We start from the raw sequence: 144,179 nt of genomic DNA on the forward strand, positions 1-144,179 counted from the left end.
AATCCTGTCTATAGGAGGTCAAGTAAACTCCTATTTTTAGTTTGTATTACTACAAGTGAAATAACCCAAAAATGATGCTGTTAATGTTGTATTTTGCAAAAAAAAGAATTATTCAAAATCAGAAAAATAAGCAATTTAAAAACTGATTTTGAGTTAGCAAAAAAAATTATAAATTTCCTTATATTGATAAGGTAAATAAATACAACATTTTGTTTTATCAAGATTTAGTTTTGATATGTAAAATTAATATTTATATCATTTATTTATTACAGAAATAAATTTTTCCCTATATCAAAAAAAAAAAAAACCCAAAAAACACACAGAAGAGTTTAAGTGAACTAAGTTCAGGTGAGGCATTATGGAATGGAAAGAGTTACCGGTAAGTCCTGTTTACACTTGGACATTAACAAATGAATTTATATATTATAGTTTTAGGATGAAAACTTTTCTAATTTCTTTTATTGTCTGTAGACAAAATGTATTTTTATTATCTATATACTATATCATCATTTGTTTTCAAGGTGAATTTTCTTGTTTACCGATAAATAAGGTTATGTAAATAAATTGCATAGTACAGTATGTATAGTTTATTCAGAATAAAAATCATAAAGATTGCAATTTTTTTAACTCAAATGCTTGTCTTGTTTTGCATAAACAGACAAAAATGTAAAAAGAATCCATCTTTGAATAATTCCGACATTTGGTTTTCAGCAACATAAATAATGTCTTTATTTTTATTTTGAGAATCTTTTTCATAGCGGTAGGCTTATGAACACTGTACGAGCGAAAACCAGCCTGTAGAGTGCGCCGTTTATAATTGCTCTCCTTCGTGAGGAAAATCCTATAGACTGCAAACCATCGGTATGGTATGTGGCAATTCACCAGGTTCAATATTAAACCGTTCATTGGCAAAAGTTTGATATTTAAATTTATTGAGAAGACAAGGTTTACACTAACATTATTACGCTTATAACTTGTATATTGTATATAACAATTTGACCATTTATTTCAGGGGCTTATGTCATTTTGTAGGCTTTTGATGTTAATTTCGCTAAACAAGAAAAACTTTGGTGCCATTTTTTTCGACCATGGCAAGTGGCCGCCACTTGATTTTCAAGATGCCGGACTAACTTTAACAAAAATGATCGTGAGTGGTATCATTGGAAAGAGAATTTTATGAGTGTAATGGAAATAAATGATCAGTGTTGTAAAGATTTATGTCGTCCACTGAGGGCGCATATCATAATATGCTTCGAGTATCGGACGATGTTGTGCGCTCACTCGTTTGCAGCTAATGTCATATAAACATGCCTGAAGCGTTCCAATAACCATATATTATTATGAATATTATAGTGTTTTTGGTTATTACTTGTTTTTATATAAACCAGGAATCCTGGTAATAGGCTGTAATTGTTGATAAAAGATTTTAAAAGTTATATTTTAGTCAGTTTAGGTGACGTCTTCTTTAGGCCGACGCACGTTGTTTTCATTGTTTTGTATTCTGCGAGAGCCTCTCTCGCTCGGACAGTTTGGGTCACGTGACCCGTATGCTAATATTACCGGTACTATTGCTAATCATCCGTTTCTATTTATTTTGTATTTGTAGTGATAAATGAACACACACACATTTCCAGATAGCCACATTGACACCTTGCCACTTTGCAAACTCATCACCTATATGTAGAGGATTACCTATTAAAAGTTACCTTGAGTTTTACATGCTGACCACTTGTTTCATTCCGTCTGTCATTCTACCTACCTACTACCGAACCAGATATAACAGTACATACATTTCTACATGGTCCCTCGAGCCGGATAAAAATGGCGGAGGAATTGAAACAACTGAAAATCAACAGACGTAATGCTAAAAGAAATTTAACCAGACAAGGCAACGCACCGAGGAGATGCTTGCATTGGAGAACCCAGATTTGGAAGAGATTAAAAGGAAGGCAGATTTATTAGAGGACCTCTTCGCTGTAGTAGAACTAAAGCATAACGAATTAGTCGAACATGTGGAGGGCAAGGAAGACTACAACACAGAAGAGAAATGGATGCAGGATTGCCAGGACCAGTTCTTGATTGAAAAGGAACAAGAAACAGTATTTTAGTAGATGACAGTAATGTAAATAATAGTAATGTTATTAATGATGAAATTTCAAGTAATCAAAATGATATCCATGATGATAATGTTAGTGAGGTTAATTTAAGTGATCCCGCTATTGATGTTGATAATGTGAACGATAATAATGTTATTAACCCTAATTTATCCACAGCCATTAGTAGTTCATTGGACACAAACGCCTTCAATTGGGAAGGCTTGTTACGGGCAATTGCTCTACCCCGCAGCCAACCGAAAAAATTCAGAGGAGACCCGCTACGGTACCATGCATTCATTACAGCATACAAGAGCACCGTTTCTCAAGTCCCAGATGATGGTGTCAAGTTACAACATCTACTCTCTTTATGTGAGGGTGCTGCATATTCTTCGATACAGTATTGTGTCCTTAAACCAGCCGAAGAAGGCTACATAGCAGCCATTAAAAAGCTAAAAGAGAAGTTTGGGGACCCCAACATAATAACCAAGGCCTGGACTGATAAAATACTGAAGCGAGAAATAGTTACCCTCGATACACTCGGAGATTTTGCAGATGACCTAGGAAACTGCTAGCTAGAAGCTTTGGGGAAACTCTTGGAACTGGATACCATGGAGGGATTATCCAAAGTTGTGCAGATTTTACCGACATTCTTCCGAAACAAGTGAAAAGATGTCAATTTCAAGTTGAAAGAGAACCATACCACCGCTACACTCAAGCATCTACTTGAATTCGTTCAGAAGGCTAGGGACAAAGAGGAAGATCCAGTATTTGGAAGGGTGCTAACCGCTAAGAAACCAGAAAAGGATAAAACTAACCAAAGGGATCACCAAAGAAATCACCGACCACCAACAACTATGACCCTTACAGATACGAAAGACAGCAAGAAACTACCTCGGATGTTCTGTCCTTACTGTAATGGAAACGAGCATTTCCTTGGGGGCTGCAAAAGCTTTAGAGAACTAAGCCAATCCCAGATGAAGGATTGGATCACTAATAACAATCGCTGTAAACATTGCGCTAGAAAACATGTTACCACCGAATGTACTCTTCGGAAGGGTTGTAAGATGTGCTCTGAACTGCATCTTACAGTTTTGCACGACACCCTGTCACCGGTATCTCAACAGTCCACTCCTTCCAATCCAGAAGCGGCAACCAACCAACTCTACAGTCTGTGTCAACAGTACAAGCCCAGAGACGTAATCCTGAAAATCGTCCCGGTAACATTATACAGTCCCACCAGCCAAGTTGATACCTACGCTGTTTTAGATGATGGGTCGATGGGAACCATGCTGCTCACTGATGGAATGAATAAACTACACATACAGGGCCATAAAGACAGCATTGTTCTGAAAACTATGGAACACGGAACAACCACTGTTCCTGGACGGAGTGTAAACGTACAAATATCGGCAAGAGGCCAGACTCACAACAGATATAACCTTGACGATGCGTTTTCTTCGACCTTGTTAACACTGGGGACCTACTACACAAGATTCAAGAGCACCAGTTACAGAATTGTTTACTTCCTTTTCCCAATTGGAAGGTATAAGTACAGAGAAATCACAAGAGCCAACACCAGTCTGGCCTCAAAAGAAGAATAATGGTAAGGTTTCTGATAAACGTGCAGAGCCACTTCAGCAGGAACCAAAAGAGAAGATAAAACATTATACACCAATAGTTGAACACCAGAGTGACCCAATCAAGCAAGAGGCACCTGTGACAGTTACAAATGAATGTGACCTCAGTGCAACGTTCCGACAGCTGGTTGATTCAATACGATTACCCCCAATCAGAGTATATCTGTTCAAGGGTGATCCACTCAAGTTTCCAACGTGGCTGGCAGTATTTAATTCATTGGTAGAAGCAAAGACATGTTCCAATTATGAAAGACACAGCTTACTGGCACAACACCTAGCTGGGGAACCGAAGGCTCTTGTTGCAAATTATTTGCTTCTACAAACAGAAGAAGCATATGTTCAAGCCAAGAATGAACTTAAAAAGAAGATACGGACACCCATCAGTGGTAGCTAAAGCGCTGATAGCCAAACTAAATGAATGGCCGAAGATATCAGCGAAGGATAATACGGGTCTGAGAAAATTTTCAGATTTTATTTGCGAAGTGGCTGCTGCAAAAATGACTATTTCGGACTTAGGAGTTCTTGATTACCCTCAAGAAAACATGACGTTAGTTAGTAAGCTACCATACTATCTGGAAAACAAGTGGCGCAGTATAGTCAGTACATCAATGGATACTTCAACCTTCCCAAGTTTGGAAAGGTTTTCAGAGTTTCTGAAGGCCAAAGCGAAGGAAGCAAATATCCCTATGTTCCAGACAGCCAACCCTCACAAGGAGCAGTTCACAAGTTCATCGAAGAGAGAATGTGCCACTTTGCCTACAAAGGTCTGTAACCTATGCAAGAATCCTCATGAGATAGCGAAGTGTAAGAAGTTCATAGAGTCTAACTACGAAAGGAAGTTAGAAATAATTAAAGATCAACGGTTGTGTTTTGGCTGTTTACGTCCGGGTCATAGATCCAAAGAATGTAGGCAACGCATGCAATGTGGAACCTGCAAAGGAAAACACCCAGCCATCCTCCATCAGGAAAGACCTGCTCCGGTGAAAGAACAAAATAAAGTTGAGAAGGAGCAAGATAAAACTCCGCCAGAGCAAACACAAGAAAAGAAGCCCGCTACAATTCCCTCTGCTGGATGTAGTGACAATGATGGAGTCTGCACTATGGCAATTATTCCTGTCATTTTAAAGTCGCCAAAGAACGGCCGGGCTGTAACAACTTATGTGTTCCTTGATCCAGGGTCCAGTGTATCATTCTGCACTGACCGTTTGCGAAATGAACTGGGACTTGGAGGACGAAAGACGCAAATTGTACTCGACACCATGGGAACGAATCAGGTTTTAAAGACTCACATAATCTCAAATATTGTTATTAGTAATTTGAACGGCGACAAAGAGTGTAGACTACCAAATATTTATTCAAAGGATACGTTGCCTGTCACTAAGGAGCATATTCCAACACAAGATGATGTGAACAGGTGGGATCATCTACGGGGACGAGTGGTTGTTCCAGAAGTTGATGGAGAAATTGGTTTGATGCTGGAGGTTAAAACGCTAGACCTACGGAAGGATAAACTGCCATCGGGAAGTGCACTTGGTATACAATAGTCTCCAGAACTTGACACACTTAGATTTACTATATTACCAGCAGATAGAAGTCATACCAGACGAGGGGTGCTATCAATTGTTAGCTCTGTATTTGACCCACTTGGGTTAGTGGCTCCTTTTGTTTTAGCGGCAAAAATTCTACTACAAGATATCTGTCGGAAGGGTCTTGAATGGGACGAGCCCATTGACGATGTGTCATTGCAACGATGGAAACGGTGGTTGCAAGACCTGGCGAGACTGGATGAGTGGATCTGAACTACCAACAGATGTCATTAGTCGCCAATTTCATGTGTTTGCAGACGATGGGTATGGTATGGCATCTTATATCAGACAGGAGTCAAGTGATGGTCATGTACAAATGTCCCTGGTCATGGGTAGAAGCAGAGTTGCACCCTTGAAATACACTTCAATTCCAAGATTTTCTATTGGACAGATAGTCAAACCGTTTTGAAATATATACATAAAACCTCTCGAAGATTCAAAGCCTTTGTAGCAAACCGGGTCTCTATCATTTTGAACATATCTAAGGCATCAGAATGGAGGTATGTTAGAACTTGTAATAACCCAGCTGATGAAGCATCAAGAGGTCAACGGATTGAAGAATTCCTAAGTAACACAAGATGGCGTAACGGACCAGAATTTCTCAGAGATAAATGTGAGCAGTGGATAGACTTACAAGCCAAGTCCTTACCTCTTATCGCCGAGGATGACCCAGAAATCAAAGGGGTGTCAAATGTATTAGTTCCAGCTTGTACTTCATGTTAGATGATCTGTACTGTGTTCATCTTATGGAAAAATTAAAAGAATTGAGGCATGGTTACTGGTTGCTGTTGAGAAACTATGCAAAAGGGTCACCAGTAAGCGACTAGGCAATGTTAGGTTTCAAAAGCGGAGTGCACACGAACAGAGAGTTCATTTTAAACAGGAGTTAGAGGTACTTAAGAATGATAATGACGAATCTATTGGACGGGTGATGAGAAATAGCCCTCTCAAGAAACTTGATCCGTTGTTGTTAAATGGAATGATTACAGTGGGAGGAAGACTGAACAAGGCGTCTCTTCCCGACAACATAAAGCATCCAGAATTCTCTTATTGCAAGATTATTCATAGTGGAAATACACAAAGAGGTTGGACACCTTGGTAGAAGTGCTATTTTATCACAACTTTATTGGATCATTGGAGCAAGTTCCTTGATCAGAAGTGTTATAAGCAGATGTGTAGTTTGTCAGAAGCACCGAGCTAGAGCTAGTGAACAGAAAATGGCATCACTGCCACCAGATAGAATTGTGAGCGATCATCCACCGTTCCACAATACGGGTATTGATCTATTTGGTCCATTTGAAATCAAATTAGGTCGTAGTCTTGTGAAGAGATATGGTGTTGGAAGACGCTTTCGTTTTGTCAGTTGTTGGCGCATCTCATCCCGCAAAGTATCGGCCATCGAAAGCAAACTGTCTTGAAACGTAGAAACCATATCGGTTTCTCGTTTTTGCAAATTTTCTATTACTTGTTGATATTTGATTTCTCTTTCTTCCGATTTGGTGATATGATTTTGGAATTCTATCAACATAGTATTGAATTGTGTTTGTAAAGTAGTCAGTTTTGTTTCTGTTTCATGCAAATTTTGGCGTGTCTGCTCCAATTGGCTTACGAGTTGTTGAATGCCAATGTTAGATGAGGGTAGATTATTGACATCACTAATGAAACCTCTCGTCGATGGATACTTGTCCATTAGAGAATCTTCTAAGATTCTTTTTCGCTTGTACTCACATTTTTCTTTTAATACCGTCATTTCATCTGATATCTGAAGAATGTTTATTATGGCAGTCCAATCACTGCTTGCATGTGATTCCATCGCTCGTCCAACAAATTTAGCAAATAGTGTTTTGTTGATTGAATTGGTTTTGGCAATATTCGCAATGGCGGTGGCAACACCATTCTTTTTCTCCGATGTGCACGGTGTGGAAAAGGCACCGTGCAAAGTTATGGGATACTTCATGTCCGCACCGCAGTGATAGGTTCTCTTTTCTTTTTTGTGCAATAAGAATATACGGTTGTTGTTGGTCACCGTAATTTGCAACTCTTCCAGTTTGCTGTTGTCCAACTCGTTTTCCAGAGTCAACTCTAGTCGCATGCGTCGTTTTACAGTTATCGGCATGATGGCGGCCGTATAGACAACTCCATTTGGAGTTCTAAGTCGAACGCCATTCGTCGGCGACGACGACGACGCAACATCATCATCGCATTGTGGACTGTAGAGACAGCCGAGTGCCATATAGAAACAAATACGTTTCACGTCGCCTTTGATTATGTCAAAAATCGGCACGGGCATCGTCGATACATCGGCGCCGACAAAGTCAGCAACACAGTTTTTATTACGTGAAGAAACGTTCATAAACACATTGTGTTCTGATGCTATATCATCTTCTTGTTGGTACTCCATGAAAACTGGTTCGACCGGGTCTTGCAATTCCAACATTTCCGTCTTTAATATGTCGTCGTCTGTTGAATTGAACGCTAATAGGTTTTCTAAAAACATGTCCATATCGCAATGATCCATGATGACTACTGACGAATGCACGGTGAGCGAGTTAACGTATATAGACCCAAACAGCCAATCAACGTCCAGCTTGAATGAGCGGTGTTGACTACCATTTGAAGATGATGCGTTGTTTTTGTTTTTTTTGTTCACGCTGCTGTTTTTCGTACGTAGAGTGTATTTGTGTACGTGTACATTGGAGAGAAAGAGAATGCTTTTGTCATGCAATCTGTTTCCCGTATAGTGGCGAGAAGACCTAACAATTACCTGATTTCAGCTATACTCGTGACTTTATTATGCTGTATTCCATTCGGTATTATAGGAATCGTGTACAGTGTAGATGTAAGTAATCTATTTCCTCTACAACCTCATCCCATCACCACTTTTTTTATTTTTTTATCTATTTTAGTTTCTATGTTATCTTCACATGTTTATCTACCCGTGCCATTCACCTAGAAATGGCATATTCATTAACTACAAGCTCGTTCATCAATACTTTGAGAAGATTTATTGCCCGAAGAGACCAAATCAAGAAACTTAGATCGGATAATGGTACAAATTTTGTTGGAGCCGACAAAGAGTTAAAGAAGGAGATTTCAGAATGGAACACTCATATGTACTTGCAGCAAAGCGATATTGAATGGGAATTCAACCCTCCAGGAGCGTCTCATTTTGGTGGTGGCGTCTGGGAACGCATGATACGAACTGTGCGCCAGGTTTACGAAAGGAGCACTTAGAGAACAGAACCTGAAAATGGATGATGAAGGTCTCCAGACATTATTTTGCGAAGTGGAAATGATTGTAAACAATAGGCCAATAACTACCTTGTCAACCAATCCAAATGATTTTCGACCATTGACACCAGCCATGTTGTTGACACAATTGCCATTACCACCTGGTGTATTTGACAAACGTGATATTTATGCTCGTCGTTATTGGCTTCAAGTCCAATATTTGAGTAATCTTTTTTGGCAGAGATGGAGGAAGGAATATCTGCCTACTATGCAAGAGCGTCAGAAGTGGTTTAATCCTAAACGCAACTTGGAAATGGGAGATATTGTGCTTGTAGTGGATAACAGTTTACCTAGAAACAGTTGGCTGCGTGGGCGGATAGTGGAGTCTAAAAAGGATAAAAGTGGACTTATTAGATCATGCACAGTAAAAACTCAATTTTCCACCTTGAATCGTCCTATTGCAAAATTGTGTCTACTTGTAAAGGCAACTGAAGAATCAGGGGCAGAATAAACCCATGTGCCTATGACCGGAGGGGCAGTCTACACCCGAGGATGGACACATTAAATAATAAGCAACTATTATGCAGATCAAAGAGGACTTTATAATCGAAATTTAACAATGTTATTCATAGACAAGGTTTAAACTGTTTATATCTGTATAATCATTGTTTTAATCATTAGAGCTAAATAATTGTAATGTTTATTAAATTAAGGGGCCGGTATAGCGTTCCCATTGAACTGAGCTAATGAGGGCGCTAGGCTGGTTGTCTTGGAGAAGTATCATGGCGGCCTTCATGTATGCAGCGTGGTTGTACCTACTAGTACTAGCCCTTTAGTTTCAAGTTTGTTAAAGATATTACATATTTAGAAATTGTATATTCGTAAAGGTTTTCTATTGAGCCACAAAACTTCGGTGAGCTTTGGAGTTATAATTATATTATCTTGTTATTGAATGTTAATGTTATTACTTGAATGTTGTAAGCCTAGCTAATAAATAGTCCTAAATTAATACAGCCTATGACGGCGTGTTACTGATGTTTACATTACTGTGTTTTGCTAGTGCAGAGATTAGGGCCTAGTTGAGACGGGTCCATTTGATTATTGTATGTTGTTTGAATAATAATACTGTATAAGGAAATTGCTATACTTAGTGTATATTGTATTGATAAAGGACTTAGAATTGTTAATTAGTTGATGTTGCTAAAGCACGGGTACTGCCCAAATTTTCATTGATTGATGTTTAATTATTGTTTTCTTATTTTATTATATTTAGTGAATCCCTCTCGATACGAAGTGACAGCGATATTGTATGCATGTTAAGAGCAAGATAATCAGGATTAAAGTTATATTTTGTTTCTCTCAACCAAGTTTGTCATGTTTGTTTGTATCATACTTGCGATTATGGAAAGCCAAACCCGCCAAAAATACATAATACATACCATCCACCAATAATTAATTCGTACAAAATTCAAACCATCCAATATTATCTCATGCAGTTCAATGAAAACTTAAACCATTCACCTTGTATCTACACCATCCAATACAATGTGTGACCATCTACCACTACCCCAAACGACAATACGCCGAACAAACTACCCATAACACAAACCATCTAAAGAATGTTGAGCCCAGGCAGCAATAATTGAATTAATCTAACGTTAATACAAGTATATATTAGCCAACTCATTTATCAACATTTCATGTAGTTCATGAACATTTCAAACAAAGCATCTTAATTTTAGTTCATCGAATTATAATTCTAATTCATTGCCTGTTTTATACACCGTTCGTCTGTTCAACAGTTGAAACAACTGTTTTGCACACGATACGCCCGTTCGTGAGTTCAAACCATGATATTTGAAGCATCGACTTTCCAAACAGCGATTTTTCGCACCGAACGTATTTTCTTGAGTTAAAGTGGTTGCATTTCAATCACTTACTTTTGATTGGCCAGTATTACACACCGTTCGCTTGTTCGTGATTTCAAACCATGATATTTGAAGCATCGACTTTCCAAACAGCGATTTTTCGCACCGAACGTATTTTCTTGAGTTAAAGTGGTTGCATTTCAATCACTTACTTTTGATTGGCAGTTGAATAGCCCCCATAACAGCGTTGGGTTATTTAATGCATGATGAATAACAAAATAATTATGATTTAATAACAATACACATGTTTTTATTTAATCCATGATAAATATTCGTAAAATATGTTTATTCGGATATTTATTAATTACGTCTCCACTAAAGTCTATAAAACATAATGAATGTCAATACATAAATAAATAAATTAAAAATGTAGATTTATTCCTTTGACATCAACTTGTCGGAATTTACATAAAACCAATATTATTTGTTCTCAAGATAAAACATTAAAGTGTCCACAAAACTAAAAGTTTATATTAAAATTGAGTCTTCAGTTGAAACAATTCCGACTTGAAAGGTTCCACAGTAGAGTAAATGTTATCAACGAAATGTTCCGACCAATGGTGTAATAATTGCAATAATGATTCGTAAATTTCAAAAGTAGTGTTTTCTCATCTAAGAAAAGAGAAAATATATACATATACTATATAACTATAAAACAATTTAAATCAAATATCATTTGGTACATAATTACATTTCAAACAAAGCATCTTAATTTTGTTCGTGATTTCAAACCATGATATTTGAAGCATCGACTTTCCAAATGGCGATTTTTCACACCGAACGTATTTACTTGAGTTAAAGTGGTTGCATTTCAATCACCTACTTTCGATTGGCCAGTATTACACACCGTTCGCTTGTTCGTGATTTCATGTGATAACATTTCATTCGACAACTTTTCAAACGTTAGTTTTTGACTCTGCTTACGTAGGCCTATATGTCAGTTGATATACTATTTTTTAATTTTCATACTTTCCATCCTAGTCAGTTTTGTACATCATTCGCATTTACGCATGTAAAGTGTAGATATTCCACTCGACAAGTTTTAAACGGTAGTTGTTCGCACATTTATTGTTTTATTGTTAAATTGTAACTGTTGGCGCCGATTTAATATTGAGGGGCGGGGGGTGAATGTCAACTTTACGACTGTATGACACTTACTTAGGCCTAGGCCTACGTTACACACACAGGGAGATGTAAACTAATTTATAAATTTATTTTACATCTCCCTGGTTACACACATTATCACAAACTTACATAATGAAAAAAAAAACAGAATGAAATAATATAATTTAGCTTGTGGGCCTGTTACAATTTTACGCCCCACAACTAGGCCCGGGGTAACACCCACCTCACCCGCCTGTGGGGGAGAGACAGGGGTGGGGGAGGGGGGGGAGCTGGTATCGTGCTTCTCTCTCCCCCTGTGCGGCGGCTGCTAGATGAGGCCGGCCTAGAGCCATTTTCTGCTCTGTGTTCTCTATAGCCCCTTTCTCACAGATGTGCCTGCAATATACCGGTACAGTGCTGGCGTCGTGCCGGTATCGTTACCGGCATATACCCATTCTCATCGGACTATCGTGCCGGAAATATAACCGGTATATACCGGCTTTCTGTGAGAAAGGAGTCGGGCATATTCGGCCAATAAAAAGTCTCTGACAAAATAATTATTGAGGGCGTCCTTTATTGTTATTATTTTTGTCTAGCGATGATATGGCGGCGAATGTTAAGTTTACAGATTATTATTTTCCTTTATAGCATATTTATGCAATACATGCTATGTACAGTAGGCCTATATTGTGCATATATTATACAGGTATAGCAATTAATTTGCCGTCATCGGCAATCTGTAAAACACCTTAGAAGGCTGTAGGCCTACAATTTACAAGGCGACGAAAGGTCAGGCACCAACAAACAAAGAGCTATGGCTGGCCTAGCCTAGCGGCCTATATATAGATTATGCTACAAATTTCTTCTTGTCCCCTTATTTTAAGCAGCTCTCTTATCTCATTATCCCTCCAGTTCGACATTATTATTGTTAATTGAATTGAATAGGCGCCAAAGTGATACACTTGACTGCGCAAGGTGTCAAAGCCTCGACGGGGAACCCCGGAATATAACGGCAATACGTTCTCACAGAATGCCCGTCTGGCATTGCGGGGAATATCCCTAGAATATTACTAGGTCTAAAGCAGGTCATGTCGATGCCGGCTTGGTGCCGGCATGATGCCAAGACGACCCGTTCTCACAGAAAACCATACTGGCATGGTAATGGTATATTCCCGCAATATTCCTGGCACACAACTCTGTGAGAAAGGGGCTTATGATGCATAAATTAACTGTTGTTGAGACGCTTCCATTTGTTTACGGGGTAGGCCTATTTATTTGAAATAATGACATTCATTATGTTTTATAGACTTTAGTGGAGACGTAATTAATAAATATCCGAATAAACATATTTTACGAATATTTATCATGGATTAAATAAAAACATGTGTATTGTTATTAAATCTTAATTATTTTGTTATTCATCATGCATTAAATAACCCAACGCTGTTATGGGGACTATTCAACTGCGTAGTTCGTCATTTTTCACACATTGATGCTGATTGAATTGATTCAGCTCAGGAAGACCAAAAAAGGTACGTACCGTACGTATACTGATGATAGGTAGATAAATAAATATAATAATGTTTAATAGTGTTTTCCTGTTTTATTATTATTATTATTATTTTAAATTCTGTGTTTTATCGATTTTGTAGGTGAAATTGATGATGGTTTAAGTTATTGTTATACTTTTCTGTATAGGCTAGGCCTAGCCTAGGCCTAGGCCCTAATAATTATTAATATTGGAATTATTATCATTATTTTATAAAAAGCTACAATTAGTGCCATGAGTGGTGACCAGGATTGGAACCTGGATTTTGTAGCTGAAATTACTAATTATAGGAATTATCCAGCTATAATATAATATTATTACACATCATAGGCCTAGCCTAGGCCTACATTTGTAACCCGAGTTTCTAGCAAGAAACTAAAATTTCCAAGAAGTATTAAATAATCAAATCAAGGAAAACGCCTTATAAATTAAAAATGTAGATTTATTCCTTTGACATCAACTTGTCGGAATTTACATAAAACCAATATTATTTGTTCTCAAGATAAAACATTAAAGTGTCCACAAAACTAAAAGTTTATATTAAAATTGAGTCTTCAGTTGAAACAATTCCGACTTGAAAGGTTCCACAGTAGAGTAAATGTTATCAACGAAATGTTCCGACCAATGGTGTAATAATTGCAATAATGATTCGTAAATTTCAAAAGTAGTGTTTTCTCATCTAAGAAAAGAGAAAATATATACATATACTATATAACTATAAAACAATTTAAATCAAATATCATTTGGTACATAATTACAATAGCACAATGTTTGCAAAATAACCTAGGCTATGATAGACAATTAAACAAAATAAAATATAATCCGTCAATACCATCAGGTTCGATTAACACTGATTGGTATATGATTATTCACACTACTCATTAAAACAATAGTTACATTATATAGTTAGAGGTACTTCGTTTGGTAAGTATGCTAATACTTGATACCAATATAACTACATTGCAACGCAATGGATAATAGCAATAGCTATTCAAACGTGTGTCTATCAACATATTAACCTGACTATTATAAACTCAGGATGGTTAATGCATCCATTCAATAAACTAAATTATAAACTAAAAGGTAATTAAATGTATAAAAATAAATGTCGCATATAAAGCGGAAATCAAAAAATAAGTGTATAATACAATAGTATCAATTCTACAATCACACTCCAATTGTCTCTAGGTCAATCAATACCAAGAGTGTACTGCCATCTAGTAAATGACCCACATTTACCAGAATCGTCCTGATACACTCATAAAATTAAAAGTATTAGCAAAAGCAAGTTAATCACTTCAAGACCCTTTAACTTAAAACGGGAGAGAACAATGTGTGATTGCAGAACCTTACTTTACAGTAACATAAATTACCAAGCGCAATTGCAAATGGTATCACAAAAGTTATAAAATATAATCAAAGTTAAGTATCACATAACTAATCTAAAGCATTGAGCCAATGCAAACATAATGCATAAACCTAATCTTCATAAGCTTAAATCTCAAATTAAGTTATATTAACACATTTGTTAAACATAAAATAATATAATTGATAGTTCTTACCTAAGAAAAGAGCCAAAATATGAAAAAGTGACTTCCTTTAAAGTTGTTAAAAATGTATAGATGTTTCTTGTGAGCAGGCACAAGTGGAAGTGATGTATAATCATCAGAAATGAGGTATAATCACCTTAGTTGCCTAGCAACTTGGCAAAACACATTCCTTACTTCCCAAACAGTGGTCACTTTGACCCACTTGTGGTAACCTTTGTTGCAATTAAGCTGCATTCTTTTCTACTGACCTATAAACTATATTTATATACATTGTAAAAACAGATACATTCAAATGAATAAAATCAAACAGAAAGATATAAGAAAGATATAAATGGTAAAATATATTCATAAAAATCATAGGGTTACACTTATATTAAATTATATATAAACCTCCGATTGTGCGTAGACCGATATTTTAATCAATGGTTGTATTTATTAATAATAAATAGTACAGAAGCCTACCACTGAACAATTATTTTTTATTTTGCCAAATAGCTCTAAACCATATAGGCCTAGGCTCTAGGAATAATATTGATTTTCTAGTATATAAACTTAAAATGTGATAAATTAACGTGAAATTGTGAATAAGTGTAAATACAAGTTGTATGGACTCATTCGTTTCAGGTATCATCCAGTATGTCAGATGATTTACGTAGTGTTTTGCAGGTGCTGCAGGGGTTAGCAAATTCTATCACAAACACTCCTTCGCCTGCTACCATTTCCAATAGTAGTAGTAGTGAGCTTAGTACTACTAGTACAGGGCATCACGTATGCAAAACCCAGGAGAGCAACAAATCGCTCTCCTCAAATCACCGAGGAGAGCAATTCGCTCTCCTTGCAAAAATTTTAAATCGCTCTCCTCAAATATTTATGTTGAAGTTGAAGGATGGTCGCCCTTATTAAAAATGGCTGGCCCTTATTAATTTTTTGTACACATTTTTTTGCCCGACAGGGGATAACCCCCCCCCCCCCCCCCCCGGGCACAACAAATGTATACTGTACCTCTCCCCTAAAATCCCCCACACCCACCTTTACACACAATATTTTCCGTGGGGATCGTATTATTCTACAGTAAAAAAACTCTAGCCAATTTTTTTTTATGGCCTGCCTGGGTAGATTGGGTTTCAGGAGCCTGGAGAATCCTGTCCTGGCCAACTATTATGCCTTTAGCCTAGCTTTTCTAGCCTAGCTTGTTGGCCTAGAAATCAGACAGAAAACCTGAAAAGTATTTACCTGCAATTCATAAATTATACAATTCTAACATGCAACAGTCATTAAAATATTGATAATAAGTTACAAAGTGTCATTTTAAAATAATTAAGAAAGATATTTGATCGTGTTTACATGTGTCACACATGGGCGCACGCACAATAGGGGAGGGAGGGCTGAGAGAGCTTCTAGAAGATGCTGACGTCACACGTCAGCACGTGTTTTGAGGAGGATTTGAGTGACCAAAATTGGTTAGAACTTTCGAAGAAATAATCCATCTTCAAAATGACATAATTAAAGCAACCAGCAGCTAAGCTTTTTTAAATAATAAACATTATATTTAGGCCTCCTATATTAATGTTTCCTTTTAAAATTAAATATATTTTATTAACTCGTTCCATAAAAACATAAAAATTATTGGTTGGGACATGATCTTCCTGTAAAGGAGGTGTTTCTATGACACCGTACTGGTTGCACTATGAGGCGATGAAGTAAACTCGCCCTTGAATGCGCGCAGGCAGGGGAATCCCCTTTGTTGGTACCTCGTCGCACTAGGTGAGATGGAGCGCGATGAATTGCTCTCCTTTTCGAAGGTTGTTGATTGCGATCGCGCTCGCGATCCTTAAAAACGAGGGACTGCCATTAGGCTTGTAGCTTTATAACTTAGCTTATATATTATTAGCCTAGGCCTAGATTGGTTTTAACTTTTAAAAATCCACGTGTTTTTAGGCCTCTTGACAGAAAAATCAACACTGTCAAAAGCTAGGCTCTATTTTGAAAATTAAGGAGCGCAATAAATTGCTCTCCTCGAAGCCTGTTGAGGAGCGCGGAGGAGCGCGGTCGCGCAGGCGCTCCTTATAAATGATGCCCTGTAGTAGCACTACTACAACCACTAGTCATGCTGCTAGTACTAGTAGGCCTAGTAGTAGCAGAAGTAGTAGTAGCATAGCATAAAATAAAATAGCATAGACCAAAGTATTGCGAGTGAACACAGACGACTGTTCAATCGAAATTATGTAAGTTGCATCATGTTACTAAACCCCCTTCTTCTTGGCACCCGAATCGTTTACTATTGTACCGATAGATAGCTTATTAAGTGGCTCCAAGCCTGTACCAATCCAGTTTAAATAATTTTCAATACAATGGTATTTTAACATGTTGTCCATCACATTTTTATTAATTTTGTTGGAGACTTACCTGGCCGTTCAGTAAAACATCATATATTTTTTGTATTACAAGTAAAATTAACATTTTGAACGAGTTTTTATCACTGTGTACATATAATATTATTTCAGAGACAAACCCCATATTATAACAGGGGTCATAGCAACAACAGTACCAGTAGTAAAGCATCTGGAAAAGGTACCATGGTAATTGTTTTATCGCATCAATTTTAATTGTATTTTCTCAATGAGAGTTTAGAAGCTGTCGTGTGTAATGTATTTAGGTCGGTACAGTTATTACGTCATGTTATAGTTGAGTTCGGATAATACTGCCAATCAGGTTTATTGGTGTATATTTTTTATATAAAGTTGAAATGTTAACAGTTTTATTAAACATATAATAAAAAGAATAACGATGTTATGTAATTCCTAACATATCTGTATATTTGATAACCTCCAACAATTAGCCCATGTAACAAAATTTGCTATTTAACCAAAAATAATCAAAAACATGCCTAATAATAATACAAGGAGGTCTTATCTTCTTAATTGACCGAAATGATTATTAATATTAATAAAAGATGGTTTTTATAAGATGTTTTATCCTTTGTTAGGAAGAACATTGACAAGATTTTTAGTATGCCTCATGGAACACAAAATGGAAACTGTTCCTACTGTAGCCCAACGTCGAAAACTGAAAGATAACGGCTATGGCGAGAAGAAAATTGTGTTTCCAGCGGAAGGCAATCAAGACGATTTTTGCAACCTGGTATTTAAGTAAGATAATTTTTCTAATGTTTTCACATCGAAATGTTTTCTGTGGTGATTTTGCCAAAATACTGTTTGTTAAAGAGAAAATAATCAACTATGATGATGATGCTTATGACATTTTGCAAATGAGAACAAAATTCTACATATTTATTTTTAATTTGTTTTTGTAGAACATTTCCGTTGCTTGCAAATTGCGGAGGGTTTGAGATAACAACAGGTGATCGCAAAAAACTGATTGTTGTCCATTACGGGCCATGTAAAGTTCAAGACCTTAGAACATTTGGTTCTGGAAAATTATACATTCGCCCATTGCAGCGGGATATACCGGAGGCAGAAATACCATTAGTGGAAGCCCGAGAAAAATGTTTAAATTGTAGGGCCGACATTTCCATGAAGAACATGAAAGTGCACATCAAATATTGCATGGTAATTACCTGTGAAAGAGAAGAAAGTAGTATTGGTAATCAGTTTCAGTTTTCAGAAACGAGAATTGAAAATCAATTTTCCCGATACGGACTTGCCGGTAATTACCGGTTTTCAGATATTATCAATATTCTCCTTTTTTTATTTGATTTGTATAATACATTTTTAACATAACAAAATGCTTAATTTGAATATTTCTATCATAATTTAGGCTAACAACTTTTTTTTCACTCGACCACGCAATATTACTGTACATTATCTTCTCTTATTGAACAGACTACTGAGGCTAGGCCCTAGGTAGGTCTGTAGCTAGCTACAGATACTGATAGTAATTACTAATTGTAATGATTTCGTATTATTAATAACGTTGACAACCCTCACTAAGAGTGGACGATTCCGAAACAGTTGGATGAAGTGGGTGCGCGTTGAAGGCGATCGCGCACTAAAAAAGTTCTGACGCACTATGAATTAATTTTACTGTTGTTCAAAACAAAATTAATAACGTTGACAACCCTCGCTAAGAGTGGACGATTCCGAAACAGTTGGATGAACACCGCTGCTGGGCGTTGAAGGCGATCGCGCACTAAAAAAGTTCTGACGCACTATGAATTAATTTTACTGTTGTTCAAAACAAATTGTATTGTAATATGATGTGCGCTGAAAGGCGCGCGCGACCTGAACTTATGATATATAGTTTATGCAAAGAAACTACTAGGAGGCCTACCTCTACCTCTACCTGCTGGATATCGAGACATTAATGCTTATGTGCCCCCGTATGTGCCCCTCTTGACTTGACCATCATCTTCTTAGGTTCATATGGGCTGTATTTCTAACGGGCCGCTGGTCTGTCCAGTGCACGATTTTACAGTGCTGCATTAAATTGATTTATGGTTAGGGATTCTATTACGTGTTTGAACTCTCTTTGGTTTATGACAAAAATGGCTTTAGAAGCAAAAGTGTGTGGCGGCAATCACTCCAAAGGAGAGATTGGCTTCCTTTCTGTAGTGTATTGACCACTATAGTATACATCATACTGTAAATAGTTATGCCGCCCTCTGTTGTTCATTAAAGCCATTACTCTACAAAATGGATACCGTAGTATGAGTCATGTGTATGATAGTCTACTGTTAAACAAGGGCTAATACATCACAATTGGCGACGAGAATATAACGGAAAGCGCGTCAATAAGAAGATTAATCTGTGAGTAAGAATATTCAATAGTTAATATTCTACAATCTGCTAAGATGAGTACTATAATTGGTAGACTCGATCCGTATGACGGCGAGGCAGAGGACTGGGCCTCCTATGTGGAAAGGTTAGAGGCATATTTCATGGCAAACGGCGTGGATGACGACAAGCGTGTACCTACGTTACTCAGCTTGATAGGGCCTAAGACTTACGGTCTTCTGAAGAACTTAGTGGCACCTGATTTACCATCAACCAAAACATTTCCGGAACTTGTGGATTCGTTGGAAAGGCATCTGAGTCCTAAACCTCTAGTTATAGCTGAAAGATTCAGGTTTCACAAACGTGAGCAGCATGAAGGTGAAACAATCCAGGCCTATTTAGCGGATTTACGACGCCTTACCAAACACTGAATTTGGAGCACAGCTAAATGACGCCCTGCGGGATCGTCTTGTTTGCGGAATTAGGTTAGGCAGTATACAAAAAAGACTGTTGGCTGAGGCAAAGCTTACATTAGCGAAAGCGCTACAAATGGCAGTTGCTATGGAAACTGCAACGAAGGATGCTTCGCTACTACAACAACAGTTTAAAGAAGAACCACAGAGTACTGTGAACAAGATAAACGTGAAACACTATAATAAGCAGCAATTATGTTATCGCTGCAACTAGGGTGGTCATAAGGCAAACGACTGCCGGTACAAAGAAGTTGAGTGCCATAACTGTAAAAAGAAGGGACATATCAAGGCTGCATGCCGGAGTAAATCAAAACAAACACCACACCAAACTAAGAAGGGTAAGCGAGTGAATGTTGTTGATGAAGAAGACAACCTTCTAGCCATGGTGTATGTTAATAATGTAGACGTTGGGAAATCAGTAAAGATAAAACCAACGATAGATAATATCCCATTGGACATGATAGTGGATACTGGCAGTGCACTCTCGTTGATTTCGACAGAAGATTTTGAGAAATATTTTAGGAATACAGACTTGTTGCCGACCAAAGTTCAACTTAGAACTTATACTGGAGAAGAAGTAAAGACAAAAGGGTATTTGAAGGCCAAAGTAGAATACAACGGACAGAAACACGATGGAAAACTATATGTAGTAGAAAGAGGTGGACCCCCGTTGTTTGGTCGTCAGTGGTTGACACATATCAAGTTAGACTGGGCCAGCATCTTCACAGTGAAGGCTGACCACAACAAAGCTGATGTACCAGCAATACTGAATAAATTTCCAAAACTCTTTAACAAAATTGGAAAGGTGAATGGGGTAAAAGGTAATCTTACCTTACAGGATGGAGCACAACCAGTTTTTATTAAGGCAAGGAATGTACCATATGCACTTCGACCTGCAGTTGAAGCCGAATTAAGGAACCTCGAGAGTCAGGGAATCATCACCCCGATTCAAACTAGTGATTGGGCAACCCCAATAGTGCCTGTACCAAAAAGTAATGGAGATGTTAGGTTGTGTGGAGACTACAAAGTTACAGTAAATCCAAAGTTAAAAGTTGACTGCTACCCTCTTCCAAGAATCGAGGATGTTTTCGCAACCTTAGCGGGTGGACAGAAGTTCACCAAACTAGATTTGAAACAAGCATATTTACATTTAGAGATGGAAGAAGAATCCAGAAACATGCTGACCATAAATACACACAAAGGGCTATTCCAGTTTAATCGACTAGCGTATGGCATTGCATCTGCTCCTGCCATATGGCAGCGGACCATGGAACAAATCCTGAATGGTATTCTGCAGGAATGCGAAAGAGTAGCTTGACAGGGGTAAAACGAATATCTGTGCAACCGACTGCAATTGCTCAAAGAAAACGGATGGCTGTTGGTGGCCGGAAAAGTGACAGGCGGGGGCGGCCTAGTCAATTGGCCCGCATATCCGAACATGGATATTCAGCTCAAAAATCAAAATCATCAAAGCTGCTACCTTCCATACTACCCAAAGGCCGCCGCCGAGCTCAACCCCACAGCCTATCTACATGCGTTATTGCCAACTCGTCTCTTTGAAAAGCACATTAAAGTATTTAAAGATGTATTGTCCCTTTGAATAAATGAAAATGAAAAAAAAAAGATTTTAAGTCTGTATCTCAGTTAAATGATTTTTAAAAAATTTAATTTTTGGTAAAAGTGAATAAATATTATGATACTTCAAAATGGCTTATTTAATTTCAAAATCATTTTTTACCTTTTTTTAAATATTTATTCACAGGGAACAATACATCTTTAATAAACATCTATATCGTTAATACATTCGGTGCTTTTGTAAGAAGTTTAATTACGAACCCGTCGATTCCTGGTGGTTTATATATTTTTGACATTTGACTGCATTTTTTTATTTTATCAAAAGTAAAATCTTTGTTCATGTTGTCTAGATCACGATTATCATGAATATTTTCATTATTAAAATCGTTTAACGGGAAGCGAAATGGCTCAATATGTATAATGTCCGTTGGTTGAAATAAAGCTTTAAAATGGTTGAACCAACCTAATAGATTTCAGAAACTTTGGTTTTCTTAGGCTCTTTCAATTTACTCCGAAATGATTTAATGTTATTTTTATTAGGCCTGAGTGCTTTAATTTAGTAGTTTTTTTTTGACAGTATATAAAAGGATGACGATGACAAAAGTGTATTTTGACCGTGCCAACCCGATGTTGCCGTCATGAAGGCCCTAAAAAGATTACCGCGGCGCGACTTGCTTATCTCATCGCATAAATCATGTTTTCCCACGTGAAATTGAAATTAATGCATAAAACGTACGCGAAACGGAAATAAACATTGAGAGAGGTGAATTCCTCCATGGAAATTAAATTAAATTAATATATTACTCCATGGCGAGAGAAAGTAAAAATACTTCCAAGAAACCCTTCACAAGTTTCCGCTTTTTGGGTTTAGCCGCTCTTATTTATAATTATTTTATCTCAAACATTGTACATAGAAAAGAGCAATAAATGTTACGAAAAAACATTTCAACGATGGCGACACGATAGAAATGCGGGAAATTGTAAGCATCTGTCTGTTGTGCAAGGAGCTAGTCAATTGATGCATTGTTGACGTTCGTAACTTTGACACAATTACCCTCACTGAATAATTATGTCGCCTGTTACGAACATAAAATTAAATTCATACATGCTGTATGAATTTAATTTTATACATAATTTATTAAGTATTCTGCAATAAATGTATTACGTTTTGATAAGTGTTATTTTCCTATGTTTATAGAGATTTTGTTGATGTTCGTAAAACATGTTTATGTGTGTCGTGTCCAGTCTGTTACGAACGTCATTTGGAAGATTGACCCACACCACATGTGCAGAGCGCTAGTCTGTCATCACTGGTCGTTGATAAGGAAGCCCCAGCAGTACAACTAATAATATACACAATAAAACGTCTGGATACAGGTCAAATTTAAAGCTGCGATGACGTGAATCAACAGTCAAAATTGTTGGTGTCTTTGTTACCAACATAATCAACTATTGAATTTTGTATTTATTATACAAAGCTGGGTTTACAAACAACCATATGGTATGTGTAGTGTCGTACAGTTTATAAATGGGTTATTTAGTAAACACATCCTGGAAACGCCAGACTCATGTAGAATACGCATGCGTGCAGGACACGCTGTAGTACCAAACAGCATGTAATAAAAAGATAGAACTGCATTTATAGTGTCTACCGAATCTTTATTAAAGTCATCATAAACAATATTACACTGGCGACGAGTAGGATCAAGTAAAAATGGAATCCACACTGGCAAACTTCCCGAACTTCAAAATATGAAATTCCGGCGACGATGCGCAAGAATTCGAAAAATACGCAGGCCGACTCGAAAATTTTTTCACGGCTATGAACATCCGGGACGACAAGAGAAAGAGAGCACTGTTGCTTCACTATGCAGGTGAGAAGGTATACGAGCAACAACTGGTCGCGTTCGTCGTCTGCGCTGCGTCTCACAGGAGTCGGACGCGTGTACAACGTTCGTTACATTGGAGCGTCTCGGTGTACACGGTGGTGGTGGTGGTGGTGGTGGTGGTGGTGGTGATGATGATGATGATGATGATGATGATGATGATGATGATGATGATGATGATGATGATGATGATGATGATGTAATGAATATCGATTCAGCGCCACCGCCCATACTCGTTCACGTATCACCGCTGTTGTCTGAAGAAACGTTGCGGGTACACAACGTGAGTTTAAACTCGATCGTCGGTGGCTCTGTTGTGTTGAATCGACTGTATGGCTCGATGACAGTGTCTAGATCTACGCTCGTCGAGCGTGTAGAGTGTGTTCGACTGGAACTCATCAGAAACGCCACCAAACTATTGGACTGGGACCGATGGATGTCGTTAGGCTGCTCCAGTACTGTACATGAAGACGACTGTGATTGTACACTAGAATTGATTACCTGTTGTACAGCGTTTTTAGTAGCGATCGTGTCTGTCTACGCAATATGCGCTGGAGCCAGAATGCACGTGCATAACCGCAAAGTGGCTGAAAGTGCTCTGGCCGAAGATCATTCATTTCATCAATCAAAGTGAAAAAAATGTTTGATTCGTTTTGCAAAGCGTCCGCGCGTCAAAGAATGACCGCCGGGATCAAGTCTGTGTAACTGATAGCACATTTCTCGATGCAAAGTTCTAAAGATGCGTTTTAATGTGGCCATATAATGAGAGACGAGAGGCCAAGTATTGTACAAAACCACGACGGATATGATAAGATATCGCCGAATCACGTCCAAGATTAGATTTAGATGAAAGGCAAAGCAGATATCGTCCTGATAACTGACGGAGCAGTCACCGTGCGTCGGTTGCCATACGAGTAGATTCATTGGATAATAGACAAGATAACGAGTGAACGTTATCGAGGAAAACCATCGCATCGGGTTTCGTATATTAATGCCTTGTATATTATAATCATTCATACAAGTCCGATAAAAGTATGACGCGTGAGGGCGCACTTTATTCTATGAAAGGCCATTTTGATTTGTACACATATCTGTAAATATTTTAGTTTATAATTGGGTTTTCTTTATATGTTATGTAATTTATTATACAATTTATTGTAAACTATATTTAAATTATTCATCGGCGGCGACGACGACGACGACGACGCAACATCATCATCGCATTGTGGACTGTAGAGACAGCCGAGTGCCATATAGAAACAAATACGTTTCACGTCGCCATTGATTATGTCAAAAATCGGCACGGGCATCGTCGATACATCGGCGCCGACAAAGTCAGCAACACAGTTTTTATTTCGTGAAGAAACGTTCATAAACACGTTGTCCCTACCGTATTGCTGCATTATTGTTTTCCTATTGTCTTCTCCAAGTACACTCATGACTTGATTTTCAATTGTAGATTCGACAAGTCGCGATGATTCCAGAACACTTGCAACAACCGCGTACTCTTCTTCACCGTCCGTACACATCAATAACATTGACATCTCGTGCATGCGTCCTTTTGCCTTTTGCAAAGATCCGATCATTCGACCGTATGATTGCGTTAGTGTATGTTCAGATCCATCGCAGAAAGCAATTAGTTTACCGAGACTGCCTCGAACATTTATCATCGTGTTTGCCTTTGTTGATTCTTGCGGCGTCGGTGGTGGTGGTGATGGGTGTGGTTGTTGTTCTGATGCTATATCATCTTCTTGTTGGTACTCCATGAAAACTGGTTCGACCGGGTCTTGCAATTCCAACATTGCCGTCTTTAATATGTCGTCGTCTGTTGAATTGAACGCTAATAGGTTTTCTAAAAACATGTCCATATCGCAATGATCCATGATGACTACTGACGAATGCACGGTGAGCGAGTTAACGTATATATAGACCCAAACAGCCAATCAACGTCCAGCTTGAATAAGCGGTATTGACTACCATTTGAAGATGATGCGTTGTTTTTTGTTTTTGTTCACGCTGCTGTTTTTCGTAATGCAATAAGAGTATCGATTAGAGTGTATTTGTGTACGTGTACATTGGAGAGAAAGAGAATGCTTTTGTCATGCAATCTGTTTCCCGTATAGTGGCGAGAAGACCTAACAATTACCTGATTTCAGCTATACTCGTGACTTTATTATGCTGTATTCCATTCGGTATTATAGGAATCGTGTACAGCGTAGATGTAAGTAATCTATTTCCTCTACAACCTCATCCCATCACCACTTTTTTTTTTTTTTTTAATCTATTTTAGTTTATATTCTTTTACTTTTACAGAGTTCGAGAAAGTTCGACTACGGTGACGGTGAGGGTGCAGCCAGATCAGCACGATCGGCAAAGAGATGGTCTATTGCAGGATTGCTGTTTGGAATCATCATCATCGTCGTCGTTTGCATCATAATGGACCTTGAACTCAAGTCTACCTAATCATTCCACTCACCCTCCTTCGTTACAAGACATCATGTGATTCAAGCGAGAGGCAGTTGAAAACATTTGTATTTGATAATACATATATAACAGCGTTGTTGTTGTTGAATGATTATGTTTTTTTTTTTTCAAAAATAAATAATATGTGCATATAAATAATTTTTTCTGTCTTGCATTTTGTATGATCAGGTGTTTTGGTACACGCATTGTAATGTTGTGGTTGTTTTTTTTTTTCTAAAGAATTATCGAACGAATGCTAAATGACCAAGTTTAATGCGTTTACAATAAAATACATGCACTGTCCTTGGTGCGTGGGTATTGAAGAATAGTTTTGTCATAAAATTGTTAAAGATCATTTCATACATCGAATGAATGCAATTGTCTTAAACGGCAAGTTAGATATTATAACGCGCCTATAATGCGCACCTTTGGCAACTGTATCGGTATTGAAAATGTTTTGGCATCGTTTGCCATCGTATAATGAACCTTGGTATTAAGTTCTAAACCAATTTCAACTCACCCTCCTTCGTTAAAAGATTATCATGTGATTGAGAGCGGTAGAGGTAATGAATTACTATTTCCTAATTTTATATACTGTAACATCTAAATGAACATTCTAGAATGTGTTTAGATTTTAAGAAACCGTGTATAATAATTATTATAAAAACATTCCAAAAGTATCTATTATTTTTGTTCTAAAGAATTATCGAACGAATGATTGATGATGACCAAGTTGAATGCGTTTACAATAAGAGATATACACTGTCCTCCTTTGTGCTGGGTGTATTGAAGAATAATTTTCTCATAAAACGGTTAAAGGGTCATTTCATATATCGAACAAATGCAAACGGGTACCAGTTTTCTGTCTCTTTTTTGTTCTAAAGAATTATCGATGACAGATGACCAAGTTGAATGCGTTTACAATAACAGCCACGCACTGTCCTCTTTGGTGCGCGTGTATTGAAGAATAATTTTCTCATAAAACTGTTAAAAGGGTCATTTCATACATCCAATGAATGCAAACGGGTACCAGTTTTCTGTCTCTTTTTTGACAGATGACCAAGTTGAAAGCGTTTACAATAAGAGACATGCATTGTCCATTGGTGCGGGAGTATTGAAGAATGGTTTTGTCATACAACTGTTAAAGGGTCATTTCATACATCGAACCAATGCAATTGTCTTAAACGGCAAGTTAGATAATATATCTCGCCTATAATGCGTGCCTCTGCCACTCGGTATTGAATATGTTTAACCGTCATCATAAAATTTTCCAACATTATACAGTAACATGTACATGGACATTCTAGAATGTGTTTAGATTTTAAGAAACCGTGTATAATAATTATTATAAGAACAATCAGAAACATTCCAAAAGTATGATTAGAAACTGTAATACCAATAGAGTAAGAAGTATCATCTAGAAGGTTACGAACATATCGTATACAAGAAGAGGGAACGGGTAGTGTTCTCTCTCCGTTTGGGTGAACTGAATGCTTGAAAACATTGACTCGCGCTGTTTCCTGAAGTATGCTATCATTAGAAACTGTAATCGAATAGAATAAGAAGTATGATCTGGAAAGTTATAAACATTATTGTATATATACAACACGCGATGAATGCACGGCATGTTATGCCTGTTACTGATTGCGCGACCGTATCAACTCGATCGGTAAAAAGAGATGGTGTATTGCTTCTTCTCGAAGTAAACAATATTTTAAATTGGTTCTCTCGGTATACAACACGCGATGAATGCACGGCATGTTATGCCTCTTATTGATTGCACGACCGTATCAACTCGATCGGTAAAGAGACGGTGTATGTATCTACATGCACATTATAGAATAAGAGTGTGTTTGGATTTAAGAAACCATGTATAATAATTATACAACGCGCGATGAATGCACGGCATGTTATGCATGTTACTGATTGCGCGGCTTACTCAACTTAACATTGACTATAATCGCGAATAAACAATGCATTGTGATATCCGCGCAAGTAATGCTGTGAAAAAAAGAATGTCAAGAATATAGGCTAACCAGATAACTAGGAGATCATTACCGTTTAGCAGATACAATACGGCGCTTCACTTAATCCATCATGATGGTAGACTGGAGGTTGTAATGTGTTTAAATATATACAATCCTTTTTTTTTCCATGATAAAAACTAGAAATATATTTGTGAAAATATAATAATAAAATTCTGCCTCTTGCAGAGGCAATAAACTAACAAACTGCATCGGGTTTCGTATATTAATGCCTTGTATATATAATCATCCATACAAGTCCGATAAAAGTATGACGCGTGAGGGCGCACTTTATTTTATGGAAGGCCATTTTGATTTGTACATTTTTAAACACATATCTGTAAATATTTTAGTTTATAATTGGGTTTTGTTTATAATGTTATGTATTTTATTATACAATTTATTGTAAACTATATTTAAATTATTGTATAAACTATTAATTTTGTAGGTTTTTAGCTTTGTTAATGCATTTTTCAACGGGCGCTAACGGCGTCTCGTAATTTCAGTCACGCTTCGTCGCATTCGCTGTACACAATAATACGACATGAGGCGGTTATAAATTGGGTATAAAAAGTCTAATTTTCTCTTAAAATCCCAAGTTTTGCAAGACGCAACATCAAGAAATGTTATTACCTATATACATAGAACCTACGGATGAAATTTTATTAGGGTACGTTCTTATACCATGGTGAGGGTGATTTTTTGACTGGACTGACGGTGTCAATATCCATGGGTGTCTAAGCAAACCGTATCCATGTCTCTCTCTCTCTCTCTCCTCATTTCTTCATCAACATTCTCACAATCACATAACATTCTGTCGTCGTCGTCGTCATCGCGTTGGAAGAGAGAAAAAACACAATATTTTTTTTTTCTTTTCAAACGTTTAATTGTATTATCACTACTATTACTACAATGTTTATTGCGGCATTGAATTGATTATTACTACACTACAATTTTTAGTTTTCTTAATGAATTCGTTGTTACTATTATATTGAGGTAGACGCAACGTTAAGAATTGCATTGATTTGTACAATAAATTATAAATAGAAATAATCAAACGTTTAATTATTATTATTATCACTACTATTACTACTACTACAATTACGGCATTGATTTGTACAATAAAAAATTTTTAATACAAAATAAACTACAAAAACAACAACAATGTTTGTTTTTTCTTTTAAAGTCAATGGATTCGTTGTTTTTTCTTAATATTGCCGCATTGAGGAAGACGCTTTCGTTTTGTCAGTTGTTGGCGCATCTCATCCCGCAAAGTATCGGCCATCGAAAGCAAACTGTCTTGAAACGTAGAAACCATATCGGTTTCTCGTTTTTGCATATTTTCTATTACTTGTTGATATTTGATTTCTCTTTCTTCCGATTTGGTGATGTGATTTTGGAATTCTATCAACATGTTATTGAATTGTGTTTGTAAAGTACTCAATTTGGTTTCTGTTTCACGTAAATCTTGGCGTGCCTGCTCCAATTGGCTTATCAGTTGTTGAATGCCAATGTTAGATGAGGGTAGATTATTTACATCACTAATCAAACCTCTTGTTGAAGGATACTTGTCCATTAGAGAATCTTTTAAGATTCGTTTTCGTTTGTACTCACATTTTTCTTTTAATATCGTCATTTGATCTGATATCTGAAGAATGTTTATTATGGCAGTCCAATCACTGCTTGCATGTGATTCCATCGCTCGTCCAACAAATCTAGCAAATAGTGTTTTGTTGATTGACTTGGTTTTGGCAATATTCGCAATGGCGGTGGCAACACCATTCTTTTTCTCTGATGTGCACGGTGTGGAAAAGGCACCGTGCAAAGTTATGGGATACTTCATGTCCGCACCGCAGTGATAGGTTCTTTTTTCTTGTTTATGCAATAACAATATACGGTTGTTGTTGGTCACCGTAATTTGCAACTCTTCCAGTTTACCGTTGTCCAATTCGTTATCCAGAGTCAACTCTAGTCGCATGCGTCGTTTTACAGTTATCGGCATGATGGCGGCCGTATAGACAACTCCATTTGGAGTTCTAAGTCGAACGCCATTCATCGGCGGCGACGACGACGACGACGACGCAACATCATCATCGCATTATGGACTGTAGAGACAGCCGAGTGCCATATAGAAACAAATACGTTTCACGTCGCCATTTATTATGTCAAAAATCGGCACGGGCATCGTCGATACATCGGCGCCGACAAAGTCAGCAACACAGTTTTTATTTCGTGAAGAAACGTTCATAAACACGTTGTCCCTACCGTATTGCTGCATTATTGTTTTCCTATTGTCTTCTCCAAGTACACTCATGACTTGATTTTCAATTGTAGATTCGACAAGTCGCGATGATTCCAGAACACTTGCAACAACCGCGTACTCTTCTTCACCGTCCGTACACATCAATAACATTGGCATCTCGTGCATGCGTCCTTTTGCCTTTTGCAAAGATCCGATCATTCGACCGTATGATTGCGTTAGTGTATGTTCAGATCCATCGCAGAAAGCAATTAGTTTACCGAGACTGCCTCGAACATTTATCATCGTGTTTGCTTTTGTTGATTCTTGCGGCGTCGGTGGTGGTGGTGATGGGTGTGGTTGTTGTTCTGATGCTATATCATCTTCTTGTTGGTACTCCATGAAAACTGGTTCGACCGGGTCTTGCAATTCCAACATTGCCGTCTTTAATATGTCGTCGTCTGTTGAATTGAACGCTAATAGGTTTTCTAAAAACATGTCCATATCGCAATGATCCATGATGACTACTGACGAATGCACGGTGAGCGAGTTAACGTATATATAGACCCAAACAGCCAATCAACGTCCAGCTTGAATAAGCGGTGTTGACTACCATTTGAAGATGATGCGTTGTTTTTTTGTTTTTTTTTTGTTCACGCTGCTGTTTTTCGTAATGCAATAAGAGTATCGATTAGAGTGTATTTGTGTACGTGTACATTGGAGAGAAAGAGAATGCTTTTGTCATGCAATCTGTTTCCCGTATAGTGGCGAGAAGACCTAACAATTACCTGATTTCAGCTATACTCGTGACTTTATTATGCTGTATTCCATTCGGTATTATAGGAATCGTGTACAGCGTAGATGTAAGTAATCTATTTCCTCTACAACCTCATCCCATCACAACTTTTTTTTATTTTTTTTAATCTATTTTAGTTTATATTCTTTTACTTTTACAGAGTTCGAGAAAGTTCGACTACGGTGACGGTGAGGGTGCAGCCAGATCAGCACGATCGGCAAAGAGATGGTCTATTGCAGGATTGCTGTTTGGAATCATCATCATCGTCGTCGTTTGCATCATATGGACCTTGAACTCAAGTCTACCTAATCATTCCACTCACCCTCCTTCGTTACAAGACATCATGTGATTCAAGCAAGAGGCAGTTGAAAACATTTGTATTTGATAATACATATATAACAGCGTTGTTGTTGAATGATTATGTTTTTTTTTTTCAAAAATAAATAATATGTGCATATAAATAATTTTTTCTGTCTTGCATTTTGTATGATCAGGTGTTTTGGTACACGCATTGTAATGTTGTGGTTGTTTTTTTTTTCTAAAGAATTATCGAACGAATGCTAAATGACCAAGTTTAATGCGTTTACAATAAAATACATGCACTTGATGAGGCCAAACTAGCAATGAAAAACTACTTTGAGCCCAAGAAGAATATTCCATTCGCCATCTACACCTTCCGTCAGTTAAGCCAAAATGCCAGCGAATCGATTGACGACTACGTCACACGCTTACGTCAGGCTGCTAGGACATGCTCGTTTGCGGACGTTGATGGTGAAATAAAAATGCAAATAATATCTCACTGTTGCTCGCCAAAGCTTAGACGTGCGGCTCTACGAGATCCTACGCTAACGCTAGACAAGATCTTGGAGTACGCGCGCGCACTCGAGGCATCGCAAAAACAAGCGTCTGAGATTGAAAGCAAAAAGGGAAATCCCCAGTACGTCAATTATTCTGCAGAGGCGACGACGACCAGCAAGCAGAGGACACAGGCTAAGCATACTGGTAGTAGTAGTAGGCATAGCTACACTTCCAAGCAAACCAAAACTAACAATATCTGTCGTAGATGTGGAGGTAACTACCCACACACTGGTTCCTGTCCAGCCATGGGCAAGTCTTGTAATTTGTGCAGCAAATCTAATCATTTTGCAAGCGTATGTAGATCTAGTGGTAGTAATGTAGCAGCCAAGTCAAGTAGGCCCCCTTCCAAAAGGGCAGTTAATGCTATGAATAGCGATGATCGAAAAGCTGAATCATCAGAGGATGAGTATCTTTTCTCGTTGAAAAATGAAACCAAAGCGAAGCTACCAAAAGCAACACTGAAGGTAAACAATGTTAGTTTACAATTGCTAATCGACAGCGGATCGACAGTCAACATCGTGACTGAAGACGTAGCCAAAAAGCTTAAGGCGAAAATAGGTAAAACGAACACGAAGATATATCCTTATGCTGCCGACACCCCCCTTAAAGTTTTGGGTGGATTCAACGCGATGGTGGAATCGAGCAAAAAGGTTGTCCTCGCGGATTTTGTTGTTGTAAAATGTGGCCCCACTCCAATTATCGGATACAGCACAGGGGTAGAGCTTGGAATCATTGACATAACATGTAGCATCCCACAACAACCCATGACGGACATAACCGCAAAATACGAGAATGTGTTCAAAGGACTGGGTAAGATGAAAGATGCAACAATCAAATTGCACATCAACCCTGACGCCAAGCCTGTTAATCAAATTCACCGCAGAATACCATTCCACCAACGCGCCGTAGTGGAAGAATGCCTTGACAGAATGCTGCAAGATGAAGTTATAGAGCCAGCACCTGGACCACACACCTGGATCAATCCGATCGTACTTGTACCCAAAAGCAATGGTAAAACGCGAATGGTTGTGGACATGCGTGAGGCAAACAAAGCGATAGGACGCGAGAGGTACTTAACGCCAACGCTAGATGATATAATTTGCAAGCTAACAGGCGCTACCGTGTTTAGCAAAATCGACATGAACAGCGGGTACCAACAACTAATTCTGCATCCTGATTCGCGCAACATAAGTACATTCTCTACGCACAAAGGACTGTATCGTTACAAGCGATTATTTTACGGTGTCAACGCTGCGCACGAGATCTTCAATGAAAAAGTCAAAAACATGCTGAGCGGAGTACAGAACCAACTCAGCATAAGTGATGACATTATAATTTTTGGTAAAGACACTAAGGAACATGATGAAGCTTTAAATGCTGTATTTGAATGTTTGCGTGATTCTAATGTTACAGTAAACAAAGATAAATGTGAATTTTACAAGTCAAACATCACGTTTTTTGGCATGGTTTTTTCCAAGGAGGGAATTTCCCCAGATCCTAGGAAAGTTACTGCGATCAAAGCATTAAAGGCCCCAGAATGCATTACAGAATTGCGTTCCCTTTTTGGTATGGTTAATTTTCTCAGTCGGTTCATTCCAAATTATGCCACTATTACAGCACCTATGCGTAAGTTGCTACAAAGTGACACCAAATTTGAATGGGGTGAAGAGCAAAACAAAGCTCTAGAAATGCTCAAGGATAAGCTCAATTCTGATTGTGTTATGGCATATTTCGACCCCACACAAACCACCAATGTTTATGTAGACGCTAGTCCAGTGGGTCTAGCTGGAATCTTAATGCAAGATGACAAAGTCGTTTTCTGTGGTAATAGGTCATTAACAGCCACTGAAAAAAGGTATTCCCAAATTGAACGGGAGGCATTGGCCATAGCATGGGCGTGCCATTATTTTCGACTGTTTCTAGTTGGCAAACCATTTAGAGTCTTTACTGACCACAAACCGCTACTTTCACTGTTTAACACGTTCACTGCCACGGCGTATTTATACGTCAAAAATTGCGTGTCGCTACTTGCCAAGACGTAATACTACGTCAAAATCGTAGCACTTTTGTATTGTATGTAGAATCGCTGGCAGTGGTGATTGGAACAGGAATTATCGCATGGCAGTTTATGAATGATGTACGTAAACGATAATCTAAAAATAAATGTCATATGTTTGTTTGTGTTTATTCCCTCATGCATTGAATATGGTTGATACGATGGCGCCCTCACACTCAATATAATCATCTCAAACATGTCATAAATTGCGCTAATAGTAAATAAAAATAATAAAGGATGAAATGATTCAGTGTGGTTTACTGTTTTTATCTCTCGATGATAGGTTTGACCGATTTTAGCGCGGAAAATCCCCGACGTATATTTACGTTCCTGGCAAAGTCAATAAAATTGTTGGACCATTGCCAGTGACGTATTTATACGTCTCAACGGTTTTTCCCGCCATCGTATTTTGAATGACATCATGATAGTCTGTGACCAGATGTTACACTTTCAAACTGTAATTTAATATGTAAACGGGACTTGGCACTGGGACAGAAATTACGGAAAATGCCTTGGCAGTGAACGTGTTAACAACCCACGGTCCAAACCCTCTCTCAGAATAGAAAATTGGATACTAAGGTTGAAAATGTTTCAGTTTGAAGTATGTTTCCAAAAAGGTTCGACTAATCCTGCCGACTATATGTCACGGTACACATTAGATAAGTGTAATGAAGTAAATAACTGTGTGACTGACAGTGCCACTGCATATGTAAATATGTGTATTGAACAAGCTAAACCTAATGCAATGACTATTGCCGACATTCAGTTAGCAACAGAGTCTGATAAAACGATTCAATGTGTTCTTAAGTTTATGCTAAATGATAATTGGGATATGGCCAAGTTGAAGCCAGAAGACCTAACTGATGTTGATCTAGAAGACCTCAAATCATATATGAATGTAAAAGATGAAATAATTTGTTCTGATGATGGCAAAATATTATTAAGAGGCAAAAATATCATTATCCCCCTTAGCTTAGGACGTAAAGTTGTTGACCTCGCTCACGAAGGGCACCAGGGGATAGTTAAGACAAAGAATTTATTGCGTTCTAAGGTCTGGTTCCCTAAGTTAGACAAACTTAGTGAAATAGTTGTAAAGGAGTGTATGTTGTGTCAGGCTGCAACTCCTCAGTCAGTACGAGCCCCACTCAAAATGTCTGGTTTACCACAAAACAGATGGGAGCAGGTTAGCATAGATTTTGGTCATGTTAACAATGAATATGTAATGGTTGTAATCGATGATTACTCACGGTTCCCTGTTGTCGAGCTCCTAACTTCAACTTCAGCAAATGCTGTGATTCCGAAAATTGACAAAATTTTCAGCATGCTAGGGGTTCCCAAGGTTGTCCGGTCAGATAATGGCCCACCCTTCAACAGTGGGGCATTTGATAAATTTTCAAAATATCTTGGTTTCCATCACAGGAAAGTAACTCCATTGTGGCCCGAGCCCAATGGTGAAGTCGAGCGCTGGAAACAAGACATGTACGTCTTTTTAAGAAATTATAGGGCGACCCCACATTGTACAACGGGTGTTTCACCAGCAATGGCCCTCTTGGGTATGGACCTTAATATTCGATTTCCATCTCTTAAAAGGGAGGAGAGTAGTAATGATGAGTCACTACGACAAACTGACAATCAAAACAAAATTAAGATGAAGCATGATGCTGAAAAAAGGAGATGCATATCAGAATGTAATCTCAACGTAGGTGACACTGTGTTAGTAAAGCAAGAAAAAAAGAACAAATTTACCACACCTTTCTGTAAAACACCTTTAATCATTGTACATAGAAATCATGATCTAATTACAGCTAAACACCCAGATGGTAATAAGATAACCAGAAACTGGTCACATTTTAAAAAGGTGAATCTGCCAAATAGGGCACATGTAAATCCAAAACCGGTTTATAATGATGATACTGTTGTAGTGGGACAAGATCCGATCCCACAACAGACACGCAGATCTTGTAGACAAGCAAGACGGCCTCAAAGGCTAGTTGAGGAATAATGCTATGCATTAGTTCAGAAAGCGTTAAGTTGTTTGTATATAGTAGTTAGCAGTTTGTAAAAAAATGTTAAAACAATAACTCTTATTTCAATAATAGAAGGGAGATGTAGTGTCGTACAGTTTATAAATGGGTTATTTAGTAAACACATCCTGGAAACGCCAGACTCATGTAGAATACGCATGCGTGCAGGACACGCTGTAGTACCAAACAGCATGTAATAAAAAAGATAGAACTGCATTTATAGTGTCTACCGAATCTTTATTAAAGTCATCGTAAACAATATTACAGTATGTTCAAAGTGAGGTTTGAACTTGCTGATTGCAAGTAGGCATCTCATTCTTTGTTCATGTTCTTGCAAAGTTTCAGGCAAATTGTTGAAGAACTGTTGATGATGTGCGTAACGGTGTCAACTAATTTACGGATTATAATAAATGTGTGCAAAACATTTAATTTTTTTTGTGTGTTTTTGTCTTTCTATTAAGTTTAAGTATCATTCAGATATCAAATAAAGAAAAAAAAAGTACTCACCTTGGAGAGGCAGTTTTCTAAATGACACCATGTTACGAACATAATACATCCAACATAGTAAGCTTGTGATCTCAATTTTCCCGGGAAGTTGATACATGACTATCTTTATGTTTTGTATTATGTTTGTTGGGATATGGAAATTCAAAATAAGATTGACTTTATTGAATTGCGAACAATTCTAATTTTTTGTTGTCATGTCACATTTTTTGTTGCAGTATCAAATTTTTGCATATTTGTATTACTATCATCATCGTTATTAGGTGATCATTTAGAATAAAATGATCACCTATTGTTATTGTATGAAATCTTTATTAGGTGATCATTTAGAATAAAATGATCACCTATTGTTATTGTATCAAATCTTTATTCTTCTTCTTCTTCTTCTTTCTGTACACTTTTTGTTCGTCAAATATCTCAAAAAGTTGAATAACAATGATCACAAAAATTTCACAATGTCTTTCAAATACTTTAACTTAGCCATAATAAGCTTTTCAGCGTGATCACTCAACCGTGACGTCACGTATACGCGATTTTGTGAAATCACATTATCAATCATATCTCCATAATTCATTATCACATATTAACGAAATTCACAACACGTAAACTTCAGGTCAAGGGTAAAAATATTAGCAAATAAAAACTCACGCGCACGTAGGGTCATGCGCGTGAAATCGCGCGTTAAAAATTTAAAAGGCTCAAAATTAAGTTTTGATCAATTTAGAGCATGAATTGGGCCATTTGCGTGTTTCAAAAAATTACTGCGCAAAAACACGTTTTTGCGCGCGCGATACTTAAAAAGCGTAAAAATACGAATTGTTTGTACAAATCGCATTCTACTCACCATCCTTAGTACATTAACCAAATTTGAGTCAGTTCCGACTTAAAATAACGCTATACGAGCAGGTTCAAAATGTCAAAATGCGCAAATTAATTGCATCAAAGTGCTGAAAATGGTGAAAAATAAGGCATTTTTAAAATGAAAATAATTCTTCAGAATGCACGATGACCCCTAAGTTTTTTAACTTATTCGGGAAGCCATTGAGTTGTAGATATAAATGTATATACACATTAGACGTACAAAATGGTATTACGTCATCAAATGGCCACTTGAATTTAAAAATTAGGATTTTTTTCCGTTTTGTGTAGGTTATCACATTCAATAGAGCGCATCTCCGCTATTTGAGCTCGATTTTCGCACAAATTTCAGTGTGTGCTCTCTTAATTATTTATCTTTCTCATAAATTGTCAGCGTTTTCATTTTGATGACGTCATCACGCGTAAAAACTTGAATAACGTAGGTCGTGTAATTTCACCTTTGCCGTAAATTTGAATATCTTACAGCTCTTCAGAATTGAAGGTTACCTTGATGATTATAATTTATTATGAAAGCTGATGAAATGTAGATATGAATTCATATAAAAATCAAGCCTATTGGATGTTGTGACGTTAACGTATGGCCAGATGAAGTTAAAAAGTAGTTTTTAAATTTCTTTAGTCAAAGTTATAAAAATTTCAAAGAGCGCGCATTGCGCTTCTACGTGTCAAATTCTCTTCCAATCCTTATATTTATTTTCTCAATTCATTATCTTTCGAAATTGTCATTTTCGAGTTGATTTTGATAATTCCATCATACCAAAAAATTTGAACATGATGTGGGTCCCATAATTTCACCTATGCTACACTGTATATAGATATACAGTATATACTGTACATATTGTATATGACACATAATAGGTATGTTATGCTATAAGTGTATATGCATCATGTCATAGGATGGCGTACATCAACTTTTTACGATGGTATTTTAACGTACGTGCATGTTTAAAAAATGTTAATCTCATTAAAATGATAAAAATGATCACCTATAATTCGTCAAAGTGACGAATTAAATTCTAGTTAATTAAATTAAAACTGTCTTATTTTAAATTTTACAACATACATGGCCTTATTTTTATTTGTTTTTTTTTTATAATTTTTTTAGAATCATCACCAAAGCCCACCAATAAAGAAACATTCCAAAAGTAAGATTTAGCCTTTATTTATGATTTATGTGTGTATGTATGCATTATTCAATTGTTGCTGTATTACTTATAATTTGATCTTGCAGAAAGTGTTAATGAGGTTTAATAGTTTAGAAAATGATCTACTGGAAATAAAAAACCTTTTAAAAGCAAATACTGTAAAAGAGAACCAAGAGAATCTCAGTTTGAACCTAAAGAATGGCCTATGTCAAGTATGGCACAATTTGAAAGTTTTTAAGTCAAATTAAAAGATGACAATCTCAAGGACAGTGTGGTATGTCTCGTTTATTACTCTTTAGTTGGTCAAGATTGAAGACCTTTCTTGATCAGTATTGGTGTGTTGGGACTAATTACAACTGAATGGTTGAATTCTGTTCTTTAATCCAATTTATTGTTGCATGTATAAAGAGTGATATCGCCCTCTATCCGGGGCAGAGGCAACATGGTGGATATATTGTAGAGCACATGTGTTGATATCTGAATACAGAGGCAACATGGTGGATATATTGTAGAGCACATGTGTTGATATCTGAATAAAGAATGTTGTTAATAATCATTGTCATATGAAGTCTTCAATCATAAAAACAATACATAAAACATGGTGACAGAAATATCCAAGGGCGTTTGTTACCGATACTGGCTTACAGACTGTCAAACGTTTGATCACGTCAGGCTGGCCAGAACATCGTTGTTTGGTTTCACCAGAGGCACAGCCATATTTCAATTATAAACATGAACTCTCCATATTGGACAATGTAATATTCAAAGGAGACCATCTTGGAGTTGAAAGTACACTTCGGCGCGCAAGGGAGACTATAAAATTAAATGTTATGAAATTTAATATTTCTATATAACAATATTTTATTTGTTATTATTGTGAGATGGAATAATGATGTGCATTGGAATAAAATGTAAGTACATATTTTATATAACATATAGTAATGTAACATTAGTAATATAACATAATGCAATTGTCGGATCTAGGTGATAGTTCTGGACGCATGCAATCCTCGCTTTTGACAGCTAAAATATATATATATATTTGGTACCTATTTTTGAGAGACTATGAATGTTACATGTTAGCGCTGCCCCATTAAAAAAATCCTGGATCCGCTCCTGAATTGTAGACATAATATGTTTCATTTGTTTTATTTTTACTAAAATATTTTTTAATTTTTATTATTCACAATGCGTAATCATGTGTGAGGGAATCATGGTGTACATTTCAAATAATTACAAAAAAAAATGTTATGAAAATTAAATTATGAATCATGATGTACATTTTGCTATGAATAAATTAAAATGAATTTGTATTTTACACACATAATATTTATTGAGTTTGGTACTTATATTCTCAATAGGTAGATGAAGAGGATATTGACAGCGATTCATCCCGCAGTAGGTCCCCAATTTTAAACAAACTTGGTGCTAGAGGAGGACGTGTTGCCAGAGGGGGACGTATTGCAAGAGGCGTATACAATGCAAGAGGTAGAGGTGATGGCAGATTAGGACGCGTTGCCAGAAGGGGGACGCGATGCTAGAGGTGGACGTGGTGGCAGAGGAGGACATGTTGCAAGAGGGACAGGATGCCAGAGATGGACGAGGTGGCAGAGGAGGGCATGTTGCAAGAGGGGTACGTAATGTTAGAGATGGACGTGGTGCCATAGGTGGACGTGGCGGAAGAGGAGGACACGATGCAGGAGTGGGACATGTTGGAAGAGGGGAACGTGGTAGACAAAGAGGACGCGGTGGGCGAGGAGGACGCGGTGGGCGAGGAGGACGCGGTGGGCGAGGAGGACGTGGTGGGCGAGGAGGACGTGGTGGGCGAGGAGTACGTGGTGGGCGAGGAGGACGTGGTGCCATGGATAGACAAGATGTGATTGGGAATCAACATCAAGATGGTGATTGGGAAGCTAACAACTGGCAACCATTATATATCCCGTTCACTTCTGTACCAGGGTAAACGGATTCTGTAAACATAGAAAGTGATGAGCCAATCAAATTTTTTGAACTTTTCTTGACAGATGAATTTGTCCTGAAACTAGTAGATCAGACCAATCTGTACGCTGATCAAGGCATGGAAACCAGTTACTGTCCAAGATATACCGAGATACAGTGTCATATGCCTTGTAAGGTCAAATGTCAAATTTAACCACTTTCCCCATCCCCTGATGTCTGGAGGATATGTGATATGAATCTGCAAAAAAACCTTTGTTAATATTTTTTTCACAGAAAAATCAAGATATTCCCTAACTAAAGTGGAAAGCAATTCAGATGATGAAGAAATTGGAAAACGCATGACAACTGCGCCTAAACGCTTCATAGAAACAGAGAGTGAGGGGTGAGTATCAGTCATAATAACATCTTTCTCAAGTTTTGGTTTGGTTTGTGCAAAGTCAGTGTGAATGTCTAAATGGATATTTCAAAGTGTATGAACTTGTTTCAAATATATATTTTATAACATCTATGTGTGTTTGTTATTTTCAGATGATTTTTCAAACGATGGAGTCCAGGTTGTTCGAAAAAACAGGCCAAGAGGACTCTAATGAGCACGCCCGTTCTTCCAAGGCCACCAGAGTTTTGTAAGTTCTATTCGACGTCTATGAATGAAAACATTTATGGTAATCTCTTATCCCTATGCTTACAATATAGGACATTTTATTCTTTTTAAAATGAAGACAACCAACCTACCAACTATTATTTAAAATATTATGTTTAATTTTGTAGCTTTTAGGAGACAACACAGAGAAGCACATACGAGTACAGAAGTGTCTTCACCTCCAACTTCTCCTCATTCAAGGACATCACAGTCCTACAAATCGATTTTCTCTAGGAATGAAAACACTGATGACAGTAAGTGTATTTTAATATCTGTGTGTTTAATATTTTCAACGTGCGAGTTTTTGGAGCTGATGGACAGAAAGAGCACCAGACGGAGGGGAGTAGCATGGTAGTATATCTACTAAAATCACCAGCGCATTTGGCTTTTCTGCATTATCCGCATATAAATGTGAAACTATTAAAACGATTATTACAGTATTAATAATACCTAACCATACTATAAATTATGCTTGTCACAAAGGAAATCAATGCAAATAGAATTTAAAAATTAAACCAACGTGTAAACTTCTAACAAAATACATTATACTGTACATTCTGTTTTGTTTTATTTTTTTAGGTTTTAAAATCAATGTCTTGATGAAACTGGACACTATAATAAAAAATCAGAATGAACAGCTTCAAATAATAAAGAATCAAGCAATTCAAAAAGGTGCATTAGAAGATGCAGAAATTGAAGATGTTGTGCCTCAACCACTAGAAAGCAAAGAAGAATTGTACTCACTTGATGAAAAATTGAAAGATGCGGCATTTAGGAAGAACATGGTAAATCTTAAAAATTCTATTTGTACCGTATGTTATAGTGTAAATTTATTTCCTACAGTGATCCCATTATATACTCATATTGAGGTTATAGAAATACAAGGTCGCGAACAAGCAGGAATACGGTTTAAAACAAATGTATTGTAACAGAGTTTTTACAATTACTATAAACATTCAAACTATCTAGATTAAAATCATTATATAACCGTGTTTTCTATTTAAAGTAATGTAATGTTTTTATTTTTTCTCTTTAGATCAAGTATTTTAGCATAATTGGGGGGTCAACTGTCAAAGACACAGTTAGAATTCTGCTAAGAAAAATAGGTTCCAATAAGTTAGGGTCCGAATTTAGTATGTACGGACGAAAAGGGAAGGACAGTTTTAAAAAAAGACATATGTGCCGAGTAATTATAAGTAAGTACCATTGTTTAGGTATAATTAAACCTATATCTGTCAAGAATGAAGCGAGGTCGGCTCCTAGCGCAGTCGTCTCTCTTATTACTGTCCAGTTCACAACCAGAATGACCCCACCTGAAACAAGTCTAAGGGAGGGCCATGGCCGAATACTACCTACTAAAACTGCAGATTATTTTAATAACATTTATTTTAATTACTTTTACAAATTAATATAGGAACCTGTCTTGTCGTCCATCAGAAAGCTAAAGAGAAACAAATCGAGAAGGAAATCGGAACTATTTTAAAATATGCTCCACATCGACCAGGTGGATCAAAGTGGAAGGTAAAAATGGTAAACAATGAATTTAAAAATGTATCTTTTCCCTTTAATATTTATCTAAATCTAAAATCAGCAAAAAGAGCCAAATTAATTTTGCATGGGGCGTCCACAACCATTTTTGTATATGACGTCATTGTCATGAAAACGCGATTAAATCGTAGTATTAACAATTTTGTCGTTTTACCGTGATTATGACATTACTTGATTTGCAAAAATATTTTTGTGTCATTTTTAAGATAATTTTTATTAACTCAACAGGATGTTACTACAGACACAAGTACATCACCCACTCATGATGACGAAGAAGAGGAAGCATTTTAATGAATTTATGTACTTTTAGATATTATATTTTTATAAGAATCTCTTAAATTTTACTTTGTACGTTCTTTGCAGAATTTTTAAGCCGTTGGCTGCCTTCTGTTTGTACTATTTATGTGTTTTTTTTATGAATAAATACCTGAATATAAGATGAGCAAATCATGTAGGGTTAGAGAGGATTACAATAATTATAGACACAGCCGTATTCATAAAAGAAAGTTTGAACCTTTTCAGAACCTATTTATGAATGAAATAGTCTACACTGTTAAAAATAACTGTAAATTCACAGTTAGAATTTACGGTATTTACTGTTATTCCACAGTTTGTAAGTAAAAATATGGTGAATGACCGTCAAAATAAGTTTTACTGTATAATGTCCGTTATTTAACGAGAAATTGGACAATGATCTGTGATTTAACATACAAATCTGTCAATTTACAGTAATTCTGTAAATTAACATGTGAAAATAAACATCTTTTTCTGTTTATTTACAGTTACTACTTATATTACGGTAATATCTGTATATTTATGTATTAATATTATACTAACTGTCAATTTACAGTAATTGTACAACTTACTGTAAATTAACATGTTAAAATAAACATCTTTTTTCTGTTTATTTACAGTTACTACTTATAATACGGTAATACCTGTATATTTATGTATTAATATTATACTAACTGTCAATTTACAGTAATTTTACAACTTACTGTAAATTAACATGTTAAAATAAACGTATTTTTCTGTTTATTTACATTCTACTTATTTATACGGTAATACCTGTATATTTAAGTCTTAATATTATAACTAACTGTCAATTTACAGTAATTGTACAACTTACTGCAAATTAACATGTTAAAATAAACATATTTTTCTGTTTATTTACATTCTACTTATTTATACGGTAGTACCTGTATATTTAAGTCTTAATATTATAACTAACTGTCAATTTACAGTAATTTTACAACTTACTGTAAATTAACATGTTAAAATAAACGTCTTTTTCTGTTTATTTACAGTCTACTTATTTATACGGTAATACCTGTATATTTAAGTCTTAATATTATAACTAACTGTCAATTTACAGTAACTGTACAACTTACTGTAAATTAACATGTTAAAATAAACGTATTTTTCTGTTTATTTACATTCTACTTATTTACACGGTAATAACTGTATATGTAAGTCTTAATATTATAACTAACTGTCAATTTACAGTAATTGTACAACTTACTGTAAATTAACATGTTAAAATAAACGCATTTTTCTGATTATTTACAGTCTACTTATTTACACGGTAATACCTGTATATTTAAGTCTTAATATTATAACTAACTGTCAATTTACAGTAATTGTACAACTTACTGTAAATTAACATGTTAAAATAAACGTATTTTTCTGTTTATTTACATTCTACTTATTTACACGGTCCTGTATTTAAGTTGTTATATCAGTCTTGCGTAGTAATAGAATTAAAAACAAAGTTCGGTCTTAAATTGCCTAAACAATCGTCTTGGTCGATCAGGGAAGATTAATTGTTATATAATTTTATAGACATTCCTACCTACCACATTTACATAATGCTTCGAGATAATATTATTATTATTATGGTATTGCCTTGCTTTTTTAATTGTGGCTACTCGGCTGGCGTAATAATATTTATCACGATGAAAGAGTAAACTTTCCACCACGAGGAGAGAGCATACGTACCTCGACGCGCTCTCGCCAGCTATCCCCCTTTCTCTCTCTCTCTCTCCGCGCGCAACCAGCTTACCACGAGGTTTCACAATTCAGGGAAGTTTGTGTGGTAAGTAGACTAATAATACATAATATAGGCACAATTTATTATTGTTGAAATACTGCAGTTGCATTATAAAATATATTTATATTATAAACTAGGCCAGGGCCTATACATTGACTTCCTAGCCTACTAGTTTAGCTAGGCTAACTAGAACTAACTAAGGCCTAACCTTGCTTTAATAGCTACAGTAGCCTTGGCATATGCCTAGAGTAGTAGTAGTAGTATTATAGTTATTGTAGACTACTACCTAGCCTATGCTAGGCCCCTAGTAGTAGTAGAGTAGCCCTATGCCTAAGCTAGTACTATTAGGCTATTAATACCTAACCTAATACTTGGTAGGAGCCTACCAGTACCATATGCATGCTTATGCCTAGAGGAGGCCTTCTATTTATATATACCTTTTGTACTGTATAAAACTAAAAGTATAAGTTTATCAAATTTGTTATAATAAATAATAATAATACATTAATAAATAAATAGGCCTAGGCCTATATTTTTAATAATTTATTGGGAAATTGTAAATAATTACCAAAATAAAATTGTATGTTGACCATGTGTTGACTAACATTTAGGATTTATTAAAACATAGGCCCCCTTTCTGTATTATTGTAATAATCATTGAGTGTCACAAAAAAAATAATAAATACCTACATGGAAAGGGGAGCCCAAATAAAATAGCCCTCTATTGTACTGATAATATTTCGTTTTTTAAGTAAATAATGAAATACCATTATTTACTATATACAATTTTTTTCCTACAAAAATATGTACAAATAATCATATTTCGATCTTCAGCTAAGTGTATTATTTTTTGTATGCCTAATAATGAAATACCCATAGTATATAGTAAACATATAAAGCCACTTGATTGGCTGAAAACCAAAACCATGCTGTCTTTCTAGTCCATGTACTGGATACCCCCCTCCCACCCATTGGCATATCTCTTTTTTTTAAATGAAGTAAGGGGTGTAAACAAACATAAATACATTTTGGGCTATTTTTGCCATTTAAATAAAATGTATAACCTTAATACTTTAGTTCTATTGGCCTTGATCTTGCCTGGACCTCTCTTAAATTATAGTTTTGGAGACACTTTTCATGGCAAAATCGTAATTGTTTTTTTATTCTCATGATCCAATAATAATAATAATAATAATAATTTGATTGGTCAATATTTTAATAAAATACATACATATTCATGAGTAGGTGTCCGAAAACTGGTACTGTCTGGAAACTTATTTATTGTTAATTTTTAAGACAATCTTAGTAATTTAACTTTATTATTGTATTGTTATGTTATGTTATATTATATCAATGTTTTACTGGACCCTGTGTGGGAGAACAGTAGTTAACTATTGAACAGGCTCCCCAGTATAAAGAATAAGGAAAAAAATGTGACTGTCTGATCACCAGGTAGGAGACCTAGCCTAGGAGTAGGGGCCACCTTTTATAGCTAGCCTACCTAGGATATTTTGGTTATTTAGCCTGCCCTTCTACTTCTATACCTAGCCAATTTTGTAGGCTACCATTTACCTACCTAGGTCTAGGCAAGCCTAGTAATAGGGCTAGATTTTACTTGTTTATTGTAGGTTAGGCCTAGTAGTACTGCCAACTCTCACGCAAGAGGGTCAATTTTTTTAGGTCTCACGCCTAGACTATAACTGCATTTAATAATAATTATAATTGTTTTACTCATTGTTAAACCAATAAAGCATGGACAATTTTGTTGTTATCTATAGTATTTTATTAGTACAGTACAAAATATAATTGTTATAAAATTTGTTCTTTTAGGGCTGTGGTGTGACATTTGCAGTACAGTATTATATTTGTCCAATGGTAATTTACCCACTGCATCCTCCTTTACTGTTAGCAAAATGTTTAGGCCAATTTGTCCTACTTGTACCATTCAATTATCATCAATCAAAGAATATGTAAAGCATTCCAGAACTCATATTCACCATAGAAATGCAAGATTTCCTTGTTGTTTTCCAAGGTGTATCAGAACGTTTTACACCTACAAAGGGTTGACATCTCATATTTCAAGAGACCACAGTGATATTCACTGTCAGTCACAAGTAGACTATAGAAATATTGGTGTTTATGTTTATTGTATGTTTGATTTTTGTCGGTCCAAGTGTTCAGATGTTAAGGACTTAATTTCACATTTGAAGACTCACATAGCAAGTGGGTTGAAAGTGGATTGTCCATTTGATCAATGCACAGGAAATTTTGGAAAAAAGTCTTCATTTTCCTCCCACATATCACGTTGTCACATGAATTATAGTGTTTATGATATAATGGCAAAATGTGTTTCCGATGGTACAACTTCAGCCCAGAGAAATGAACATGACAGTAGTGATGATGGACTTGTTCCTTTTGCTGACACAGACATTGATTATGCTGATTCTGAAAGTCACTCTATTGATGCAACAGAATACACACAATATATTGCATTGTTCTTAATGAAATTGCAGGGAAAGTACTTGATTCCTGAAACAACTATTCAGGTGATAGTTAATGAGTTGAATTTTTTACAGCAATGTTCTCTTGATCATATGAAGAAATGTATTAGAGCTACACTTACTAGGATTGGTACTGATATTGGTGTATCTGATGAAGTATCCAACAATCTGTTTGATGATATAGTAAAAGGTGTGTCAGACCTGAGTTGTTCTTTGATGCCTTCAGAAGCTACTCAGGTACAATCCCCAGAATGTGGTGTTCTTCGATCGAAATATATGAGACAGAAATACTACCAAAAAGAGTTTAGTTATGTAGATCCAGTGGAAATTGTGCTAGGAGAAGAGGAAGGTTTTAAATACAAATGCCACTATGTCCCCATACTTAAAACCCTAAAAATGTTGTATGATGATAAGTCAGTCCAACAGCATATTGTACCCATTGGAGGAGACAGAAGAGGTTTTGTTGATGTTCAAGATGGAAAAGTGTTCAAAGATAATATTTTTTTCACAGAAAATCCAACTGCACTGCAAATAATCATTTTTCAAGATGCATTTGAAGTGGTTAATCCACTGGCCTCTGCTAGAACCAAGCACAAAGTACTTGGTATGTACTTGACTCTTGGCAACATTGACCCACGATGTAGATCCCAAATTGATCCAATGCAATTAGTACTACTTTGCAAGGAAAAGTATATAAATAAGTTTGGAGACGATAAGGTTTTTGCTAGACTAATTGCAGACCTAAAAGTGCTAGAAAAAAATGGAGTTACACTAGCAAATGGTAATGTTGTCAAAGGTGCTATTGCTGCCATAGTTGGTGATAACTTAGGCTCACATTTTATAGGAGGATTTTGTGAAAGCTTTAACACAGAATATTACTGTCGTTACTGCAATAAAACAAAGACCCAAATCAGAGAAGGTTTTGCAAATAAGGAACAATGGCAATATCGAACCCCTGACTCATATACCAGGGCACTTAATATGTTGGAACAGGAAAATGTCCAGTCATATGAAGGAATAAAAAGAGACTCTGTCTTCAACACACTATCATACTTCCATGTGGCTAACCCTAGCTTACCTCCTTGTTTAGGTCATGACATTTTCGAAGGGGTAGTTGACTATGACATGGCTTTGTACATAAATTATTTCATTGGGAAAAAATGGTTCACATATCAACTGCTAAATGAAAAACTAAAAAGATTCAAGTTTGTTGGTAGTGATACTGCAAATATACCAGCTGCTGCAATCTCTAAGAAGAAAGATAAACTAGGAGGACAAGCTGTTCAGAATTGGTGTTATTTACGTTTTTTCCCCCTATTTGTGTTTGGCTTAATTGATGATACAGAAGACCTTGTTTGGCAGTTGGTTCTTAAATTGAAAGAGATTGTTGAACTTGTTGTTTCTCCCAATATCGATGCCTCACAAGTAGCCTATTTACGTGTCCTGATTGAAGAATACATCGATGACAGAAGGGAGTTATTCCCATCAAAACCTCTACGACCGAAACATCACTACCTGAGCCATTACCATTGGCACATATTGATGTTTGGGCCCCTCATCAGATTGTGGGGCTTGAGGTTTGAGAGTAAGCACTCCTATTTTAAAAGATGTGCTCGCTATGCTCAGAATTTTATCAACATCACATCAACATTTGCTGAACGGCACCAATTGTTGCAAGCTTACTGTTTTCATGGACAGCTTTATCCTGATGATGTTATGCCACAAATATTCAGAAGGCTGTACAACATCTTGACACTAACATAACGCAATGGGTGGTAACCGATAAAGTATGTGTGTTTGGCACCAAGTACAAGAAAGGTCTGCTCATTATTGTGAAAACAAACGCCACTGACTGGACATTTGGAAATATACTTCTTGCTTTGGTGTCTAACAAAGAGTCGGTACATTTTGTTGTTAGACTATGCAAATCAACTATACTGCGTGAATATGGCGTTTATGAAATTTCAAGTATGGACATTAGTTCCAGTGTTGTATGTGTTAAGTACAGTGATCTTCTGGATTATTATCCACTTTCCTCTTACAAAATAGGAGGTTCATACTTTGTCACTTTGAAAAATAAACCAATGGATCCATGCTACAGTACTGCTTAGAAATCCTTTACCACCAACATGCGTTTGTAAAACAAATTATCCTAGAAAATGAAATATTTTATTTTGTAATGTAAATGTTCGTTTAAGTTACTTAATATTGATTTGTAAAATTCGGCTACCTATACTACTATCCCCAAAAAATAAACAAACTGTGCCACAGATTAGGCATGTCTATTGTATTTTTGCAAAATAGATTGACATGATGGAAAGTGATGATTCTGATGATTATACTGTGATTTTGGGAAATTTGGAGACGACCGTGAAGAAGGTTCTACCTAATATAAAAGAGAGGAAACTGCATCAAATTTTAAAAAGATTAAAGGAGCTTGGTGCCGAAACCCCTGATGACTTACACATTGTACAAGATGATGACTTATTGGGGACATGCTCAACAATTGAAATCCGAAAGCTCACTACATCATGGAAGAAGGGTGATAGCACAGGTAAAAGAGCAAGTAAAACTTACTTCTATCATAATTTTGTTTTAATGTGCACCGATATGATGTTTGACAAGCAGAATTATAATGTAATGGGGAACTGACCGACAAAGCTTTTATAATAATATATTAATTTGCATACACTTGTTGTAATTCAAATTTTAAAAAGGACCGGGAACATATATTTTCCTAAAGTGTCAATATAATAATTGTTATGGTCGACTGACATTTTAATAGGTCGGTCAAACTGCAAACCAGCTACTTATTTTGTTAGTAGGGCTTAAGAAGGCTTGGTATTAGTGCTACAGAACATTGAACAATTACCTTTGAAAGAGTTGTTCTTAATGGGTTTTTTCCATTTTCATTACAGAAACACAATGCCAGTCTCCAGAGCAACCAAAGAAAATGTCTAGAGTTTCATCATGGGTATCATCGCTATCGTCTCCAAATTCCTCGTTGTCATCTAATAGAAGTCTGGAAATCTGTGAAACTAAATATGACATTCCCTGGCACAAGTTTTCACCAAAATTGATGGAAGCTTTAGAAAACAAAGTACGGCCACAACCAACCTTGCGACGAGAAATGATAAGAATTATTGTAGATAATTTAAACCAGCCAGATGTTCCGTTGCCGAGAAAGAAAACTTTGAGTTTTATTGCAGAAAAGATAGTTGCCAAATACCCAGATTCCTTTATTGACAGAATAAATGGAACTGTGGTTGGTTCAGGACACGAAAGTCTCCTAACTCAACTGGTATGCAAGGTTGATAATATTAAAAGACCATGTGAACTGAAACGGAAAAGAACTGCATTAACGGACACGACACCCAAAACTACTGATACTTACGGATGTATAAACTTTATGCCACTTGATTACCCAGAAGGCCAAACAGACAAAACACAAAATGAAATCAAAACAAATATGCAAGATACATATAAGACCAGCAGTGCAGCACAATCAAATGATATTCAAAAAAGTATGCATTTGACTTTTGTCTCTCAAAGGCATTCCATTAACAAGAAAGACTTTGTCCTTGCTGATTTCCTGACCGACTGGCCATATATCACTAAAGAAATAAATATGTCGCAGCACTTCGAGCAGCTTACTGGAGTAAACATTACAAACATGCTTACGGATGCTTTCAGCACTAAGGTACCAAAGTTACTGAGATATATGAAGTCGCTAGATGTTGAGAATATACAAGATGTAATGAAGAAGATAGAAGAAGCAGTGACCAGAAAAGAAGATAACACTCCCCAGGTTTTGGGAACAATACAAGTTATTTCAAGCTACTTCAATGAACCATTTAATAGTTCTGTCATGTGTACAGAGGTGAGTATACAGTATTTCTAAGAGGTTTTAAAAGCATTTCAGAAATGTCTTCCAAAACTAAAAAGAAAGTGATCCAGATGAATGTATTCACTAATTTTCAGAAAGAGTTGAAAATTCCTTCCAGTGTTTTATAAGGAATTTGTTTTAATTATCTTTTCTTAAATTGAGTGAATATTGACACAATGTATTCGATTGGCACCCTTTTGGTAATACAGTATTCCCATAAAACTGAACTCAATGTTTGCAATTTAACACATGTGTTGATCGTAAAATTGCATGCTATTTTCAGCCTACTGTGTATCATTTGACTACAAAAGATGACTAAAACAATATGAAATCTAATTATTATGTTAATTAAAAATTGTTCCAATGTTTTATTCTAACAGACGTCTACAAGTTCAACCAGTTCACTGCAATTACCAGACACTCCATGTATTGTTGCTCATGGTAAGTATTTAGTATTAATTTTATTTCTATCAACCCCTTTCGGGATAGAGAGCAGCATTAAGCTCAGTCGCGCAAATTGACGGAAGTCACTGTGTGTGCACTAAACTGTGGAGGTTACCTTATGTCCGGGGTTGTTTTGGCTGGAGGGTACCATCTTTTGAGAGACGACTTTTTAAAAATTCATTACCTTTTTTAAGATAGGTTTTCTTCAGCATATTTGTTAAGTTTTCTGCTATATTTTATGGCAAAACACCTCTCTTAAAGTTACACATTATAATGGAAAGGCATTTTGATGGCAAAAAGACTTAACTACTGAGATACGTCAATATGCATGTATTTCATAAAATCAATGTCTTTTTGTATGTGAATGTCATATAATTTACTTTATTTTAGGATGAAATTTAAACAAAATATTAAATAATAATGATATACATTTTCAAATAGTCATAAACATAGGCCTATAGATAAAGAGTATTACAAAAAAGGTCATTTTTCTAAAAATGTCAATTTCTGTTGTTTTTAAATGATAATTCATTCATGGCAACTTTAAAATTATTTGTAATATAGGCAGCCCACTTGAAGCCGAACAGTTTGAGATTACCATTGGGCAGAAGGTGGTAACAGAGGTCAAGAACCCCATCTCAGCTGTATGTTGTTGGTTTATGTCATATTATTGTTTCAATTTTGAATATGGAGAGAATGCTGGGGTAATGGAGTTTATTCAAAGGTAAGATTGTTTCACAAGATGATTCCACATTTATTACATTAACTTCTAAAAGTTGTGTACACTTTTTAGCATTATTTATGTATTGTTTTTACTGTAGTTAACATACAGGCATTAATCACTTTTGCTAATTTGACTGTTATGTAGACCTAAATTAATTGTCAATTTGTTATTTTTAGAGACATTCATGGTAACTGAAATACGATACAAAAATGAATTGAAAAAACTCAAATTGCTCTCTGTATTATTTTTTCTGGCAAACCTGACACAAGATCTGTTTTTTTTTTTTTTTTTTTTTTGGCCTTTGTCATCTTCCTTTATTTTTAATAAATATGTTACTATACCTGAAGGAAGTATTACCATTACTTTGACTGATTGATTGGATTAACAATTGCTTGATTGATTGAAAAATGTCTGTAGTACAGTACAGAACTAAAAGGTGACCTTTTAGTTCTGTACTGTATGCACCAGGTGTGATGTTAGCTAAAGCATAATCAATCCAATTTGATACTTAACTCAAACATTGTAAAACTTGTTTTATGATTTATTTCACAAACTTTTTTTTTCTTTTAGATGCTTTGTAGGAATAAATCCCTGCATAGGTAGCAAGAGAATGAAGAAAAAAAAGGGCAAGAGTGTACCAATACACCCGAAGGTAATTGCGCTCACTAACAAACTGATGGATTTTGAAAATGAGTGGAGCCTTACAAGTAATTCTCAGTAAACGTATGATGTCCACCTTTTTATTGTTGATCATTATGGGTGTCTAGAAAACTCAGATCCAGAAAACTCAGATCTCAGATATATCTGAGTTTTCTAGATCTAGAAAAGTCAGATATCTGACTTTTCTAGATCTAGAAAACTCAGATATCAAGATCTGAGTTTTCTAGTTCCAAAATGGAACTAGAAAACCCAATCGTTCTATTATTAATAGAGGGTAGCTTGTTTGAAATACTACAGTATTATACGTTTTCTTACTAATAATAATAATTATTGTAACTTGTAGTAGCAGCCTACGACTTATCATTTAGGCCTAGCTAAGCAAACTCAATTCAAGGCTCCATGTGTGGGTGCTATCGCGATGTATATCGCGAAGAGTAGGCCTGGCCCTACTAGGCTAGAAGTGGTCAACTCGTACCCAAAATAACTTGTACCTATTCCCAAATTGGCTAACTCGTACCTCAACCAACTCGTACCCACACCAACTCGTACATACCTAATTTTTAAGCCTACATTTCAACGGTAAAGTGCACTGTATTTTCTTTATGATTTAAGCCGTGGGCCGCTTCTACATGTTGCAATATTAGTAAGAAAACGTAGGCCTACAGTAATCAGTTTTAATAATACTCTAGTATTTCATATGACCTACCTTCTGATTAATAATGGAATGATCCAAATGACCTACCAACCAATCATTTGATGATCTGAGTTTTCTAGTTCCATTCTGAAACTAGAAAACTCAGATATTGATATCTGAGTCAGAAAAAAGAAGAGATCTAGAAAAGTCAGATATCTAAGTTTTCTAGATCTAGAAAAGTCAGATATCTGAGTTGTCTAGATCTAGAAAACTCAGATCTGAGATGTGAGTTTTCTAGATCTAAGTTTTCTAGACACCCGATCATTATCAATGCTTTTATGTTGCTATTTTTCATTTTTATCTTGCATTCAAATGTGTATGATAGATATCAGTGTATTGCATTTTAGATTATGTACAAGTTGTACAGTAACAATTATAGCTTTGTCAATTGTTCATTTTGTGAGGGTATATTTTTGTTAGTATTGCACCCTCATATTGACCCTCATCAAATATTACCTTTGAGTACTGGGACCAGATAGTGAGAGTCGAGCCGTCCATATTTTATCGGACATTTTATAATCGTCCTTATTTATCGGATATCTTATAACTTTAAACATTAAAAAAAGTATAATAAACTATGAATTATGTTTAATGAAGATAAACAGGCATTGGATGAGTTATGTCGTAAAATTACAGATATTACATCCGCTAGAAGTTGGCATGGATAATGTTACTATTAAATGTACTGTAAGAGAGTGATTACAAAATTGTACTGTCAAAACAAAAATGAGTAAATGGACGGAGGGCTTGACTCTCAGTACCTGATCCCAGTAGCCAAATGTAATTTTATGAGGGTGCAATACTACCAAAAATATACCCTCACAATTTAGGTGTACCGACTTGATATAATCAATTATATTGTCTATTAAATCATGGTATAAATACAAATTTTAAATGTGCATAAGCCATTTCAATGCTTCGTTTGATGTAAGCAAAACTTAGTCCTTATTTAGATTATTTATTTAGCAATAATCTAATTTGTTTGACCTTTGCTTCTTTGTGACATTTAACTTCACAAATGTAATAACACAGACACAGTACAACTGAGTTTGTTTGGTAATTAAGTACAGTACTGTACAATTATTAAGAAACAAGGATTATATTTATTATGATCAGTAAAACCTTTATTAATTTAAAAAAAAATTATGACAGGCTTCAAAATTGTACATGCAATTTTACATGTACATGTAATTAACAATCTTGGTTGATGTAATCTTCATTAAAACTCATCTTCAACTGCTCAGCTGAAGAAGATCTACACAAGGACCACAAATCAATATTATAAGCAAGAGTCACAACATTCTTTTTTTTTTCTGAACTTTAAATATCATTTTATACAGTAGGGTTAAAATGGTTTGTGCACATTGTTTTCTTATAATTTTAGTTTTATTATATAAGTATAGAAAGTGGAGTTTGGCACTTCTTCACTTTCTAAAACTTGAAAAACAAAAGTTGCCAAAAAAAAAAAAAAAATTTAAGTGTACTGCAAATTACCCAGGTACAGGTATTAATGTACCGTATTACATTTTAGATGATGAAAATGGTTGGTTTTAGTATGTTAATGATTATGTACAAAATTATTCTGTACACATACAGTCAGTGAATTGCATTTTATATGATGATAATTGTTGGTTTTAGATTTAAATGATTATGTACAAGTTATACTGTACAGGTATTAATGTACCGTATTACATATTAGATGATGATGATTGTTTTTGTTGGTTTTAGCATGGAGGTATAAAAAAGAAGGAGATTCAACTAGCTAATAGAGATTAAAATGCTGTGTGCTATATGAACTATGACTGACTTCCTCGGACGCTGATTGGCTCGCTTAAATGAGTTCAAAAAAGCCGCCTTCCGCTCTTAGTGGAGTCTGTTAGGGATATTTTGGTTCACTTTTTTCCAAAAGCACCAAATTTGGTATACAGGTTACCCACCCTATACTAATTCAATTTTTGATGGGCGCCAAGCGAAATGACCCCTTGGGTCACCTAATTTGCATAATTTAAAATGGCGGACAGTTTCGCTCAAACACTCTATATCTCTGAAAATACTGGTCACAGAGAGTTGATTTTAAGTTCAAAATGTTCAGAACATAAACATTCCTATTTGCTCTAATTAAGTTTTTTTTATAAAAATGACCGGAAGTACCATTTTTAACCTTTGACCCATTTTTTATGGCATTGCCATATCTCAATAACGAGTTGTCGTAGAGACTTTATTTTGGTGTCAAATTGTTCAGAATATATATGTTACTATTTAGTTTAATGGAACATTTAATCAAAAAATGACCGGAAGTACGTAATTTTGCCTTTGACCTTTATGGTGTATATTACAATTGCTAACTAAATCAATGTTAACATATTTCTCGATATCTCTAAAATTACTTGTCATAGAGAGTTGATTTAGGTTTCAAAATGTTCATAGCATAAACATTTCTATTGGCTATAATGAAGATTTTTTTCAAATAATGATCAGAAATATTACATTTGACCTTTGACCTGTTTTTCAAGACATTACCATATCTCATTATTAAGTTGAGTGGAAATTTCATTTTGGTGTCAAATTGTTCAGAAAGTGTATGTTTCTATTCACTCTAAAAAAAAATTTGATCAAAAAACTTAACCAGAAATAATTCTTTTCACCTTGAAGTTCAAACATGAAATTTATAACCACCTCGGTAAAGATTCTATTCTATAAAAATAGAACACTACCTTGAGTTTCAACATTTTAGGCATTATGAGATTCATAATTACTACATCCACCTTCACACTTGCACAAACTTGTACATCTGACACCAGCACGAAAACATTTACACCTCCCAGCGCAAGTCTTGAGGCAGCCGCAGTGCATAAGTACAGCACATGCCACAGAAGCGTCAGTAAGTGTGGTCCACAGTGGCTTCCAGTTGTTTGAGTCATCTCTCTGCCAGCCCAGTCAGGGATGTTCTGATGAGCTATGATTGCTTTTACTCCAATAAAAACTTGCTTGCAGTAACGCTCTCTTTACATGCTGGAATAATGCAGCTTGAGTTGGTGGTAGTTTTTCTAACGATTTTCTGCCAGTTATAAACATGTGATGCCTAGCTTCATTAACCTTTGAAAAGCCACACCCTTTATTGTACATAAGAACAATAAATCGTTCGATATCTCTCATGTGTTCGGATTCAATATCAAATGACAAAGGATGGTTGATGAGTTCTACAAGTGTCTTTGTTATAGTGGATGTACTATTCCATGTTGACCAGGCAGTTTTCTTACCAATCCCAAGAAACTGTGAAGTTGTGTCGCATCCAGTTAGACTGTGAAAAAGCGGTAATGCAACACATCTTGTTGGCCCAAGATTTAAAAAGATGGTATGAACAGGAATATCACGATAATGCTTTCCTGTTCCAAAGCCAACCCAAAGTTCCTTGAATTTAAGGGTCTCAAAAAAGTGAATTGCCAGGATCACAACATCACTATCCACTGTACGAATATACGCTGTAAAATGACCTTCTTTTGCTGCATGTGACAGATGTAAGATAATCCTGGTGTCTGCCTCAGAATGGTTACATGACTGAAGAGATGATACATCACACTCTCTATTTGAAAGAACGGCATCAAAGCGATTACTTATAAGAAGTTTCCCACACATGTCATTTTGAACTATTTGTTCACTGATGAAGGGGAACAATTCCTTCTTGTTTTCTTCATTCTTTAGAAATCCATTCCAGTCTTGTTTTGGAATTTTTGTGTTTCCATCACCAACTTTTGTTCGAGGACCATTTCCACGTCGCTGTTGCGTCAACAATTTAAGGTTGTTACATTCTGGGTAATTGTCCCATACTGCATCAATTCGTTGAGTATCTCTCTTTAATTGGGCCTTTAAGAATGGTATGATGTTGTACTTCACATACTCATTGAAAGTATTGACATTTGTGGGACGTACCATATGGACTACTGCTGCCATATCAAGAACCACAACTGATGTTTTTATAACATCAGGAGGTTGGCAGATGGTAGATTTATCAAGACACTGAAGAATGTCTGATTTCGTCCCAGACCTAAGTAATCCTTGGTCCGCCAAGCTTGGTGGCTCTCTAAGATTTTCAAATTTAAAAAATTCAGCCAAGTCAGCATCTGGACGAGATTGGATGGACAGGAAAAGTTGCGTTACTAATGACATATTATGCTTTAGTATCCCCTTGTCATTATTGCCTTTTTTCTTGATGTTTGGTCGATTAGCAAAGGTTAAAATGTTATTACGTTTGATCGTATCGGTAACTGGTACTGTTGCCTTTTCTAGTCGTTCAGTAACATACGTGTTATAAAGAGATTGGCCAGTTTCACGTATTTTGGAGAGGGATCTGACAACTGCACTTTCCATGACACTGTGAGTATCAAGTGCATAGAGTTCGTGACTTGTTTCACAGAACGGATTGTTGAGCTCTTCCACCACCTTAACAAACGAAATTACATCATTTCGAAACATTACTTGAAAGCTGTGTCCTTCCTCATGATGAGCATTGGAAACTGATGAACTGATGTCTGTTTCGAACTCCTTAACAATCCGTGAACAGTCTGGTCCAGTCAACATAAACAGGGTAAGATTGTCAGGGTTCTCGTAAAGACCAACTGCTCCACCATGTTCCTGAAGTCTTCTGTTTGACTGTTCATGAGATTGGTCCTTGGCAATGAGGCTAAACTTTTTTGCTGATTTTTGCACAACAAAGTTTCCCTTCATAAACTCTGCATAAATGGCCGGGTGAGTATCTGGTAAAGTAACCATGTCACGTACATGAACTGGAAGCCAACGAGCATAGTTCACATGGTCAAGGACATGGAACCAACCACAGAGTTCATCACAAGATTGAACATATAACTCAAAATTTCCCTCTCGAAGAGAACGTATAAAGCGGGCCATCATTAGTTCTAGATCCATTATCATCGACCAAAATTGAAATTGAGGCACAGAATCTGAATTTCGACGATTCCACATTTCGAATGGCTCAGTTGGGCCCACTACACCGGTGCTGTATTTTGTGTATGCAGTTTGTTTCAGAAGGTAAAGTGACATTAGTGTTACTTGATGTGCATACCTAGTACGTTTGATTTTATGTTCATTGAGCACAGATTCTGCACGCCCAGATGTTAAAACTTCTGCCTGAGAAAGGACCGTTGCCCATCCTGAATCGCGGAGCAGCTTTCCTATCATAAGATGCATCTTGTCTTCAATGTGCAATGCACCCATCATAGCAACCAACTTGCTTTCTCCTAAAGTATCAGGATATTGCCACTGAATTCGTTTTATGATCGCATACAGTGGCTGATCAGCACCAAGTACAGATGTCTGACCCTGGTTTATAAACTTGGTACTTTTCATTGTCAATTCCATTGCGTGTTTCATTGAAGATGCACACGCAGCCTTATTTGGAAAGAGAGGGTATATACCGATCTCGGCAGGTGGTTTTACCGATTCTTCACTTGCCATCCTTGAATTATATCCCGACCAAGTGATAGTATCAGAATTTGTAAGTGTTTCCTTCTTTAAAACACCCATGGTATGTGCCATCCAAACTTCATCTTTAACTTTAGCACCGTGTAAATTGTGTTGAGGTCTGCATCTTCTACTATCATCATATAATGGTGCAAATACATTTGCATTTGTGAGATGAATTGGAGTATGTATTACATAGTCATCTGGTAGTTGAGGTTTCTTTGTGTCTATTGGATTGATACATATAGGTGGACGTTTCTTTCCTTGATTGTCATGAGAAAGATGGTTCGTAACACTGAGGGCATATCCATGAAACTCATCTTGTGAGAAGTTTCCTTGTGCTTTGCTATCTATATTATCTACATCGTGTGTGGTGAATACATTGAGACGAATGTTGGTAGGCAAAACTACCCCATCCTGAAAAAAAGTTAATGATTAATGTTTAAAAGCGGCCTAGTAATTACATTATACAGTATTGGATTTATTATACATTAAAAACATACATATAAAACATACATATAAAACACTGATAGAATTTACCTTAGCATGGCGAGCACAAACGGCACGTGCAATGTCTTTCTTCACTTCCATTATGCGACTATATGATACTGAAAGACCATGTGCATGATCAATATCGATCTGCTTTCTGTTTCTTCCTTGACCGTGTAGTTTAAGTCCGTGATATAAAGGAAAGGGCGTTTCTCTTTCCTTATTGTGTCGTATTTCAGCAACTTTGCATACGTGATGCGTACCTTTGCTAGCATTAAATATTAATAACTGCGAAATATTGCGTGCAATCTTCTGCCTTTTATTTACATTTACTCCATCCTCGTTTCTTTGAAGAGGATCTGGGCCCTGAAGTACTATATTGAGAAAACTCATCAGCTCTTCACTTACAGCAACTGTTTGGCAATCAGAAGAGAAGGAGCCATTGAAGGGCGGCTGGTCCCGCAAACAAAGATTGTGCATTATTACAGCAGCCCTCATCAACGTTAAAGCATCTTCTTGACATAACTGTGACTTAAATGCTTTTTTAAGTTCCTCCACTACTTTTGAATTATTAGATATGAAGATATCTTTTCTACCATATTTTTGTGTAGAGAATTCTTTCCATTCAGGAAGAAAGCTGAGAAGGTGGTCTTTAAATCTGGTTGCATGTGGATCCTTTTTATTTCGACATGGGTGTCCATTATCACACATTAGCTTCTGATAAATTTCACGCAGCTCTGAAAGCTTAAATACTGTACTTTTTGCATTTTCGATCATGGTTACAATTTGAGCACATATTATAGAATCAAATGGTAAAATTATTGCAGGTGAAACATCTTTCGATCGCTCAGTAGACCGGGCAGAATCTCTTAATTGTGTATAACACTGACGATGGTAATAAAAATCAGCTGCATGGGCGTCAGAAGCTACAGTTAGTCTACCAAGCAACTGGAAATTTTTATTAATTTTTGCCCAACACTTTAGATTAACATCAACAGCATCTGTTTCCACCTTATGAAGGTTGGTTGGAGATTTCTCCTCGCAGATTACACAGCATATTCCTACAGTCAAATAATCTGATGATCGAAGTTTCTTTGGACTACTATGTGTTGTAATACTAGCGTCATTGTTTAGCTTGCTACTTGCCCGCTTGACACGTGAGCTGCTAACAAAGCTTCTGCACATTTTATGATACTTTGCTTTATGTATTTTTAAAGTTTCTGCAATACCTGACCCATCATCTAACTGACTAAGTGTCACATTGATACCAGCAGGAAATGTATTTGGGTTTATCTGACTTAAATTGTTTATATCTTTCTCTAGTGATAACATTCCATTTTCAGTCGGTGTTTGTAAAGGTTGTTTATTTTTTTGTTGACAAAGGCAACAGAGATCCCAATTCAAATTGTTGGTAGAAGACATTATTAATATTTATTATCCTATAGTTAAGGTGTAAAAATCCTAGGAAAAAAAATACAAAGTTGTTATCAACATGATTTTAAGAAAGCAAAAATTGTGTATACTGCCTTTCGCCTAGGCTAGGCTAGGCCCAAGCTAGGTGTTCTACCATCTATAGAAGTATACGCACCTAGGCCTTTGAGTTTGAAATATATTATTTGCAAAGTATAATTAATGTCTATCTACTAAAGATGAGTATTCTTTGTCTATACAATGTCTATCATTTGCATGTATTAATATGTACTCACAACTAAATAGGACAATCTATTTAACTTCATTCAGTGCAGTAACCATTGTAACTATGCAAGTAGCCATCTTTGACATGTGCTCAAAAGTTTTAGATTATATGTTGATAGAGGGCGTAGTTCAGTCAAAATAATATAATTATGGCTTACCTGAGAGCTACTTCCGGCCATTTTTTGGCAAAATCTTTCATTATACAGAATAGAAACATACTGTACACTTTCTGAACAATTTGACACCAAAATGAAATTTCCACGGCAACGCAATAATGAGATACGGTAATGTCAGGAAAAACAGGTCAAAGGTCAAATGTAATATTTCTGATCATTATTTGAAAAAAACCTTCATTATAACCAATAGAAATGTTTATGCTATGAACATTTTGAAACCTAAATCAACTCTCTATGACAAGTAATTTTAGAGATACAGAGAAATATGTTAACATTGATTCAGTTAGCAATTGTAATATACACCATAAAGGTCAAAGGCAAAATTACGTACTTCCGGTCATTTTGTGATTAAATGTTCCATTAAACTAAATAGTAACATATATATTCTGAACAATTTGACACCAAAATAAATTTTCTACGACAATTCATTATTGAGATATGGCAATGCCATAAAAAATGGGTCAAAGGTTAAAAATGGTACTTCCGGTCATTTTTATAAAAAAAACTTAACCCATTGACCCCTAAGTTTATTTTGCTCCCCTGGGACCCAAAAAGCATATGTCATATAATTAACCCTAACTTTTTTTCTAAACACAGACATTAAAAAAATTAAAAAACAAAAATAATGCAAAGGACATTTTATTTCCAAATATGTTTTCAAATTTGTGTTACAACTTATTTTGGCGGAGTATGGATTATGCAAATTTTAGAAATATTTTAGGAAAATTATTAAAAATTTGTAATTTATCTTTGACTACCAAATGCACAAAAATTAATAAATATTTCATAATAAAACTCATCTCTTCATCAGAACCTATTTCTTCTCTTCAAAATAAGACCAAACTTGACCATTATGAATGACCGGTTTCGAAATTATGAAGAAATTAGTAGACTGACTCATCCGACGATGACCATATGGGGCCTAGGCCTATCGGGAGCCGCCCCGAGAGCGTCCTCGCCGCTGTTTGTTCACCGGGAATGTTAAAAAAAACATCCCGAAAGCGACTTGGAATTCGCGATTCCCACGCGCACCGGCATCCCTCGGGAGCTTAGTCCGCTGTTTTAGACGTGTAGCTTGCAGAAAATTTGACGAAAATGCGTCGAAAACTTATGAAATTAAAACAAGTTTGGTATCAAAATGTTTGTCAAAAGTTATGCTTCAATAAACTGACCTTTGCGCAGAGTTTGAACAAATATTTCATGCCCATAATGCATCTGACATGTCAGGGTTCATATTACAATCAAAGGTAAACAATATGGCGCGGCCCTTGTGAGGACATCTTCACGACTTTTCTCCGGTAGAAAAATCACATTTTTACATGGAAATATGACGATTTAGACACTGTAACTGATACATAATCTTTATTTATTATACATTTATTGTATACAAGCTTCAAAATAGTGATTATTAGAAATAAAGATGGATTTTAGACGATTTTACGTTGTATGTCTAGGCCTAGATTCATTCAACGCGCCTGTCGCGTTTCGAACAGCGTGCTTCGAAAAACGGTTATATTTTCGAATTTTATTTTCAAACTAACTTCAACAATTGTTTTTATATATTTAGAAGCATATTTTTAAAAAAAAAGTTGTGAGTATTTTGTATAATTATTTGTTACGATTCATGCACAGCAAACTGCGCATGTAAATTCGATTTACTTTTTTTTTGTTGAAAATTTGTTTACAATGACCTTGACTTTTAACCTTTTGAGCGCTTTAAGCGCTTATCGTGGTGAATCGGTTAATTAGAGCAAATAGGAATGTTTATGTTCTGAACATTTTGAACTTAAAATCAACTCTCTGTGACCAGTATTTTCAGAGATATAGAGTGTTTGAGCGAAACTGTCCGCCATTTTAAATTATGCAAATTAGGTGACCCAAGGGGTCATTTCGCTTGGCGCCCATCAAAAATTGAATTAGTTTAGGGTGGGCAACCTGTATACCAAATTTGGTGCTTTTGGAAAAAAGTGAACCAAACACCCATATTTCATCCCTAACAGACTCCACTATCTGCCACGCGGGACGTCGCCTTTCATCGTTGTCAGTGCAGCCGGTCGTTCATACGCTTGTTACAAGGCCCCTTAGCATTTAAGTCGCCCCGAACATGTATTTTAAACACTTTTTTGGTTGTATTTGCTTCTAGAGAGGGCTTGTGGGGTCAGAGTTTAACTTATCCGAAACCATATTGAATTTAGAAAGCCATTACATTTTATTAGAAGAAAATCGAGTAATATTTACCAAAATAACCGTAAGTTTAAGATTTTATGGTTTTTATATTATATATCGATAACACGATAACGTCGGAAAATGATTTTTTTTAGTAAATATTATTTAATAATTTAGGTGTCAAACCGTGAAAATCCCGACCGTGTACACGCGTGTATATTTTCTCTACATGCATTGCAACATAGGGCTTTTTTCTCGGCGAGTCGCTTGTTGGTTCATCAAGTGTGACGTAATCAACGGGTTAGGAAGATAATGCTGGGGCTAGGCCTAGAGTATCCTTCTTGTTTGATATTATGATTCGTGAACCTATTCAACATTGTTATTAATATAATTTATAGTTATAGGCTAATTTATATTATAATTTTAATACAATGGTGAACACATTTTAGTAAGACAGAGTAGGCTAAGTAAAGTAAAGTAAGGCTACTAGTACTACTAAACTAGCTAGCTAGGCCTCTACACTACTAAGTCTAGGCCTAGACTACAGTACAACTAGTTGGTTAATATGGTTTGTTTTTGTCAGATAATTTTTAATTAATTTAATTTTAGTAGTTTTTAACCTACCATAGGCCAAAATTAAATCTGGTAAACTGCAAGTTACATAAGAATTTTAAGATATTTAAATGTCATAAATGTCTTGCAAACATTGAATTGGTAACCAAAATATACAGAATAATTAATGGTAATACCAGGTAATTTAACTTTATTTTACAATATTAGCAATAAGTACATTTTTTTTAAATGCCAATGATTTTTTTTATAATTTCTAAATTAATTTAATTTCAGGAAATTGTAGAAAATGGAACGGCACAAATGTTGCCTCCAGGATCTCTGTAGATTATGTGGTAAAAAAAACTGCTCTAAAATAAATCTATTGAAATCCAAGTTGTGCTATGCAAGAGATATCAACCTTTCATTAGGAGTTGATGTGTTGCAAGATGTAGATGGCATCCATCCCAACTTCATCTGCAACTGCTGTAAGATGAAATTACATCGTTGGCGGACTTTCCGCAATAAGAAAAAAGACAAAGAAATATCAATTCATCTTTTGCCATTTGCTGAACATTCCGATGATAATTGTTCTGTATGTGCATTTTCTGTTCCATTGATCAATCTCAACAAAATTCTAGCAATTGGGAAGAATCTTGGCTTTGTAGCACAACTTGGAACCGACAAAGTCACATTCATTAAGATAATTAATGATCTTCCTATTGTTTGTGTGCATATTTATGCCACATGCTCATGGAAAGTAAATGTTTTGTTGAAGGATTCTACAAATAGATGTGCAAAATTTCCTGAAATTCTGACAGAAGATAATGCAGAATGTTTATTGACATGGATATGGAAATCTGCAATTTGCTGTGGAAACACTGAGTTCATCCAACTTTGTCGCAAGCAATCACCATCAAACCTAGCAGTGTTTAATAGTATTTCTGGATCAACAGTGGCAATGGAAGAGGACACAAATGGTGAAAGAACAATAAGGCACGTGAACTGCTGTATATTTGTTGAGGGAAATCGCTGTGAAGTATGCACAATGTATAGAACAACGTTAATGTCTAAAAGGTCAAGAATTAATGATCAAAAAGCAGTAGACATTAGTTCTCATGCACGAAATGATCAGTTAAACAATGATCAGTTAAGGAAAAAGTTGATGTTGGTGTCAAATGACAGGAAAAACTTACAGAAAATGGTTAAAGACCTTAAAGAAAAAGTAAGGAAGTCATTTGAAGATGATTCTAGTCCATTGCAAGAAACAATGTCTGAAGCTCTAAAGACAATAATGACAACACATACAGAAACTGTGTCAGAACAATTTAAGGAAGGTTCTCCACAAAGACTACTATGGGATGAACAAGTGGCTGCCAATAAATCATCTGCAACAGGTCGTCGTTGGCACCCAGCAATAATTCGTTTTTGCTTAGCGTTGCACATGAAGTCTACTGCAGCTTACCGTATTATTAGGAACTCTGGTTACTTGACATTGCCACATGAAAATACCCTAAGGAACTACACACATTTTACTGATGCAAAGTCTGGTTTTAATCCTGATGTTATCCTGCGGATAAAGCATGATATACATTTTGATGCGTTACCTAATTTTAGGAAAATTGTTTCATTAAGTTTTGATGAAATGAAGATAAACGCAGGTCTTGTGTATTCTAGCAAATCGGGTAATCTTGTTGGATTCTCCAGTATGGGATCAATGAACGAAGCCATGGACAATTTTGCAAGAGAGTTGGACTTGGACAAAAATAAACAACCAAAGGAAGCATCACACATGTTGTCTCTGATGGTTCGGGGCATGTTTATGCCTTTACATGAAACATTCGCACATTTCCCCACTCATGGCTGCAAGAGTTACAATTTATATTGGATCATATGGAAAGCTGTGACTTGGCTAGAGTATGCAGGATTCAGAGTTTGTGCTTTCGTATGTGATGGTGCAAGTCCAAATCGAAAATTTTACAGACAGCATGGAACATCTGTTTCTTCAGAAGTTGTCTTTTCAACCATTAGTCCATATACGAAAAGGAATATCTATTTCATTTGCGACACTCCACACTTGTTAAAGACTACAAGAAATAATCTCGAAAACTCTGGATTTAACTCAAAATCAAGAAACTTGCATGTGAGTTATACATTTTAATATTTTTTTTTCATACCAGTTTTTACTAGTGAAAACACAATTCCGCCCCCCCCCCCCCCCCCAACTTTATGCTACAGTGGCAAGCTCTTCATTTTTTTTCCTCTTTTTTTTTGCAGTTTAATCATCAAGATCTAAAGTGGAATCAGTTGCTCACCTTGGTAGAAGAAGATATTGGATGTGGTAGTGGCCTAAGAAAACTCCACAAAATACGCCACGAACATTTATACCTTACGCCAAGCTTAAGGATGAAAGTTAAACTAGCTGTCCAGGTAATTTTAGTTTGTTTGTTTAGTTTTTAGTAATCTGAGACCCAATGTAAATTTAAATTGACTTCTTTCTTGTTGTCTAGGCAAATACATTTTTTAAAGTTTTTATCATTCTCCATTTATCTTAGATCCTTAGCAGCAGTGTTGCCCATGCGTTGGAAATTCAAGGCAGACATGACACAAAAAGTCTAATCCACTTCATAAAGTACATGAACAAGTTTTTTGATTGTCTTAATGTTAGTCGTGTTGAGAGACGAAGAAACAACATAAATGAGAACCTGTTAGAATACAGAAGTGTGGATGATTCAAGATTAAAGGTACAGATTTGTTTTTCAAATTATTAAAGAATTTCATATAAATTATCCTAATACACCTATAGTCAACCAAACATGAAGATCGGTTTACCCATGGAGTTATATTTTTATACCGCCATGATTTAACTGAAAAGTTCAGCCAAGATTTATACTTACCCCAGTGAATTTGGGGTATACACCTAAGTGTATCCTTGCCATTTGATTGGTTGATAAGGTATCATGCGACATGCATTTTTTCAATCCATCCTTGCATTCAGGTAGTATATTGAATATTTTATTCATGGAATGGGCTAGCCCATCTTTCAATGGTTACTCATGAAATCATTTTTACTGGCTTTTAGTGGCTTGTAGACGATTTCCTCGGCTTTCTTAATACATGGGAGAATCAATGTTTGGAAACACCAAATACAACAGCAGCAGAAAAGAAAAGGATGTGCCTAAGTCGTGAAACACTTGACGGACTAAGAATAACAGGTTATTTTTTTTCTTTTCATTTATGTTTAGCTATAGATTGTTTGATAGATCATAGGTTGCAAAAGCACAATCTAATAAGTTCTTTATCTTTCAGTGTATTAAAAAGTAAATATAAACCAGGGCTTGCGACCCCTGTCTTCTAGCCTGGCACGTCATCAAATCCTGTTATTCCTAATGATTGTATTGTTAAAAACTATATTAAATCAAATGTTAATACAATTAATGTTTATTGTGTTCCTCTACAGTTAACTCTTTTGTGAAACTTACAAAGGAATTGCTTGCTACTGATGGTGTGGACTATGTGTTGAGTGAAAAACTAAACCAAGATCCTCTTGAGGAATACTTTAGCAAACAGAGAGGATGTGGAGGAAGAAATGAAAACCCAACAGTTCATCAATTCCAACATAATGCATTGACACTACAAGTTGCAGGAGCCAGAAGTGTAACTGGTTCAATCCACTCCAACACCAGGAAGTCTGGATTTAGCATAGACAGTACCCCATTCCCAAAAAGAACGAAAACCATAAATAATAAAGTAGAAATATAATAATAATTTCATGAACACCTTTTATGTATTTACTGAACTGTATAGAAAATATTTATATTGTGAATAAATTGGAAATTCTTTAAGTTAAGTCATTATTTTTAAGTTTCTTTCTTAAGGGTTTTTCACCCTTCTTTCCGACTGATGCATCTTTCTTTTTTCTTTCCATCATATATACGGTGGTAAAAGCCTTACATCTGATGTCTATATAACATCCAATAACTTTGTTAAATAAAGTAGACACTACTACCTCATTAACATTATCCCCAATTAACCGTTCCCATGCTAATTTAATGACAGGCGAGTCAAGGGCTGAAGTAAGTTTGTCCTTTAAATTTAAACCACAAAGTTCTGTAATTTTTGTGGAGGACAAAATGGGTTTTACCTCGCATTCTAGCCGCCTAAAAAATAAAAATGAATCATTATTTATTTTAAATAGGCCTCCTCTGTTAATTTTTGTAATCCAGTCTTTACTATAATCTAAAAATGACATTTTATCATTGTTGTCTTCAATTTCTAATTTCCTTAATACATCAATAGATAAATTAGCTAGATTGTTATTTGGAAATCTTCTGTAAAAGCGTAGTAATTTATGCGGAATATAGCCAGCCATGTATCTTAATGTTTGTTGCTCTTCCTTGGTTACCTCTACCTGTGGCGGTTCATTTGCAGCAGCATTCTCATATGGCCCAATTTGCCTTAACAACAACTCTTCTACAATTGCCTCGCTTGCCATTTGGAATAAAAAATTTGCAGCAATATCACAGTCAACTAAACCTAAAAATTGATTTGAGTTTTCATTTATGCGAAAAGTATGAAAGTTTCTACACACTGCGTCTAACCCTTCTGATGCAGTTCTTTTAGTGTTCGCTACAGTTGCTGTCTCCCATAAAGTATTGACAAGTTTGTTTGCAACATCCTGAATGTCTTTTGACCGCAACTCGACCACTGCATTGTTTATTGCTGTTGCCATCTTTGGATTTAACTGCAGCATAGGGTCTTCAAGAACTTTGTTAAATGAGTGATTAACAATTTCCAAAGAATCAGCTAATGCATTTTCAAGTAGATATTGGCTCTTCCATTTTATCGGCTTCTTTTTTGCAGCTGTGAATTATTTTAAAATAAATCATAAATTAAAATGTTTTTCCCCTAAAAAGTTAAATTCAATCCGACTATCCCTAATATTTTAATTTCCTGTGCAAAATACAATCAATGTAGTGGGCGACGTAGGGCTGAAATATCTATTCCCTGTATTTCGGTAATTTTAAATTTAATTATTTGGAAAATGTGTCAACAGCAAAATCCATGAATAATTATAAAATGTACAGTAGTACTAGCCTAGGCCTAGGTAGTAAATAGCCTTATTTTCTATTAGAGTAATTAATTAGTTAGGCCTAGGCCTATACCATCTACGCTCATTAATACTTACCTTTTTCCGGTTTATTGTTAGTAGTTGATTCGCTGGGCCTACTAGCGTTCGTATAATTGCTTGGCCCACTAGGCTCAGAACCAATAATACACTTGTCGCACTTCCACGTTTCTTCGGCGGCTAGGCCTAGGCCTGAACTCACGCAATTCGTATGGAACCATCTGACTTCGCAATCTTTACCGTTGCAGGCTATTGTCTCTTCCGTCGATGGACAGTTACATATACAGATATTTTTCACTTCTTCGGTGCCTACTTCGGTATTTATTTCTTCAAATTCTGCTAATAATTCTTTTGTTAACAACTCATCAAACTCCATCACATCAATTTTTGTAGAATAACCTCCATTGAATAAAAGAATACAGTGTTGCTTTTTTGCACTGCCGCGCGCTTGCACACGACGCTCATGTGCTCGAGGTCAAGTGGTTTGCTTCCGGTTTTACAATTAATTATACGACCTTTTCGTGACATATTGACCTTGTACGCCACGCAGTGCTTATGTGCGATACCGTTTATAATTACTCCCTTATCTGTTAAACATTCGGCGGCTGCAATGAATACATCAAAGGAGACAAGCTAGTTGAATCTCCTTCTTTTTTATACCTCCATGGTTTTAGTATGTTAATGATTCTGTACGAAATTATACTGTACACATACAGTCAGTGAATTGCATTTTAGATGAAAATGGTTGGTTTTAGTGGGTGTCTAGAAAACTCAGATCTCAGATATATCTGAGTTTTCTAGATCTAAAAAAGTCAGATATCTGAGTTTTCTAGATCTAGAAAACTCAGATATCTGAGTTTTCTAGATCTAGAAAACTCAGATATTAAGATCTGAGTTTTCTAGTTCCAAAATGGAACTAGAAAACCCAGATCATCAAATGGATCGTTCCATTATTAATAGAGGGTAGCTTGTTTGAAATACTACAGTATTATACGTTTTCTTACTATTACTAATAATAATAATAATTGTAACTTGTAGTAGCAGCCTACGACTTAAATCATAAAGAAATACAGTATACACTTTTTAAAATGTAGGCTTATCATTTAGGCCTAGCTAAGCAAACTCAATTCAAGGCTCAATGTGTGGGTGCTATCGCGATGTATATCGCGAAGAGTAGGCCTGGCCCTTATCTAGTCTAGAAGTGGTCAACTCGTACCCAAAATAACTCGTACCTATTCCCAACTTGGCTAACTCGTACCTCAACCAACTCGTACCCACACCAACTCGTACATACCTAATTTTTAAGCCTACATTTTATCTGTAACATGCGCTGTATTTTCTTTATGATTTAAGCCGTAGACCGCTTCTACATGTTACAATATTATTAGTACACAGTAATCAGTTTTAATAATACTGTAGGCCTACTCTAGTATTTCAAATGACCTACCTTCTGATTAATAATGGAATGATCCAAATGACCTACCAACCAATCATATGATGATTTGAGTTTTCTAGTTCCATTCTGGAACTAGAAAACTCAGATATTGATATCTGAGTTTTCTAGATCTATCTGACTTTTCTAGATCTAGAAAACTCAGATATATCTGAGATCTGAGTTTTCTAGATCTGAGTTTTCTAGACACCCGGTTTTAGTATGTTAATGATTATGTACAAAATTATTCTGTACATTTACATACAGTCAGTGAATTGCATTTTAGATGATGATGATTGTTGGTTTTAGATTTAAATGATTATGTACAAGTTATACTGTACAGGTATTAATGTACCGTATTACATTTTAGATAATGATGATTGTTGGTTTTAGTATGTTAATGATTCTGTACAAGGTTATACTGTACAGGTACAGACAGTCAGTGAATTGCATTTTAGATGATAATAATTGTTGGTTTTAGATTTTAATGATTATGTACAAGTTATTTATACTGTGCACAGGTATCAATGTACCGTTACATTTTAGATGATGATAATTGTTGGTTTTAGTATGTTAATGATTATGTACAAGTTATACAGTAACAATTATATCTTTGTCAATTGTTCATTTAATAACGGTAACATTGAAACCTTGCATTTTCTGTTCATAAGCTGAAGTTTTGAGAAAATAAAAATGTTTTTTTCTGTAATTCTTCATGTGACTCAACACTACTTTACTTTAACAGACCCTTTTTATGGTATTTAACTGCTGTCCCAGCTAACAGTATTACTAAAGTATAATACTGTTAAAATACAGTTGGTACAAACTGCTTTACACATTTAAATCCTATATTTTTACTGGCATCTCAGTACAAAAACAGGATTTTGTTGATTAAACCTGTTTTTTATAAACCATATTTTAACAGCTTTGTACAGTAATTTAACAGGCCAATGCATTTTTAGTCAACGTATTTGTACGGTAATTGACTGTAGAATTGCAGTATTTAATTGTTTAAAAACAGTTAATGTTACGTCTAGTTGCTAGTATTTTACCGTAAAAATACAGGATTAGAATGTTTAATTTATTTTAACAGTACTGTGATTTAACAGGCCAATGTATTTTTCTACTGGCGTCCCAGCTCTCTGTGTTTTACTGTTAAAATACAGGATTATTGTTAAAAAACAACTTTTTATAAACTGTATTTTAACAGTATACACCTTTTAACAGGCCATGTATTTTAACGGTGTTCTACTGGCGTCCTGCAGCTGCCAGTAGAATACCGTTAAAATACAGGTTTATTGTTAAAAAACAACTTTTTATAAACTGTATTTTAACAGTATACACCGTTTAACAGGCCATGTATTTTAACGGTATTTTACTGGCGTCCTGCTGCTGCCAGTAGAATACCGTTAAAATACAGGTTTATTTTTAACAGTGTATGCTTACAATATAGGACATTTTATTCTTTTTAAAATGAAGACAACCAACCTACCAACTATTATTTAAAATATTATGTTTAATTTTGTAGCTTTTAGGAGACAACACAGAGAAGCACATACGAGTACAGAAGTGTCTTCACCTCCAACTTCTCCTCATTCAAGGACATCACAGTCCTACAAATCGATTTTCTCTAGGAATGAAAACACTGATGACAGTAAGTGTATTTTAATATCTGTGTGTTTAATATTTTCAACGTGCGAGTTTTTGGAGCTGATGGACAGAAAGAGCACCAGACGGAGGGGAGTAGCATGGTAGTATATCTACTAAAATCACCAGCGCATTTGGCTTTTCTGCATTATCCGCATATAAATGTGAAACTATTAAAACGATTATTACAGTATTAATAATACCTAACCATACTATAAATTATGCTTGTCACAAAGGAAATCAATGCAAATAGAATTAAAAAATTAAACCAACGTGTAAACTTCTAACAAAATACATTATACTGTACATTCTGTTTTGTTTTATTTTTTTAGGTTTTAAAATCAATGTCTTGATGAAACTGGACACTATAATAAAAAATCAGAATGAACAGCTTCAAATAATAAAGAATCAAGCAATTCAAAAAGGTGCATTAGAAGATGCAGAAATTGAAGATGTTGTGCCTCAACCACTAGAAAGCAAAGAAGAATTGTACTCACTTGATGAAAAATTGAAAGATGCGGCATTTAGGAAGAACATGGTAAATCTTAAAAATTCTATTTGTACCGTATGTTATAGTGTAAATTTATTTCCTACAGTGATCCCATTATATACTCATATTGAGGTTATAGAAATACAAGGAGGTCGCGAACAAGCAGGAATACGGTTTACACAGCAAAATTTGAAATTCTAAGCAAGAAAAAAAAATCTTGTTTTAAGAAAAAATTCTTAAAATAAGTATTTTTTTTTCTTGTCAAGATTTAAAATTACTTAAAACAAGAAATAATTTTCTAGAAAAGACACATTTTCTTAAATTAAGTTTTGCAATATTCTTAAAAATGCTTATTACAAGAAATATTTTACTTAAAATAAGGAGTCAATATCATTCTCTTCTTATTAAGAATAGTTTTGCTTAAAACAAGATTTGAAAATACTTAATTTGAAAAGTATTTTACTTAAAATAAGAAATCAATATTATATTTATCCCTATCAAGAATAATTTTTCTTAAATCAAGATTGATGAATTCTAAAAATTACTTAAAACAATAAATATTTTTCTAGGTAAGACAAAGTTTCTTAAATTAGGTTTCGCAATATTCTTAAAAATACTTATTTTGAGAAATGTTTTACTTAAAATAAGAAGTCAATATCATACTATCTTATCAAGACTATTTTTGCTTAAAATTGAGATTCGCAATATTTTTAAAAGTACTTATTTTGAGAAATGTTTTAATTAAGATAAGAAGTCAATATCATACTATATCCTATCAAGACTATTTTTGCTTGAATTGAAGTCAATTCTATTTTAATATTTTTAAAAATACTTATTTTGAGAAATGTTTTACAGTAGAACCTCCATTTTACGTACGGTACGGGACCGAAAAGCGTACGTAAAACAAAGGATTCGTAAAATCAAGGTTGACCTTAAATTGACCCCAAATACGTAGAGATCGTAGCTATAAAGGGCGGCTACCCTGTTTGTCTACTTTACTGAACAGCATGCAGGTTGTCACTAGCTAGGCCTTGCCTAGACTATTCAGGCTAGGCTAGCAGGCCTAGCAAGATGTGAGGCCTAACTAGAAAAGTACAGTACTGTATATACAGGCTGTGAGATGTTTAAATAAAGGGTAAAATATCAATGTTCTTGTATTTTCAATCAATAAAAACAGTCGCTGCTTAAATGCACGTGCGTAGCTTGTCTCAAACACACAGCAGAATTCCTCACACACACACACACACAGCCACAGCTTTGTTGTGCTTTGTTGTTGTTAAATTGCGCCCTCAATGTACGAAAATGATGACGTCATCGGTTATTTTAAGCGTACGTAAAATCAAGGGAACGTAAAATCAGGGTACGTAAAACACAGGTTCTACTGTACTTAAAATAGATTGTCAATATCCTTATATTCACACAACGGTAGAGCAGTTAGCACTTCAGTTTCAACTGATGAAAGAATCTGGGTAATCAAACTGTTTGTGCTTTAAATAATCGATTGCACTGCAACCTAAAGAAAATAATATTGATTTAATATTTTTTATATTCAAGTTTTAATATGTTTAAAAACTAAGTTGTGCTTTAGTTGGGGAGCTATGCAGCCTAACAAAAAAAATGTTATTTGTAACAATGAAATTGGTCACAAAAAAATGCAACATAAACTTAGAGTGTATAATGCCTAGGCCTAGTACCCAAGTCCTATAGTTACTATAGCTAATAGTCCTGTATAATAACAGTACCAGCAAGGCCTAGGAAATAGACGTATTTCTCTAATAAAAAATAGTTTAAAATGCATAATTGTTGTAATTTTAAAGCAAAATGGCTTACCTGTGGAATCTTGTTTCTCTCCTTTAATTTTAGTAGAAGGAAATCAGCATTTGTTATACTATTATCTGCTTGTTCATCCTCTAGTTAGTAGGCCTTCTTGCTGAGCATCAACAAGATCATTAATATTAAACAATCATTAACAGTATAACAATACTAGAATTATCACTACTACTATCGTCAGTTGATAAATCATCCCCGTTATAATAGTTTTTTTCTTCATTAACTTCGTCAGTCTCCTAGTCTAGGCCTAGTTCTACTTCATCCTCAATTGGCATCCTCGTTTTCTCCAGGCATACTTTACTGATGTTTCCATCGTCAACTGCAGGAGGTTGCCGATTGTTATACTCGTCCTTAAAATGGCGTCTTATGACATGCTTGTAAAACGAATTGTAAATTCCAAAGCTTGCCGGGCAGCGAACCACCAATTCCACATGTTACTCGAAAATTCGGAGTATTTCCATGAATTGAATTATAATGCCTTAGCAAATAGGGTAGCAAATACTGTACCTACTTCAGTTTACTGGCACCAACTTATCGCTTTTTTTCGGACTGCAACAAACATGTGTCATTATTATTGTCTGTCGTATTACTGTTGGTCCAGACGTTTTATAGATTTGCTTTAACCACCATGGAGGTTTATACCTCCATGCTTTAACGTTGAGCAGTATAATGACCTTATACATTCTGGGTAAAAGGCCAGCGATAAATTTTTGGTTATAGTTGAAAAACAACACTGTGTGTGGTCGATGACCTAGCTCCCGGCGGGATCATGGCCAACGGTTTTTTAAAGTAATCATTCAAAATCTAGAGTTTGTAAGTAAAAGACACCTTTCATCGCAATTTATATATTAAATGCTTCAATAGGCCTAGTAAGATTAGTCTAATATAATGTCGAAGGAAGACGCTTTGTTGAAGATCCGAGAAATAGATGAAGAAGTGGCCAACATTTTAACAGGTTCGTAGGCCTAATAATTATATTTTAATCTGCCAGCAGTCTAGGCCTATCCTAGGCTCCTTCCTAGTTAGTAATACTGTAGGCCTGGAACTAGTAGGTCTAGGCTAGCCTACTATGCCTGTACTGACGGACAGGTGTATAGGTTTAGCTTAGCATTTTAGTTCAGACATTGACAGAGGGGACAAATATTGTCGGACCTATTTCAGCTAGGTATAAGGAAGGCCTAATAATAGATAATACAATTATAATGTAACAGTTATTTTGTAATGTAGCCATGAAATATATACGAAGGATTATATTATATACACATATTCCAATGAGAAATATAATGACATTTAAAAACACTTCTTTATATTTAATTAATTGTACACACTAAGTAATCCCCGAAGTGATCACATCGATATTGAAACTTAATGTTTTTAACTCTAAATTTTAAAAAAACATACTAAAAAAACAAACAAAAAACATACGTACTGCATAACTAAAATTGTTATATTAAATTTCTTTTTAAAAAACTGTGTTATTTACAATATCTTAAATTATTTGTTAGGTAATTGAAGAAGTTCGAAGGATACTAATTATTACTAGGCAAAGAGGAATGAAATACAAAAGAAAGCTTTTTAAAAAAGTGCTTAGCAAATTTTTCCAAAGAAGAGAATAATATAGTTTATTTTGGTATTTTAAAGAGAAACACCAGTCCTCCATCTGGTAAGTACAGTGTATGTTTTTGTACTTTTATCTATTCATAAATAGTTTTATAATGGACCAATGGTAGTGAGGAAAATACGTGTACATATTGTGTACGTATTTTTAACAGCTTGGTTCGACTCAAGCTAGTGTCATGCACTCCTCCCTTTGACAACTAAAATTAAATAAATGACTTATGAATATTAATTTTTGACATATTAATGCTCTCCTGACCAGCCCACCCTTTCCCCTTCCTTTTACATTGACCACCTACAAAACTGTAGGCTACATTATTAAAAATTTGAGCTACAGTATATCAAGTTTATGTCCATACATTATTCCACTCATTTAAATAAATTTATATAATATAATGTTTTCAATTTGTTATTTTTGGTTAGGTTCAAAGATAACCCATATGTTGTCAAATCTGTCAAACATATTTGTTGGGAAAAACTCATCAAAAAAAGTCTGCTGACCTTGAAGGTATTTAGTGTTTTTTTAAATTTAAAATACAAGTAACATTATGTACATTAAAAAAAAATATCTTAAAGTGTTTTTTTAAAATCAAATTTATCTTAGCTTAAAATTCAAGGTACCGGTATATACTATGTTTACAATAATTTATTAAAATCAAACAATTGTTATTATAAACATTGATACGGAATAAAAACATCAATCATGATTGAGCACCGTTTTGCGTATTGTCTTCCTAAATAGTAATATTAAAAATAAATTTAGACCCTAATAATTTAACTAAAAATAATAGATACAGCCAGGCCTGTCTTTGTGATCGGTATAAACAGGGCAAAGTTTGTGATTAAAAAGTTCAAATGCATATTCCACCCACCCTTATGTCTTATAATGTAAAATTATTCTTACCACCGTTCTAATATTGCGTCATGTTTTTGTGTTTACCGCCCCAGATATAGGACTCTAAAACCACACCGTACCCAATTAGTTGATGATGTTACACATATTTTAAATACAGTAATAACTAAAACTATATTAATCTCTTTTCATGTTTAGGAACATGAATAAAGATCCAGAATCCTGGTCTTCACGCCGATCAGGTAATATGCCGGTATTGCTTTTGGACACAGAAATGGCCTACATTAAAGTTTAGCAAACAATTCTAACTACAAAGAAAGCAAAATTAGATGAGGCTGCTAGTTACTCTCCTCTCCACTTTTTACCTTCTGGATTTCGATTATCCAAAATGAAAAGAAGTAGGCCTCACTATCCACTCACTCCCAGGTGCGGGAGAAGAATTTTACGAAATTTGTATTTTACCATTTTAATGTTTTTAAGTTTTCTTTTGATGGCATTTTATTATTAATAAAAACAAGTTTGTTTTAAAGAAGTTGTATATATTATTGTACCTAATGTCATGTAAATTGTAGTTCTTAATGAAAATAACAGTATTGTTAATATTATGTTTTATAACATTCTTGAATTTATTTGTTTAAGTAAAATATTACTTAAAATGAGTATTCATTTATCGTTCTTAAAATAAATTTTTAATGATTTATATTTTATAGAATTCTTGTTTCAAGCAATTTTTTTCCCAATATAAGTAAGAATTTACGAATTTTAATTTGATAGAATTCTTGTTTCAAGCAATACTTTTCTTAAAATAAGTAAACATTTACTGGTTTTTATTTGATAGACTTCTTGTTTACTTATTTTAAAAAAAGTTTTGCTTGAAACAAGAATTCTACAAATAAAAATCGGAATATTCTTACTTATTTTAAGAAATATATTGCTTGAAACAAGAAAACTAAAAATATAAATTGGAATATTCTTACTTATTTTAAGAAAAATATTGCTTAAAACAAGAATTCTAAAAAATACAAACCGGAATATTCTTACTTATTTTAAGAAAAATATTGCTTGAAACAAGAATTCTACAAATAAAAATCGGAATATTCTTACTTATTTTATAAAAAAATATATTGCTTGAAACAAGAATTCAAAAAATACAAATCGGAATATTCTTGCTTATTTTAAGAAAAGTATTGCTTGAAACAAGAATTCAAAAAATACAAATCGGAATATTCTTACTTATTTTAAGAAAAATATTGCTTGAAACAAGAATTCAAAAAATACAAATCGGAATATTCTTACTTATTTTAAGAAAAATACTGCTTGAAACAAGAATTCAAAAAATAAAAATCGGAATATTCTTACTTATTTTAAGAAATATCTTGCTTGAAACAAGAATTCAAAAAAATACAAATCGGAATATTCTTACTTATTTTAAGAAATATATTGCTTGAAACAAGAATTCTATAAAATACAAATTGGAATATTCTTACTTATTTTAAGAAATATCTTGCTTGAAACAAGAATTCAAAAAAATACAAATCGGAATATTCTTACTTATTTTAAGAAATATATTGCTTGAAACAAGAATTCTATAAAATACAAATCGGAAAATTCTTACTTATTTTAAGAAATATATTGCTTGAAACAAGAATTCAAAAAAATACAAATCGGAATATTCTTACTTATTTTAAGAAAAATATTGCTTGAAACAAGAATTCTATTTAAAAAAATCGATAAATTGTTACTTATTTTAAGGCAGATACTGCTTAAAACAATAATGAAAAAAGCAATTAAATTCTTGGTAAGAATATTGTTCTTAAAGTATTATTTCTTGGTAAGAATAATTTTCTTGATATGAATTTGTGTGATTCTTGTTAAGAATTTTACGATTCTTGGTAAGCCAAAAAGTATTGAAATACGGACAAGTCAAAATTTACTTGTTTCAAGAAATATTTTGCTTGAAACAAGTTTTTTTTTTCTTAAAACAAGAATCAGAATTTTGCTGTGTAAAACAAATGTATTGTAACAGAGTTTTTACAATTACTATAAACATTCAAACTATCTAGATTAAAATCATTATATAACCGTGTTTTCTATTTAAAGTAATGTAATGTTTTTATTTTTTCTCTTTAGATCAAGTATTTTAGCATAATTGGGGGGTCAACTGTCAAAGACACAGTTAGAATTCTGCTAAGAAAAATAGGTTCCAATAAGTTAGGGTCCGAATTTAGTATGTACGGACGAAAAGGGAAGGACAGTTTTAAAAAAAGACATATGTGCCGAGTAATTATAAGTAAGTACCATTGTTTAGGTATAATTAAACCTATATCTGTCAAGAATGAAGCGAGGTCGGCTCCTAGCGCAGTCGGCTAAAATAGTGGCAGCTAAACCGTAGAAAACCATAGGTTTCCTTACTGCTCTTCATGTGTTCCAACTAGTTGGTCAAAATACTTACGCTCTCTCATGACTTCTCTCGTCTCTCTTATTACTGTCCAGTTCACAACCAGAATGACCCCACCTGAAACAAGTCTAAGGGAGGGCCATGGCCGAATACTACCTACTAAAACTGCAGATTATTTTAATAACATTTATTTTAATTACTTTTACAAATTAATATAGGAACCTGTCTTGTCGTCCATCAGAAAGCTAAAGAGAAACAAATCGAGAAGGAAATCGGAACTACCGTATTTTCCGGAGTATAGGTCGAGACTTTGTGGGAAAATTTTAATTGCAAAATCGGGGGGTCGACTTATACTCCGACCATGCGATTTTTGAAAAAAATCAAGCGGAAAAAATTCGTTCAAAAGCCGTCAGCTGTCAAGGCCTAGCAAGGTCAGTGGCCTATCATCAATCACTCACAGGAGTTTTCAATTTAATAATACCTACATTGTACAAAATAATACAACTCCAACAAGTACTGGTGGTACAAGAACTATTAATATATAACACAGATTAATGTTGATGTTTATATTACGCTTTTATTAAAATAATTAAGAATAAATAGTTTTCGTTTGTGTTTCATATGCTTCGTATTCACTCGCGAAAACATCGTAACACACACCACAAACGAACTACACGATGTTGGAATGTCCATGCAGCATGTTTGTTATTGCGCGATATTTTGATCTATACACATGCGCAGTTTGTTTGTTTGTTCGTAATTACAATTACTGCGCATGTCTATTCATAAAATAAATTCTCCTCAGTCCGGCGCGTGTACATTTACAGATAACGCGATTTACAACTACTCGCCTGTACAATTTAATAAGCCTCCTAACGAAAAACTCGTTTTAACTTATTCGAGTGACGCGAAAAAACATCGCTGATGGCAAGTACTGTAACGCTACATCTCTGTCATTTATTATAGGCTGGCGAAGACGGCGGCGAAGCCGTTGTGATTATGTCCGTCCGATATTGATTAGGCCTACACTTTAATAATTGTATAAACAAACAACCACATTTCATACATTTCTAGCCTTCTTTGAACTTTAAAGTAAGTTGTGTTATTAGCCGATTTTGGGGGTTGACTTATATTCAGGTCATACCAAAATCAACGATATTCTAGGTCAAAGTTGGGGGTCGACTTATACTTGGGGTCGACCTATACTCCGGAAAATACGGTATTTTAAAATATGCTCCACATCGACCAGGTGGATCAAAGTGGAAGGTAAAAATGGTAAACAATGAATTTAAAAATGTATCTTTTCCCTTTAATATTTATCTAAATCTAAAATCAGCAAAAAGAGCCAAATTAATTTTGCATGGGGCGTCCACAACCATTTTTGTATATGACGTCATTGTCATGAAAACGCGATTAAATCGTAGTATTAACAATTTTGTCGTTTTACCGTGATTATGACATTACTTGATTTGCAAAAATATTTTTGTGTCATTTTTAAGATAATTTTTATTAACTCAACAGGATGTTACTACAGACACAAGTACATCACCCACTCATGATGACGAAGAAGAGGAAGCATTTTAATGAATTTATGTACTTTTAGATATTATATTTTTATAAGAATCTCTTAAATTTTACTTTGTACGTTCTTTGCAGAATTTTTAAGCCGTTGGCTGCCTTCTGTTTGTACTATTTATGTGTTTTTTTTATGAATAAATACCTGAATATAAGATGAGCAAATCATGTAGGGTTAGAGAGGATTACAATAATTATAGACACAGCCGTATTCATAAAAGAAAGTTTGAACCTTTTCAGAACCTATTTATGAATGAAATAGTCTATTAATAGTCTAAAGTTCGACTTCTTGAAGTCGCACTGTAAGTCGGGTTCCAGTACAGTATTATCATTGACAATACTAACTACTACTGTCTTGTTTTTTATTTTTGTTTTTTTAAATACTATGTAATACCTGTATTTTTATAAAAGCATTTTATTAATGAAGGAATTAAGTAATTATTTCTAAATCAGTTTTTGGGTTATGTAGGTATGGAAGTGTTGGCGGTTCAGTAAACAATGCAGAGACATTAAAATCCACTATGATGATGCCGTTAATCTAACTAGGTCCAAAGAACGTAAAAAAACGTTAATCGCTAACCTTAAATTAACAACGTTTAAAGAACGTCAACAAAATACCTATTTTAAACGTTAACACTTAACTTTCTACGAACATTTAAAAATGACGTCGTTTAAACGTTTTATAAAACCTTCGATTAACGTTGGCAATAACATTCAATGAACGTTTAGAAGGGTCAACATTTTAACGTTATTTGTTAACATTCAAACAATAACGTTATTTGCTCACGTCCAAAGAACGTCAACAAAATACCTATTTTGAATGTTAATATGAACGTAACAGTAACGTAACAGTAACATTCAAATAACGTTATTTGAACGTTAAATTGTTAGCTGGGGATGTACCAGACTTCGGCAGGTTACAAGGAAATTCGTTATTTACGTGTATTTTTTAAAAGCATCACGAAATATTTTTTGGTAAAGTTTTTAGTATTTATATAAGTATACAGTATGAATTATCAAATAAATATTTATAATTAACAAACAATAATAAAAAATGTGTTTTTTATTTATGTACCAAACCTCGGCATGTGTCTGCCAATCCTCGGAATACGTTGCCCAAGCAAGCCCCGGAATTACACGCGAGCGATTGTGCGATTGCGCAATTGATCATCGATGAAATAGCAGGCCTAGCTAGGCTAGGCCTAGCCATGGCCAGATGTGAAATAAATGAGTCAAAAAACAGCAATATTAAATTTATTTTTACCAACAATTATATTTTGAATAAAATTTAATAAACAACATTGCAAATAATTTAATTTAATTAGTTATTTCCGTTAGGTGCCGAAGTCTGGCACATATCATTAATTATCAACCAAACATCTTAACACCCCTCATAAACCCTATATTTTTTCATTGGTTTGAAAATGGAATGTTCTGGAATGTTGCTACACTACAGTAGGAGCCTATTTCAATCCCAGACGTGTCCCTCGTGTGTAATTTTTCATGCCCTGGAACTTTAAATGGAACAGTCACGTGTTAGCTCATTGGTCTATTTTGCTGAAATGTCACTTCCGGTTTTCAGGTTTCAGTTTTATGGCTACTGGCAGACAGTTCCGCTGGTGTCTAGTAAACGATCGGTGGTTTATATTTACACCGTTGCTAAAGATACGGTACCGTATCCATGCTTCTAAAAACTAAAGATATGGTTATTATAGAGGGCGCTTCCGTTTGCTAAAAGTACGGTAAAATTGCATTCCTAAAACTCGTACCTAAATATAAAATTCGTTCCTAAATATAAAACTCGTTCCTAAATATTAAACTCCTTCCTACATATTAAAAACCTAACCCTCTAAATAATCTCTCTTAAATTAAAAACTAAAAAAAAAATTCAAAAAAGACGTCAAGAAGAGTATCGAACCTCCAACCCTTAAGCCAGAGCCTCATCACATGCCCACTAGGCTACACAACTGGCTTGCAGAAAACCAATGCAATAACCTATTTGATTAACATCCACATTACATAGCGCCCTCTATAATTACCGTACCTTTAGTTTTTAAAAGTATGGATACGGTACCGTATCTTTAGCCATAACGTTATATTTACCACCTAAATAAAGTATATTATACGTTAAGATAAACGAAAAATATCAATTGTTTAATTAATTATAACTAATATAAATACAACCTGCCGAGGTTTGGCACATTGCCGAGGTCTGGTACATCTACCCAAAATGTCTGTCGTTTGTGATATTGATATGAGGATGCCAATGGGCATCCCATGGTGGTGAAATTAGGTGGTATCTCTCTCATCTAATTGTTACCGATTTTTTAGCACCTTTCGGGGTCCCCCAGGTCTATACGCAGCAGGGGGTACCCGGCAGACTCCCATTTTTATTGACTTCAGGCGACCCCCAACACACTTAAATAGTCAGATATTGGTACCTAGTTCATCTAATCAAATGTCTCTTGGACATTGTTAGATTACATATTACGCAGATGCTGTGCTGCACCCAGATCTCACTCAAGAAGTGTACAGTACTACACTATTAAATCTAGAAATGCTTAGTCCTGTGAGTGTCCCGGATCTTGGCGAATTAGATTTGCTTTTGAAAGGGGGGTGGCACATAAACTTAAAAGTGAAGAGGTGAAAGGAGTACATCAATACAACAGTAAAAATGGAGGCCAGAAAACAGATGAAGGTTTTTATTTCAAATGCTGCAAGCAGAATTAAAAGAAAAGCAGCCCCACCAACTCTAAAGACACACATAGAACTACTTTTTTTTTTTTATAACATCATTATAACTCAGCTTTAACCACGTGCCGTAGATCCGATAAAATATACCAACAAACCAACATGAATAACAACTTTTTTCAGCTTCCTTTTTAATTTTAATAGACACTTTGCTTACTTTTTTTGGTTTAAATAATCAAGATTTTAAAATAGCTTGTAATAATAAAATGTTACTTGCCTATTAACATTACTTGTAGTATTTGGTTTATTTATGACTCTCGCGGTATGGGGAGGATCATGTTATTGAGAGTGTAACATCTAGTCCGCAAAAATAGCCACTAAATCAAGGATATTTCTATGGTATTATATTTATTATTGTTAAGCTCACAGCGATCTCACCATGATCTCCTATGATTATTTATTATAATTATCTCATGGCGACCTCACCAAGATCTCATTATTATCTCATTGTGATCTTACCATGATCTCATTAGAATCTCATGGCGATCTCACTATGATCTCATTATTATCTCATGGCGATCTCACCATGATCTCCTTCTATGATATATGTATTATAATCACCTCATGGCAATCTCACCGTGATCTCATTCTATGGTGAAAAGGTGGACGATTACGTCGCCAAGCTACGTTTGCAAGCACACTAAGTGCACATTTTCGCACACAGTCACAGGCAAAACGTAAATCATAATCTTTCAGAATTCGATGAACGAATCATTGAATAATTAATCACTCGGACAAATTCCACAGAGGTCCAAAACAAGCTTATAGCTTCCAGCGATGTAACGCTAGATAAGGCAATAGACATAGTTAGAACACATGAGGCAAAAAGGCCAGCATGTCAGTGTTAAACCCTGACAAACAGGTGCACATCTTGAAGCGACATAATAACAGGGTGCCACCTAGACCCAACCCCAACACATAGGCAAGCCATGCCGATACTGTGGCCAAAAGCATCTGAAGGGCGTATAACGCAATATGCAACTTTGGTCAAAAGAAAGGCTACTGGTAAGCGTGAACAACAAATTAACCAGAATGAAGGAGGCTGTCACTAGTAAAGGCAAATGCAAGGTTAACATGAACAAGTTGGAATTTACTAGTACGGCATTTGAAGAAGTTGATCGACACCAACAAGCCGAGCTACAGCTTGCCATATTCGGTCTTAGCACTGAATTTGAGTTGGCAGATATTGTCAAGCATGTGAAAATGGAGCCAGACGAATGGTTTACTCTTACCACAAAAGAAAGAACTGATTATTTGGCCAATTTCAACAAAATGACGGTACAAGAAGCGACCACCAAAAGCCAATCCCGATTCGGAAAGGGGCATACATGAAGGAGTACGGATGCAGACAATTTTCCGCAGATGTAGCTGGTGCATTGACCGATATCAATAGCTGGCCAAAGACCACAATTGATATGGTTGTAAAGAATGCAGAAAATCTGTTGAACAGTGAAAACCAGGTCCAAAAAGAGCTATCAATTAACTCATCTGCAAGAAGAAGCTATCTTGTTGCATCTAGTAACACCAAGAAGGGTTGGTATAAATGTACAGTATTTATAGGGCATGTTCATTGCACATGTCCATCTTACAAATACAAAAACATGTGTAAACACAGTATTGCTGTAGCAGAAATAGAAGGGAATTTGATAAACCACTTAAGGACATCACATAAGCGATCAGCGCCGCTAAAAAGGAATCTTCAGCAATCTTCAAAAGACGGGCAAGGGAAAAAGGGTGGAAAGCACAAGAACCCTTGGAGACCAAGAAATACCCCTTCTACAGGCCTCCCTTCTAATACGCCTGAGAACCAAGGGCGTATTTTCACTGAAATCTTTCACAACAATAATCCCTTTATTGTTTGGTTTGTGAAAGATATCACAGATGCTGGCCACTGCTTTAAATGCAAAATGGAATTTCCGCGCCAACTGGCAATAAAACCATATGACATCATGTTGACTCACCAAGAGAGATGGATGTACCCTGATAAAACCAGACCCGAAGGACGACTCCCATCACATAAGCTAACTACCAAATATTATTGCATCAAGGCTTCGTGCATCAAAACTCGATTCCCGTGATTTTATTCCATCCATATTGTCAAGAATTTGGTGGAATCCAAGAAATACATTGTGTTTGTGTAAGCAAACATCTGGGATTATGAACTCTAAATGAAGTGAAGTATAGGCTGTTTAAATACTACAAAAATGTTTTATGTACTTTACTAAGGTTACAGAATATCAAAACAATTAAGTATTTTATGTTTTTGTTTCAAAGGTTATGAAAATGTACAAAGTGAGCTAGTGGTTGCAGGGGATGCCAGGCATGACTCACCTGGCCACAATGCAGAGTTGGGCCTGTATTCATTAATGGATACTAAAACAGACATTATTCTGTGTTCAAAAACAGTTGCTGTGGGAGAACACAATGTAAAGAACTCCTATTGGCTTGAAAACGAAGGGCTAATTAGATGCATTGATGAGCTAAAGGTTGGTTTTGTTGTGTGTGTAAACTGGTTGGATAAATTGCTTAAATGGTTTGCAAAATAGTTGATCTTTCTTTATGCCTTTTCAGGATCAAAAAATTGCTATCGATACACTTGTGACTGACAGGCATGCAACAATTGCAAAAACGATGCGAGAACAACACCCGAATATACGGCATGAATTCGACATCTGGCATATGGCCAGAAGTTTAGGCAACAAGTTAACGAAGATTTGCCAAAAACACCAGGAGCTGCGACAATGGCAAAAGGCGATTTCAAATCATTTTTGGTGGTCAGCAGAAACGTGTGAAGGTAGCTGCACACAGTTCAAGGTAATTGAGGGAGAGACAGTTTTAATAACATTGGTGTAAGTTAATGTGCACATGTTGTCACAGTTTAATTTCTTATTAAATTTATTTTATATTACTACAGGAACAGTGGATGTCAATCCTCAATCACATTGTGGACAACATAAGTGAGTGTGTTTTGAGGAATTCCACAAATGTGAGCACGAGGCACTTGAACCTGGAACCACCAAGTCATGGCTTCAGGCAGGAAGTGAAGCACATCAAGCATTGCAAGCAGTAGTGGTTGAGGCAAAGTTCCTTAAAGACATGCAACATGTAAATTTATAGTAATTAGAATTACATAATGTAATTGGTGTAATAATCAATAACATTATGTAATGTACTTTTTTTGTACAATATACTATATACTAAAATTATATAACGTTTACATTTTCAGGCTGTTCAGTTTTGCCATACAGGAAATCTTGAGGTATTCCATAACATGCTACTGAAGTATATGCCCAAGCGAAGTCACTTATTAGACCATAACTTACATACTTGCCGAGACGCTGAAATAGACCACAAGTATTCGGTTGAATGGTCAAAACGTTCAAAGAGATATGTGGCGAAACGTGTCAGGAAGCCAAAAGATTATGTGTTCAGGACCAATTTAAAGAAGGGCGTATTTGAAGCTATTCATCCATGCTGTCCCCTTCACAGCCTCGAGTCGCGCTGGGCCAGGTCTTGTGGATCCGGCGGATCTCGGGAGTGAGTGGCAGGGGTGCATTTGATGGTATGGTGGCCTATCACCAGAGGATGCAGAGATGTTTCGTGCCAATATAGAGGTGGCTGGCGTTCCGCGACCTCGTGGGTCGGACTTTTCGTTGGATGCCCGCTATGAGATTCAAAGCCTAGCCAGGAAGGGTGTCCTGCTTCAATCGAAGGTGGTATCAACAATCTGACCGGACCGCATCATTTGTTCTATCCATCCGTTTCCGCCTAGGGCAGAGACGGTGGGGGAGCTCATGACGGGTTTCCTCAGAGACAAGGCACGCAAAACAACCTTTATTTGCCAGGACGTCCGGCTGAAGAACCCATCCGTGGATGCTAGGGGTCGGCCTGCTGCCAGGGCGGCAGAGCTGACTAAACCTTCGGCCCGGTCAAAGTCATCAAGGCGTAAACCTTACGTCGCCCCGGCTGAGGTGGTGGATGTGTCAGCAGTGAAACGAGCATATTTCCCGCAGCACCCTGACACTCCCGCAGCCAAGAAGGGAATGGGGTATGCGTACCCAGTGCCAGCTTGCGGTCTGCAAGGCTCGGCAATGGACCACCTAAATGTGCATGTTGCAGAGGTTGTGGCGAAGTATGTATACAATCAAGACGAACATAAGATGAGGAAAGCCTGGCGATACCTTCAAGAACTGATCCCCCTGCTCCCAGATGGTCTCTCAACTCTGAGGAAGGCTTTTGAATTCTTGAGAAGGTACTTCCTGAGGCTTGGAGCCTGCGGCCTGAGCAACAGTTGGTTGCGACAACTTACGCTTACAGCTCAGGCAATCAATTGGAAGGCGCCGTCAGTGGAAAGAGACATCAGGAATCAGGTCACCTGATGCTGCACCCCTTCTGTCTGTGCCCACTGCTGGCAGAGGCCATGAGGGCTAACCTGAAAGGACTTCATGAACTGAACGAAAAGTACGGAGGACTAAGTAGCCTGCCCTCATGCCCTCCGCCATCGTCGAGAGCTCCAGAACCAATGGAATCGGCACCGGGATCTTCATCACTGGCCGCACCGCCCAGGGGCGCCACAGCTAGTATGGGAACTCTTAAACCCCTTCAGCAGTCCTCCACAACATCGCAGCGTGCAGCGGAAGCCTTAGATGAGGAAGCCCGCCGACTGCTGAGAGAGGCGTATAATGCGAACCAACGACTGGCAACAGCAGCTTTGTCATCCTCCAGCAGTGTTCTACGGGAGGCGGCCGCCCATATGCACCGCGTGTGCATCGAGCAGCTGACCCTCGCAGAGGAGTTGGACGCATGAAGAGCCACTGGACCAATGAAATCAGCAACAGGATTTTCATCACTGGCCGCAATCCTTCAACAGGACTCACTTAAATACAGTACACCCCTTCTTGGTGTACTTGCGTATAACATTTTTGTAACCCCATTGTCTGTCCTTAGTTTCACCGCAGGTCCAAAAATTGGCGAAGAGCAAATCCTCTTCCCACCCCAAAATTTGAGGTCCAACATGTCCTCTACTTATTTAGCTGGGGCCGTAAGTCCCTTGTTTCAATTACGATTGTCAGTGCGGTCTCTCAAACAGTCAGCCCTATATACTGGAATTCCAGAACAAAATTTTACTGTCGTGTGCTAAATTTTTGCCAATCCCCATAGGCTTGTGCCTTTTTTTTTTTTTTTTTTTTTTTTTTTTTTTTTCTTTCTCTCCCGGGGGGCTGTCAGGTGCCAGTGTTCCCTGGAACGCGGTGCCGGGCAGCAACCCGATGGATACCCTATGCCACATGGCTTGTAGGGATTTTATTTGGGACTCTTTAGTCCCCTGTTGGCTTTCATATGTTCAAATTGTTGGGGTAATTCCCCCACCTTGACGTTCTTGTTGGGGAAAAGAAAAGAAAGAAAGAAGAAGAAGGAGGAGTGGAGGACCCACCATGGAGAAATGAACTTAAAATCAAAATGCACTTTAAAAGGAACTTGAAATCAAAATGCACTTTAAAAGGAACTTGAAATAAATGCACTTTAAAAGGAACTTGAAACAAATGCACTTTAAAAGGATCTTGAAATAAAATGATTTTTATTTAATTTAAACATTTTATTTAATATTGTTTTAAGAAGGTTACAAGAGAGTGATGTTCCTCTAGATACCATTGAACAATTTGTTTTACTTTCTACTGAATTAAATTTTATTTTTGCCTCATATGATGAAAGACGGAATTTTTCACCTAGAACACACATACACACACATTTTTTAGCTACACACTTGTGTTTAACACAAATATACTTTTGCTGCTTATGGCGCCCCATAGTTGTATGAGTAAATTAAAGTATTATCTTTCTCAACATATTTTACCATCATTATAACACTTTAACATATATTCCCTAGAAAAGTCCTGAAGTAACACAAATTAGTAATATTTATTTGCAAAAACGCACAATAAGGATTTGTGCAGGTACATCTCGACTATCACGAAACCTTTATTGTATAAATTTAAAGTCCTTATGTCTTTTGATATAAAGTTGTTTTTATCTCTATGGAATATTATTAGGGGAGATATTTTTCTTTTCTCCTACGCTGAGAGTGTAAAGAGTCTCTATAATGAAAATGAAATCCACAGTGGTGGTCTATGACGCCGTTCCGCAACCTATGGGTTGCAACCCATTGTTTGGGTCAACAAAAAATTGATGGGTCGTAAAATCTTCTGCGATGGTGAAACTTTTTATCAATAATACATTGCACATAGGCGCAATATTGATTAATTAATATCTTAATTAATTAAGACTGTACCTCCTTTATCTAGGTTTCCATAACAACTGGTCCATTTTGTGGGTTTTGTGGTGGGGAATAAGAAAGTTTTATAGCCTGTGTTATCTAGGAATACTGTAAAAATGGAGTTAGTACAGTATTGAGTTTTCAAAGTAAGCTGTTGTGTTATAATACAAGCATTTTGTATTGAAAATCTGTGTTTCATCGATTTTGTAGCTAAAATTGAGATCCTGGCTTTAAGTTATTATTGTTATTATTTTGTGAAGAGCTACATACATCAATGAGTTACATAAAAATAAATGCAGTACGATTATTTTCGCTACCCTATCAATAATGGAATCGTCCAAATTTCAAATCGGTAGTGCAATCATTGGTGCATGACAATGAACGACTTGAGGACGAATGACTTCAGATTTTTATTTTCATGCTATAACAAAAATTATCCACCGTATATCCACCATCTTTTTTCACCGTCTAGGGAGTCACAAGACATGTTATTACATTAGGTTAACTACCTAACTACTGAAAAAAAGTCTTCCTGGTTTTTATGGAAGAATTTTGCCAAATTTTGTATTTGACCATATTAAGGGAAATTCATGTTTTTTCGTCTCGATTTCTGTTACAAATATTTGATTTATGTACAATTAACCAAATATTATATTTAAAATGCATGCCTGTACCTGAGCTTTAAATAAAGAAACGTAAAGAAATGTAATAAATGGAAACGTTTCAAACAACACTGTGTGTTTACATTTAAGGGCCCACTCGCAACAAAGAGCGAAGTGGAAAAGGTCAATTATATGATGACCTACATCGGCGACAAGGGAAGAGAAGTATATGGTACATTCACGTGGGCACGAGCCGAAGGTGATCTACCAGCAGAAAACGAAACGCTCAACGGCGTGTATGCTAAATTTGATGCATATGTAGCACCTAAAAAGAATACTATAAGGGCTACAGTAAATTTCCACAGAAGGAAACAATTAGAAGGTGAGAGATTTGATGATTTTGTCACAGACCTGAGAGTTTTAGTAAAGGACTGTAATTACCAAGAAGAAGATAGAATGTTAAGAGACTCTATTGTCTGCAACGCCCTGCACTCAAAGGTCAAAGAAAAATGTCTAGATCTTGGCGATGAACTGACCTTAGACAAAGCCATAACCATAGGTCAGAATTATGGAACATCACAAGAAAGTATGAAAGTAATAATAAACAAAGATGAAGACGCAAAAATACATGAGGTTAGGAAAAGGTCAAACTATAAACAAAGGCCAAAACAGTACAATAAGACGTCAGCAAGAAACAATAAATGCACTAAATGCGGCTACGACAACACACATAATAAATGCGCAGCTAAAGGCAAAACGTGTGCTGTATGTCATAAGTTGAACCACTTTGCAGCAGTCTGCAGAAAGAAGGGTACCAATCCTAAAGGTGCTCACCAAGTGGAAGAACAGTACGCAGAAACCGACAGTGACACTGAAAGTCAGGATGAATATCAGCATCTAATCGATGTGATAAATGCTATTGGAAAAACATCTAATAGTGAATTGCATGAAACCGTGATAGTGGATGGAGAGCCAGTGCGCATTCAGATCGACACAGGAGCAGTGGCAAGCATTATGTCATATAGTTGGGTTAAGAATAAGAAACTCAATCATAAGTTAAAACCAACTAGCTTAAAACTTCAGTCGTATACCAGTCAAGCCTTAGAAGTGAAGGGTTGTATAACATTACCAACCACATACAAGAAATGTACATTTGACATAATGTATTATGTTGTGAAAACTGATAAAGTACCAATCTTATCAGGAGCAGCAAGCAAACAACTGCAGCTGATACAGCGTATAAACAGCATCAATGACTATCCTCAATTAAGAAAGACAACTGGCACACTACCAGGGAAATATTCACTGAAAATTGACCCTACAGTTAGACCAGTAGTGCACGGTCCAAGGAAACAACCACTTGCCTTACAAAAGCAGATAAAGAATCTGCTCTGATCCTAAGGATCTAAACAAAGCAATCAGAAGAGAACACTATCCAATTCCAACTGTAGAAAATAGTAGCTTCAGTAGCAGGGTCAAAGATTTTCTCAGTTATTGACGCAATACAGGTCGAAAACTCAGGTTGATCCCTTTTTTCTTTAAAATTATGGATGAATAAATTCAGTTCAATTTTTGGCAGCCTAACACTTGATTTTATTTCACTTACAGAAAACATTGGTTCAGAGAAGAAGAAGAAGAAAACAAATGCAAAAAAGATAATGGACCCTCCAAAGCTTCCCGAACCACCACAATCGACAAGTACACCACATGCTGGAAGAAAAAACTTTGATATGGTGGGGCCACCAAATCCAACAACACCATCTACATCACGACATATTGCAACAATAACGTCAATTACCCAGAGCACAGATGAAAGTAAGTACAATAAAAAAATAACATTCATACATAAAAACAAGAATTTTAATCCTCAGAAAAGTTCAGAAAAAACATTTTGTTAATATTTTCTACATTTATTTTTGTTTGGTGATTCATACCAGGCGAATCACCTATTGCTAAAGTTTTTCTTGCCATTATCTAAAATGGGATGGACAGTGAATTTTTTAAACTTGGCTAGCACATGAACATAGTACATGCTGTTAAGCGTAACTAAGGTTGTAAAATTAAAAAACAATTTTTCATTCCTAATAATACTGTACCATCAATGCAACCTATTTCTACTAATTACCAGCTACTTACAATGTTTATACAGTAATTTAAAAACAACATAAATCAACATACATTTTATGTTCTATTTTGTCAGCTTTTAAAAAAAAAGTTCTAATGAAGTTAGACACGATAATAGAGAATCAAAGAGAACAGCTTTCATTCTTGCGGCGGCAAGCTGCAAATCACCAACCATTGGATTTTGATATGGGAGGACATGTTCCTGCAGCCCTTAGATACAAAAGACGAACTTGATGACCTAGAAGAAAGCTAAAAGGAACAAACTTCAGAAAGAACATAATATGTTATTGTTATTCTTGTGATTGTAGTTTACAGTAGCTTTTTAAAAGTGTACTCTGCACGTACAATGTATATAAGCTTCATATTTAGTAGGAGGCCTTGAACCTGTGTAGTCAAACCAACTCAACTACAGCATCTTTGATGATATTATGCTAATGATATTATTTTTTTAAAAAAATTATTAATTAATTTATTAGTTATTGTTTGTTCTAGATCAAGTATCTGAGTGTTCTTGGTGGGCCTCAGTAAAGGCATCCATTACAATTATGCTTAGGAAGATCGGATCAAACAAATTATAGTCTTCCTATAGCATGAAGGGAAGGAAGGGAAAGAAAAGCTTTAAAAATTATAAGTAAGTATCATTATATTGATTTCCAAAAAAACTAAAACTATTTATTTTCATTGTACTGTCTAAATGCAAGGCTGAAAGTATGCATCACTGTACACGCATGGTTTTCTTTTAGAATATTAAAGACCATTTATCTGCAATTTGTTTATGCTTTGTAAAAATTATGCATATTAATTAAATATGTATTGTCCATAAAAAAACATAAAAATTTAAATTCTTTCACCTAATCGATCAAATTTTTTTTTCAAAGCGAAAATCTATTTCTTACTCATCAGGGATATTCCCCACAACACGACATGCATGTTGGGCGCAATCAGAATACAGTACATGGAGCACACACATAGCCTAGCGTATTTTATACATACTCACTGTACCAAGTTATTTTAGTACATTATTATTTACAAAAAATGCAGGTAATGTGTCTTTATAGCCTGCAAGCAGTGCAATACCTGTTTTATTAGCTGTTGTATAGTTAATCATCTAAGTATAATTTTGAAATATTTTCTTGTTCAATGTGCAGGGTCATGTTTCCAGGTTCACGAAAAATCGAAGAAGAGCATGATCGAAACAGAAATTAACGTTTCTTAAATGTTAAAACTAACGTTAGATTAACAAAAAAAAGGGTCCACACTTTCACGTCATCCTAACATTATTTTATAATATTCATATAACGTCATGGAAAAATTCATATAACGTTCTGCAAACATTTTATGTTCTAGTTTGTCAGCTTTAAAAAAAAAAGTTCTAATGAGGTTGGACACGATAATAGAGAATCAAAGAGAACAGCTTTCATTCTTGCGGCGGCAAGCTGAAAATCACCAACCATTGGATTTTGATATGAGAGGACATGTTCCTGCAGCCCTTAGATACAAAAGACGAACTTGATGACCTAGAAGAAAGCTAAAAGGAACAAACTTCAGAAAGAACATAATATGTTATTGTTATTCTTGTGATTGTAGTTTACAGTAGCTTTTTAAAAGTGTACTCTGCACGTGCAATGTATATAAGCTTCATATTTAGTAGGAGGCCTTGAACCTGTGTAGTCAAACCAACTCAACTACAGCATCTTTGATGATATGCTAATGATATTATTTTTATAAAAAAATTAATTAATTTATTAGTTATTGTTTGTTCCAGTTCAAGTACGGTATCTGAATGTGGTCTTGGTGGGCCTCAGTAAAGGCATCCATTACAATTATGCTTAGGAAGATCGGATCAAACAAATTATAGTCTTCCTATAGCATGAAGGGAAGGAAGGGAAAGCAAAGCTTTAAAAATTATAAGTAAGTATCATTATATTGATTTCCAAAAAACTAAAACTATTTATTTTCGTTGTACTGTCTAAATGCAAGGCTGAAAGTATGCATCACTGTACACTTATGGTTTTCTTTTAGAATATTAAAGACCATTAATATCTGCAATTCGTTTATGCTTTGTAAAAATTATGCATATTAATTAAATATGTGTATTGTCCATAAAAAAACATAAAAATTAAAATTCTTTCACCTAATCGATCAAATTTTTTTGTCAAAGCGAAAATCTATTTCTTACTCATCAGGGATATTCCCCACAACACGACATGCATGTTGGGCGCAATCAGAATACAGTACATGGAGCACACACATAGCCTAGCGTATTTTATACATACTCACTGTACCAAGTTATTTTTGTACATTATTATTTACAAAAAATGCAGGTAATGTGTCTTTATAGCCTGAAGCAGTGCAATACCTGTTTTATTAGCTGTTGTATAGTTAATCATCTAAGTATAATTTTGAAATATTTTCTTGTTCAATGTGCAGGGTCATGTTTCCAGGTTCACAAAAAATCGAAGAAGAACATGATCGAAACAGAAATTAACGTTTCTTAAATGTTAAAACTAACGTTAGATTAACAAAAAAAAGGGTCCACACTTTCACGTCATCCTAATATTATTTTATAATATTCATATAACGTCATGGAAAAATTCATATAACGTTCTGCAAACGTTATATTGTTTGTTGGGAGGCTACTTGAACAACACTACAAGACAGAGTTGAAAAGAAGCTGTTAGTATGTGAACCACATATCTAATTTTATAGCTCCATGACCACATCAATGGAATTATGTGCCAACGGATCAAAATACAGCAGATCATGGAACTAGATATGTTGACCCATCAAAATTGCAGTCATGTGCTTAGCTCACTGACAAGGGCAATTACTAACTTGAAACATCAAGCATCTTCATTCAGAGCAGGTGAGAAGATATCACAATGTTATGGGTGGCATATATGCACGCATCATAGATCCATAGACGAATACAGACAAGCTGAAATCATTATTATCAAAGATATGCAAAGACAGTTCTATGGCAGCGAGATAAACTGCCTGAGAGCAGGAAAGCGTGTCCACAGAAATAGCTCCGTGATAGCCCAGTCACCAATGTTAAATGCTGAAGGTTTGATAAAGCGTCTAAACTTCCCTTCATCAAAAAACACCCTACACTAATTCCATGAAATAGCCATGTGGCGAAGCTACTTGTTCATCATTACCACACGAAAATACATCACCAAGGCAGACACTTAACCGAAGGGATGATCAGACAAGCAGGTTATTGGATCACAAGTTGTAAAAAATTAGTGTCCTCAGTGATTTACCGTTGTGTACTGTGCCGGAAACTTAGAGGAACTTTAGCTGTTCAAAAGATTACGTTTTCTCATCATGGTATTCAGCTCTTCCAATGTACATGAAAAATATATTACAGGTTATGCAAAATAAAGTAGTTCGTTTCATTAGCAATAAGGGACCACGCAGTCATGTTGGCCAGCGTGAATTAGATGAGCTTGGTATGTTAAACGTTGCAGATCGTGTTATTCAATTAAAACTAAACCATGTATACAAAATATCAAAGTCTACCGGACCAGAATATCTTAATCAGCATTTTATTAACATTTCGGAAAGACATAACTACAATACTAGACAAAGTGAAATAAATTTTGTTAAAACAAAAGTAACCAGCCAAAATAGTAATACATTTTATGTTACTACTATACAAGAATGGAATAAACTACCAAATAATATTAAGTCTTCAACTAGTCTACATAGATTTAAACATCAAGTTAAATTACACTTAGCAACCAAATCCAGTTTGCATACTGGGGTAAATTAAATTAGTATCGCTATTTTAATATTTTACCGTACATATTTTACATATTTAAAATATTTAACTCAATTGTGAAGTATTTTAAAGCTAAGTAGTTTTTTTTTTTATGGGAAGCAGTGGGGAGAATTTTGTTTTAAAGATTAAAGACACGGTAGCTTTCACATGCGTTTGTTATAGCACTAATATTTGACGAGTCTGACATTTCTTTGAGCGTTCTCATTGAATTCCTTCGAATGTATCTATGTGAAATCGATAGGACAGATAATTGATAAAGCCCTCAGTGGAAAAACACTGAATGAAGAAGAGCAAGAAGATTTCATTGATCTACTTTCAAGGGTAAATTGTCACCACATTCCTAAAGAAGATGAGGTAAAGCCAATAATTATAAGTTTACTAAAAATAGAGTATGACTCTGAGAATAAGAACATGATGTTTGGTATGATAATTATCTATATTATGTGAAGTATAATAACCTCTATGTGCTTAATATTTTCAGTATAAAAGAACACCTTTGTCTTATGCTGCCCAATATGGTCACAACAGCACATGTATGTGCCTGATCAATGCAGGATCAGACGTGAATATTGCAGACGAGGTAAGTCATGCACACTTGTATTAAAGTGCCTCAAGTAATTGTATAATTTTAACAAAATATTTAAACTTTTTTTTTGAAAGAACTTCACTGGCTGCCGGACATTAAATAGTGAAGGTCTGCAGTACCTCCGTGATTTACTGTTCAGGCATTCGCAACAACTCGACCTCTATTGTGCGTCACATAGTTGATGAACATGATTGGATTTGTGGTTTTGAGTACAGTACATGAAGTGTAGTGGAGTCATCCTCCACTTGAAGCAAACATGACAAAACCCTGGCTAACACCAGAGAGTGATGCCCATAAAGCACTACAAGATATTGTTACAAATAATTTACTTTTGCGTGACTTGAAGAAGGTGAGTTATGTACACATAAATAGCTTTTCAATATTGTGTGCATTCACTGGAGGTATTATCATTAGATGTTAAATTGAATAACATTTTTAATTTACTGTATTTCTATTCAGGCAACAGAATTTTGTCACACTGAAAATTTGGAAGGATTCCATAACATGATGCTGAAGTACATCCCCAAGCGTAGCAAGTTTGAGCACGATGAAGCAATAGCTCGTACATATCTGGCTGTCGAAATAGACAACAACATGACATCGAACAGATCATATGGAACATTGGCCGATGGTGAAAGTCAATACCGTTTGGAGTGGTCCAAACAATCTAGAATGTATGTGAGGCGTATGAAGGAATCCATGGTTAGTTAATTGCTTTTAATCTGAACTCTTCATTATGCAAACATGCAATGAAAGAATTTACAGTACTGTATATACACATTTTTATGTATTTTACTTAACAGGCAAGAAGTAAGTCTACCTGCCTAGGCCAGTCTGATTTACATCTTCGCCGTCGGCAGTTTGTGATGATTGTGGGACTAAAAGTTTCAGATTTTGCAAGAAAGCACAAAGCAAAACCAGATGGCATGTCCATTTTGAGTAAAATAGAAAAGAATCTGTGTAATATACTGGAAATGATTGAAATCATTGGAAAAAAGGGAAGAACACTACCTTTGATATTATCTCAAAATATGAGTGAGCAACTTTCTTTGTTGGTTGATAAAAGGAATGTTGTAGGAGTGGCCCCAGCAAATATATTTCTGTTTCCCTGTTCAAGTTATCAAAGTCTTGGGCACATCAGAGGAAGTGACTGCCTGCGAAAACATGCAGCGGTTGCATGTCTTAAAAATAACCATTTATTACGTTTTACCAAAATGAGGAAACATGTGGCTACATCATCACAGATTTTGTCCTTATCCGAAAATGAACTAAATTTGTTAGCTTCATTTATGGGCCACGATTTGCTTGTGCATCGTGCATATTACCAAGTACCTGATAGTGTGCTACGAATAGCAAAGCTCTCAAAGTTATTCCTTTCATTGGAGAAATCTAACTTACCTGCTCAAAAAGGCAAAAACCTGCAGACAATTGCCATTGATGATCAAACTACTGTATATACTTTTAACTTTAATATATGAACTTCTTGAAGAAGAAAGTTAATGTTAAGTTTGTTATTTCGGCCTAAGAAAATGTCATTAATGATGACTTAATCATTTTTTTTTCTCCTAATTTCATAATAAATCATACATATGATACATACACTTCAAGAAAATGAAATAAAAAATAGGTGTTCCCGAGCATGCTAACGATATATATTAATTAATCTGCGCACTTATGGCAATTTTTAAACGCTTAAAATTGCCTGAAACGTACTCTAATTTCATCGAAAATAAATTCTGACAATTTTGAACAGTTTAAGCGCGTGTACGCATGCGTTATATGCGCTACGCACGTAATTGTATTGCCATATGATGAAATATGACCTGAAATTTATGAGTACCAAATTTTGTTTAAAAATGATTCATGCTTGTGAAGATATGATTACAAACGTGATTTCATTAAATCGCGCGTAGACCGCGTAATGTTTGATTGCGCACCGTGAAAACATAACCACATCGATTCCTGGCCATAAGGAATATACTCTGAAAAATTGACTTAGCTAGATGAAACTGATATCAAGATAATTCACGGACAAAATAGTGCTAAGGAAAGAATAAATAAATAAATAAATAAAGATCCTGACAGAATCAAGAGGTTATATGCATATCATGCATATAACCTAATAACAACAACATTGTCTCATAAGCCTCATTCGCACTTGATTAAATTATAGGCAGATTTTACCGAGATCCCGGTAAAGTTTCCGAAGGTAAAATCTTACCATCATTCGCACTTGGATTGTTCCACTTGGTTAGTTTAACCTCAACTAACAAAACAGCCTAAACAAGTAACTATTGAGGGCGCAATATTGTGACCTTCATCGTGACCTTTACTTTCACATTGTCAAAAATCGGTGACTACTTCTTCTTCGCACGCAGCTAAAGTAAAATGACGTCATGTTTGAGTCTGCGCGCATATGATGCAAAAGGAATATTTGTCACCACGTCTCTCTCTTGCGCGCTTATGATTTTACCAAATAAGCGCGTAGCTATACAATCTTTGATTTTACAAAATGTTTTCAGTGATAAATGATGGTGCGATCGGTGGTACGGAAAATAAAATTATTCTGATATTGTTCCTGATAACAAAGAAGCAGATAAAATATAGTTGTTTATTTGACTCATTTGGCTTATAGCGGCCTAACTAAAGTAAAATACAGTATATTTGAGTAGTAGTTTATTAATATATTAGTACACTACACACTATCAGGATCCTCCTTCATCGTTATGGCGTGGCATCGTGCAGCATACTATGCTGGGTTAGTGTACATCTGCACGATGCCGGCCACGACGGCTAAGTACGCTTCCCACCCACCCTAGCTAGGTATGCACTGCGCTGCCACTAGGCCTACCTAGCCTATTTCGGATCTCATGTCTTCCAACATCTGAAAATACATAATGTAATGTACTAATACTGTACATTATTGTTATTATTCTTTATTCGCACTGGAAGTATCTAGGCTTTCCTGTTAAAATTAAATATATTATTTATTATCCTCAGCAGTGAAAACAATTATATTTTGTTGTATATGCCGTGATTTTAATTATTAAAAACATGATCGTCAGTCGATGGCTCAGGAGTTTCGATGGAAGCCTTTCCAGATTGCCCATACAAGACATGGGAATCTGTACGGGATAGAATTGAATATCTAAAAAAAAAATACCGTGCCGCCAAAAAATTAAACAATAGCAGCGGACGTGGACGGACGACATCGCCGTTTTACAACGAGATCGATGAGATTCTTGGTAAGTGATCAAGCTACTTACAAATTGAAAATATGTAATACTACTAGTAATAGGCCTATATATAGTAATGTTCAGTAATTGTAAAATATGAATTACTTATGTTGCATTCACCGCAGGGAGAAGACCAATGAATAATGTTAAGGCCTACCACCACATGGACGCCGATTTGAGTGGGTCAGATGAAGAGGTTACGGTTCATGTGGGGGAGGTTTCAGAGCCACCAAACCAAGCTGAACCTGGTTCATCAGGGATGGAGTTAACAGGCCTGGATTCAACAAGCCTGGATGAAGAGAACAGAGGTATGGTCTAACTATTGCTTTTAATTTATATCTAGTTTATTTTGTTCTAAATAAAAAAAGTATTTAAAATAATTAGAATCAAAAGTTCAAATCTGATCTTTTTATTTGTTTAAAGGGCAAATGCAATGAGAATGTCCAATTTGAAAAAAAACCAAGATAATATATAGATAAAATTACAAATAATAGCCTGTCAATGATTTTTTTCCCGTTCGAATACGTTAAATATTTTATATAACGGATTTAAATTAACAATTATAGCTCAAATATAGCGACTAAGCCCCGCCCCCTTTACAGCCTCGCTTTCGCGTTGCATGTCCGTGACGTCATGTAAGAAACACGGTTTGCGCTTGACTTACCGATCGTCATTCTTTTCATGCACTGTTTAGCCTGCTACCGCTCTATACTATAGTCTAATTCTCATTGTTAATACAATAATAGCTTTTCACATCACTATTGTTCGGGAATAATGCCTCGTTGTGTTGCTGCAAATTGCAGTAATAATCACTTCGATTCTGTAAGTTTCCATAAATTTCCAAAGGATGCGGAGATTCGTAAACTTTGGACTGCCGCTGTTTCCCGCACAAGACTAAATTTTACCCCGTCGGACTACTCTGTACTGTGCAGCAGTCACTTTACTGAAGAGGATTTCGCGGTTCGCTTCAGCCTCTCAGTTGAATTGGGTGTTTCTGGGAGACACAGTAGAACATTAAAAAAGGGAGCTGTACCCTCAAAATTTCCAAAGCCTGCCACACCTGGAAATTTACCGCAACATCCAGCCAAGAAGAGGAGATCCGGGGCATACGAGAAGAGAGAACGAGCAAGGGTGAGTTGAGTTAATAAATTGAACAATTGAATGAATTTATCCTGTATAATATTAATAATATTATTATTATTGTACCCCTCCTACTAGCTAGCTAGGCCTAGGCCCTAGCATATAGGCCTAGCCTAAGTATTATTATATGTAGCCTAGTACTGCACCACCATACATGCCCTGTGGTAGTGGGTGAGGCTTTTAACATTTAACTATATACCTAGACCTAGCTAGGCGGCAAGAATGGAATCGTTTGATGACAGCCTACTATGATACAGGGCTGAACACAGATCAGAGGTTATTGTATATAAAAGTAATACTGTAATTGTTGATAGAATTAAATATGTGAATTTTATTTATCAAAACAATTTTTTGTTAGGTTGTAAAAGACATCTTAGTAGCATCTTCTTCTACTGCAACTAAACAATTTGTCGATGACAATGATGTAGATATGATGAGTGATGAAATGACTCAAACAACAAGTGTTGCAGTTCAAACGGATGCATATGACGAGCACTGTGGTTGCTGTAGTGAGAAAGTAAGGAAGACGATGGAGTGTTCTTCATTCCAGTTTGTCCCTAAAATGGCAGACAAAGGTATTTTCTTTTATAACTAATCATTATTAATACTAACTATAATATGTTGTTCTCTCTTTTTCTCCTTTCAAACTACATGGATGCAGACTACGTTTATCATAGATTAGTAAATCTGCATTCAACTACGGGCACAAGCCATGTACACGGTACATTTACCTGCTAATCATAAAGCAATAACAATGAACTAATAATGTGTCCATAGCAAATACCAATAGCGACCCACAAATGTACATATAATGTATCCACCACAATTTTCTGTAAAATAAAATGGATTTATTTTTATTTATTATTATTCTTATCAAAAACAGGTATGCAAATATTTTCAGAAGAACACCCACACCCGAGTCAATACACAGCACCGCAAATGTGTGAAGGAGCCACTAAGGGAAATCCTGAAAACGACAGCGATGACACTGAAGATAGTGATAGCGAGGAGGAAGAAGAGGATGATGATGAAGAGGAGATTGACACCGATGATGTTAATGATCCTGATTACATCCCATTTGAAAGTGATTATGACATTGCTGAAGATGAAAACAAGTAACGTTTTCCTTTATATCTAAATAATATCCAAAACTCATAAATCGTCAAAGTCAAGATATAACAATTTTTTAGATTTTGTCTTAAGTGAAAATTGTCCGATCGGACTCGAGTGTGTATGTCTACATACACTACGAATAAATCAAGTCACTAATTCGTCAACATATGTACTGTATGGTCCTCCCATCCTCTTATATATGGATGTGAATTTATTCTGAATTTAAGGATCACTAAACTACACAAATCAGCAAATACAACAAATATCAATTCAAATCATTTTTTGTTTTACTGTGATCAATATACTAATCAGTCCCTTTTTTGTTTAGTTACATTGAAGATGATGTCTACAAAGGACGAAAGTTTATTGTTTTTGAGGAGCAGCTCCTCAAAGCGTTTAATGTTTGTCCTGTGTGCAGTGGTCCAACAGAAAGAAAGGTTTCTGCAGTAATTGGGACATTCTGCCGGATCCACCAGTTCTGCCCAACCTGCAATCATTCCAAGTACTGGGAGTCGCAACCATACATCGGAAATCTTCCAGCTGGGAATCTCCTACTTTCTGCTTCAATTCTGTTTGCAGGTTGCTGCATTTCTAAGATTTTGCAAATGTTTAAACACATGCGGTGTGCAGCAATTACCAGAAGAACCTTTTTTGTGCACCAAAAAACATTCTTGTTACCTGCTGTACACACTCTTTGGTCTGAAGAAAGAAAACTGAGGATCTCAGAGCTGGAGGGAGATGTAATCCTTGGTGGTGATGGACGAGCAGACTCACCTGGACATTCCGCCAAGTACGGCTGTTATACTTTAATGAATTTAAGAAGCGGAAAAATTGTTCATGTGGAGGTTGTACAGGTAAAAAAACATTTTTAAGTTTTGTTCTTATAATTATCTGGCACTACACTGTATTTGGCAGCTTCACACATTTCCTTGGCCAAATGTAAATGTTCCATTTGAAAGGTGGCAACAAATAATTGTTATTTTGATGTATTATTTTTTTTATAGTCGAATGAAGTTGGAAGTGCACCAAAAATGGAGAAAGAGGGACTGATTCGGTCTGTAAACAAATTGAAAGATGATGGTGTAAAAGTTGATGTGCTGGTGACGGACAGACATGCGAGCATTAAGAAGTGGGTCCGTGAAAATATGGAAGACACCAAACACAAGTTTGACATTTGGCACATGGCAAAGGGTAAGAACTATATATAACCTACATAGATTCCAGGCATCTGCTTGGTTAAGAGCCAGTCAATATTTTCAACCATGCCTGGTCAATAGTACTTGTTCTCCCTCGCACTTCATATTTGTCAAAGGTCAGTAATTCTGATGTGACGCAGGTAGTGGATCTAGTATGTATGAACCGGTGTAAAACTATAATGTAGGTGATTGATTTGACCATTGCTTTAAATTTCAGCAATAAAGAAGAAATTGTTAAAAGCTGCAGCCCAGCGATCTTGCTCAGATCTGAAGCCATGGATATCAAGCATCGTGAAGCACCTGTATTGGTGTGCAACATCGAACGACACTGGGAATGGGGATGTGACATTGGCCAAGTGGTTGTCTGTCAGTCGTCACATACGCAACATCCACATAGGACACGATGATTTGTTTCCCAGATGCTTACATAAACATATGAGAAGAGCATGGCTAGCCGAAGGTATGTAATGACGGTTCCTGTTATAGGAAATGTGTTGTAATAGTCAGTTGAAATTCGGATTAGATCCTTTTTGGGTCCACGGCAGCCATGATGCAGCGCCCACCATGACCAGTACACCGGGGTAACCCCCCTAATTTACTGGGTTCTTTAAAGTACATGATCTGATGTGTACACTGGGACTACGGTTTAACCATCGAAAACAATGGACGAGGAGAAACTTAAACACATGCCAATGTTATGGCTGTGGTTACGGTGCCCCCACCTCAACCGCTCGGCCACTTGACTCGCCACGTTCTTGTAAAAACCTTTCACTGATTTACACTTGATAATTGCAGGCAGCACAGCAGCAAATACCTTGATTGAAATTGTTGAGAACCGGCGACACACAAATGACATCAAGATGCTAAGTGAGACATACCAAACGTCTAAATTGGAGGCGTTCCATTCGCTTCTCAACCAGATTGCTCCCAAGTTACACAACTACTGTTTCAATGTGCAACTATGCCGGTAAGTTTCTGTTTTGGGCAGAATAGAATTTCTCGGCTCAGTTAAATATGTACAAAAAATGCAGAAGCATTATGAATTAAGCATGTTCGTCCAGTGCTTATTATTTTCCACAAGTCAGTGAGAGTGTTAGTGTATTGTTCCGATTTCTCTTAGATCTAGCTCTCAAACTAAAATTTTGATCATTATGGAAGCAAGTCCTCAGATTTTATTGGGCGTTCATTGTTTTTGGCATTATAATTGGCCAATAAAATAATAATTCATTTATAAGACATTTGTATTCACAGAACATATATCGCTGCTCTCCATTACAATGAAAATGGTGGACGTGACCAGGCAGAAACAGCCGATGGTGAAAAGCAATATGCAATCAAGTTTCCAAAATTTAAGAAGGGTGGTTCGGTTGTGAGACCGATATTGGTAGCGGCAACATACAGTAAGTAATAGTGTATATAGTTCAACAAATTAATTTAACATGTGCTGGATGACTTATTTAAATCCCCTTTTTTTCAGCCTATGTTGACAGACTCTTCGATACTGTTCTGGAACAAATAAATTCAGGAATTAAGCCAGTAGAGATGACATCACCACCACCTTTATGCAGCAATTTCCACCACCCCGACAAGGCAGAAGCAATTGAACAACACAAGACTAGATTTAATGTACACAATTGAAAAATTTAATAATGCCATACTCCTATTCCTAAATATTTGGATATTTGAACCCAACATATGTCTCTGACTGGAAATGATTTCTAATAGTTTTAACTACGCAGGCTGGCAGTATCGTGCGGTTGCCTCTACCCAAATATCCATGCGTCCATCGAACAAAATTCTTGTAACTTGCATGTCTGTATTTTCTATAACAGAAGAAAATGTTTTTTTTAATAAAATTTATCTTACTGTTAAAATAAATTCATGTTGTTTAAAAAAATATTTTGAGAATTTTTCTTTGGAGTTGAACAGTACTTGGTTTACTCCGAAGAATACATACATAAATCATTGATAATTTATATTCTTTTGGTTGTACTCACTCATTTATTGACTTGTTACGATGTCGTCTCCCTCTCCCAATTGAAAGTTGCAAAGTCCAGACATTCAGGCATACTGGATCAAATCCTGGATGTTCAGTTATACATGTAACGGGTCCTGTCACCTCTTGGTCTCTTTCTAGAGTCTCTCTGATTGCTATTATTTCGGTACAGCATAAACACTCGTCAAATGATGCCATATGTGAACATCTCTGACATTTACACCTATTACAGTATAAATATATGACATAAAGTTGGAACACAGTTGCCTACACATTGTACAAGAAGTGCCAATTGATTAAAGAAATGGCGATGAAGGACATAATATTATTTATACGCCTTTTCATGAATGTTCCTCAGCCATCAAGCAATTGAGTTATTAATTATAGTATAAATAACTCAACGCACAAACAATGGCAACACACTTCTAAACAACCTAGCCTATAAATATGTTTAGTTTTGACAGATCCAGTAAATATTAGCCATCAGTATCAGTCGATTAACTATGTCTATTAATTAGTATTTAAAACGGTAGCAATTAATTAGGGGAAATGGATTCCGTTGACAATGTCATAGCAGTAGCTAGGCTAGGGCTCCCTATTATGGATTTCGCCGGATGCAGTTAGACCGCCGACGATCGTTGACGACCAGTATTATTTAATTACTTAATTAAACACGGTTGTTGAAGACGTCATTTTGGAGTAAATTAAACACAAATGAACGGAGAAAGATAATTTAATTATCAGAATTAAATATTATTTAAACTTTAAGGATTATTTTAGGAACGTAGGAAAGGAACAAAAATCAAAACAAAAGATCGTAAAAAAATAAACAACTTACCAATCCATGTTAATTAGGCGATTTTGTTGTTCTTGAACAACTTGTTGAACTTCTACATCATCTTCTTCATTGTGTGCTGGCATGGGCTCATTTGTATATGGCTCAAAACGATTCATTTTTTTATTTAAAACGGAATATTGAGAGTAAAAATAAGAAATGAAGTATCTGTTTGTCAAGTGTTTTGCCTTGGGCTGCATAGCAGGAGGAGGCATCAGCGTGTGGCATGTTTCTTCTCTGACGTCACAGTGATTGACATTCCAGTCGGCCAGTTTCTAGGGGGCGGGGCTTAGCTCATTTTGGTAAGTCGTCATATTTTCGGTATAGATAATGATTTTTAATTTTTTTTTTTTTTGGATCAGGCATATAATGTGTTACTATTTCAGAAAAATTAGTTAAAAATGCATACTTCGTTGGCTCTTTAACAGATTCTGACACTTCATTTGAAGTTCCGCCGCCAGAAAATGAGAACCCACTGCTTGATGGCTCGCTCGATGAAGGTCCCGCAAAAAAAAAATAAAACTTAAAAGTACAGAGCGTAAGACTGAAGCAAAACATGATGGTAATTATGTTGTATTTTAATTTGTTTAAAAATTGGCTGAACATCCCCTAATTTCATAGCATGATTTTACTGTGATCTATGTTGTATTGTTTTTATTAGGGTCAGTTTTTAGAAAGAGAAGAGGAAAGAAATCCCAAATGGAAGATGCCCTTGATAAGTCAATTTCCAAACTGATTTGACTATCAACAAACGCAGAACAATCAAACAACAAATACTCTAATGGAAATGGAAAGGGAACGCCTCCAATGGAAGAAGAGTTTAGAAGAAGAAAGAAAACAAAATGAAGCAATGAGAGAAGAAAGGGAGGAAAGGCGCAGGCAAGAAAACAATCAATTCCTGTTGCAGTTGGCAGGTATTCTTGGTAATGCAATGCAAAATTTTGGCAGCAATTCTGGCGGCAATATTGGCGGCAACCACTTTCCTCCAAACAATTATGCCCCAAATAATTATGGACCAAACAATGAAACACCACCTACATTTTGGCAAGATCCTTGAAACATGTAAAGTTTAACAAATGTTGTTACCATTACTACCATTAATTCAAACAAAGTTCCTTAATATTTAAACAGTTCCCTAACCAATATATTTTGTAGTGCAAAAACACCTTGTAAAGTTTACTTGTAAATAAAATGAAATCCAACTATAACAAATTCTCAATATTAAGTCAAATTGTTCATATGTGTTTGTGTTTAAAAACAACTATTGGTGCTAATACATTTTATTTGTATTTTAATTTTTTACATTTTCACATTTATTGTACATTTACTACAGTATTTAATCATCTCAGCTTGATTGTGATTACAAGAAGACTATTGCTCAGGGCTCATTTGGAGAAGTGTTCAAGGGAATGTACCAATATGAGCATGTTGCTGTAAAGAAAGTGAAGTTGAGAAAAGGCAAGCGTTCGAAGAAGCAAATTATAAGCGAGGCTCAAATACAACAACAACAACACACAAGAATATTGTAAAGTTTATCGGCATTTAATTGCCTGGACCATCTTTTTTTTCTATCATTACTGAATTCATCTATGGGCAAAACATCTACAATACGGAGGATCAACACTTTACAGGAAAGGGGCAGCAACTGGTGTTGCAGGAGTGTCGTATTTACACAAGCATAGTCCTCAGATAATCCACCAGGTGTTTCAATGTGGTAAAGCCGTATTAACATTAGTTTCAATGAAAAACATCGAAAAGAAGCGCCATCCGGCTATCTATTATTAATAATTATCATTCCATATTTTGATATTCCCGCTTCTCTCTCTCGGATCTCAACTGTCAACCACCGAATACCAACTTTCAAGTTTCAATTTGTCTTTTTTTTAAATTCAATTGTTTTAATTATTTGGATTAATGACAATCCCATAACTGGGACCATTTTTAATTCCAAATCAATAATCGAGCCAAAAGAAATAATACCCAAAGTGGGTAATTATGTCACAGTGAGATTTCCAGGATTTGGTAGACAGAGGGGGATTGTAGGAAAAATCGGAGGTAGGATCAACTAGTAGTAGGCTATACCAATAGGCCATAGCGACCATTATATTATTTGGTTTGAGTAAATAGTTTTTAATTATTTGACAAAAAACAAGTAAAATAAGCTAGGCTTTTATCAATATCAGTATCATATTTAATCAATAATAACAGGCCTAATAATATCTACAGGCCTATCATATTACTAGTCTATATTACAGTGCAGCTACTCCAGAGAGTAGTAAACTATGCCTATTTAGGCCAGCCTATTTCGTATTTAGGCCTATACAGTTTCAGAATAATGCAGAATGCATTCCTGTACATCTCTGTAAATATAGCTGGCCCTAATATAAACAATGGTTTGCTTAAAGGAGATGAGTTTCTAACACTAGTTGACACTGTCTGTAAATTAAAAAAGGTAAAAAAAAAAGAATTGAAACTGAAAGTGAGACTTTATAGGCTAGAGGCCAAGGTCGTATGTAGGATATATTTTGAATAAACTCAACTGCTGTAATTTATTACCATGTATTCATATACATCAAATTATTCCAAAACAGATAACAAAACAGGATACGAAAAGATACATCGTTATTGAATTCTGCTTGATTAAATAATTATTGATGCAATTATTGTTTACTGTATGTGTATAATTTATACTTATTATAATATAGGAAAAAAAAAGGAAAAGGTGATCCTGCCTCCGCCACCACCACCTGCTGTGAACAATAAAATACAGAGCGACATATGTGAAATGATAATTTAATATTCTTATTTAAAAATCTGTAATGTTGTGTAAGGTTGGACTATAATAAGCGGCGCGTAAACCAACCACCTACTAACAGCATTAATCATAGGCACACCAGAGTCATCTTAGTTTCTTATTCCAATCAAATTAACTCGCTTAAAATATATTATTAGCCATGCCCAGTACCAGCCCAGGGCGAATTTCAAATTTAAAAAAACCTTCTCAGTACAATTCCAATCTTTGATACATCATTACCCGAGAAGGCACATATAATTATAACTTCCAATAGATTTATGAGATCTACACAAATAAAGCGGCAACCCTTGCCCTCTTACCACCACGGTCACCACCAGCAGCAGCAGCCGCCGTATGGAAAGAAATTTTCGAAATGGTAATAATGGGGTTTAAACAAAATTATTTTAATTTATTGTTTAAAGTAAAGTGTTATGTTTGTTGTTATGAAGTTAAAGGAATTACAAGCGAGCCAACAATCAATAAAGGAACAATTGGATGGATTTGCTACATGCAAATCCTGTGTAACTCTGCCATGGTTTATCATGTTTTCCTTGTTATATTTTTGCTATAGTGTGGTAGAATAATCTTTTAATCCTTTCTTTGTTGTTAAGACCAAGACTATGTGGTATGCATGGGAGCTTTCTGTTTTTTCTATAGGCCCGTTCATATCGAACTTAGGGCGAGATAAATTTACTAGATTAACGAGATGATGTCGCCATAACTTCGATGTGAACGAATTATTAGGGCGAGATGAAGGAATTTCCTCAACTACGGTCAGTCAAGGCCATCGCCTCGACGGAATAGTAAATCCACTGGTAAAGCTAGAAAACGATTAAGGTAATTAACACAGCATGAGGCATTCAGAATTGGAGGTCACCAATACACCAATCAGATTAAAGCAAATTTCAACTTTGACATATAAACATCAACTTAGCGCTTTATTTCTGAACCACATGTTAACCGAGAGCGACGATCTGTCATATTACTATTTTAAAACTTATTTCAATACATCTGTACGTACCGCATTCATCATGTCCGAAAAATTAAAAGCGAAGACAAAAAAGAGGTTTTGTTGGACGTACACTCAAGAGTTAGACCTCATAGATATCTGGAGAGGGCCAGATTTCAATGAAAAAACTGAGGACAAGCTGTTCCGACAGAAGGCGGCCGTCTACGAAAAAATGGCCGAACGGTCAGAGCATAAATCTGTCCGGGATATTTTTATTAGGGGTACGGGGAAGGGGGCAAGTAATGTGGCAAGGGACGATCCCAAGTCTGCGTGCCCTCATTATCATTCACTGAACGAAATTCTCGGAGGAAAACATTCAGTGAATCCACCTCCTGGAATGTTGGGCCAGTCCTCCGTACCACCACGTCCACGATCCTCGGCGTCTACTAGTAGTAGTACTACCTCCAGGAATAGACCTACCAGTAGTAGCTCAGACAGACTCAGGCCTGATGAAGATGAAGGTAAATTTCTATTTATACTATGCTATAACTTACTACTACACTCTAGGCCTAACATACTTATCTTTCAATAATTATTAACAATGAAAACTATACTAAAAAACACAATTTTCCTTTATAACAAAATTTTGTTATTTACTGTATTTGATTGATAATATTATTGATTTTGTATATCAATAGAAGCCCTTGATCATTGTTGTTGTTGTTGTTGTCAGGGTGCTTTAAACAGTCCTGGCTTTGTTTGTATCAAACCTGTTAGTAGCGGTAATTATCGCTGTTGGTTTTGATTAAATAAAATATATTTTAAAAAATATATGTAACCCTCGTTATTATTTGCAGCCCTAAATATCAAATAGTTAGGACTATAATATACACAGTATATATTTTTCTTTGTTTAATTTAATAGGTTTTCCAATTTGTGTGGTGTGTGACAATGAGTGTGGGAGTCACACTTGCAAGGTATGCCACAAACCCACACACATTATAGAGCCATGCCTTGGAGAACAAGGATCAGAGGAAGGATTCGGCTCAGCAGTAACATGCAAGAAGTGTGTTGAAAAAGCTGAAAGTAAGTTTTTCAAAAGATATATACAGTATCACAATTGCAATTTGTAAGTTTTTAAAGAAATGGTGTTATATTAAATCTATTTAATTCTTATTTTAGTCGCTCTGTGGCAAGATGATGATGACGATGAGTTGGAGAATGCATTTTTTAACTCATGTCAAGTACCACCTAAGAAAAGAAAAATATGGGGTAAATTTTAACTTTTGTCTTTAAACACCAGTGATTTAATAATTTGTATAAAGAGAAATTCAAAAAAAATAATGAAAGTAAATCATGATTGTTCAGCTGAAATAACATTTAATATATGCATTCTTATTTCGCAGTGATAATTTTTAATATTTGATAAAATTAAATCTTTCATAGGATGATCTGCTGTCAGATGTGGCTTCAACAAGCAGCACTGCCACTTCAACTGAGGGTATATTCAGACTCACGGAGTTACGGTGGAGTTATGTACGCGGCGTACATATTTTTGTGTCTGAACCATGCCGCGGATTAGCGTTAGGGAGCTGTTACTCCGCGCCAGTGGCGTTAATAACTCCAGCGGGAGAGGGTAGATTTCATAAGGCTAATTTCCATTGATGCATCAGTGATTTCAACCTCCGGTCAACGTCAGCCAATGAAAAGACACGACCGCAATTAGCAGCAGTCTATTCGCGCGGTTTTTTTTAATAGCAAAACAATATAGCCTATTTCTCGAGCTAGCCTAGATCAACAGCAACATTCGAATTAAAATGAAACGTGTTACATGGAAAAGTACAGAAGTGTCTGATTTGATTTCATTATGGGGCAGCCCTGAATTTATAGACAAGATAGAAATTAGAAAGCTACTGTAGCGCCGGCAACAAGATGGCCGTTTTTAAAGAAATTGCATCTAAACTAATATAATATGGGATGAAATATTTTTAAAATTTTACAGCATACAGTACTATATATGAGCCTACTGTCCTAATGTCCACAAGAAGCAGAAGACACCTTCACCTTATAATCAATCCGAAAGTGAGTAGTTAGTATTATTTTGTAAATAAAGATACATTTAAAATCTACTCAGGCGAGTCTATTCTCACAATATACTAGAGATCGACATCTTTGATTACGAACAGTGCAGATTTTGTGACAAGTTACTTCATTAGATATTCTTAGAAAGAGGTATGTCAATAAAAAAAAAGAAGAGATATTTTAGACCATAAAGAAACGGAAATTATGAAAGCTGTACAGTAGGTCTGTGTTTGTCACATGCAATTGCAGAATTCAGCAGGTTTCATATTGATAGTGCCTATATAAATTATTATTATTATAAAAAATAAAATAATAAATAAAAAAAACGTTAGTACATTAAAGTAGACCTTTAATCCAACAACAAAATAAAGTTAAACTCAACATTTAATTTGAAAATGTATTATATTACCAGTATAATTCTGTTGAATTAAATTAATAATGAAGTTTGGGATACAATAGTAAAGAAATTAAATGACAAAATTAGAGGGATAAGAAATAATAAATACAAGTCCTTCTAATCAAAACCAGTTTAGATTTCTGTTACTTTACAAGGAACTCTTTGTGGGTTAGGATCGGTATAACATTTTGAGATTTTTAGTTATGATGTTCGTTGAAAAACCAGGAACGTGACAGGATCCTCCGATTGGGAGTGCATGTCAATTAATCATCTGCAGTCATGACAGAAAGTTAGTTTTTTGGATGATATTTAAATCTACTGTAAGAGATCTACAATATCTTCGAATTTGAAATTCTATAGTCAGTATCTAATTTAACATTTTGTGCATGGTAATATATAGTATATTAAGACACAAGACTATTTTCAGTACTACTGTATTTCACTATAAACTACATCTGCATATTGAATACAATATAATTTATTGCAATTTATTCATCCACAGCAACAGAAAATGAAACAGTTATTGCTGATGGTAAGTTAAACATCATTTACTTGATATTTAATGCAACCAAACAATTTGTTGTAAAAAGGTGTTCGAGTCTATTATATGATATAGTCATTGAATAAAATGTAATTTATTGCAATTTATTCATCCACAGCAACAGAAAATGAAAATGAAACAGTTATTGCTGATGGTAAGTTAAACATCATTTACTTGATATTTGATGTTATATTTGTTGATATATTAAAAATGTGTATTTAGTGTGAATCAAAATGTTTATACAGTATTTACTTTTCTTTGTGATATTCTTCACAATGAACATAATTCTTCCACAGCTGAAATTGAAGGTACCATTAGGCCTCACTAAGTGGTGAGTAACACATTTAGCAAACCTACTTAAATTTATAACAGCAACACATACAATGAATACAATTGTGTTAAAGACGTGACAGGATATGGAATGACCTATGAGCAATACAGTGTTATAGTGCTTTAAAAAAATAAAATTTAAAAAATTATTTGACAGTTAATTGACCTTAACACAACAATATACACTAGACTAAGTTTTTACTCAATAAAGTGTCCTTGTGCATAATTAAATTCAAAGACATTTTTTAAATACTGTAGCAATAGCACATACATTCAAATTAGAGAGTAGGGAACCCCAAGAAAATGTTTTAACAATTAATGCTTAACTGTTTTTTTTCCCAGAAAAAAATACAGATTTAGCAAACATTTGTTCGGAGATTGGGCATACCAGTAAGAAAACTGAGTTGAAAGAAGGTAAGATGCAGAGACAAAAATAATTACAACCCTGACAATAATCAAATATTGTTTTGGAAACACAGTTTGTTTAACTTATTTTCATGCTTGTAAAAATTGCTTCTTTTTTTTCAGGATTTTATGCATTTGAAAAAAATATTAAAAAAGAAAAAGAAGAAAGGGCAATTTATGTACCAAGTAAAGTGGGTTGGCTTCAAAAAACCTACCTGGGAGCCAGAAGCAAATGTTCCAGAACATTTGAGGATTTAAATTTACAAAATGCATTTATAAATGTACTTTTCCCTTTATGTTTTTTTTTTCATCTATTTTAAGCTGCTTTTCATGTTAAATTAAATACTATACTGGCCTATTACAATAATTTTCTTCCATCTTTAAGCAGTGAAGATCTGAAGCGTACGATGTTCGTATGTTACCGCTGTTTACCAACTAGGCCTATACAACTTTTTTTAAGTAATATACAGTATATGCATATTTTTTACAAAACGTCAACAATTGCAGAGAAAGTGTCTTTTATGTTTAACTTTACAACCAGTTACCAGTATTATACTAATGTCACACAAAAAAGTATCAAAATATAAACCAATACTGAGTAATTATGACAATGATCTTCTGCGCTGAGACTATTTGCAGTTAACTGAACACACAAGTTCTCGACATTAGTTTGCATTTAGTAGTCAGGTTCTGGCACTTTGCCACCTGGATTTTTAGGCCAGGTAGCAATATTTTGGGTTGCTAAAGGCCAAGTGGCAAAATTCCAGGTGACAACAAGCCTATAGACCCAATAGGTAATTATCAGGGGTGGTCGGAGGACTATTTTAAGAGGGTTGCCCAAGAATCCAGGGCCATAATAGAAACCAAGCATTTACGCCACAGGTTTGTAAATTACTACGGAAATTCGGCCTAATTTTACGGACGTAGAGAAATGAAAAAAAAAATACACTGACCGTCGTTAAATTGTGCGCGGTTAATTTTACGCTGCAGTCAGTCAATTTACATATAGACTCTTCCAACAATGGACTTCTATGACGACGTTAATATGGTTAATATATGCCTATGATGAAGTGGGATCTAAATTTTAATTTAGTGGCAGAAAAAAACATTTAGTATGAAATTAAGGGTGTTGCCCGGGAAACTGGGGCAACATCCCTGCGTCCGCCCATGATTATTAAGTATATGCATAAATTATCTTTTTAAACTGGTACTGTACATTTATTTTTTTTAAATGGCAACTTTAATGACTTGTATTTTATGTACTCAAATGGCAGAAATAACAAGACAAGGAGGGGTAGTTTGGTATTTTCTTCTTTCTTTCTGTTTATTCCCTCAATTGTTACATGTAGTTTGGTACTACTACTATCTACTATTTTAGCAACCAATAAGTTAATGCTAACATAATTTATGATTGTGGGTGGAGGAGAAGCAAAGACCAAATAACAGCGTAACTAAGTGCCATGCTAAATATTATTTTATTGGAATATTTATAGAAAAGATAACGTTATGACGCACCATACTGTACATCTTGGTCTAATAAATAATCATGCAAGGTCTTCGATGCCATTCTAAAACATTTAAAAAACAATGTATGATGGTATGAGAACCACCATATTTATAATGTTTAACAATTCGGCAATCAAGTGGTCTCAAACTGCAATAGGCATATGGCCTATTCGGCACCGAAGAAATTGCATCCGCACCTAGGAAGTTGTTGCTTACGCGTCGTGGGTCTTTTGCAGGTATGACTATTATGAAATGGAGTGGGTAATGCTACAGTAGCTGGCCTAACATGCCTATACTATAGTTACCCTCCCTCCCCCCCCCCCCCCCCCGGAAAATGGCAACGAAAGTACCCACCACTATGCCTACTGTAGGCCGGGTATGTCCAGAGGGACCTCCCCTAGCTAGAGTAGCCTTAGCTTAGCCCTGGCCTAGCCTACTATCCCCTACTACTAGCCTAGATACTGTACTTCCAGGCCTAGGCGGCTTGTACTGTAGTTAGGGGGTGGGGGCTAGCCTAGGCTAGCCAAAGTACGACGCCTGAATTCGCCGGGTTGGCAATGAAATGGGTAGTAGTTGGTTCGGGTACGTATTGACCAGCACCCTTCAAATTCAGGCCTAGTTGGGCCTAGAGAGTGTGTGACGCAGCAGGCTAAGCCCCCACCTGCCACGAACTATTTTACGTCACTTTTTTTACCTATAAAAATGTGATCTTTTAACAAAAAAATATACTAGATATATAAGTTCAAAATGTAAACATGGAATTTTGAATTTGTTGTGTAAATTTGTTTTAAATTTAACATTAACATTAACATTTTATAAGGTAGGTGTCGACATGGCGTACTTCAAAACATATATTCTTGTTAAGACTTGGCAAGCATTATGACGGTCCGACGCTCCATTCCTTTACTTTCATGGACTAAAGACGACACTATTAGTCCGAGATCTGCAGTTACAAAAGAAAACGGAGGCAGCAGCAGAAATAACACAACCAAGAAAGGTACATTCCTATTTCTTTTCGTGTTCGGTTGTCGCACATTAACAGTACAATATTTTTTTTTTAATTTAACATTACATAAACTCCGTACACAAAATGCGGTGAACCACATATATACATGGTAACAGTTACAGAATCGGGTGTCAAGTAATAACATAGTCTAAATGGTAAATGTAATTTGTTGATAATAATCAACCAGTATAGTTTTTTTTTTCAAAATTTAGAAACTCATAATTGTTATGAACCATCATAAACCACTCAGTGGATCTAAACAAAAATAAACTATTTAAAACTACTTTGAACATGAGAAACAAAAAGAGTTGTACTATCATTATGTTTAAGGATTTGTTAACATTTTATAATGTAGGTGTCGACATGGCGTACTTCAAAACATGTATTCTTGTTAAGACTTGGCAAGCATTATGACGGTCCGACGCTCCATTCCTTTACTTTCATGGACTAAAGACGACACTATTAGTCCGAGATCTGCAGTTACAAAAGAAAACTGAGGCAGCAGCAGAAATAACACAACCACGAAACATTTATTCCTATTTCTTTTCGTGTTCGGCTGTCGCACATTAACAGTACTGTATAGTAACATAAAAAAAGAAGATGAAATATTTCCATCAGTTTTTTAGGGTGCCGAGGAGGCAGTTGTTCAAGATAGTGATGTTTCAATTTCAGATGATAATTTAGACGATTTGTCCGATTCAACTGTTGAATCACCTATGCCATTGCAAGACAATCTAGCTTTCTGGGCAGTACAAACGTGTTCCTCATGCTGCCATCCGCGATTTGTTGAAAATGCATACCAACAAGCAACCAATATCATTGTCAAATACCAAACAATAACAATTTTAGTTTAGAAAAGTTATTTGTTGCTTAAAATATGTTAGGAAATTAAGCCAATTGGAAGCAGAATCAGTAACAAATCTTATATTTAGACTAAGACAACAGGCCGACTTGTGTGATTTTAGCACAGAAATAGATAACAACATCAAAGATAAACTGATTGATGGATGTACGTCAGAAAAGCTACAGAAAGTGTTATTATAAAAAGGTAACGACTTGACTCTACCAAAGGCAGTCAACATAGCAAACTCCTTTGAGCTCGTGCAGAAACAGTCTTAGACTATGGCAACGGGTAGTACTAGTAGAACAAGTAATGTACATGCAGTTAATCGTACAAATCAAAGAGGTGCATCGAATGACAGCATTAGTGGTAGTGGCAAGTATTTTAAGCATAAATATAACCACAACAGTAGCAACAGAATAGAAATGCATGTTATAGGTGTGGAAGACATGACATGAAGTCATTCAGTTCTGAAACATCAAAATGTGTATGTAAATTAAAATCAGTTTGTGTTTGGTCTGTGGTCCAATTACATGTAAAAATAACTAAAGCTGTCCTACACAAATGTTACAGGTTTCACATACACACATAATTACATTACTTTTTTTCTAACAGATAGTTGGTTCTTGTATGGGGTTAACAGGGACCGAGATGAGATGATGGGATGTCATAAGAAAATTTAATGGAGGTGCAAGGGAAATAATAGAAAGGCTTCCTTTACTAATGAAAAGTGAACATGTAAATAATGATTTTGTGTCAAATTCAAATCCACATTGATTTAGGGTTACTTTTGTATCATGTGGCATTGACAAATGTTATATTCAATGGTTTCATTCAACGGATAAAACAAAATTCATAAATTTTTCTCTTGCAGGAGGACATGGATCAAGACATAGAAGCACCAAAGCTATTCTTGAATACCACAGGGCAATGGGTAGAATCCTGCATTTTCTGCAATGAAAATGTTTTTAAAGTCAAAGGGCAGTTATCTGATGCTATCTATATGTTTATGGTAATTTATTATGTTTTCGATTTACATTATCTGACACAGTATCAGATATTAGGTATTTTTCAATACTGGATTTTAAAAGATAAAAAAATACTATAATAAGCTTTCCATAAAGTCAACACAATGTTGGAAGCTGTATATTAAACTCGACTTCCTTATTAATTGAAAATGTTATAGTTGATATTATTATACAGTTGTATTATCATACAATGTATCTTGTATGTTATTATGAAAAGGTAATATTTCATTTTATATTGGTAGAAAATAAATAATTTAAATGCTTTTGATTAAAATATCACTTTCGTCCGTTTTGTTCTTAATTAATGATGTCAATCTGATACACACCACACCAAAAGACACCACATTTGTAAGCCCTTGTTTGCTAAATATTTCAAGTAAGCATGTATTCTTTATTGTATATACCACAGCAAATACATTGCTAACCTCTTTTATGCTAAACGCAAAACACATAAAACAGGCTAAACACTTGAAAGATAAGCATATTTTTCTTCTAAATGCCAAAGTAAAAACACAAAATGAAACTAAACACATTAGTGCTAAATAAGCCTAAGCACATAGAATGCTAAACATGTTTAGCATTCTATGTGTCCCCTTACCAAAGGAGAATGCTTAGCCTTCGCTAACCATTCACTAGGCATTCGAATGCTAATTTACAGGTAATTTTTAGAATTTAGGCATTCATTCTTAAAACCACTTAATCGGAATGCTAAGAAAAGTTTCCAAGCATTCTTTAGGAATGCTTACAAGAGTCAATAAGCATTCAGAAGCTATCCCGAAGCTATCCCGAATAATAGTGTGAATGCTAAGTTCATTGGTAGCATTCAGGGAGATATTTTGAATGGTAGTGTGAATGCTAAGATCATTGGTAGCATTCAGGAAGAGATTTTGAATGGTAGTGTGAATGCCAAGATCATTGGTAGCATTCAGGGAGATATTCTGAATGGTATTGTGAATGCTAAGAACATTGGTAGCATTCAGGGAGATATTTTGAATGGTAGTGTGAATGCTAAGAACATTGGTAGCATTCAGGGAGATATGTTGAATGGTAGTGTGAATGCTAAGATCATTGGTAGCATTCAGGAAGAGATTTTGAATGGTAAACAGGGAAATAATTGAATGCTCAACCAATCAGATCAATCCTCACCAACTGCCAAAAAAACAACAACCAATTCAAATTTAAGCATAGTGGCCAAATCTGGCATAATTATGCCGCCTGGCATAATTTTGACCCATCTGGCATCTGGCATTTATGCTAGGCATAATTTTAGGAAATCTGGCATAATCTGAAAAACGCAAACATACAACATATTCACCACGATTTAGCATATTATCTGGCATAATTGCGAAAAAATCTGGCATAATTTGTACACAATCTAGCATAATTTGGCTGAAAACCCGAAGAGCTTTTTTTTTTTTTTTTTTTTTTTTTGGCTTTCCACCTTTGTGGTACATAAAACATACACATAAACCGCCCTCTTATTCACTATTATTTTGGTGCACTTTTAGCCTTAATTGTGTCTGGCATAATTTTGTGCTGCAACCTAGCATAATTTCATTTCGCTCGCTGGCCACACTGAATTCAAGAGACCAATGGCTAGAGAATGGCTGAGTTACCTGCTGGCAACCCTGACACAGATTTTGTTGATATAAAAGGTATTGTAGCTAGTAGCTATACTTGTATCACTGATCAAAAAGAAGGGCTAACTAAACTATATATAAAAGCAATTTTAAATAAAAGTAGTTTTCACTCCATCGTTTATTTCATTATATAGACAATGGAATGGAGGCATTTTTATGCCATGGCAGATTATTTCCTTAATTCCAACATTTGAAATGAATAAAAACAGTAACCCAACAAGTATTTATTTTAAAAAGGGTAAATATTAAATAAAATCCTTTTTATTAAACCTGAATGATACTAATATAATAGTCCTTTTACAGACTAGAGAATATAGTGCATAATTCAGTTGTATCTGCTATATACTGACTGTACATAAAGGAACATACTGTAGAAAACAAAATAAAGAGTCCAACAGAGTGCATTGGACAAATCATCTGTTGATGCCATTAGAGGTATTTAACTATAAATTTTAAATCAATTTTAACATGTTCATGTCTTATAAACATGCCTTCAATGATCAATTGAGGGAAAATTGAATCCCACCATTTCTCTTTGTTTTAATTCCTTAATCATTCTTTTTATCTTTAATTTCTTTTCACAGGGTTGCGGTTTTTTATTTCATTAACATATTTCAATATTTTTTTTTGCAGAGTATATCAAGGTCGTGGCAGTAAAAAATGATTGGAGCTCCTGTTAGCCCGGTAGAATTTAACAAGAAGTTTGTGTCTAAATGCACCAATGCACACAGGAGTCTACATAAATAGATAAATATTTTATATATAATTTTTATTTTCATTTATCATATCTCTATATTCTCAATTTTGTCCAAGTATTCTCACTTGCACAGATAAAGTGCTAGTGTTGCCAAAAGCTCTGCTAATTGATAATTTTTTAGCTTTTTGCTTACTTTAGTTTGTATCTCCATTGAGATCCAGCCACAGCATTGTCATTTTTTTTCAGTAATTTGCCTTTTATATATATATAGGGTAAACTGGGGTAAGTGGTCCGGTGGGGCAGCCGGACCACTTTGCATTTAAACAGGATTATATCCCTCTATTGTTAAAGCAGAGAAAAAAATCAAATTTGCACAAACAAACAAATTTGGTATTGCATGCTGTGTTCCCGTTAAGAAAAATTGCTTAATTTTACCAAATATTGATTCTCAATTAGATCTTATTTCATCTAAAATCAATCATTAGTATTTGTGGATTTGTGTGTTTTTAGTTCCTTTTATATTTGTACGATTTTAGCCTTATTTTTGGCCGATTCTAATAGTTTTTTTGTCCACTGTGTGCCAGGCGTGTGTAGGCTTGCTTGCTGTTCATTTTAACAAGGCCTAGGGGTAAGTTATATTTTCATAATTTTATTTTAAAATTAGGGTTAAGTTTCAAAATCACAGTTATTGACATTGTAAATGTTGTGTCTTCATATTAAGTGACAGATTTTATTTTGATAATTTAAATGTAAATAATCGTGATATTAAAAAAAAAAATAGTTTCCACACATTTTAATATAAATATAACAAAATATAAATGCAATCCCTTAAGATTTAATGTTAATATTTTTTCAAATTTTATGTCATATTTTGGTGGTAATTTATATATTTTCCGGCGCCATCTTGGATTAGGATTATTTTAGTGGAGTAATTTTTAATTTTGTTTTTATTTTAGTTAAAAACATAAATTTAAACAGCCATGTATTCTAGATACGTATTTTTAACATAAAATTGTTTTGAAAATGATTTCAGATATTTTTTCAGTTATTTAATTGTATTTTAAATAAAGCGTCCCAGTTACCCCACGTTAGTGGGGTAGGTGGACCAGTATTCAATTCTTATATGTGTATACATTTTCTATGTTTTTTTCTTGAACACCAAGTGTTTTATCACTACAACAGTAGTTTACTTGGACACATTTTAATGGAATATAATTTGTTTTGGTTCTTAAAGTAATGTTTGGTAATTGAAAGTCAGTTTTTATTATCATAATATTACTTTTCATATTAATATTTCTTAATAATAGTATATTTCAATTTTATCTATAGTAATGGCAAGGAAAAAAAAAAGTTGGACTCCAATGCTTGGAAAATGGAACAAGCAATCTATGCAGGAAGCGTATGAAGCAGTGAAGGGTGGCACTTTGTCTTTGAGGGCTGCAGCAAAGCAGTATGGCGTTCCGAAAACAACATTGCAAAGACGTTTATCGGGTAAAGTGGATGTCACTTCTTCTGCATCAAGAGCAACTGTATTAACTGCAAGTGAAGAAACAGAACTAAAAAATTACATTCTACATATGGAAAGTGTTGGCTTTGGATTGACACAATGGCCTTAGACGACTCTCAGACTTTCTAAACCAATGCAACATAGCAATGAAGGAAATGAAAGGCTTGGAAATCCACAGAAAAAATCTCTCTTATAACATTATATCCATCCCTAAACTCTAGAGGGCCTCCTGTAAGTAGGCTGCAGCTACAGGTTTGATTTAATTCTGCTACTACTTAATAAAGATGTGCTGGAAACCACAGGACTTTGTTTTGTTCTTTGTGTTGGTTGCGTTTGCCCCACAGCATACCAAACTGATCCTTCTCTCTTTGCAGATTCTCAGGAAAGCAGTGTTCCTGTAGCGGCTCGCGGGGTGCGAGTAGAGAAGAAACAAAAACAAACAAAAAACAGAAACAATCTCCGGGGACATCTACGAAGGACCCATAATATTTAAGCAACTTAATATTCTAGATGTTCATAAACTATACGAATTATGTGTACTTCATATTGTTTTTGATTTATAATAGAAACTCTGCACATCAAATCAGTTATTATTTTAGTACAGTTGATCATTTACGAACTACTAGGTTTAAACAAGGTAATAACCTATCTATCCCAAAAGCCCGTACTATGCCAGGTCAATTTAGAATTTCGTTTGGCACAAAATTTTGGAATAATTTATCACTCGACATAAAAATAATACATCAAAAATTAATTTCGTAAAGAATATAACTGAACTACTATTATTGAGATACTGATTAATGCTGGCCCACCGCTTTCTTTTTGTCATTATTGTGTTTTTTTTTTACATTATTGTATAATTATATTATCAAAATCGTTTGCACTGAACAGTATTATATTTGTTAATCAGGTGTAAACCACTGTTTATACCGTTTTGCCTTTGGTGAATAAAAAATTATGATGATGATGATGATGATAATCACCACAAGGCGGAACGACACCAGTCTTTGCCACAGGAGCCGGCTTATGTTGATGCGCTAACCCCGTCTTCAGGAAGTGAGTCATTAGTAAAGGAGGTGTCGCCAGAAAGCCCTGTACGCAAGCAGTAGAAGATTAAGACTACAGGAGGGAAACCGCCGCTGTTATCCTAGTTAGAGAGGAATAGCCTGGTGACTATATGGATACTGATAGACCACCACTGGTTGGTTGAAGTTGTGATCAAATATGAGACAACGTACCTTGAAGATGGACAAGCAGTACTAATCGACAGAGAAATGTAGATCCCTGAACGTCCCAATTTTGTTTCAATCATTTAAAAAAAAATTTGCGAATATGGGTAAATGCCTCTATTTGATGGAAGAGGTTTTTGTTCCTTAAATGTTATTGGTCAGATTAATGTGATAGGGGGTGGGTATTTACTAATGTCCACAGTAACGTGTGGTAATATGCCTATCATAGCAACATGATTTCGAAATTGAATGCCTCAAACATCTGTATATTGTGTGCATCTTATATTTGTGTGTGCAGTGTAACCCAAATATGTCAACATCTGTATATTGTGTGCATCTTATATTGGTGTGTGCAGTGTAACCCAAATATGCCAACATCTGTATATTGTGTGCATCTTTTATTTGTGTGTGCAGTGTAACCCAAATATGCCAACATCTGTATATTGTGTGCATCTTATATTTGTGTGTGCAGTGTAAAACTGTAACCCAAATAGGTCAACATCTGTATATTGTGTGCATCTTATATTTGTGTGTGCAGTGTAACCCAAATATGTCAACATCTGTATATTGTGTGCATCTTATATTTGTGTGTGCAGTGTAACCCAAATATGTCAACATCTGTATATTGTGTGCATCTTATATTTGTGTGTGCAGTGTAACCCAAATATGTCAACATCTGTATATTGTGTGCATCTTATATTTGTGTGTTCAGTGCAACCCAAATATGCCATTACGAACTGTACGGTACTTTATAATTATGAATATTTATTTAAACTAAAAATTATAAGTACCGGTTCGCACAGAATGCGCATCACGTATAAAGAATCAACAATAACTAATATACGAAACGCTATCACTACTACATCGTATAATTCTTATAGTATTACTTTCTTTTAATCGCATTTATATTTGAGGAACTATACGGTCCTCCTGAAATCAATTGTGTGCATTTCTTAATTTTCTCGATTTCTCTACGTAATGCAAATACATTTCATTTTAGGCTACAGAAGAAAAACGAAAGAAGGCAATGGGGAAAAAAAATAAAGAGAAGGCACAAGGTGAAGCAAATAACAAGCAGACCCTCGAACTGTTAAGCCAAAGCCAAGCCAAGCCATCGGATATGCATGCAATTTTAGAAATGGTAATTTACTTAAAGTTTGTAAGTTTGTACTCGCACAATAAAGTAAGACGATGTCCAAGGCCGTGTTTCCGCAGCTAAAACAAAATTATCGGTTAATTTTTTAACCAATAAAATCCGCATGATTAGTCATTACAAAACAATCAGATGCCCAATCACATCGCAACAATTGTTCTTCAGGTCAAATTTTAAACATTATCGCATTTATCCGATAATTATCTGATTTGAGCGAGATAGAATCGGTTAAACCCCGTTTCCACAACAGACAGTTTATCGCTTAATTTTTGGCTGCGGAAACACGGCCATAGTAAATCCAAAGCTCGCTCTAATGCCCATATCGAAAATTTAGTTTGGCATTTTAGAAATGTTATGATATAGTTCTAGGAATACATTTTCTACAATTATTACATGTGGGCAAGATGGTTGTAACATAACATTTAAATCATATGTCCGCTTATTTTACAATCATACGAAAGTGTCATCCTGTCGAAGTACTGACACATGTCTATTACTTGCATGTTCAATCGGAATTTGATGACATTATATGTGCATTGTAGCAAAGAGTGATGATACTGCTGTTAAACCAAGTCTGTTAAAACTATAATAAAAATGCAACAAAACGTTACATAATTTTTCATTGGTGTTTCACCCAAATAAAGTTTAAAAAATGTTTATTTTTCAGATTTAGAAAAGAAAACTAATGTATTCTTAGGTATGTGCTCAACAGGATCACTTTTAACCTGTGGTGACCAAGCATCAGTTACTGACGTGAACTTAAATGTTGCCATTTCTAACATTTATCTAACTAATGATGGACCTGAGGTTGAAGGAATTGTGTGTACTGAAAATATAAATAAAAAGATACGCATATTGGCTCCGATTGATCTGTTGAAACCAACTACTTTCAAATTACCAAGTACAGAAGTTAAACATCAAGGAAAGTGGACTTCGTAGTATATCTGAGGCATGCAGATCAGATTTTGATGTTCGCTTGTACATATGGAAGCAGCAGATAGCTTGTTTAATAAGAAAAGAAGTAAGTGCTGCATTGAAGTCAAAATCACATCAAAGGGCATGCAATATAGGTATATTTAGTATGGATACCGATGAAAATTTGTTAGGTATCAGTTTTTTAAACAAACGTGTTTGTTACAGTTTATTGGCAGGCAACCTTGGTAATATTGACCATTTGTTGGGTAAAAAATGGGATGTGATGAAAACTGGATCGCCACCACCAAATGGTAAGGAGAAAGAATTCCCCATGTGTTGCAGGGTGTCTGTGAGGATAGAACCTATAAAAATACATTACCTGAAAATGTAAAGAAAAAATTATCATTGCAAGATGAGTATGTAGCATTTAATCTAGTATCCAAAATATGGATAAATCACTTTCGAAATATGATCGAAATATTAAAGAAAGATCTTGAACCAGTATTAAAAGAGGGTAAAGACATGTGTTCTACAAATTCATCATCAGATGATTACATCTGGGGATATAGCCCTAATTGACTTTGGTCCATTATTGATGAAACAATTACCATTCAGTTTAGGTCGATTCCAGTCTGAGGCAGGTGAACATGCCAACTATCAGTCGGAGAGCCGCGTTGGGAAATATGACCGTTATCGCGAAATTTTCGACTTCGCATGACGTCATTAATTTTAGAAGCCCTCTCTCGGCACAGAGGCATCAACGTTTCGCGCGAAAACATTAGCATAAAGTATACGTCATTTTATAGCTGTTTAATAAACATTAATAGGCGAAAAATTAACCATATATGGTAAGATCAGTTCCTTATATGTTTAAGATGTCGCAGGTCACCTAATTTTCGGAATAATTTGTTGGATTTGTTGTCAGTGACAGTTTCTTTCCAAAGTTCGTGTGCAGCCGTCAAAGCTGAAGTTTTCTAACTTGTGTTTGTTTACAAATTTTCCATTAGTGGGATTTGCATCCCATACAGTGAATTACCAAAAAATCGGCGTATATGGATAGAGTAAGTATCAATAGTCTGTTTTACGTTAAAATTGGCTTGAAACCCTATTTAAGCTTCCTACAGCGAACATTTTAAAAAAGGTCCTCATTTCACATAATTGTTACGTCTCGCGGCACTAGTTCCGTCGTGTGTGGTGCATGGTGTGTTGATTGTGGTTGTTGCAGGTGTGGGTGTGTGCACGACCTGGTGGATCGTTGTCGTAATATCGGCCTAGGCTTAGCCTTAGTAACATGTTGATAATTAAAATACTTTAGTTACAATTTAGTATTATTAAAGTTTCGTTAATCCTACTATATATTGAAGATGCGTTGGGAAGGTTTTAAAAAGATAATTAAGCCAATCGCAGCCTGACATTATATAGTTAAATATCCTCATTATTGGCAACTGATGGGTACAATTTATTTACTGTATTAATAATTATACAATAAATATACAGACACAAGGAAGTTTTGTGTTTAGTGCTTTTTTATGGTAGGCCTACAGTACAGTCATATTTTATCTGAATATGTTTTCAGGTTGTGGAATAATTATATAATTATACAGTATTTAAGAAAATGTTTTCGTCATAGTGACAATTATTTAAATAGTTCTTTACATTTCAGCTATTCATTTTCATTTCAGGTTTTTAGTTGGTATCAAGATTTTCTATCTCGTTCTTCAATATGAGGTTGGACGGTGGAAGCTGTAAAGTGGTTTTCTTGATTTCAATATCATTGCTGATAGTTTTTCATTTTATTCGCTAATATAACATATAAATTTATATTCATTTAAGTTGTAGAAGTGTTTCAGATCAGTAAATTTTTATAAAGATATAAATTAAGTTGCAATTGATTGATTGATTTACTTTATTAACCAGAGTCGCACAGATGCATACAATATAAACGTAAAACAATCATAAAATCAGTACAACAGTAAGACTCAAGTAAAAATGATATCTCAAAAAGTACATATGGTGGCATATTTTATATTTACAGTATTAGGCCTAGCTAGTTTGTTATGTCTGATGAACAAGGTGCTATTAGAAGTTTTTATATACAGTAGTATTTACTATTTGTATCAGTAATTGTTTGAAAGGTTGTATTTTTTCACATTCTGTATATGTATACATAAAAAGAAAAAATGTATTGCTTGTGTGAAATGTAAGTTGTATCTAATAAAGTAATAGAATATTTCTGTATACAAGTGTGACACAAGTGTGACATTTACTGCCAGATATTGATATACTTATAAGTACCAACCAATTAACAATACTCAAGTAAATGATGGGCTAATAATTATCTTTTTTAAAAACATGACCATATAAAAATACATGGTTGAGTCTCTCAAACAAAAGATGCCTGATTTTATAAATAGCATTCCCCACCATATTTATATATAAATTGAAAATGGGTTATCTTTTGGCACTTTGTTTTTCAATTTATTGTTTTTTAACAGTTTTTGTAATTTTTTCTGGGCCTAGGTTCTTCTTCAGGCGTCTTCTTGCTTGGTATATGAGCTGGGATAGACCTACCAGCCTAGATTATGGAATACCCAGATTATGTCTACTTCTACTCCAGCTACTTTAGGCCCTACTATAACACGAACTACTATCAGAATTACCTACAGTAGCCTAACTAGGCCTAGAAAATACTATTTTTAGGCTTAGCTAGGCTAGAAGTTAAGTAAGTAATTATAGTAGCTAGTCTAAGTAGGCCTTTCCTAGCTCAGAAACCAAATAGAACAATAATCGGGCAGCAGATTGAAACCTTAGGCCTGTGACGCAGTACGCCTGCATGAACAACCGGATTAAACAGGGACACGATTCGGTCCGGGTCGATTCGTACCAGCTTCGTAAAACGTAAACAAAGTTTCAAAATGGCGGTTTTTCGATCGTAACTGAACAGAAATGTAGTAGGTTTGGTTTGATTAGTGGGAGTTGCATCCCAAGAAAGCTTAAAATTAGATTTTTATTTTAATAGATAGCTTAATAGTTTATCTTGAAAGGATTTTAAATTCGCTTTGAAACCTTATCTAGAAAATATGAAATTTAATGATTTTTTACCATCATTTAAAAAAAAATATAAATAAAAAAGTTTATACACAAAATAATGATATTTCTCGAAACAAAAAAACTGTGGAATTTAGATCACAGTTTTTATCATTATTTACGCTTGCAGTTCAATTATTGAAATACGTTTATTGATTTCATCTAATATCAAAATTATACAATTTTCAAAGTGTACTAAAATAGCAAAAATTCCAACATTTTCCACGAAGCGCGCCCTCACAATGAATGAAATCAGTGATGCGTTACCAACGCGGCTTTCCGACTGTATGACCATAATCGTTTTTTCTACCAACATACAACTAGAAGTGGTGAACATCAAGATGATGATCCATTACTTTCGCTTTTGTTCAATATGTATAAACAAATCCATTATAACATTTTGAATGCAAACAATAATGATAAAGATAAGAAAAGTGCTGCAGCATTTATAAAGTACAAAGAGAAGCATATGGCTGCATCGAAAATTATACATTGGTGGCGTAAAATTAAAGATTATAGCAACAGTAACAAATTTACGTCTGTCAGTTTGGATAGCCAAGCAATATTTGGAAACCATCTATTTGTTTTAAGTGGAGCTGTTCCAAAAAAAAGGGCAAATCCTTTACCCAAAAAGAACTACAAAACTTAAAGAACATGGCGGAAGAATAGCTAAAACCTTGCCCGAGAAAATACTTTGTTCAAATCGTTATATTATATTAGCCAATCAAACGCTATCAAAGGCCAAAACCATATCCGAGACTATTAGACGGGCAATGACAAAACGCACAAACTGGATCTATCAGATCATACATGCAACGTGTGTTTATAAGTGTTGAGGACAGACACTTTAAGAAAACTCCAAATATGATGAATCTTATGAAGAAAGCTAAAAAAAAAACAAAAATTAGAAAAAAAGTTTCTCCCAAAAAGGGAAATCCTGGAAACTACTTTGTATGGAAACATGTGAAAACACAAAAACCAAGAGTTTTTTCAAAACCAGTCAATTAGTTAAACATTTTTTCAAGAAATACAAAACATTGTCGCCAAATTCAAAATTTAAAAACAAAACTGAGTGGGCAACGAGGTGGAAAGAAAAAAATATTAAAAAAGAAAGGGATAAAGTAAATAAAGAACCAGCCTATACAAAAGTATTAGATTTTATAAATGAGTGATAAGCCGGCTGTATGCAAGGTGTGGTTATATCTATAATACTGTATAATGGTCATTAAGGAAATTAAATTATCAAATATAAAAGATTTGTCAATTATAGGTACAGGTTTCTTTTAACATTATTGTAAACTACAGTACTACTAACTGTGGCATTGTTTAGGTCAAGTATTCAAATACATTAATTTTTGTTTAATTTATGAATAAAATATGTTTTAATTGCATGTAATTTCAATTCTGTTTTTATCATGTTTAAATTTTTTTTTTTATTTCATAATGTTGGGGAAACTTGCATCACATTAATTGATTTATTGTGTAGATGTTTTAAGATAGTGTACGGTTATAGTACAGTTTCCGTATGAGAAGGCCAATTTATTAATGTTATGTCCGTAGTGATGTGGTCTTTTTGTAGGGCATACTGTATCACAGGATAATGTGCAGACTATAGAACCGTATTTGTATAGTATACGATAGTATTTAATATTGCTATGCCTCAAAACATTTTTCAAAGTAGGACGGTGGCATTAGTAGTCTGGGTTAATTAGGCTAAATATGTTTGTAAGAGTGCCATAAATTGTAATCGGTAATAAATTTTGAGGAATATGTCAGTATGTGTCTCGGAAGTAGACAGATCTGTTGTAATCCACAAAAAGTCTTCCGATAATCCGTTAGGGACGACAGAAATTTACTGTAATTTTATAAATATATGACGTGACATATTACAATGAATATTTCAGGAACTTAGACATACTATATATCTAAATCTGTCAATGACAATTAAGAAATGAATGAATACAAAGAATGTTATGTTTGTGAAAATTGGAAATGTTGAACGGTACGAAAATAAATTGATCATAAGCTTAACGCACGATGTTATACATGGTGTATTGTTAGGCAGGTATGACCGGTTGTCAACTTTGCTGCGTTGTACTTGTTGTCTTGAATAACCAAGCGTTTCCGAGCTTAATAATTAAAGTTAACAATTTTTCTAACCTTTGTACGAATACGCGTTAATGTTATCAATATAAACTGATCAGTATCATGGAAATTGACGTTTTGTTGTAACCGGAGCTGTGGGAAATTTAGACAAGCTGGATATGACATGAAAACTCGTCACGGTTGAATGTTACCAGGAATGTTAATACTTATATATACCGAGTATCGAAATAAGTGCGTTGCATTATAAGATATGTTTTAATCGCCAACTTTGACTGGAAGAGAAAGTTATTTTGGTTACCAAAAAAGCTCAGTATTTCAGTTAATTGATTTTGTAATGATATTTCCGATTAATTCTTTGTGACGCCCACTTTTGTCGAAATCTTATATTTTTTATTGTTGTTGGAATTAGTCAGAGGGAGAATACATCTTCAAGTCTTTAAAATGTATTATTCAAATAAAATAAGGAAATTTATAAGTTTGTGTTATGTATTAATTCTAACTTATTGTACGTAAACACGAAAGATGTTAATACGATAATTACAATGACACACTTCATGAAAATGATATGACGTCCAAAAACGATAAATGTTGTTCCAATTACCGTAAACCGTATGTTATGTATCAAATCACTCATTCTTTATGCCCTAGATACAGATTCGTTTTCTCATTTCCTTCTCGGGTACAGCCAATGCGACAGGTTGTTCATCCCAAATTGTATTACTATATTAACTAATCAATAATCAAGAAATCAACTCTACTATGAAGAACTTTAATAGTTCATTAATTAAAGGTGTGTTGTTAAAGTAATGGTAAGTAAATTGCACAGTGCACCAGAAGGCAAGTTCAGATTTTTTATATACACCAAAAATGTGCTGTAAAACAATTTGCATTTGTCCAATAACGTTCCCATAAATGTTGAGCCTTTAGTTATTCACAAACTGTTACTTTGTTGCTATTTATAAACTTGTTTAGTTCAGAGCTTTTCATTGGCTTATACATTATTGGGTGATGTTTGCGGAGAACATATATAGTGTCCATATATTTAGACCTTTGTTCATACGCGATTTTTGATACTGAGAAAATGACTAGTTTTACAAATTGCAAGTTGTGTGTTGTTGAAATGTTCAAAGAACGAAAAAAGCGAGGTTCGGAGGCGACATTTCTGGTTGGCAGTGTGATTGAAGGAAGCGAGAGTAAAAATAACGGCGTGGTCCCTTGTTACATAAATAACTTAGATGGAGAGATGGCGACTACAGCAAAATAGTTAGTGGTAGGGGACAAATTTTTGGCCACAAAATGTCACTGTCAGTGTCCGAATGACGGCTGCGTCAAAGGTACATGATATATATTCCCTCCATATGGTGTGTTCATCTGTATATCTGTCTTGTGCACATATTCTAACGTTTTGTCGGTTTGTTTGACATAACAAGCTGTAAAGGGTAGAAAAGAAAAAACACGCCTGTTCCAATACTAGCCGTGGGACCAATAAGAGCAGTTGTGTAGACAAGACAAACCATGGCTAGTATTGGGCCAATGAAAAGGAACGGCAAAAACATCATATCAAAAACACGCTGACCATCATTAGTATATAAGGTTTTGCCAAATCATCCTCAAGCAAGTCCATGAGATGTTTAATGAAATCACCCTGGCCCAACAGCAAGTATCGTCTCATAGCCTTTAGATGATCCAAAAATTTGTACTTGGAGAAAAATATGTCTAAAAGATATTTACTTGTTTCTTTGTAGACAGTGTTGATAATCTCTTGAAAACCTCCATCCAAATCCTGATTAAATAACAATTCAGATCTATGATCTTTCTTCAACATTTCTTCATTCAACTTGTTTTGCCCATTAAGTACTGAATGGTCATGACAAACTTGTCGAATAAAGTTGATTGATTTTCCAATCAATAAAATCTTTGATGCTTGTTCCATTGATAGGAAAGATGGAATCATAGACTTGCGGAGGGAATAGCGTTCATGCCATAGCCCTACATCTTTAACAGTAGGGTCAGCAGCAACAAAGAACTCATGACATCGATCTTCTAATTATCCATCATAAATCCATTTATCAATAAAATGTTGTATTGGGTAGTTTCAATACATGTTGCATTAGTCCATGTACATCTGGGTCACCATGCATTGCATATGAATGAAGGCTGAGGATAATGCTCCTCCTTTTTTATCTTTACAGTAGTCTACTAGTTGGGCTAGCCATTTCAGTCTTTGCTTGGGATCAAGAACCTATACAGAAAGTCTAAGTAGAGTCAAAGAGCATCTGGGGTCACTTTGCATCTCTTCATCATCTTCTTGTTTAAGCTGTGCCTGCAAAACTGATAACCATCTATAGTACTCTGTAACTTGATACGATCAATACGATACGCTTCCTCTGATTGGTCAAATTTAATCATTTTTCCATCAATACCTTGAAATATGTAAACCAATTCACGTAATATAGCTCCTTCAGAACCTTCATTTAAATAGTTTTCATCTTCTCCAATTGTATAAACCGATCTGTCCACTACCTGAGCTTGTGATGGTAATAAACTTCTATGCACGATATGCTCAGCAGTGTATAGTTTTTTTTTTAGTCACCACCCTATCCTCAACACACAATAGGCTGAAGCTGTCTAGTTCTTTTTGTCGTAATTCAAACTGAGGCCCTCTTTGATGTGTTGTACTTATTATTTTCTTGAATAACCAAGCGTTTCCGAGCACAATAATCCATTATTCCTTGTCGTGTACGCCTTACTTTGACTTAATACTTCTCGAAATAGTCCTTATTTTGCACCACCTTTTACAATCCTATATTGTGAGATATCATGGGTTTGATCACAGTGAATGTCGATTAATTATTTAATTCCTTTTTTTTTTTGGTTCGTTTTCTATAAGAGAAGATGTTTGTCTAGGCCTGTAGAGAAATACAGTTTATACTTTGGATTAATGTTTGTTCACCTGTAAGATTTTCATGAAGTGTTGCCCTTAAATATTTGATCGTAATTTTTGAAATGAAATTAAGTTGTACTAGTATGAACAAATATGTTTAGGCCTAGTCCTACATGGAGGTGTTGAATGAAGAAATTCACAGCTTTTCATATTGTCCATGACCTGTAAGATTGAGGCATATAATAGGGCTCAAATCAGCATAACAAGACGACTAGATTGTGCGCAAAATAAATTATGAAACCTAACATAGGCATAGTAGCAGAATAGTAAAATAGTAGGTTAGCCTAGTTCAGGTACAATCAAAGCCACTAAAAATTAGGCAATCATTTTCTAGCATCAGGACGACCGTCGCGAAGTTCCTTATTGGTTTGGATCCAGTCCCTTTTCAAAGTTTTAAAGAAGCATAATTTTTGACAACATGAACTTACACAAGATACACATTTGTCATGTATACAAAATTTGAATCAAATAAGGATAGGGCAAAGCTCAATCGATGAATTTAAGAAAGTATAGAGTAATGAATATATTATTATTTATTATTATTATTATGTCCAATGCAGTACTAGGATATTTTATAGGTTAGAAAACATGCATGGCAGTATAGTTACAATTTATTAGTAGTGCTTTAGTATGGGCTTTCATAATTAACATTATTATTGATTAAGAATATTTGTTCTTATAAGAGGTGAACTTTGGGTTGGTAAAGGTCTAGGACAATCTACTTTTTTGTGCCGAGATATAGTTGACTACAATTTGTAAATGATTGTACATGGACGCCATTATTATCGTGTTAATTTTTAAATAAATAATATTGGTAAACAACCTGAACCGTTTTGTACTTCTATGATTTGGGGAATAACATTGGATATGTCAATAAATTAAAGTTAACAATTTTTCTAACCTTTGTACGAATACGCGTTAATGTTATCAATATAAACTGATCAGTATCATGGAAATTGACGTTTTGTTGTAACCGGAGCTGTGGGAAATTTAGACAAGCTGGATATGACATGAAAACTCGTCACGGTTGAGAAGGTGTCTTCACACTGATAATACCAGGAATGTTAATACTTATAAGTGCGTTGCATTATAAGATATGTTTTAATCGCCAACTTTGACTGGAAGAGAAAGTTATTTTGGTTACCAAAAAAGCTCAGTATTTCAGTTAATTGATTTTTCAATGATATTTCCGATTAATTCTTTGTGACGCCCACTTTTGTCAAAATCTTATATTTGTTATTGTTGTTGGAATTAGTCAGAGGGAGAATACATCTTCAAGTCTTTAAAATGTATTATTCCAATAAAATAAGGAAATTTATAAGTTTGTGTTATGTATTAATTCTAACTTATTGCACGTAGACGCGAAAGATGTTAATACGATAGTTACAATGACACACTTCATGAAAATGATATGACGTCCAAAAACGATAATGTTGTTCCAATTACCGTAAACCGTATGTTATGTATCAAATCACTCATTCTTTATGCCCTAGATACAGATTCGTTTTCTCATTTCCTTCTCGGGTACAGCCAATGCGACAGGTTGTTCATCCCAAATTGTATTACTATATTAGCTAATCAATAATCAAGAAATCAACTCTACTATGAAGAACTTTAATAGTTCATTAATTAAAGGTGTGTTGTTAAAGTAATGGTAAGTAAATTGCACAGTGCACCAGAAGGCAAGTTCAGATTTTTTATATACACCAAAAAAGTGCTGTAAAACAATTTGCATTTGTCCAATAACGTTCCCATAAATGTTGAGCCTTTAGTTATTCACAAACTGTTACTTTGTTGCTATTTATAAACTTGTTCAGTTCAGAGCTTTTCATTGGCTTATACATTATTGGGTGATGTTTGCGGAGAACATATATAGACTTTTGTTCATACGCGATTTTTGATACTGAGAAAATGACTAGTTTTACAAATTGCAAGTTGTGTGTTGTTGAAATGTTCAAAGAACGAAAAAAGCGAGGTTCGGAGGCGACATTTCTGGTTGGCAGTGTGATTGAAGGAAGCGAGAGTAAAAATAACGGCGTGGTCCCTTGTTACATAAATAACAACTTAGATGGAGAGATGGCGACTACAGCAAAATAGTTAGTGGTAGGGGACAAATTTTTGGCCACAAAATGTCACTGCGGAGCAGGCAGTGTCCGAATGACGGCTGCGTCAAAGGTACATGATTTTTTTTTATCGTAAAAATATATATTCCCTCCATATGGTGTGGTCATCTGTATATCTGTCTTGTGCACATATTCTAACGTTTTGTCGGTTTGTTTCAGTGTTTAATAGTACATACAGTAGTTGACCGGTTTCCGTTGCTTGTGTCATTTAGCGCATCGCGCAGATAGATATTTAGTGGGTCTTCATTTATTGTACACATACGTTTATGTATGATCTAATTGAAGCCTAGTTATTAAATTTAACAAAAATGTTATCAAAATAATACATACGAAAGTATGGTGAAATTGTAAAACAGGAAAAAAAAGTAGAACCAAATTACCATGACCGTGGCTGGGGACTGTATTCCCCTTCCCCGCAATATTTATATTGGAAGTAACTCGTTTCGTTTGTACCTGGGGTAATTTAACACATGTTGTATTTTATGAAAGACGTCGTCAATTATAAGTTGCTGTACGCGTATCCCGCTAATATCCTGGCCTGAATGTTTGTATATTTTGTTATGTAATTTAAAAAACAAAGTGTGGTCATGGTAATAACGACAAAGTTGACTGAAGTAATTCAATTAAACGACTCCTTGAATAATCGTAATTTGTTCTCCCGTGAAACTGTCTCGCTGCATTCTTTACTATGTGTGTACGTCTCCGTACACTATCCCACACAAACCGCTTTGTTGAGCCCCCAATACCATCAACAGGTCCCTTTCCATAGGAAGTCGCAAAAAAAGACCACTTGATTTTGAAACTGTGCTCTTTTTCAAGGGCTTCAATTGCAGCAGCTACAAACTTGTTTTTGAACTGGGAACGTGGGCCATCTGACCATAAACTTCAAACTTCAGTTTTAACTTCTGATGGGAGGTCTTCCAGGGCTCTGTCTATGTAAGTGACCAGTGTCTCTTTTGAATGAGTTAAACTATCAGAGACTAAACAACTTGAATGTATCTTGCCTGTGTGCCAATTAGCTACAGTAAACAGAGTGATTTGATGTTTGTATACATTATTTGTAGGCTACTTAAATTAGACCTACTGTATATGTATAACCAAAATTAAAATCCTAATCTTGGCTTGGAGGCAGGAATCTAATTCTCAATGAATTGTACTGAGTGAATTAACTTAATAAAGAACTGCACTCTATAGAATGAGCAGTAATAGAAGAATAAAGAACCTTGAAGAGGAGGTGTACAAGTTGAGGAAGAGGATGAAGAAACTGGTTTTTTTTACAAATTTTTTGCAGCAATTGTTAGCTACTTTTACTATGTATGAAATTACAGCTGGATTTGATTGGATAATATGAATAGAATAATAGTTCATGAATTTTTTTCAATGATAATTCATGAATTTTATTATTTTCAGTAATAATTCATAAAAACTAAATCATTAACAATCTATGATTTTAATTCAATAATATTCATGAATTTGATTCAAAATTATTTAATATTCCTAATAAATCATGAATTAATAGAGAATAGAAATCATGAATTATTATTGAATAAAATTCCTGAAATACAATTGGATCTGTGGATAGATACTACCACAAACAAGGGTTCAAAGATGAAATCAGGATGGAAAGGTATCAGTAAGTAGAGTTAGGACATCTCTTCATGCAAGAAGGGTCATAATAAACATCCCTACAAGACTGTTTCTAGATGGGCACGGAGTTCAATTTCTAGAAGATGCATGAATGAATTTGTCTGTGACCCATTCAATTTTGACAAGAGGATGTACTTCGACGTCATTGCATACATTTGAAAAGGAACTAATCCGGGGGAGGGGGGGGGGGGGGGCTCAGAGTATATTCTTGGCAGACGGGAATTAAACAGTCTAAAGGCATCAATTTTTTTATACATCATGATGACAATCTCTGTAAAATTCACAGAAATCTATAGAGAGAAATTACAATTTGTTATATTAAGGAAACTTAAAAACTAAAAAATCAAGTATTAGGTCAATTGGTCAAAGGGTAAAAAGTCGAGTGGACAAGGCATGATGGTTGGCTGCAATTCACTAAAACTTGCTCAAAACAGAAGATGTGCTTGCTGTAATGGAAATTAATGGTTACAATGGGACGAGGATTGCAGAAACTTGATGATAACGTAATAACTTTGAACATCATCATCGATCAATAATTATAGTAATAAACATAAATATTATTAAAGGCGTATAGTACAGTATTACAATCTTAAAAATGAAATGATCAACAGCAAAATTAATTAGTCGATCCTTTATATCAACAGATGTCTTCCGTAGCAGTTTATATTCTTTCAACACCAATGCTACATAGTGACCATTTATTTTGTTTCACTATGGACAAAAACTTTGAGGTGTATGAAACCACCATTCCAAAAATCTACAACAAAAAAACCTAATGCATACTATATCCATTTAAGCGATAATTCGTATGTCCAGAATTTTACCACCCTCCAGAACATAGCATGTCAGAGACTTTAGTTTTACCAGCAAAAAGGAGAATTAGCTTAAAGGCCACAATAGCTGAGGTGCAGTATTAATTGTATTTATATAGATTCCCATTAACTTTTTTTAAACTAATAAGGTCATATGCATAAAATATATTGAGCATAAGAAAATGAAAGTATTACACATCACATCCTTACAGGTTTTTCCAATCAGAGAGGGAAGTGGCTGGAAAAGGCGGGATATCTTTCTTGCAGACGGCGACGACAGACAGTCAAAAAAATTAAATGTAAGCTGTGGGGCTGCCACAGCGAAATGATAACCGATGCAAACATTGGCAATACCGTGACATTCAGCAACGTAGAAATCGAGATCTACAATGACGTACAACAAGTGAAGTCTTTAGATTTAACAATTGTAAACGTAAGAACTTAATTATCAAATACTGTATGTTAACTTTGAATCACAATGACTAAGGCAGAAAATAGGAAATTTCAATGTCAATAATACAAATAACTGTAATGTTTTATTTACAATTAGGAAGAGCAAATTCAGAGAACTTGGGTCCTGGTGCTGTTGGAATGGAGTGATATCTTAAGAAGATCTATGGTATTTACCTAATTCATACCAACAAAATAAAAAAATGTTGGCCTATTATATTATAATGTTGGCACATTATCATTATTGTATTTTTAAAATACTTTTGCAGAGCTTAATGTCAAAATGTACAGAAAAATTGAGGAAATCAAAGCCAGGGGTATTCAACTGGAAGATGATATTTGTAAAATAAAGGTAGTAGTAAGTTTGAGTTATTATTATTATTTATCAGGTTTGATAAGGCAGCACTGTCATATCAGCTGATATTGGTTATTGATTTTTTATGACATTTTAATTATTGAGACACGGTTCCTAGCAACATATGACCAGAAAGAAATAGGGGGAACCGTTCGGGAGATTTTAAAGGCCTGCATAGTGACAGCATCTTCACAGTGAAGTCAACAAAGCTGATGTTTCAACCATGCTAAACAGATACCCAGAACTCTTTACCAACAAAATTGGAAAGTTGAATGGTGTAAAAGGCTGTGATAAATTTGTGCAAAGTGGGGAATAAAAAATCACAGAATAACATTTTCTGAAATGAATGCGGAAATCACCATAAAAGAGCTGCTTTCAAAAAATTAAAATAGACATGGTTTCACAATTCCCATTAGATTATATGCACTTGGTTTGTTTAGGTATAATGAAACGACTTTTACATATTTGCAAACTAAATTAGGAAGGCGCAAAGTTGATAATATCATTTTTTATTTTTCCATGTAGGAATAAGAATATTATGTAGTCCTTTGATGTGCATGAAGTACTGTAGCTATGCAGAACAAATCATTCGTAACATAACAATTTAAAAAATATGACCAGAATAGATCATTCATAAAAAAAAAAAAAAAAAAGAAATCGATAATGATAAATATTTTGTTCATAATACGTTGTGATTTTAGGTATTAGGGGTACGTTCAGTTTGGTCCTTTTTTCTGACCATTTTCTTAGTTTTAGATCAAAAGACGATGACAGCATTAACCAAATTGTAATACTCACTTATGTAGCACAGTTGTCTTATGGCTATTTTTGGCAAAACCTTACTTTATTTTTAATGAAGACGGAGCACTGTTTATACGGTTGCTAACTCATGATGCGCCCTCAAACTATCAACATATAACTATTTTAAGATAGTAGCTAGAAAACGAAACTTCAAGAATATGACAATGTATGCTAAATGTCACCAATTCAATGACATTTTGGTTGTAATGAACCTGCAGACTTGCACCCATTGTTTTGATACTACACAAAAACAATAAATATCAATATATATTATATTTTAGTGAAGCATGTTACAAATTCAAGCAAAACGGTCAGCACTGGAGGCAAAGGAGTTTTGACAAAGTTCAACAACCGAATCCGATAAGGAAAAATAAGAAGAAGAAACGGGCGCTTCCAAAACTGCCCAGATGAGGCTGCTTTTAAATGCCAAGAGTAATATCATGAACATATTATCATAGTCGGACGATGAAGTCGGTTTAAATGATATGACTTACTTTTAAAAGATAAAAAATTGCAGAAAAGTGATTGGAGAATCCACCATACCATAGAGACAATGGCGGCTTCGAGAATTATATGCCAACTGCGGCGGCTAACACTAACTCAAATTTGAACACGCGACTGCAGCCATGTATATGGCCTTGTTTTGACCCATTGATTTTAGACTATGAAATAAAGTTTTGTAATTCACCATGTCGGGATCGGGTTGCCGAATTGGATTACCTATCTCGATCTGGCAAGTTCCGAAACCTGATGGGGATGCAGAAGATGTTAATTAAAGATGTGATTATGGATATTTTTTATATCTTGCAGATTGTTAATGGCTATAAAGAAAAGAGTTATGCTGATGGACTGGGCAGACCAGGTGGAAGAGGAATTTATTTGCTCACCTGCCCATGCCCAGCTAACTTTCTACAGGACACCAGGGGTCGGCCTGTTATTTACATATCAATTCCAGCATTGCATATTTCCCTTTGGCTTTTCAAGAAAATGTATGATTTACTTGATATAGAAATACACAGCCTTGATGTCATAACATGTATGTTAATTTCCTTTTTGATGAAAAATTTTTCAAAGTTAATACCAATTCCAATAATTATTTATTTTTCAGAGTAAACATCTAGCATCATAGGGTGCATTATACGCTATTACACGCATATTCAACACGCTTCTGAAAAGTGTGTTGTATAACAACCAAGAGATTCCGTGTAATGAGATTTTAATTGTGCAAAAGGCAACAAAACATCAAACAGTGCGCATTCAGATAATCGTCACCGGAACAGATTATATGTAACCAGTGGCAGTCTCATCAGTAGAATTTCTAGTTAATATTACTTACAGATTATCTTCTACAAGGGTGGCATGCAAGTGAGAATGAAATGTTGCCATTTCTTCGCCATCTTTCACCCTGCTGCCTGCACGTTGTACAGCCTAAAATTAATGACAATGAGTTGAAACGACAGTGCCAGACATGCCCTAATAAGTATTTGGGGCCAATACAAAATACAAAGCGGCTTAAATAGTTCAGTATATGCGGAGGTAACTGAAAAACTTACAGAAACAGGTTTCAAATTTACTTCAAAGCCGGTTAAAAACAAATGAAAAAACTTACGGCGCCAATACATGTCGGCTAAAGACAAAACAACAAGTCCACCTACCGACTGGGTTTTTTTTCTCCCAGAAATGGATGAGATTTTGGAGATAGGCCAGTAAGCAAACCTAAAGAAATCCGTGACACGATGGACGGAACTGACTTTCGACCTGAAAGTAATCTGTTTTTTATATTAACAAGTTTTTTTTACGGTAGGCCTAGGCTAGCTACTGTTACAGGCCTAGGCCTTAGGCCTAGTAAAACTAACTCTTTCTCTCTCACTTGTTTTATTTAATTACGATTGTTTGATTATAGTATATACAATATTTGTGCTTAAATTCTTTTTAGAACAAGTAGACCAAACGTGCACCATGGCTGAACATGATGGAGGAGGTGAAAATGTTACTGTTCACCAAAATTCTCAAATGATCCTGAATCTTAATCTACCACCTGCTCCACCAGTATTTCGACTTCTCAGACAGATAGCAGTATGAAAAGGAGCATTATGCCATTGAAAGAAGAAGAAGTAACAATTAACATTGGGTTTAAGCAATTAAAAAACGGAATGCTCAAAGCTGTTAGAGGGAAACGACTACCGATTAGGTTGCCCAAGGTGGCCACATATCCGATTGGTTCGATCGAGTGTATATACTTATAGTATAGTGTGCTGATTGATATTCGCTTATCTATTAAAGTTAAAGTGTATATATCTACGTAAAGCATGCGTCTGATCAACAGCTAATAGCCGAACCAAACACCATGAACTTTAATGAGTTAATTTGTGAGATACGCTTGTGGGCAAGAGCGGACTGAAAAGAAGCATCTGTCCCCTGTTCAAACTCAAGAGTGCCTGTCCTATAGAGAGAAAATGATGAAATGAAAGAAGTTATTCAACCTTAAGTCAAATGATTGAACAATGAAGTGGGCGCCCTAAACGCGCTTTGGGAGGCCCAGAGTTTTGAAATAAAATTGAGGTGAGGAATTGGAAAACAAGTAATGGTAATAAAATGATCGTTTTCAAGACAAGAAGGATGGCAGTTACATACAGACAATTTATGGCTCAGTGAGAGGCGGTAGTTAAGAACAAAAATGCTTTTTTTTATGGTTCCGCATGTTTCCTAACAAATAGCATGTCTTAACTAGTTGGCAGGCATGGTCTATGTTTTCTTGGAAAACAAATGCTGTATAATCTTACAGTTTATTACAAATTCACCAAATAGATTTCCGTTTAGCATATGTTAGCTTGATTTTAAATTATTGTAATGTAATGATATACATTTATAATTTAGAAATCAACCTTAGTATTAGAAGCCAACTAAGTTCATGAACTTGGCCCAGAAAGACTAGTGGAGAAATTATCCAGATATTTTAATGTCCATTTAGTTCACAATTAAATCCCAAAAGTAAACAGTTCATTTGACCTCCCTAACCGTTCCCATCATAAAACAATTTATATTGACAGTTTTAAGAAAAGATTCAACAGGGCCAATTCATCATTGTAACCTCACCAGATAAGATCAATCACTCCTACTTAAACACCCCTGGATCAACTTAGGACCAATCAGTAACCTCTAAGATGACCTAATGACATATACTAATGAACCAAAGCCAATATACCCCAACGTTTCAGAAGAGCCCAGACACACCCCCTGGCGCATATACCCATGTGGTCCTTCGTCAGTATCCATCCAGACCCACACCTTACCGACACTTCTCCAGAAGCACACCTACATAACATAACACTATATTACATATTACAAATTTTATAAGGAACAGAGTGAGCAAACAGAATTAACAAGAAGACAAGAAACAAATAAAAGCAAGACAAAATTGATGAAAATACACATGTGATACATTATTGAATTCTACATAGTTTGACAAAACAACGAACAAAATCGGCCGATTTTTAGCAGAAAAAAAAACAATTTTAAGGTAAGGTAATCAATTAAAAATGAAATTTCATTTATAAGGAACAGGGGAATCAATGAAACCCTCATAAAATGAAATAATGATATTAAATTGACTTAGGAAAGAGCCAGAAATAGTCCAGTCAGACCTATTTTGGCATCGGCAAGGCCTACAGTATTTATTTTGTCAATTGCTGAATTGACTTGATTTGGTCATTCGTTCCTCGTTAATGTTAGGAATATTGTTAGTTAGGATCTCCTTAATGGCGCAAGACAGAAATCGTTCGAAGTCAGCCTGTTATTAGAGTTAAAGATAGAACAGCAGGTCGTAGACGCACTCGGAGACAGTTTCGATACACACCATCACAAGTATTAAACTATCAAGCATCAGTTCCAGCAGTAGTAGATCTGGCAATTACAAATGAAGCACCCATACCAGATACAGACACACCCAGCCTGCCACATACTACTGAACATTATAATGGAAACGGAAAGAAGTAAATGAATGGCAAGATCTACGTAATGTGTTGAATGAAACTATTATCAGCAACTGGGCCCCAATTTCGAATGCAAATTGCAGTTCATGTGGTGCTGATTTTAATAATATACATTTTTTCCGATGTTTGGACTGTGATTCCAAAGTATATTTCAGTCAGTCATGTTTGCTGGTGACAAACCGAACGTGAAGAATTTTCTTCACATTCCTGAAATTTGGAAAGTAAGTAAAAATCCACACA

At 35.2% G+C, this 144,179-nt stretch overlaps 11 protein-coding genes, 3 long non-coding RNA genes and 1 pseudogene across 18 annotated transcripts; 12 read left to right on the forward strand and 3 right to left on the reverse strand.

Annotated features, from left to right (window-relative positions):
- Nucleotides 1-5,467: 5,467 nt before the first annotated feature.
- LOC140044047 (uncharacterized) lies at nucleotides 5,468-6,042 on the forward strand. The gene is made up of 2 exons (XM_072088528.1): nucleotides 5,468-5,588; nucleotides 5,711-6,042. Exons 1-2 carry the CDS (start codon nucleotides 5,468-5,470, stop codon nucleotides 6,040-6,042), a joined length of 453 nt encoding a protein of 150 aa, XP_071944629.1.
- Nucleotides 6,043-8,569: 2,527 nt separating this feature from the next.
- LOC140044048 (uncharacterized) lies at nucleotides 8,570-9,061 on the forward strand. Its single transcript, XM_072088529.1, has one exon. The coding sequence runs from the start codon at nucleotides 8,570-8,572 to the stop codon at nucleotides 9,059-9,061; it is 492 nt and encodes a 163-aa protein (XP_071944630.1).
- Nucleotides 9,062-19,333: 10,272 nt separating this feature from the next.
- LOC140044902 (transmembrane protein 233-like) lies at nucleotides 19,334-25,955 on the forward strand. 2 transcript variants are annotated; one of them, XR_011844499.1, is made up of 2 exons: nucleotides 19,334-19,447; nucleotides 25,662-25,802. XR_011844499.1 is itself a non-coding variant. In XM_072089598.1 (2 exons), the coding sequence occupies exons 1-2, from the start codon at nucleotides 25,450-25,452 to the stop codon at nucleotides 25,809-25,811; spliced, it is 270 nt and encodes an 89-aa protein (XP_071945699.1). In that variant the 5' UTR covers nucleotides 25,378-25,449; the 3' UTR covers nucleotides 25,812-25,955. The 2 variants fall into 2 exon arrangements, 1 of the variants encoding a protein (XP_071945699.1); XM_072089598.1 differs by lacking the exon at nucleotides 19,334-19,447 and adding an exon at nucleotides 25,378-25,569 and having other exon boundaries at nucleotides 25,662-25,955.
- A 12,360-nt stretch (nucleotides 25,956-38,315) lies between these two features.
- On the forward strand, nucleotides 38,316-43,154 carry LOC140044906 (uncharacterized). The gene is made up of 8 exons (XM_072089606.1): nucleotides 38,316-38,336; nucleotides 40,569-40,677; nucleotides 40,824-40,918; nucleotides 41,064-41,189; nucleotides 41,515-41,720; nucleotides 41,972-42,131; nucleotides 42,350-42,456; nucleotides 42,712-43,154. Exons 3-8 carry the CDS (start codon nucleotides 40,882-40,884, stop codon nucleotides 42,772-42,774), a joined length of 699 nt encoding a protein of 232 aa, XP_071945707.1. The 5' UTR covers nucleotides 38,316-38,336; nucleotides 40,569-40,677; nucleotides 40,824-40,881; the 3' UTR covers nucleotides 42,775-43,154.
- Nucleotides 43,155-44,165: 1,011 nt separating this feature from the next.
- LOC140044904 (uncharacterized) lies at nucleotides 44,166-72,242 on the forward strand. 4 transcript variants are annotated; one of them, XM_072089603.1, is made up of 8 exons: nucleotides 44,166-44,578; nucleotides 46,364-46,408; nucleotides 49,339-49,588; nucleotides 49,953-50,914; nucleotides 51,301-51,361; nucleotides 51,929-52,088; nucleotides 52,659-52,811; nucleotides 72,084-72,242. In XM_072089603.1, the coding sequence occupies exons 2-7, from the start codon at nucleotides 46,406-46,408 to the stop codon at nucleotides 52,807-52,809; spliced, it is 1,587 nt and encodes a 528-aa protein (XP_071945704.1). In that variant the 5' UTR covers nucleotides 44,166-44,578; nucleotides 46,364-46,405; the 3' UTR covers nucleotides 52,810-52,811; nucleotides 72,084-72,242. The 4 variants fall into 4 exon arrangements, with proteins under 4 accessions (XP_071945704.1, XP_071945703.1, XP_071945701.1 ...); XM_072089602.1 differs by lacking the exon at nucleotides 72,084-72,242 and adding an exon at nucleotides 52,938-55,160 and having other exon boundaries at nucleotides 44,167-44,578; nucleotides 52,659-52,849; XM_072089600.1 differs by lacking the exon at nucleotides 72,084-72,242 and having other exon boundaries at nucleotides 44,167-44,578; nucleotides 52,659-55,160.
- On the forward strand, nucleotides 44,836-48,798 carry LOC140043266 (uncharacterized). The gene has a single exon (XM_072087769.1). The coding sequence runs from the start codon at nucleotides 46,447-46,449 to the stop codon at nucleotides 48,796-48,798; it is 2,352 nt and encodes a 783-aa protein (XP_071943870.1). The 5' UTR covers nucleotides 44,836-46,446.
- Nucleotides 64,293-67,757, forward strand: LOC140044903 (uncharacterized). The gene is made up of 5 exons (XM_072089599.1): nucleotides 64,293-66,138; nucleotides 66,273-66,425; nucleotides 66,551-66,739; nucleotides 67,078-67,210; nucleotides 67,456-67,757. The coding sequence occupies exons 1-5, from the start codon at nucleotides 64,306-64,308 to the stop codon at nucleotides 67,755-67,757; spliced, it is 2,610 nt and encodes an 869-aa protein (XP_071945700.1). The 5' UTR covers nucleotides 64,293-64,305.
- On the reverse strand, nucleotides 67,824-69,918 carry LOC140044905 (uncharacterized). The gene is made up of 2 exons (XM_072089605.1): nucleotides 69,184-69,918; nucleotides 67,824-68,858 (listed from the first exon to the last, which is right to left on the reverse strand). The coding sequence occupies exons 1-2, from the start codon at nucleotides 69,497-69,499 to the stop codon at nucleotides 67,837-67,839; spliced, it is 1,338 nt and encodes a 445-aa protein (XP_071945706.1). The 5' UTR covers nucleotides 69,500-69,918; the 3' UTR covers nucleotides 67,824-67,836.
- A 2,714-nt stretch (nucleotides 72,243-74,956) lies between the features above and the next one.
- Nucleotides 74,957-77,348, forward strand: LOC140043607 (uncharacterized). The gene is made up of 4 exons (XR_011844319.1): nucleotides 74,957-75,477; nucleotides 76,028-76,185; nucleotides 76,563-76,647; nucleotides 77,191-77,348. It is a non-coding gene; the product is annotated as an uncharacterized lncRNA (long non-coding RNA).
- Nucleotides 77,349-96,821: 19,473 nt separating this feature from the next.
- Nucleotides 96,822-97,179, forward strand: LOC140045371 (uncharacterized). The gene is made up of 3 exons (XR_011844577.1): nucleotides 96,822-96,854; nucleotides 96,982-97,080; nucleotides 97,161-97,179. It is a non-coding gene; the product is annotated as an uncharacterized lncRNA (long non-coding RNA).
- A 163-nt stretch (nucleotides 97,180-97,342) lies between these two features.
- Nucleotides 97,343-98,598, forward strand: LOC140044049 (uncharacterized). Its single transcript, XM_072088530.1, has 3 exons — nucleotides 97,343-97,435; nucleotides 97,546-97,788; nucleotides 97,890-98,598. The coding sequence occupies exons 1-3, from the start codon at nucleotides 97,343-97,345 to the stop codon at nucleotides 98,562-98,564; spliced, it is 1,011 nt and encodes a 336-aa protein (XP_071944631.1). The 3' UTR covers nucleotides 98,565-98,598.
- A 2,498-nt stretch (nucleotides 98,599-101,096) lies between these two features.
- Nucleotides 101,097-105,436, forward strand: LOC140044050 (uncharacterized). The gene is made up of 9 exons (XM_072088531.1): nucleotides 101,097-101,453; nucleotides 101,821-102,037; nucleotides 102,346-102,577; nucleotides 102,904-103,429; nucleotides 103,580-103,766; nucleotides 103,989-104,231; nucleotides 104,567-104,738; nucleotides 105,023-105,171; nucleotides 105,249-105,436. Exons 1-9 carry the CDS (start codon nucleotides 101,097-101,099, stop codon nucleotides 105,407-105,409), a joined length of 2,244 nt encoding a protein of 747 aa, XP_071944632.1. The 3' UTR covers nucleotides 105,410-105,436.
- On the reverse strand, nucleotides 105,405-107,077 carry LOC140043609 (uncharacterized). The gene is made up of 3 exons (XM_072088130.1): nucleotides 106,606-107,077; nucleotides 105,769-105,990; nucleotides 105,405-105,594 (listed from the first exon to the last, which is right to left on the reverse strand). The coding sequence occupies exons 1-3, from the start codon at nucleotides 106,815-106,817 to the stop codon at nucleotides 105,438-105,440; spliced, it is 591 nt and encodes a 196-aa protein (XP_071944231.1). The 5' UTR covers nucleotides 106,818-107,077; the 3' UTR covers nucleotides 105,405-105,437.
- A 4,450-nt stretch (nucleotides 107,078-111,527) lies between these two features.
- LOC140043610 (uncharacterized) lies at nucleotides 111,528-112,709 on the forward strand. Its single transcript, XR_011844320.1, has 3 exons — nucleotides 111,528-111,617; nucleotides 111,792-111,881; nucleotides 112,348-112,709. It is a non-coding gene; the product is annotated as an uncharacterized lncRNA (long non-coding RNA).
- A 19,661-nt stretch (nucleotides 112,710-132,370) lies between these two features.
- On the reverse strand, nucleotides 132,371-133,224 carry LOC140044051 (gamma-tubulin complex component 3 pseudogene; annotated as a pseudogene).
- Nucleotides 133,225-144,179: the final 10,955 nt, after the last annotated feature.

This window comes from Antedon mediterranea, chromosome 3 (assembly GCF_964355755.1).
Source record: "Antedon mediterranea chromosome 3, ecAntMedi1.1, whole genome shotgun sequence".
NCBI lineage: Eukaryota > Metazoa > Echinodermata > Crinoidea > Comatulida > Antedonidae > Antedon > Antedon mediterranea.

Excerpts from the sequence above, each read along its gene's own strand:
- LOC140044049 (XM_072088530.1), top strand. The coding sequence starts at position 97,343 with ATGACAAAACCCTGGCTAACACCAGAGAGTGATGCCCATAAAGCACTA. Across the intron at positions 97,436-97,545 it reads TTTTGCGTGACTTGAAGAAG|GCAACAGAATTTTGTCACAC; the intron begins GTGAGTTATGTA and ends ATTTCTATTCAG. Across the intron at positions 97,789-97,889 it reads GGCGTATGAAGGAATCCATG|GCAAGAAGTAAGTCTACCTG; the intron begins GTTAGTTAATTG and ends TTTACTTAACAG.
- LOC140044905 (XM_072089605.1), bottom strand. The coding sequence starts at position 69,499 with ATGGAGTTTGATGAGTTGTTAACAAAAGAATTATTAGCAGAATTTGAA. Across the intron at positions 68,859-69,183 it reads TAACAATAAACCGGAAAAAG|CTGCAAAAAAGAAGCCGATA; the intron begins GTAAGTATTAAT and ends AATAATTCACAG.
- LOC140044903 (XM_072089599.1), top strand. The coding sequence starts at position 64,306 with ATGGAACGGCACAAATGTTGCCTCCAGGATCTCTGTAGATTATGTGGT. Across the intron at positions 66,139-66,272 it reads CAAAATCAAGAAACTTGCAT|TTTAATCATCAAGATCTAAA; the intron begins GTGAGTTATACA and ends TTTTTTTTGCAG. Across the intron at positions 66,426-66,550 it reads AAGTTAAACTAGCTGTCCAG|ATCCTTAGCAGCAGTGTTGC; the intron begins GTAATTTTAGTT and ends CATTTATCTTAG.
- LOC140043266 (XM_072087769.1), top strand. The coding sequence starts at position 46,447 with ATGTTTAGGCCAATTTGTCCTACTTGTACCATTCAATTATCATCAATC.
- LOC140044047 (XM_072088528.1), top strand. The coding sequence starts at position 5,468 with ATGTGTCATTGCAACGATGGAAACGGTGGTTGCAAGACCTGGCGAGAC. Across the intron at positions 5,589-5,710 it reads GTTTGCAGACGATGGGTATG|ATAGTCAAACCGTTTTGAAA; the intron begins GTATGGCATCTT and ends TCTATTGGACAG.
- LOC140044904 (XM_072089603.1), top strand. Across the intron at positions 49,589-49,952 it reads GAAGAAGGGTGATAGCACAG|AAACACAATGCCAGTCTCCA; the intron begins GTAAAAGAGCAA and ends TTTTCATTACAG. Across the intron at positions 52,089-52,658 it reads GTAATGGAGTTTATTCAAAG|ATGCTTTGTAGGAATAAATC; the intron begins GTAAGATTGTTT and ends TTTTTCTTTTAG.
- LOC140043609 (XM_072088130.1), bottom strand. The coding sequence starts at position 106,817 with ATGCCTCCTCCTGCTATGCAGCCCAAGGCAAAACACTTGACAAACAGA. Across the intron at positions 105,991-106,605 it reads CGCCTAATTAACATGGATTG|GTGTAAATGTCAGAGATGTT; the intron begins GTAAGTTGTTTA and ends ATACTGTAATAG. Across the intron at positions 105,595-105,768 it reads CGTAACAAGTCAATAAATGA|AAAATACAGACATGCAAGTT; the intron begins GTGAGTACAACC and ends CTTCTGTTATAG.
- LOC140044906 (XM_072089606.1), top strand. The coding sequence starts at position 40,882 with ATGAGCACGCCCGTTCTTCCAAGGCCACCAGAGTTTT. Across the intron at positions 41,190-41,514 it reads GAATGAAAACACTGATGACA|GTTTTAAAATCAATGTCTTG; the intron begins GTAAGTGTATTT and ends TTATTTTTTTAG. Across the intron at positions 42,457-42,711 it reads CAGGTGGATCAAAGTGGAAG|GATGTTACTACAGACACAAG; the intron begins GTAAAAATGGTA and ends TTAACTCAACAG.
- LOC140044050 (XM_072088531.1), top strand. The coding sequence starts at position 101,097 with ATGCCTCGTTGTGTTGCTGCAAATTGCAGTAATAATCACTTCGATTCT. Across the intron at positions 101,454-101,820 it reads AGAAGAGAGAACGAGCAAGG|GTTGTAAAAGACATCTTAGT; the intron begins GTGAGTTGAGTT and ends ATTTTTTGTTAG. Across the intron at positions 104,739-105,022 it reads TTCAATGTGCAACTATGCCG|AACATATATCGCTGCTCTCC; the intron begins GTAAGTTTCTGT and ends TTGTATTCACAG.
- LOC140044048 (XM_072088529.1), top strand. The coding sequence starts at position 8,570 with ATGGATGATGAAGGTCTCCAGACATTATTTTGCGAAGTGGAAATGATT.
- LOC140044902 (XM_072089598.1), top strand. The coding sequence starts at position 25,450 with ATGCAATCTGTTTCCCGTATAGTGGCGAGAAGACCTAACAATTACCTG. Across the intron at positions 25,570-25,661 it reads GAATCGTGTACAGCGTAGAT|AGTTCGAGAAAGTTCGACTA; the intron begins GTAAGTAATCTA and ends TTACTTTTACAG.